Source organism: Clinocottus analis, unplaced genomic scaffold (genome assembly GCF_023055335.1).
Source record: "Clinocottus analis isolate CAN_PGR_092001 unplaced genomic scaffold, fCliAna1.0.p SCAF_9, whole genome shotgun sequence".
NCBI lineage: Eukaryota > Metazoa > Chordata > Actinopteri > Perciformes > Cottidae > Clinocottus > Clinocottus analis.
In genome coordinates, this window is record NW_027176251.1 from 16088155 (window position 1) to 16232333 (window position 144179).

General features: G+C 44.1%; 5 protein-coding genes across 6 annotated transcripts; 2 read left to right on the forward strand and 3 right to left on the reverse strand.

Moving 5' to 3' along the window:
* Nucleotides 1-892: 892 nt before the first annotated feature.
* Nucleotides 893-1373, reverse strand: LOC137780813 (hepcidin-like). Its single transcript, XM_068569098.1, has 3 exons — nt 1287-1373; nt 1122-1199; nt 893-991 (listed from the first exon to the last, which is right to left on the reverse strand). The coding sequence occupies exons 1-3, from the start codon at nt 1371-1373 to the stop codon at nt 893-895; spliced, it is 264 nt and encodes an 87-aa protein (XP_068425199.1).
* Nucleotides 1374-3054: 1681 nt separating this feature from the next.
* Nucleotides 3055-3535, forward strand: LOC137780814 (hepcidin-like). The gene is made up of 3 exons (XM_068569099.1): nt 3055-3141; nt 3229-3306; nt 3437-3535. Exons 1-3 carry the CDS (start codon nt 3055-3057, stop codon nt 3533-3535), a joined length of 264 nt encoding a protein of 87 aa, XP_068425200.1.
* A 10504-nt stretch (nt 3536-14039) lies between these two features.
* On the reverse strand, nt 14040-68684 carry rspo2 (R-spondin 2). Of its 2 annotated transcripts, XM_068570313.1 has the most exons (6): nt 68216-68684; nt 67591-67933; nt 45746-45934; nt 37085-37228; nt 36633-36821; nt 14040-14662 (listed from the first exon to the last, which is right to left on the reverse strand). In XM_068570313.1, exons 2-6 carry the CDS (start codon nt 67838-67840, stop codon nt 14547-14549), a joined length of 888 nt encoding a protein of 295 aa, XP_068426414.1. In that variant the 5' UTR covers nt 67841-67933; nt 68216-68684; the 3' UTR covers nt 14040-14546. The 2 variants fall into 2 exon arrangements, with proteins under 2 accessions (XP_068426414.1, XP_068426415.1); XM_068570314.1 differs by lacking the exon at nt 68216-68684 and having other exon boundaries at nt 67591-68202.
* A 3572-nt stretch (nt 68685-72256) lies between these two features.
* eif3ea (eukaryotic translation initiation factor 3, subunit E, a) lies at nt 72257-97709 on the reverse strand. The gene is made up of 13 exons (XM_068569560.1): nt 97590-97709; nt 95409-95526; nt 95038-95155; nt 93311-93353; nt 92298-92402; nt 87162-87287; nt 86702-86826; nt 83454-83580; nt 82630-82731; nt 79426-79535; nt 74053-74155; nt 73463-73597; nt 72257-72437 (listed from the first exon to the last, which is right to left on the reverse strand). The coding sequence occupies exons 1-13, from the start codon at nt 97677-97679 to the stop codon at nt 72402-72404; spliced, it is 1338 nt and encodes a 445-aa protein (XP_068425661.1). The 5' UTR covers nt 97680-97709; the 3' UTR covers nt 72257-72401.
* Nucleotides 97710-109833: 12124 nt separating this feature from the next.
* Nucleotides 109834-133227, forward strand: emc2 (ER membrane protein complex subunit 2). Its single transcript, XM_068570522.1, has 11 exons — nt 109834-109882; nt 110659-110772; nt 113078-113142; nt 115566-115651; nt 117446-117503; nt 121999-122084; nt 122358-122417; nt 125850-125931; nt 126190-126300; nt 127924-128028; nt 132559-133227. Exons 1-11 carry the CDS (start codon nt 109843-109845, stop codon nt 132643-132645), a joined length of 894 nt encoding a protein of 297 aa, XP_068426623.1. The 5' UTR covers nt 109834-109842; the 3' UTR covers nt 132646-133227.
* The last annotated feature ends 10952 nt before the right edge of the window (nt 133228-144179 follow it).

Consider the following 144179-nt stretch of genomic DNA (forward strand, 5'->3'; position numbering starts at 1 on the left):
CACACACACACACACACACACACACACATCTGTGCCTTTTTTTTAAAATTCTTTTTTATTTTGCCGTGAGATGAAATCAGTAGTTTAGCAGTGGTGTTTATTTGTATCCATTTCATAAAGTCAGTAATTCATGAACATAAATGATGGTCCCAGTGAGAGTAAAATAGACAAAGCAGGGAATGCATTAGGAAGTGTTTTGTCTCACAACTTTAACTCTTTCACGGTGTGTTTTAAGTATATAAAAGTCTATTGTCAATGTTTTGTCATCGTCTACAAATGTTCTTTATAGCTTTCTCTGGTTATGTTTAGTTTCAAAAACCAAGATGGCGACTGAGAAAATGAGGAATTCAAGTCTTCAACATGTCAGTCCACAAACCGATGGGTGACGTCATGGTGACTACGTCACGGACAAACAGAACCGTTAGAACATTCCCGTATTTATTCATCATCAAGCCCATGTTACTGCTGCAAATAAAACACTGTTTTCACTGGAGTGGTTGATGAAGCGCTGCTGAAGAGAAGTCAACGTTTTAGTCTTCACCCAACTGGTCAGCTGGTTTCTGCTTCATTTTACAAAGAATACTACTGAGTGTCTACCGTTCTATGTCATATTTTCTGACACTGTATCTGTTCAAGTGATGCAGAAGAGATGTTGAGAGCTAACTGTGAGTCAAATGAGGAAGTATTAATGGTAAATTGATGTTTTGTGACAATGAAAAGGTATTGCTCATTCACTTTAAAGACATTTTTATTAAGACACAAGGACGACGCCTCACTGATCAAGACTTGTCTCCATCCAGAAACAGCCTGAACTCTTTCACAAAGCATGAATACAAATCAAACATTTACATTTTCTTGAAGACAAAGTGAGTGGATGTTGGAGCAGGAATCCTCAGAATCTTCTGCAGCATGTTCCACAGTGAGAGCCGCAGCCGCAGTCGCAGCAAAATTTGCACTTCAAGCCGCGCTTCTCTCTGTTGTTATACGGCATCTGTGTGAGGGACAGAAGACAAATGAGCGATGTGTTCGTCTCCGGCATCGTCCCTCACTCTGTTTATTCTCCCTCCTTCAGAGAGCGTCATTGTGTTCTTCCACATTCATTCAGGGAACTGATCACGTACCTTCCATGAGTCCAGTGCCGCCTCCTCTTGGTCAGCAACTGGGTTGTCGACGCTCATCGGCTCCTCCAGCTCCTGCACCTGTTGATGAGTCGTGCACATTTTAGGATCCGGACCAAACATTTATAGACGACAAGTCAATCAAACGAGTGCAAGTCAAGTTGTTACCTGAGCCACTGGGACAGCAGAGCTCTGCTGAATACAAATGAAGGTGAGCACGACGGCCACTGCAACAGCAACACAGAACGTCTTCATCTCGGTCGGACTGGTTTCAGTTGTCAGATCAAGTAGATTTCTTCAGCTGGTTTGGTGACTCTTGTCAGCTCCTCTGAGTTCTCCTGTGTGATGCCTGAATGTGTAAAATGTGCTGGTATTTATCCTCACATGGACCACTGTTGCCTCATCACTCACAGCACTTGCCACACTCCCTGTTCCCAGCATCCCTACAGGAGCCTGCACATGGGAAATACCCAAAGACTGGGAAGGGCAATAGGTGCAATTGGAGTAGGCGGGAAATGGCCAGTGGCGAGAGAGAGGTGGACCAGCGCCGGTGAGGGTCCCAAAAATAAAAGTAAGCACCCCAATCACACGTGTACGCTATCATACACACACACACATGCACACACACACACACACACACACACACTCATCTTGCACTGTGATTGGTTGATAGAATAAGAGGGTGCGCTGAAGCCCAGCGAATGACGCTCCCTTCTGCGACATTGACAAGAAGAAAAATGACAAATTCATTTTAGCCGTTTCAACAAAATCAGTCATTCATGAACATAAATGATGGTCCCATTGAATGTAAAATAGACAAAGCAGGGAATGCTTTAGGAAGTGTTTTGTCTCACAACTTTAACCCTTTCACGGTGTGCTTTTAGTTCATGAAAGTGTATCAAGGTTTTGTCATCGTCTACAAATGTTCTTTTCAGCTTTCTCTGGTTATTTTTAGTTGCAAAAACCAAGATGGCGACGAGAAAAATGACAGTCAAAGCTTCAAAACGTCAGTCCACAAACCGATGGGTGACGGCATGGTGACTACGTCACGGACAAACAGAACCCTTACAACCTTTGAACTTTGAGTAACTTCAGTCTTTCCAAAGATATTGCGCAATAACCAAAATCCCTTCTGACCTTAAATGATAAGATCTATGTCAACAAACAGAACCGTGAATGCATCCACATTAAACTGTTTTCTTTTTGGAGAGGATACTTTTATCTTACTGTTGTTACTGTATGAAAGCATTAACATGAGTTATGTTTTGTCTCCTGGTGTCAAAAGTCAGAGAGGACTGTGTGTCGAAAGCATCTAGATGAAGTATTCATGTTCCACATTTTATGGGACCAGAGTACACTGTAAACCTGGCTACAATGATTGTATTATAAAATACATTTCAGTTATTCATACTAGAGAACATGTATTAGTGTTAGGAGATTAAAATTGAAGACAATTGAAGACATTGACTTAACATAAATAAGCTGCAATCTTGACTTGAATTCACCCTGTACTTTCTTCTGCAATGACTCTCTCTCTGACGATTACTTACACCGTCACTACATTAACACACTGACGCTAATAAAACAAATAAATGATGATCCATTTGACGTACTTCCAAGCAAGAAAGACAGAAAGTCCAACAACAAAAAGTAATGGTTGATTTAATGTTGGACAACAACGGTGGCAGACAAACAGAAACAGAGAAAGTCCCAGTCTTTGGGTATTTCCCATGTGCAGGCTCCTGTAGGGATGCTGGGAACAGGGAGTGTGGCAAGTGCTGTGAGTGATGAGGCAACAGTGGTCCATGTGAGGATAAATACCAGCACATTTTACACATCCAGGCATCACACAGGAGAACTCAGAGGAGCTGACAAGAGTCACCAAACCAGCTGAAGAAATCTACTTGATCTGACAACTGAAACCAGTCCGACCGAGATGAAGACGTTCTGTGTTGCTGTTGCAGTGGCCGTCGTGCTCACCTTCATTTGTATTCAGCAGAGCTCTGCTGTCCCAGTGGCTCAGGTAACAACTTGACTTGCACTCGTTTGATTGACTTGTCGTCTATAAATGTTTCGTCCGGATCCTAAAATGTGCACGACTCATCAACAGGTGCAGGAGCTGGAGGAGCCGATGAGCGTCGACAACCCAGTTGCTGACCAAGAGGAGGCGGCACTGGACTCATGGAAGGTACGTGATCAGTTCCCTGAATGAATGTGGAAGAACACAATGATGCTCTCTGAAGGAGGGAGAATAAACAGAGTGAGGGACGATGCCGGAGACGAACACATCGCTCATTTGTCTTCTGTCCCTCACACAGATGCCGTATAACAACAGAGAGAAGCGCGGCTTGAAGTGCAAATTTTGCTGCGACTGCGGCTGCGGCTCTCACTGTGGAACATGCTGCAGAAGATTCTGAGGATTCCTGCTCCAACATCCACTCACTTTGTCTTCAAGAAAATGTAAATGTTTGATTTGTGATCATGCTTTGTGAAAGAGTTCAGGCTGTTTCTGGATGGAGACAAGTCTTGATCAGTGAGGCGTCGTCCTTGTGTCTTAATAAAAATGTTTTTAAAGTGAATGAGCAATACCTTTTCATTGTCACAAAACATGAGATTTTTTGCTTATACTGTATAATAAAACTCTCGATGAAACATCTTAAACAGTACTTTTACAAGTAGCTAAAGGTTAAATGCTCCTCTCCCAAAAGAAAAAGGCTTGTCAGATGTACAGTTCATCCGATGTGGATCCATTCACGGTTCTGTTTGTTGACATGGATGTTATCATTCAAGGTCAGAAGGGATTTGACAGAATGGCAGGAGAGAAGGGATTTTGGTTGTTGCGCAATATTTTTTGGAAAGAATGAAGTTACTCAAGATTTAAAGGGCCCCTGACTGTAATTGCACAATTATTATATTTCTAGGTTTTTTTTTAATTGTCAGAATGTTTCTAATGCAATACATACGACGTTGACCTATGAACAATCAAAGCCAGGTCATCAGGATTACTTTTGCAATAATGCTCAGTAAGGAAAGAAAAGTTTTTACAAAGTCATCGGTTAGTATAAAAGCCACGTTGTTCCTTTTTGGAAGAAGGTTCTTTCATGTCTCTCCAAGGAAAATGTATGCATTTTAAAAATATTTCTCTTACAAATCACACAAGCGCTCACGGCCCATTTTACTCTCACACTGTACATTTCAAAACACGTGCAGCAAGCTCTTCAAGTGGAACTGTGTTCTTCCTGTAGAAAATAATAATGGTTCATGGTTGATTTCCTATTGGAACAGACACTGGGCCCTAACCCAGACTTTATTACTACAACCTGAGAATATTGAAATTTAAACTGGAGAGCATCCCATTCCCATTCCTCTGGAGTTTCCTATAACCATTCCCAGCATAACCCAGGGAGGGATTCAAGGCCAAAGCTGCAGGGAAGTAAGTTTTGCCAGTGGTGAAGCAACAGTGGCTTCCATGAGTTTAAATAGCAGCATGTTTTACACACTCAGCCACTAGACACACCAGAGCTGATAAAAGTCACCAAATGTCTCAACAAATCTCCCGGATTTACCGTTGAAGGAATATAACAACTTCAATCAGTCAACCCTCCTAACATGAAGACATCCAGTGTTGCACTTGCGTTGGCTTTCATTTGCTTGTTATCTATGAGTGAGTCACCAGGATGTGTTCAGCTGAAGGAGGCAATGAGCAATGACAGTCCAGTTGCACAGGAAGAGACATTGGTGGAGAAATGGTTAGCGATTGAGTTAATTAAGTTGTTTAACGTCAGCTAATTCAAATGGAAACAGTCTGCGTTTTTCCTTTAGCCCTCATGCTATCAACGTATTCTGTCACGAGCGGGTGAAGTGGGGCTAAAAACTCAAGCGCAGTGGAACCGATAGGAGTCCAGGTGAGGCAAAAGCAAAGTCCTTTACTCCAGTTATAGTTACAAAACTATACAGGTACCTAGTTTGAAGGCATTGTACACACATGGTGTTACAGAGAAGGCGATTCAACAACTTTCCACAAGGGAAAGACACACTAAATACACAGGTGAAGGCAGGCAATGGGGCACAGGTGGAAACAATAAGGGCGGGGCTTGCAATCATAGGGGAGGAAGGCACAAGCGAAGGGGAGGAGCCTGGAACGAAAACAGGTGATGGGAATAAACAATCAGGAAACACTGGGAAGACACACACATGGAAAACACATGGTGTTACATATTCATAAACAAGGGGCTGCGAGAACAAACTGAACAACCACCATAGCAACTTCATCAAAACATCTTTAGTTATGTGATTAATGCCATCTGGAAGAAGCACATTTATATTATTATCTGAGGGAAGTTACAGTTGAAAGGAAAATGCCCCCCATGCTGGCTCAAACAATGGTGTGTTAAGGAAGTAACGTCCTCCACTGGCCTCTGATGAACAAAACACTTCCAGGCAACTTCACTTTTCCAAGGGTGGTCTGCTGTCCAAGTGCTAACCAGGCCCAGCTCAGCTCAGCTCTGTCTCCTTGTTCCAGAGGGGGGGGGGGGGGGGGGGGTATGGCATCGGGCCACGGTGGTACGCATGCTATTGTGTTACTTTTGGCATGGCTGGATCGCACATCGCAATTATAACGACCACAAAGGTCATATAAACGGCCCCTGTGTTAGCTCAGCGCTCAAACTATTAGGTTGTGAGTTGTGACTTTCGAAGCAACATCCAGACGGGTCAACACATTGCAAGTGACAAGCAGAACAATGGAGAACCTCTGGTTAATAGTTAAACCTATGTGATTACGATTGAATTACCACCCTACACATACACACACACACAGACACACGTAGAAGTGCCCATACACAGACTACCAGTCTGGAGCCTGGCGGACTCCTGCTCTGATCCCACCCTCATGCAGCCTTGCGGGGGACTGAGCGCCGTGCCAGGCCTGCCTCGCGCCCAGACGGATGCCCGCTGCACGCCCCCGTGCCAACAGAGCTGCTGCCAAACCACACAAGGAGATAGTAAACGTTCAGCTTCCTCACACACACTCACACACACACAGACCATGTGGTTTATTTTATCTGACTCATACCCGCATTTACACACACACAAAACACAATGAAGGCAGGCACGCAGCAATTAGGGGCCTGTTCATCGGTGAACTACAGTATACTAGCTCTATAAATCCTCGCGCTAAGGTGCTCTGCTGGTAAGCTAAAGAATTCACAGGATGTTACAATTGTCGAGAGACACAAGTGCAAGTCCAGGCGATTTCACATGCAACGTTTTTGGGTGTAAATGTATGTGTTTGGGGCACGCTGAGTGTTTCTAAGCGGATGGTTTGATATAGTTTTTAAAAGTGGGCTCCATTTACTTCAATTCACTTACTTTGCTGTGATTCGCCGTTCGGCCTTGTGGCTTGTGAGAAAAACAAAGTTTTCTTTTAACAATTTAAGGGAACACACTTCACAAGTTGATGTTCGAAGAACTAAATCAGTATTGGGTTGACGGTAACTTCTGGTCGTCCAGACAGTCCATAGTCTGGAAATGTTACACTTCCTCCTGACGGTAGCGTGAGTGCCTGTACCCAATTTCACATCTAAACATTTCACTCCAAACCACAATGACGATTACACACAGAGGCAAGAGAGGAATAGTTGTGACATCACCAACGTTCCTGGGACACACCACCTGGGAACCATGACTGACTGGACACCCTTTCATGGCAATCAGTTTGTGTTTAAGATATTTGAGTTTGGACCAAAACGGCAGACCGATATTACCGGCTCACACGGCCAAAAACTAATTATGGAATCTTTATTTGCTGCACAAAATGAATCAAATGTACCCTTGCAAAACGTCTTGATTAGCTCCACTCTATGGTTGGCAAAATATGGAACATTTTACAGACTAACTTCTCTTCAGTGAACAGTGCCTTGTGAATACAACTTTGAGCGATAAATATCTTCACTCTGGAATTGCTTTCTATTAATGTCTCTTGATTTGATCCAATCGCCACATCAGTGCCGCCTGAAATATCTCATTTGACTACAATTGTTTCAGGGTCTCAACCAACAGATTAGTCATCACTTGCTACAGTTAATCACTTAAACCAGAGAGAGCGGAGTGCAAACTATAGAGGCTCCACCGCAGGTCACACTCCACAGCAAAGCCTGGGAGCCATACACACACACACACACACACACACACACACACACACACACACACACACACACACACACACACACACGCACACACACACACACACACACACACAATGTCAAGGCATGGAACCACTGACATGAGGTCAAGACCTCCCCTACAGCTAAGTTGATTAAACAGGTTTCTGCAACCCACACACTGCCCAATAAAATGTGTTGTGCTGAGGATGATGACGAGTGCGTTGCACTGGGAGCATCACGGGCTCCAGAGAGACCAGCCCGGCGAGTGAGACCGAGGTGCAACAACACCCTGCTGCAGCAGGCTCCACTTCCACCTACTCGCCATGCCTCGAGGGAGCAATCAACCTTTATGGCGTCTCGCAGGGCGGATAATGCCTGTTTGTACGTGCGTCTATGTATGAATGAATATTTCCTCCGCAGACCCTCCAAGTGGAGGCAAAGGTTGCTTCGGGAACCATGGCGCTGCATAATCCGACCTTGAATGAAGGCAGGGGTGGGGGGGGATAAACATTCCTGAACAATGAGACCCTCCATTACCCCCCGCTGCGCTCATACCCACTTAAAAACCTGCTTACCCACAATGCACCACTTGGCTCAAATGAATAGCCCCCCTGGAACCAGTGCAGTGCCACTGCGGCCCCGCTCCGAGAAGCCACAAGTGTCAGCAGTGGCTCGGATACAACCCTTCTGGGCCCACACTGAGCCATTATATCCAATTCAACTGGTCTTAATATACTTTAATAAGACCTGTTTTCGCTTAATTCTCCCTTGAAACCGGTAGTAACACGGCTACTAGGCACATAAAAAATGGAATGAATGGCGTGACGCTGCCAGAGAGTCAGAAGGGGGAAAATAGGAATCCGTGTGGATTTGTCCTCACCAGCTGGCTCTTGAGCCCAATATAATGCTTGTGCCCATGGCTCCCAGAGCACCGGTAAGAGGAAATATTTGCCCGGTCTGTAATGTGTTTAAGGTGCCCCGTGTGATTCAGTTGGGGTCATAAAGCTCCTGCATGTCACACGCTGAGAGGAAGGACAGCGCCGCTCTGCTCTGCCTACAGGCCCCTTTAGGTGAACGGGCACAACGGGTTTGTGTTGTGTTTGCATCGCAACGTAAAATAAAAAGCCGGGCATTAAAGAGGAACGTGGGGTTAAATAAGTCCCGAGAATACTTACAGCACCCATGGGAGATACCACACCGGGTCGTTATAGTCGTTATATATGTCCATGTAATAGATGGTGATTAAAAACAGCAGGTGCTGTTTGGGGGACACGGGACTTTTGAGGCCGAGCCACAGAAACTCCACCACGGCAAGTGACTCGTAAATATTCGCCAAATCAAGCGCTCCGTGGTGACATGAACGTGCAAGGTGAGCATCAAGAACCTGGAGGTCGTTCACTTCCTGTCCAGCAGGTGAGGCGGACGCAGAGGGGCGAAGCGACCGCGACAGTCATGTCAAATCCCAGCACGGCTCCGGGTTTTTTTAATTTTTTATTCTTTACGGTTTCCCGTTTTTAAACGTCTCTGAAGAAAAAGCAAATAACTGTCACGGACAATTAGCTTTTATTGAAGAGCATATTTATTTTTGGGATTAACTTGTTTCCTAGCAACTTTTAAATGAAGCCAGAATCGGCACTGAGAGTTGACTTTGGATTGCATTTTTGCAATTAGGAGCGAGTTTAGTAATAAAAGTCACCCATTAATGCCACCATTTAGCGGGCTCGTACACACCATGATGGCTTGCATATGGCAGACTCACTCAAACTATTAAGATCTGCGTGTCCTTTGACACCGCTATGTTCCCGCTCGTTGCCGGTTCGGCCGCTGCCAAACACCATGGCTAACCCACATGAAGATTAATGATTCCAGGACTTCCCTTAACTCTAAGGGCAAGCGACGGCTCATTATTTAGTTATTAAAAACTGCAAATTATTACAACGTTTATTATCCCGGGCAATTTCATTCGCCTCACAAATGTCATAACTTCCATTCCTGCCATCTGCGCTGGAACCAATGTGTCACAACCGCACCCCGAGCAGATGTCCCCCGAGAACCTCCCTCCTACTGCGACTGTCTTCTGAGGTACGTGCAGCGTGTACAATAGATGGCATGGACGCGCCATATCAACCTGCTGTAACAGATCTGATAGTGTCGAGCCCACTGGGTCATTTCCTGTCAGTGGTTTCACTTGTTGTGTCTTTGAAGCGGGCTTTAATAATAGGACCCAACAGAACTAATGAAAATGCTCTCTGTCAGATTAAAAGGGAGCTTCAGACTCCGCCACCGAACCACATTCAGTACAAACAGTAAAACGCGCGCGCACGCAGAGGCATACGTGCACGCATGCAGTTTACAGAAGTGGTTTTGCACAGTGGGGATGACTGCTTACCCTCCTAACAACACAGAGTACCATCAGTGTCACGTTTCTCACAGCGGTAGGAAGGAGAAGTAAAACGAGTCTTGATGTCAGAGGGGAAAGGTGAGGGGAAATAAAGACGCTCATTCCTTCAATAAGTGCGATGTGATTCTCTTTGTATCCCTTCTTCTTCTTTTTTCCATTGCAGACGCTGCAATGTGTGCTGTAGTTGGTGGTCTTGTGCTTAATGAATCCACTTCAGTGCAGTTCCTCTCCGTAAGCCTTAAGGTTTAATCCCTCAGTCTGGAGCAGTGATAGTCTGGCCCAGGGGATGACATCTGTGAATCGTTCATTAACTTGTAACCAGCAGCAGATGTCTTCAAAAACAACTCACAACATCCACACCGTATTTCTCTCCCTGCAAATGTCATTTTTGCTTTGCTTCATTCGCCAGTGGCCCTAAGGAGCCTTTTCACCAAATGTTTAAAAAAGAACGTGCAATTTTATGACAATGTCGGGCAATAAAGAGCCCAGAAACTGACTAAATGTGATACAAGTCAAATATATATGTAAGTACAATCCAAAAGTTTTTTACCCCTATGGCACATAAAAAGATATTCATGAAAGTGAGGGCTTGTGTGTGTGTTTGTATTGTATCGTTGGCTCACTGTCATCAATCAGCATTCACACACTGAACATCATATCGCTGTAGGTTGAGTACTTGAATTTACATATTTCGGAAAAAGGACTGCAAATGAACATGAGCAACAAGTCTCATGATGTCCAAACCAACAGAGGAGCCATAAATTATAAATATGCAAGTGCCTCCCTCCATGTGTCACCTCGCAGGAATCAACCAGAAAAGAAACATAAGTAATTTGAAGAGAAATGAGACAAATAAAATGAGTATGAAAGAACACAACATCACCAAAAGGACATGTCAGAACAAATTAAGTTCACAGTGGCTGCAGCCACTCGCACATTACATGCAGCAGAGGATGTTTTTACACAACAAAAAAATCCCAGACATTGTGGATGGTGCACGCCACTGCAGCGTGCAACTTTAAATCAGTCATTTATAAAGATTACATGACAATAGTGCTAATTATATATACATACATACATACAATATGTAATCCTTAATTGGATTTTGTTTGAACCTCGTTGGTCGCAAACATTGCTAACGTTTCACCTCTGGAGCTCCGCCCTCTGGCGGATGCAGACACACCTGCAGCTGGTTCTTCGCTACAGCTGCTGATTTATCTCCACAAACCGGCTCATGGAACATTACGATGAGGTAGTCCAAGCAAGGTGGTACTTTGAAGCAACACAATTCATTAAACTACAGTTAACGCAAACGACGCAGTGTGCAGATCAACAAAGTCAGTGGTGGAAGTTCTGTGTGATGGTGTTGTATGTGAGTGCTGCGGCGGCGTTGAAGCGCCAGAAGGTGATGCAGGATGTCAGCTGTAGGAAAGGGGGAGAGAGGATGAGCACATGGACCATCTTTTATAGCCTGGAAGGCCCAGGTGAGCGTAATCAAGCTGACCACGCCCCCTCGTCAGCCAGCTGCCTTCTGATGTTGGCCAGGACTGCCCCCAAGACAGGGGGAGGGGCTTCACACAATCTATCAGGACTTTTTCCTTTGACTTTTGTACTGTAATGTATGAAACTTGACATTTTGCAAATGATAATACTTGTGATGAATAAAAGTAGAATAACAGAATTTTGAAGTACACTCTTTATTTACTAATACTTCAAAAAGACGTGACCTAGCTAACGTTACTGAGCAGTTCTCAGACACACAGCAGTGGCCTGCTTAGCCCTCTCTGCTGGCCTAAACAGAATCACAAAGTTCTAGCTATTTTATAATTGAAAACATTTTTAAATTAAAATATATATATATAATTTAAAGTTAGAGCTATTTCATAATGTAATTGTTTTTCACAAATTCGCCCACAGCTGTTAAACAGCTGGTTGAGACTCAGACAGCATAGAATGGCAACTTTGAAAGACTTTTTCACATCATTTAAGCATTTGCATGTCATTTTCTAGCGTTTTATTTCCGATTTCTCACACACAATCACAGCCTCAAACACGTGGTTAACATTGTGAGTTCAAACAAAACTACTTGGTTATGTACAAGCAACAACACTACTTTGTTAGGTAATGGAGGACAGAATGGTTTGGAATTAATTAAGGATGTTTGTTTACGTAAATTAACTTTGGTTAATTTAATCGCTCTCTGATCTCCTTGCTGAAAGTTGTGTGAAAAAATTGCGCGGTCAAAGCAAAATGACGTGTTTTTTATAGCCATTTGGTGCGACCGGCTTGTCAGACACCAGGCTTCTATCTTCATGACATCTTCATTGAGTAGCAAAATGGAAGTCTTGTACTTTATTAAGTCGTCCTTGACATTTTGTAGATGTGTGACATTACATTTCTTCTGTCTCTTTAGAACCATAATGCCTTGCTTGCTTAATGATGCTCCAGCAGTATGTGACATGTAGACAAATAGAAAAAAAACATGCACTGACTGGACAACAGCTTTAGCTATGCAGCTTTATTATTCATTACTTACCTTGAACTGCATTTTGTCAGTTTTGGGACTCCACAGGGCAAATGTCTCTCGTTGGAAGTGTTAAGCCGTGAAAATGAATGGCCTCTTGTGTAAAATATGGCGTGTCACTTTGAACACCTGTGAAAGATGGTCGGGCTCTTAAAACTGCTTTGTTATAGACATGGAGCGTAAAGAGTGGGGTATTTCACCACTGACAGCCTCCCTACGGAAAATATCATGTGACTTCAGGGGGGTTAACCCGAGCAGGAAGACTGTGGTCTGTGTCTCCGAGGATGATATATATGTGACACGGCGTGATGATTCATCCGCTACTGTGCATCCATAAGCTGTCCGGCAGATTCAGCTTCTTTTTTCTCTCTCCTTCTTTTGGGACAATGATTATACAGTGTGGATCTCGGGCTAAATTAGCCGTGACTTGCATTAAAACATTTTCTCTTAGCACGTGCGGCAGGCAGATTCAGCCCGGAGAAGACTTTTTTTTTTTTTTTAAATGTGTTTATTTGATGTTTGAGGACCACAAAAGTGAATAAGTATGACACGCATCACTTAAAGAGGTGATCGAATGTGTGTGCGTGATAAAAAGGCAAGTGGCTCAGCCAAATACATGTTGTGAGGGCATTACTGTATGATGTTAGGGATGAATGAGCCGCCGACGACATGCGCTGGTTTTGTACCATTCATGAGGGTACGTCATAGTGAATTACAAACCCTTAACAGTACCGTCATGCTGTTAAGGCCCAATCGACCATATCCAATCCTTTGGCTGGAGGTAGCACTCCACATGATGGATTTCACAAATGTTTTGGAAATCACATAATTGTACGCTGAAGTGAGACAAGGAAACGGCAGCTTCGGAGTTTTGCCTCCTATAATATAGCCGGAGAGAATAATGAAAGGCTTCGTGATACAGTCACATGAAATGTATTTTAATAAAACACAATGTACACATATGCAGTCCTATGACCATACATTTGCTGGATCCTAATCATTAAACCTAGAATATGTCAAAGCATAGTTTTATCTTCTTTTCTTCTTTAAAACATTGAAATCAGTAGATGAGGTCAAATGAATGCAATACAACACTTTGCGTGACGTCAGACAAAAACCTTTTCCACGTGTGAAAGATATGCACTGTTATAAGGAACTCGAAGAATATTTCAGCATATAAGAGTAACAGCATGAGGCAAAAGTTCTCACTGAACAAAAAAAGTACAAAATAGAATTAATAAATAAATCAAATATATACCATATAAATGAAATAGCTATGTGGCGGCTATGTTTATTATTTGTTTTTAATCATTTTAATCTGTAGCTTGGTATTACAACCTTTTTATCTCTAAAACATTTAGAACGGTGAACAAGTCAATACTGAAAATACAGTAATAAGCTTTCATAATTAGATAAACTATGTACACATGATCCTGTTGCCATGCTAGTCGAACAACTAAATTTCTTCTTTTTTTTTATCCACACTATACAGTTAGAGCATAAAGCGGTCTGAACGTAAACAGTAAACAGTGTGCTGAGAATAAAATACTTTGCAACTATGCATGGTAATTTCTTTAATATTACTCTCAAAAATGTACATAACATAAAGGCCACACATGGGAACGCTCCGTCTCCGTTTCGAGGGGAAGGCGAGGGTAGTTTTGACATAAATATATAGGAACAAAAAAACAGTCTCTCAGTTCAAGATGCCATTTTCTTGTCCGTCAGCATCATTTGCTTCAGCCGGATCTTCTTTTGTCTCTTCATCCTCGCTCTTTCTATCTTCATTCCCTGATCCAAACCCCCCCCCCACCCCTACCCCCCCCCCGCCCTTCTGAAAGCTGTGTAGCTTGCTAGCTACCTCCCTACCTCTCCTATCCACCTCCCTCTATCCGGCTCTCTCCCGCCTCCACAGTCTCTGGTTGCCCCTCCGTCTTCCATCACCCTGCACGGTTAATGACATTGTTAATGACAGGAAATGAGTTCGGTTGTGTCAACTGTAAAGGTCCACAAGACAAGGCGAGGGGTGGGGCTGAGAGAACAGAGTCACCTGGCTGGTCACTGCAGCAGGGGGTGAAGCAGCGGGAGGCATGAAGCGTGTGTTTACTGTGTTGATACTAATAGCGTACATCAGACGTGTGTTTTCGTTGCAACGGATTTGTGAGTCATGGTTGTGCCCTGGTGAGCAGGGTGGGTGTTTGGGTGGGTGGAGGTGGAGGAGAGTGTGGGGGCGGGGGGGGGGGGTCGTGATAGTCGTCGGTCAGAATATGGGTGCAGCAGCAGCGGCTAGCAGCTTTGCGTTGCTTCTTTGTTCAATGGGAAGTCCGTGGTTTCAGTCCTCACTGGCTGGAGCGCGCAGAGGCCAAGTGGTCACTGTGCTGGTTCTGGGCCCGAAACCGCAGCCTCTGCTTGTTCTTCTTCTTTGGTTCTTTGGATCGCTGCTTCCCTGAGCCACCTGGGAGTGAAGAGAGAACAAGAGAGGAATGGTTATCCCTTTATAATTAGTACCACCCACACTTTTTTGATTCTCCAAGTCGCGGCCGTCCTGTGTTTCACACAACCTCGTCCGCTCAATGTCACATGATCCGTTTCTTTGGCAAATGTTACATGACGAGTGAGGGTGGAGGGTGGATTACCAGCGGAGAACAGTGACCAGCTGCCCCGGGGCCCCAGACCCTCAGGGGGCCAAAAGGTTGTCTATGTTGCAATTACTTTGTGGTAACTTGATTATTTGTAAATCAGTTTGAAGAACTGCAACGTGAATGCTGCAAGGTGACCATGGTTGAGAGAGTGTGTCAAAATTCTGTTCATAAGTAATATGAATAACCTGTAATATTTTAATTTGGTTGTTTTTTGGTTGTAATTTGTGTTGGATCTAATTATTGCACCAAACCTTTGGCACGGTAACATTCGACAGTAGGACTATTGGTTGGTTTCTGGGCCAAATGGCTCCCTTGGCCCTGAATGTAATCCACCAAGCCTGTAGTCTAATACATTCTCTGTGCTTTTGACACAAAAATGTGGACTACTGTTACCTAAGTCCTTATAGGGAGAACAATGAGAAGCGTTGGGGCCTCCTTTAGGAAAGAAAAAAAAAAGCCAAAATGTCAGCGTTTATCAGGTATTTTGTTTGTGAAAAGAGCCATGCAGTCCCACACAGAGAAGCAGTTCCATCACATAACCTCATTGACCTGGCCTCACTATAAAGAGTGTTGGCAGCTGTGTGCTGCACTAAGCACATTTGCTTTAAGTGCACCAGGAGCAGGGCTGTAGTACTAGCGACGGCACTCACTTTTCAGACTGACTTTTTCAATGTTGAATTTATCAGAATGCGTCTCGCCAAACGGCCACTGCGTTGGATGATGCAACAGATTGAGGGGTGCAAAAGATTGCTTTTCAAGCAAGCAACAGATTAACGACCTGTGAGCTCCACTTCTATTGATTTGACTGTAAAACGGTCAGGAAACAGACTGCTGTGGAATGGATTATGTGAACTCAACCTGCTTATTTTGGGCTGGAGTACTCCGAATTTGGGGCTTGGATTTGATTACAACGTCTGAAAGTTGGAAACATTTGAAAAAAAAAAAAAGGTGATGGAATAGGAAGATAACCACTTAGGGGGAAAAACAGGTTTTGAAGTTGCTTGAAAAACATCTAAGTGTGCTTTGAGGAATGATGTCTCCTAAAGATTCATAAAAAACTTCAACTGCCAATAAAAAGGCTGCATGACAGAAAGAAGTGAACCTTATGAGGGAACATCACATATAAGGTCTTGGTTTGCTCCAACCCTCAGGACTCAACCTCAGTTTTAAACAAATGTCTGTTCAGACCGACACTTTTCCCTGTCGCTGCAATAGAGAGGGGAGATAAGTATGGGAAGTTGCATAACTCGCTTTCCAAGTTGGAAAGGTCCCCCAGCCCAAGGTTAATCCATCCCAGGTTTCACTTGGGCACGCAAGGCATGCTGGGAGCAGACTTCCTGCTCTCATGGAAGCTTGTGTGGTGGAGGCTCGGCACCCACGGCTCTCTGTGACAGAGAAAACTCTGGCTACCGAACCGCAAGGCAACAATCTGGCTGCCAAGGCCACAAATAAGATAACGAGGTGTGTGTGCGAGATGTATGTGTGCGAGGGGGAGTGAGTGTGAGGGAATTTAAGGGAAAAGTAAAACTAATGGGGGGAAAAGTGGAGTAAGGCTTGGATGATGAGACGCTATCTGGATCCTAATCTAGAACACAAAGAAACTAGCCACGCTATGGTTCGCTGAGGGGGGAGAAGCACAGGAAAAGTGCAAAAGAAAAAACAAAGCCCCGTCGTTCGGTTGACCGATCCTGGGTCTTATAGCTGGACTTGATCGAGCCGCTTCTCGCACACAAAAAAATACGTAACGGCGTGTAAAATGCGGCATTATCTGTAATTGCCGTCTCATATGTGCCGGCGTTGCGATGGCCTTTTAAGCACCTCTACAAAAGAGCTATTTCCCCATTCTCAGAGCCACACTGTGAGGTAGATTTAAAAATATTCACTTCAAACCGACACGCACGAGAAAGCAAGATATTGCTCTGCTAATAGGGTCTCCCAATGAATAATACAGATGCATGCAAACATCAAAACCATCTCAGCGCTATTTCCTGCAATTAATCTAATCTTGTTATTTTGAGTCACGTTGCCAATCGGAGCCATAAAGTTTCTCGCACACAGCTCTAAGTTAAAGTCAGCCTTTGAAAACAACCCCTGCTTCAAAATCGTGATGAATGGCCGACAATTGAAAAATATTACCAGAGGACTTTGTACACTTGTTTAGCTGATGCTTCTTTAGATGTTTTTGCAAGATTTACGGTACAATAATGTTTGTTAAAGTAAATCTGGAGCTGAAAGGCCTTTGGCCTATAGGTGTGTTTTCCTAATTGCTCTTTAAAGAGGTAATTTTTTATTGAAAACAGTGTTGCTAGGGACCTGATAAACATGGCTTTCAGTGCAATCAACTCAAGACGAATTACATTTGATGGCAATAAAGTGCTCCCTCAGCAACGGGCCATTTCTTGGACGCAGGGCTGGATTTAAACTAAAAAGGCCTGCATTTACAGCTGCAGCTTGCAACACACACACAAACTGCAGGACAGAAACAAATTCAAAACTTTGTGATCAAAAACGAGCCGAGGAACCAAGAAACAGCTTAAACTAAATTAGATTTTCCCTCCTTACTGAAAATGATGAATAACTATTTTAATGAAATCTTTCTGTTCTACATCACAGAATAAGCCTGTAGCTGAATCGTGTGGCGATTGGCTAGCTAAATGTAACTAGCTTAACGTTAATAGCAGTAGCTGCTACCTTCAACCACATAAACATGTATTCATTAATCTATAACATGTCAATACAAGTGAATGGACCGGAGCTACTTTTAATTTCTCTGAGCTACAGACTCTATATTTGTATTTGTCAGGTATTATTTTGGTTCCGTAGCGATGATCTTTTTGTATATATAATAATTAGCCTAAAAAGATGTTCAATGAAGGCATTACATTATTGTTTTCTGCCTCCGGAGTTACTGCTCTCTTGTCTTGCTTGGGCAGTTGTTTCCAAGCCTTTTGTTTCCTTCCTATGATGTTGTGTTGCAGCACGTTGATAACATCCATTCCTCCTGGAATAAATAACAAGAACAAGTTCTGGAGGTCTTTACAGCAGGAGCCAAATACTTTCAGCTGATGCCTGATGCTTACCAGTCGCTGCTTATAAACCATAGTCTTAAAAATCACCAGATTCTGGATATTGTATGCACATTCTTACTAAATCCAGTGTGCTAATACGATCCACTCCATATTCCTGAATGCTTCCAGGATCGGTACCAGCGTGATCAGTGTCTTTTCAAGCTTCAGCTCCCCAAACTCAATGATGCCACTTCATGAACTCATCTATACAACTATCTCAGATCATATTTCATAACCCAATTTCCATGTTGACAGCTAGAGGGCAACCAATCCCCACATAAGCCCCTTCCCCCAGCATCTGATGCTGGAGAGATGGTTTCTCATATTTACCAAAGAACTCCCATTTAGCCTTTCCTGCGGGCAATACGCACGCTGATCACTGGGCTTTCATCATCTCATATTTACGGTCGATGTAATCACTTAAGCTGATTACCAGGGTTCACAGAGGAAACAGTTTCATTTGCCTGAAAAGAAATGATTAAGTCATCTCAATCGCTTTCAAAACCCAAGAACAAATTCATAAATCTTCGATAATTTTGTCTTGGAAGGCGCAGCAGGTTTCAAATCATTGACTGTCGCTGTGTTGCGCCGTAACTGGCACAGTGAGGCTGAAATCAAAGGAGCACAGCTTTTATCTGGGAATTATAATCCTTCTTTATACTTCTCTCGCTCCGCTCCGGCTGCATTTACTATCGCTACAGCGAGCCACGAGTTCACCAATGTTTAGTTTTCCCCCATTGATACAATCTTCCCCTGCCAACTTGACATTTGTGTTTAAGTTTGAAATGACAATTAAATCAAACAAACAAACTGAAATCTCGAGCGCAAATCAAAATGTTTTGTGTTGCTGAATCAGAAGCAGAGCCTGCGGTGGGAGGGCTGTTTACCGCTGTCAAAAATGACCTTTGTGGAATTCTTTTATGCGTCCGCGCGCGCACGCTCGTGGGTGCGAGCGCGCTCTTGTGAATGACATACGGGCCCTGTACGCCCGTGCGTCACTGATTGCGAGCGTCTATATCACCTACGCTGAGCTTGAGAATCACTTAGCGTCATTTCCAATCTTCCCGGCTGCCAAACCAGCGAGCAGAGCGCTCTCGCACGCACTGTGGCGGACGTTCCTCGCTAACCTCCCAAAGCCGGCCGGGATCCACCGCTTTTACTTTTTCCTCCTCATCATTCTTCTTCTCTCCTTTCCCCTCTCTATGTCCCTGCGATTGCTATTTGAGGCGCCCAGCAATAATCGAGACGACAGCATGGTGAAGGTCCAACTAAGAGTTAAGCGCTATTAGACGTATCATATTATTAGGCTCGCACTCCAGAATAATATCTCCTTGCGGAACGGCAACATGACTACTTGTCCAACTGATGCACTGAAAGATAATCAGTCAAATCCATATCCAGCGGGAATGAAGCCAAAGCCAAAGCTCCCTTCAGCTGTGTCAAAGCTAATATCTTTATTTTGGAAAAGGGGACTAAACTGAGGAATATGTACATGAGGGAAAGTGTGCATCATGCAACTGTGCAGTATTCTCTGAAATAAGGCTGTTAAGGAGGATTTCTCCGCTTAAGCAAAGAGACTTTTTCTCCCCTTGCTGGCCCCGAGGCTTCTGTGTGAGTATCTGTATGTTACCATAATCACAAAGGCAATGCATGACCTGCTGAAAAAGAAAAAGAGCAATGCAGCGACTGTCGGCACAGGCCAAGTGATTTCATCCACTCACGGCCCCGGCGGCAGTGCAGGAATCGAAGGCCTAATCTTATCTCCAACGCTTGCGGTTTGAGAAAAATCAATGGCTGACCTCGAGAAGGCATTAAGACATACGGTAAATGGGATCACACACACTGCTGAAAACTCTCCCCCCGCTCTCCCGTTACCCCATCGCTCCACTCGACGCAGACGGTCAATTGATAACTCTCGTTTCGGACATTGAGGTGGGGGACGGGGGGGATCCAAACATTTCTGAAGAAGATTCGGGTGGACTTGGGGAAGGTAAAGCTGTTTTTTTGACGGCTCGTCTTTTTTCATAAACAGGCCAAATAAGAGGCCATTATTTATTTGTGAGGGAAGGAGAGAACTACTGGCGCCAGGGAGATTTGATTTCAGTGGCAGAAATTGGATTAGCAGCCATTAAGGGCCTCCTCACACATACATTTATAATGCTGTGGAGGGGAAAGGATCTGTGGCAAGCCAGCGCTCTCTTTACTCACACACGCCGACAGCTCCTCATGTCTGGGAAAAGGTTACGGACACCGACATTGCCCTCTGAACTCTAGCGGATTTTATAGGCGGGACACACGACCTCAAGTGACCAATAGTTCATCAAGGCGTAGGCCAGAGGCGCGCCACGAAGCAGTGGATAAATGGTGTTGCAGGAAGCTGCTTTGACATTTGGAACATGAAGAAAACATGATGCAGATGTGTAGAAAGTGTAAAAAAAAAATTTAAAAAAAGAAGAGGAAATGTGTAACAAATACAGACAAAGAGAAAAGAAAAAAATCTGCGATATTTGGGAGGGAAACTACTGGGAAATACTGCGGCAGAGACAGACGTCAGATGTAGGAAAAAAGAAATCAGCCTTTTTGACAGGGAGGACAATCATTTACAATAAGCTCATCTTGCCAACCGGCTGACAGGAGGCTCTCTGCACAGCGTCACTTAGCCCTAACAAGGTTACTTTGGATCACACTCTTTCATTCACTCTTTCGTTCCCTCGCTCCCTTTTCCCCCCACGCTCTGCTTACTATCACCGCGCTGCGAGGCGAGAATGATTTAAAACATACGCATTCCGATTTAAAAAGCTAATGTTGGGATTATGTCGGTCATTATTTTCTCATCTATGGCCCGGCATAGGATCCGCGCGGAGATTAAAAAAAAAAAAGGAGCAGGTTAGCTCACCGCTCGGCTCTTTGATGCTGCGTTTCACTGACAATAAGTTAAAGCGAAAACCCGACTCGGGAGATTAAGGTCTCCGAGCGAAGAAGTCCCAGCAAAACATGCATGACTGACGCGGTGATTAATACGCCTGATGGCCAGTGTGGACAGAGTGTTTCCCCCCCCCCTTCTGGAGAAGGTCGATCACACCAGCAACAAGCTGCCGAGGAGGGACGATGACCCCGCACGCTAACGTTCCTCTCCATCCGTCTCCTCGGGGTTCAGAGTCGTGCTCTGTTGCTTTTCACAACACGGGAACGGTTCCTTTGCGCTGTTGGGGCTACCAGCCCTGGCTCCCGCCTTCAAAAGGTGTAGCTGATCACGTAAAAAAAAAAACCTTCCCTGACGATTGTTCAATTAGGCCAACGTCCCAAAAAAAAAAAAGCTCAAAAAACAAGTAATGGGCTTTCCAGAGCTATTTTCTCTCCCCTACACCTTCACTTAAACACTAGTGCTGTGTTTCAGAAATGTTGGAAAGTTAGGAATTACTTCTTCCTACTGTACTCGGAAAAATTAAACGGTATAATCCCCTTAGGTCAGGATTCCAAGTTGGAAACTTGGAGGCAGGATTTCTCAGGTTTCCGAGGCCCACTTTGATGCTGGCATGTCAACATGGCACTGTAAGCCTTAAATACCGACTCCTTTAGTTGATGCTCAGCGTTGCACTCGAGGAATCTCTTTAAACATCTGTGTGGCAAACAGCGTATTAACAAGTAAATTGAAAAACGTCAATCAATTAGTCGCTAGACGTTGAAACGGCTCTACGTTACTCAGCCCGGCTCTGTCTGTAGTGCTGTTAAACAACTCCAAAGCCTTCGAGACCACGCATCACATCTTCTGAGGTATTTACTGACTATCAAGAGCGAGCTCGGCTCCCGTCCTCTCAGTGAGGCTGTTGGGCTCGCACACCCTCCAACTGTCAACAAAACCAAGGTTAACCCCAATGTGGGCAAGTGCTGCGTTCACACAATTTTGGGCAGAATGCTAATTTGGGAGTGTGCATGCATTATTATAAGGTGGTTAGCCCAACTGCTAACCTAGATAAATAGCCTACATCTTTTGTGTATCTGTAGTCCCTCACCAAGTGAAACCAGACACAGTGTACGGCTTCGACAAAATTAGCTACACAATGTCAATATTGGATTTTTATTTATGTCTGTGAGCAGTGGCACATTTGCAGCCATTCTGCAAACGGTTTTATGGCATATTTTCTGTGTCAGAAATTCACAATATCTCAGACACAGAATTACAAGTCGGAGGCCTAAAGCTTGATTCAGAGGGCGTGTTTTCCCCACCTGGATGTTTGGGACTACGATTATAAGAAGTGTAAAAGCAGCAAAGGCCAATGCTGCCTCAAATAGCTGGACCTACTTATTGCTGTCCATTTACAGTTGAATAATAATTCCTGTTCATTTGGATTTCTTTTTTACCAAGTTGCTGGTGTTTGATTGGATATTTTAAAAAATAACTGACTATAGATTTGAATCTATGTATTTAGTTGTTACATTTTGTTTAATTAGAAAACATATGTTTACATCAAGCCTGATGCTGCCTTGCACATAGGATGATTATCCCAGTCACTTCCTCACAGTAAGATAGCTTATTTAAAAAAAAATAATTAAAAAAAACAGTATCAGATCTGTACCAATACCCAAAGCTCAGGTATCAGTATCAGTACTTAAAAAGTTGGAAGTTACATCTGGCTTTTTAGCTCTAGCTGAAAAATGGGCATCGTTGTTGTAAAGCTTTTGCCGAAAAAAATATATTTTAATAACTTCATATCCAATACACATAAAGTGTTTCATCTAAACTTCACATGAAATTACAAAAAGCCGTCTCTCCTAAACGGCAACAACTGGTCTCAGCAACAAGAGCTAGATTTCCTCATCCCGGCGGTAAAAGCGGTTCAGCCATTATTTCTAAATGTCTGGTGGGGGTACCAGACACAGAAGAAGAAAATAGGTCTAAAGGGTTCAATCGCATGACGTTATATGGTTTCTGGGCTCTGACATATTGCCAACTATTATGGTTCCCCCACTTCCGCTTGAAGCTGCCAAGATGTGACGACTCGTAGTCTAGCTTGAAAGCAGAGATCTGTACGCGCCCTGCCTCCACCCTCCAGCAATGAGAGGTCGTTTCAATGGAGGCCTGCCGTTGCTGTGACTCAGCCGCTGCAAGACTTGGAACGTGCCAGCGAGTGAGGTTTCATACTCTCTTCTCATTATTCAGGCGCATAACTGATCATTATCGACTTTCGTTTCCACTAAATGGAACCTTGTTGTATTGCAGTGGCTTCGCGCAGCCGATGGTGTCATGAGGTTACTGTCAGCAGCCAGGCAGCAGGCATCGCGACCGGCTCGCCGAGTCTGATGCGCCCTTGAAACCGCAGGACTCGGAGAGAAGCGGAGCGGCCTCCTCTGCGGTCCGCTATCACCCCCCCCCACGACTGACTCATCGACACATCTGGGCCTAAGTATATGGGGCTCTCCTGCCCCGCGGGCACTTGGCTAAATGAGGGATAATTAGCTTTAGTTGACTTTAATGAATGGCTTAATGTTTCATTTCGGATGAGAAAAAAAAAAAAAATACAAAGCTCAGCACTTATCAAAGGGAGGCCCCGCGCCGAGGTTGAGGGGCCCCGCTGCTGGTGTGGGTCTGTTTGTTTTTGTATTTGTTGTGTGCACGGGGGCGAGGCGGTCTGAGCTGAAGATAGCTGCAGTGCGCGGGGGAGCGGCTTCCAAATGTGGCCGTGGATCCAGAGATTAGGAGATGCACAGTAGCAAATGTATCATTCTAGCAGGGAAGCTATACCACAGATGTAGACTCTGTCTTTATTAAACGCCATAGGAAAAGGGCCACTTTGATTTCAATGTCCTGTATATCAATATGAGGCCTCTGTGAAGGCTTTGATAATTCCCACATGCGTTGATATAAAGCAGGAAGTGTCTCACAGAGTTATGAGAGGGATTTATCTAAAGTTTCCGTTAAGTGTATTGCGTCGGGCTGATGAAATGAATCATTTTCAACAGACACAAGATCCTGTGTGGAGTTATATTTGCTCTATTCAAGCTTCGATAACGAGCTGCTCCCAAGCAACTCTGATGTAACTGTCATCTGCGTTTCCACGTCTTTACACTGACGCACTATGTTCGCTGCTGCAGCTTAATGTGGTTCATTATCTTTGCAGTGCCATTAAGAAGTAAAAGCTATTAAAAGCTGGACTTGGCAGATCAGTTCAGTGTCCTTTTACACTCTACCTTTTTCCATTTGACTGCAAATCAGGCTTGGCATCCTTTGACTAATAGAATAGAACGCATTCACTCTGGAGGTCCTCAAAAAGTCTTGTCTCGGTGTAAACCAGCACCCCACCACGATTCAACTGTGCACTTTAAAAAGGTGCACTCATACTGACAATGGCTCGGGGCAGGGAAAGCACATCCTGAGAGGCGACAGCTTCGCACTGCGCCATTAAACCAGTGGCGGGCCGTCAGGGCCTGCTGAGCCTTCTCTGGTGGCCTAAACAGAATCATATATTTAGAGCTATTTTAAAATTTAACAAATACACTACATGTATTATGATTATTTTACCCTATTAGCTTATTTTCTCTTTGCACAAGCGACCAGTTGTTCAACTAAACAGCTGCCGTAGGTACCAAATCCATGGCCCGCCACTGCATCAAACTAATATTTGGAACACTGTTTATCTGAGGAGGTGAATCGGCAACTCCAGGGGATCCGTTACGTATAATGTAAGCCTGGGCCTCGGGTGGCAGTGGAGGTGGAGAGGGGGCGGGAGTCAACCCCCAACGAAGGGCCCTTGCTTGGGGATTTACCTGGCTCAGCCCTGTCTCGCGAGCCTCTGGGTCTTCACGAACAAATGCAGAAGGAACAATCATTCTGCATTGCAAGAAGTAGGGGTCTAAGAGCAGGGGGCTTTCTGCGCTCCTACGAGGCTATAAGGTGGGTGAGGGTTTCGACAAACAACTTGTAAACTACTGGCAGGTCGTACACGTCAACAGCAATGGTCCGATTGCAGCTTAGGAACTCAAACCAGGCATGGCAAGCATGTCAACCTTTCTCTGTGTGTGCTCGTAAGAGCATATAAAGAGTTTGGAGAGTGGTGTCTTCTTTTTGGCTCTTCCAAAAACAAGAAAAAAAAAAATGTTAAAAATGGATTACACAGTGTTTGCTTGCTCTAATGTAAGCTGCAACCAATACCATGACCAGCTTACTAGCTTAATACCTCGTAACCGAGCGTTAGGCCAAGGCCGAGACACATATCACCAAACTACATTAGTTTGTGGGGTCCCCGATTACTTAGGGTGGGGGGGAATAAAGCTCCAATCATGACCAGAACATCCACTGTATCATGTGGAGTCCTGGATGCTGTCACAGTTTAGAGTAATGTCAGCAAAACAGTCAATATTAGCTCTTATATTTGTCCTTATTGTCAGTATACATCAGCTAACATTAGCTCAATTAGTCAGTGAAAAGTTATTTTGATGGTAAACTACTGCAAACCGCACATGTGCCCTGTAAAGTGGAGTGATTGCAGCTGTATTGCGACAGACCAAGGTGACAGGTGAGCCAGAGAGTCGCCACCGTGCATGCGTTCAACAACAATGCTTGTTCGTGCAGCGTGCGTTCTCTAATGCCTCCTGGTCTGCATCCTCCTGGTCTCTGTGGGTCTGCGAGGGAACAGGGGAGGATATAGGAGGAAATTGTCCGGCATGATTCCCTCTTTATATCTCATTTCTGCACAAGTCTCTTTATCCGCCCTCCTCTCTGCTGGGAAATCCCAGGAGGAAATCCCTCACATGTTTGGACACGGAGCACAACTGTCCCAAAACAGGACCAGACCCTAACAAGCGGGGAGCCAAGCTAAGTCAGACAGGCTTAGACAGTAAAACAGAGACGGGGGCCATCAGGATCATGCCGCAATCCCCGTGCAATGGCCAGTGATGAGGGAATCAAGTCTGCCCGGCACTTTTTGTTTTCTTTGATTGTTCAACTAACTCTCGAAAGTCGCCCCTTGTTTCTGTCTCCTCTGATGATCCAACAGACTGCACATATTTTTTGATAAAAATAGTTTGCTAGTTCACAGCGGATGAAAAGGGGGTGGGGGTGTGTGTTTGATGTGTTCGCGGAGCTCCTGTTGCATGGGGGATGGGGCCGTGTGAGAGAGAGGTAAAGCCAATTGAGGAAGGGCTTGATCCTCTCTAAGGCCTGTGCTGCATCCAACACTTTGTCAAACACCAGGCCGACGGACAGCTGAGTGGCTCCGACAGATCTGATCACAGACATGGGCAATAAGAGTCAGCGCCACTCAGCTCCTCTGTCCAGGCACCGCTCTCCCACTCTTGTCTTGTAATCCCCCTTCAACGGACTAAAACACAAACAGAGGGCTTTGAGGCATATGGCAGACATTTCCTTGTTGTTTTTCACCGCGTATGATTACAGTGTAATTTCAACGGTCATTTCAGGGTCTCACCTCGACGAGGAGAGGTTCGTGTACTGCAGAAGGCTGCGGCATCTGTCAGAGATGCAGCAGGGGAAAGGAATCAAATCAAAGGGATGCTTAAGCTCCCACTAATCCAAAAGAAATGTCTCAAGGACCGACGGGATCACGGTCCTGAACCCTGCCACCCAGCGGGATGGAGCACTTATGTTTGAAAAGGGATTCGATACGGTACCTGGGAATGGGTTGGGTTTCATGACACAGACCACTCAATCATGTCCTGAGGTTTTTTTTTTTCCTCCAGGAGCCATCATGTTACATTCACTCAAAAGGCTACGTCGCGGGTATTTCCCACAAAGCAGATCACTCAAAGTACAGACATCGGGAAGGTGCTCACCAAACACGAGGAAGGGGTCAGCTAACCCAGAAAATGTTCAGGATTCAGCTGTTATTGTTAACTTTATTATAAATATGTTGGGATATTGTACCCGCCATCTCCATTTCACGGACAGTTCACCCCAAAATCAAAAATGATCATGATAATTTCCTTTCACCTGTTGTAATATTCATCAATCAGATTGTTTTGGGTGCGAGCGTTGGAGAACTCCGACGTGGCAAAATCTGCTTTCTCTCAAATTTTATTGAACTAGACACTGCTTGTGGGGCTCAAAGCGACAAAGAAAAAGATAAGCTTTTTTTTTTTTTTTAAATCAACAGCAACATCTTTCCAAAAATCATGAGCAAAGATCATTTCATTCATTTGAGATGGACTTGGTGTGAGCAGTTTCATGCAGGAACCACGGTTAAAAGAAAAGAGTTGCTGGTCATGATTTCTGGAAAAGAGACTGATTGAGCTCCACTGAGATGATACTGGAGAGAAGGCCGACATGTCTCGGGCCGATGTCTCCAGCACTCACACAAAGCCAGTCTAAATGGATGAATAGCACCACAGGTGGGAGGAGAAACACCACGTAGCTTTAATTTTGGGGTGAGCTGTCCCTTTAAGCTGAAATAGCTAACCTGTGACATCACCCCTAGTGTTTTGCTTTTGTTGTGTCGGTGGGAGTGTGGCGCTACCTTAGTAAGTTGGCCCTGGCCTCTACTTACCACTATAATGGCTCTGCGATTACTAACCCTAACCCCCCCATGTGTTTGTCACTGTTAATTCACACACACACACAAAAAAGGCGTACACACACAGTCAAAGGCCGGCAGGTCTGTACTTGCTGCTTTGCGTTGTGTCTGCGTGCTCCGGGTCCACGCTCGTGGACATGAGCGGGTCAGAAGCCACAGCCTCCCTCTGAATCAGCAGCTGTAATTAAAAGCTGCGATGTCTCTGTGAAGAATCCCGCCAGAGATGGAGAATGAGAGGGAAGGAGGGCGGAGAGGAGCGGCGAGGGGCTTCTGGTGGCTGGGGCCAGTGCAACTGTGCGCCAGATGTTTTTCCGCCGTTGGGCTCCTTCGCCTCGCTTCTCTCCTCCTCCAGCCGGAGAGCCAGACCACTGGAGAGCGACGGGGCTCCAGCGCACGAAGCGCTCGCCGCGGACATCGTGCGCCACGCAAACACGTCCTGCTCCGTTGCGTGCGCGGGGATCCTCAGACGGCCCCGCGCCGCGTTATGCGATACGCGAGCGAGAAGGGTGTCATCGGAGTGCGAGACAGGAAAAGGGGATGGAAAGAGGCACGGGGAAAAGAGTCGATAATGTGGTGACTTGTTCTGCCTGTGAGGTCTGTTTTATTGTTTGGCGGTGTCTATTACGCGTGTCTCACACTCCAAATACATGTGTGTGTGTGTGTGTGTGTGTGTGTGCGTGTGTGTGTGCGCACATCCTCATCGGTCCGGTTGGGTGGAGATGTGGAGATGAAAGTGTTTGCGGCCCACGGGAGAGCTGGCAGCGCCGTCGGACTGGAGGTCTGGCAGACAGGGATGCAGCAGTCGGATCCCACTGTGACCAGCTTGTGTTATCTAAATATGAAGTGAGAAACCTCCACACTGGGGCCCTCTCCAATATCAGGTCAGAATGCTGTGGACACTGGACTGAAGCAGAAAACAGATGATCCTGTGTGCGCGCGTTTGATATCGTTACATTTCTCCATTCCAAACAATTCCAGTGAGGTTCAAAAGTCAGTGTTTTCTCCGAATGTTACGCCTGCAAGAGTGGCGGAGTCTCGACGGCTACGTTTGGATCATCTTAGCGCACTCGGAATCCATACTAATGACATTTTTTAAAAGCAGGGGAGGCAAGGTTTCATTGCAGGTTTTACAGATTGCCACCCCTGGAGCTGCTCTGTAAAATCCTTAAAGACATCACTGCTCAGCCTTCTGATATGAAACGAGGAAATAATCACCGACCGTGCAGGCAAACCTCCGTCATGTCACAAGTGTACGTCTCCGGCTGGTAAGAAACATGAATGTCATAAAAAAGACCAAAAAGGAGGTCCATGTGCGAGTCAACCCGACTTCAAAAGATCTCATCACAAGCTGTTGCCGTCCATCCGTGTAAAGACACAGACCGTGTCTCATCTGCTGTAAAAAAGAAGATAATCACAGGGTGTAACTGTACAAACTGCCCGTCAAGGGAACGCTCACCGAAGGCGCGCTTTACGGCCCCGACCGGGTCACGGGCAACATCGGCTCATATACCTCTCAGCGGGGGGAAATAGCTCCCGTTTGCGAGGCGAGAGAACATGAAAACACTCCACTTCTGTACAGTATCTTCCCCTCCTCCTCTTTCTTCTTCTTCTTCTTCTCCAGCTTGCTGCCACTTTGTTTGCTTGTGTACGTCTGTTTTTGATGGGGCTGTTGATGTCGGAGCCACATGCCTCATTTCCTCTGCCGGAGCAACGGCAGCGGAAGCCTCGCGAGCGTCGCGGCGGTCCTCCTCTTTGACCAAAGTCCCGCTGAACAATGTGTGCGTACCAGGTCTTCCAGCTCAGAAACAACCCATTCAGGATCGCGATTTTGTACAACCGTGCGGCTCACGGTACAGGAGGAGTTTAAAGCACCGACTTCTGGAGATGTTTTGGCCGTCGAGCGGCCGTCTGCTCAACATCAAAGTGTGCTCTGGATACCTCCAGCCGCTGGCCTGGGTTCACTGGAATAGCATGACTACTGATGCACACTTCACAACCGAGCGAGTCCAACGAATAAGAGGACTGCTGCATCTAATGTCTGTACGCGGGTTTACAAAAGAAAGCTCAGCAAAACCACAACTCAACTGGGCCAAAGAGTGTGAAGAAAAAAAAACCCTTCACTCACACCCCTCCTCTTTCTTCCTGCTTGGAAAAGACCAGATGACAATAATGTGGAGTATGGCGCCCCAGCGAGCACCGCTGACCCCTCCTCATCCCCCATCCCCCCCCCCCCCCTGTTCTTTGAAAGGCCTCCACATGTTTATGGCTCATGCCTGTGGTATGACGATGGATTCTCCATATAAAAGCCAGCAGGATCATGGGGTGTTTCAAATATTGCTCTCTGAAGACAGTTGCTGACAAAATGACAGCAGCCATATTTATTTTGGTCAGAGCGCAGGGGCACTTAGTGGGAAGTTAATCAGAGCCCCCCCCCCACTCTTCCTCCCCACACACCTCCCAATAAGGAATGCACCCAGGGGCAGAGAAGTCTCAGACTACTGGTAATGACTTTCTCCTCCGACGGATGATTTAACGCGGCTCAACTGCACGAGAGGCAGAAAAATAAACCCAGAAAGTTTGGTTTGACATAAAGCAACTGTAGATTGCCTGTCCGGACGAGAACAGATCGACATTTTTGTTATCTGTCAAGGAAGAGATATGAAACACAAGCGTAACGGGGTGGGGGGGAATAATCCATGGCAGAGACTCTCCAAGATGTTATAGCCGAAACAGAACTTGTGTTAATTTGTGACTGTGACCGCAGCGGGGACCATAACTGCCATTGGCATTGGGACGCTGGCGACCTGGCCAAGTCAATGACAGGTTGATGTGTCTTTCCTCTTCAGCCCGACGCGGAGCTTCCAAAAGACTGTCATCTCAGCTTTGCGGTGTGCGAGTGTGTGCGTGCACAACGCGAGTAACTCATCGTTGCGTTTCTTCGTCTTGATTTCTGGAGCATTCGATTCAGTGAATGTACGCCGCAAGATGCTAACCCAGGCCCAGTGTCCAGAGGCCGTCCACGCAGTCCCAAAGGATGGCGGGGCACTTCTGCGGGCCTTCTCACCAGCTACTGTGTCGGCCCCTATGGAGCGGCCTTATTAAATGAAGATTAAACTGTGGCTCCCCCAGTCACAACGGGCTGCAGTGCGAGGCACACATAATCACTATGACAGGTCGGCTGCCAATTAGTGCTCTCCTTCTGTCCTGGGAAAACGCTCCTCGCTGCTCTCCCGCTGGCGGGAAGAACTGATCCGGATTGTCTGTGATATTACCCGGGCCAAAGATCGCCGTTAATCACCAGCCGTCATTCCGCTGTGGCAGAAGCGAGAGCAGGACTTGTCATCTGGCCACCAGCTCTCCCTCCCCTTCCAACAGTCCTGACTCCCCTACACAGCACACCCAGGGATCATTAATCGGAATAATGAGATAAGTACATTGGAGGAACAGAAAAGGCAAACCTCTGTTCTCAAGTGCTCTGGATAGACTTCAGAGTGGTGGCTGGAGCAGGCCTCCATCGATGTTTGGCTTGGATAAACAGCATCGTGAGCTCTTCTGCTGGGATGGGAAGAGCACGCTCCATCAATTAGCCTCAAGTTGAAAGCGTGCATCTGTTTCATAAAAAAAAACAAAAAAAAACTGGCCTGATATAAGGCTAACAGGCTGACAAAAACACATCCAGAAATGTGTTTGGTTGTCGGGTTTCCAAGGCTAACACGGGCCAGACTCAGATGTGATCAAACTGGCTGCGTAACTTAAATGCTCAGAAGTGAACGGCATCTTCCGCCAGAGCTGAAATCCCTTGGCACGTAGAGTATAAACACCAAAACTGTGTGTCACACGCTCGTACGCACGCACAGGCGCGCGCTAACCGCCGGCTCGTACGCAAAGTCTGCCAGAAACCGGATTTGTTTGGTGTCTCGGGCGGCGTGCGCAACAGACAAGGCGGTTGAGCTTCCTCCACAGCGGATTTGAGGCAATCACCGTTGCTCCGTGCATCGTTTTACGGGAGCAGAGGCTTTGGAGCAGATGGTTCGCAGACGGTGAGGACCAGGAGGTCCACAGCACTGCGGAGTCACCGCAGAACCACACTGGCTTCAGACAGAACCTGGCGTAAATCCCACCAGTCAACCAAATCCTCCTGGGGTCTGTTCGATGCCGGGGCGGATCTGGGTTCACTTTGGTCGCTCCGTTCCAAACTGTAGGTGCTTGTGGTGTAAAATAAACAACTGGCCGCCTTTATGTCATGTCCAAGGCCTTAAATACTGACAAAGACCCCGCCGGGCCTTCAGATGTCACACTGCGGAGGAGGGATGAGGCAGTAAACTGAGTGCAGGCGGGTTTATCTTCCTCTACACCCCCCCCATCCCGCTGAACGTGTGAGAATACTTGTTTATCCAGGGGTTTGGAATCGATGGCGGAGGGAATCGACTGGGCATCCCGGCTACACAAGAGGCAGTTATCACAGTTACAGTGCAAACAAACTGCACACAGAAGTTATGACAGACCTTATTAGTGGTGGCTGGATCCGAGCACGCGGATGACTGATGGGATGAAGGACTTGGCCTCGATTGAGCCCTACAGCAGCAATGGTTTCTCTGGTTACACACACGGGAGATCAATACTCCCACGAAGGTCGCTAGCTCTCCAAGTACAGGTACCTGATCCAGTGGCCAAAGATAATTATATGCTCCTACTTTCTTATTCTTCCTCTCTCTGCTCTCCTCTTCTGCACACTGCACTGCATTGTTCTGGGAAGCCGAGGTCTTAAATAGGTTTCTGTTGCCAGCTCTAACATTCGCTTCGCTATAAATGTTTACTGTTCCATAACTTCATATTGTAAAACTCCTGTCCTTGTTTCGGGTTGACTTTGGACTTGGCCGCCTCCTGCGCCGCGACCGCCCTCTCAAATGGATCTACTTGCGCCTACAAATCAAGCAAGCGGCGCGGCACACACGTTGCTCCGGCCTGCAAACACCGAGGCGTTTTTGCGCCGTCTGAGAATTTGAAAGCCGATTTGTAAAAAAAACGGTGGGAAATTAGCTCGGGTTGCCGTGGTGCGTTTGTGTTGGACTTTAGTCCCTCTTAAATCACAAATCAGGGATTACGTTAAGAGTGGGAGTTTGGAGGGATTTTGCATTTTAAAGTTGTTTACACAAGATCTAATGTCACTGACATGGCAGAAGCAGCTGTTGTGCATAGATTATGGTGGGATGGGTGGGCAGGAGATCGGGAAAGGAAAATAACCCGATGGATCGATTGGTGACGCGGGCCGCAGAGAAAGAGCAACCAAACTCGTCACGCCCACACACACGACCAGTGAATCTCGGGACAGGGGCTGCTGGGAAATCTCTGCACGGAGCGACTGAATGGCATCAATGTGGAACAGCCGAGCGCTGCTGCGTTATCGCTCTCCTCACCTTTCCTCTCCCATCAGCTCACAAGACGGAGGAGGGGTGCAGTCTGTCAATGGTGATAGTGCCGGAGCAGCTATTAATAAAGTCTCTTTATAGTTTATAGGCTGTTCACAGCACCACTCCGGGGATCCGGAGGATGGGAGAGTGTTTTACCGCCTCAAGAGTACAACGCTCACGCCAGCTATGCAGCCACGAGACGAGACCTCCTTACCCCTCTGGAGATTGTCTCGCGCATCTTCCATTGAAGTATTGTGTGCAAACCAAAATTAAACTGCTGGCCGAGTTTGACAAAGATTTTCCATCAACACTGCGCCGGCATTTTTCATAATCACTTGACGTTTTAAATGGGTTTAACAGCCAAGGGACCACCTTCTTTTCTTTATCCAAATAAATAATGCTGCAGTTATGTATTCTCACTGCCAAAAACAACAAACAAGCAAGTCAAAGGAACCACAGATTGTGAACAGTGATGGCGTACACATACAAGTGAGCACGCGCAGTTTGGCTATGGAAGTGCGGCATTGCGCAATAGCTTGTCAAGCTAGGGAAGGGCTTTATCCACCAAAGATCGCAAAATTCCACCGAAATAAATGAACTTTCCAGATCTGTGTGCCGTTAGTGAGCGGGTAGAATACATGAGCAAGTGGACCAGTATTCTGTGGCTGGATAAATGCATGTGTTTGGTGCATTAACCTAGCGTGTAACGTTACCCCAGCGAGACATTACGAGCTTAAGAGTCACTCGGTGCTTTCAGCCACGTCATCCGTGGTCACGTACAGAAAGGTTTAATACCATGACCAAGAGTTTTGAGTTCATTGAGTTTTAAAATGGGTGTAACAAACATGTTTGATCAGTCCAGTTAGGCAACAGTTTGAATTAAGGGCTTGCAGTCATCGACACCATTGCAGTTTGACAAATGGCCTCGTTAGCTGGTGACTCCGTGGTCGTGCTGACGGCAGCTGTTGAAAACAAACAGAACATGGAGGTGTCCGCTCTGCCGAACCCGAGTCCGCTAATGGAATATTGATTCGGACAACTCAACATGCGACAACCAGACATGTTGATGCTGTGAACAGTTTCTACTTGTCTGGACGGCTGGGGCGAAACGCCATGTCCGTATGAACATGTGTGACGACGTCAGCTGTGAAAAGGCTTGCACGGCTTCACATGCAGGTCCGTGCACAGTGCAGCTGCTGGAAACGTACCAAATTCCCATTCTGTATTTGACAAACTTCTAAAGTTTGCACAAAAATCAGCTCGACGGCTGCGATGGAAATGGCGCTCGGGATTCTGCAGCGTAGTGTCTGTCAGTGTGCTCCACGCGGTCGCTCCCCACTGTTTTGGGGACAGAATGTGTCATCAGGACAGTGGTGTTCTGCCAAATGTCGAACGAGAACAGAAAATGAATCCCAGCAGTGCGAATGATATACGGTGTTTACACTGATCAGCAACTTAGCGAATCAGACACGGTTTACACAACTCGCCATGTTTGCTGCGAATGCCTCACCTCGTGACATTATCTGGGCTTTATTTTCTCTGCTTGTGTGTGCCTTACATGTAGGGATTAGGTCTCTGCCGACACAGAGGGAAAAGAAGAAGATCATTCGCCTGTTTTCCTAAGCTGGGAGACAGGGATCTGTCATTGACGTCCTGTGGAGTTTAAATACGTAGCCATGTAGAAATGCAAGCCCGGGTGATCAGATAATCATTGCCATAAATAGTGTATACCTACATGCTGCGTCCTCTTATTTCCTGTCTCCACTTAATCCCCAGCATCTTTACGGTATGCAGTTATATAATCCCATGCTTATCCTAAACATTGGTGTCTGGTGTCCGGTGAGAAGAGCTGATCAAAATGTTCTTAAGTTCCGAGTGATAAGAAGTCAGAAGAAGTGCCCATTTCGTATTAATGCATATATATATTTCCTGGGTATAAAAATCCATACAATGTGGTTACAGTTTTTTTTAAATTCTATTTAAAGACTCAATTTACCACACTGCAGTGCAAATCCTGTTATATCAAGAAGTGCTAGAGATCTATCATTCATTTCAAAAGGTCACATAACAAGGTACTTCATGATGACCTCAGCCATATTGCAGCCCTTTCTTGAACCTCCACATCCTGATCACCTGCATTTCAGAGGGCGGCCTCTCCTCCCACAGGACCATTCTTTATTATCACAAACGGGAAGTGATTATTTTACAATGTCAGTCGGTCGAGCTCCCATAAGACGGCACTGAATCTCTCCTGTTGGACTTCAGCAGCTTGCTTCTTTTTTTTTTTTAACATTGTATTTATTTGAACTGAAGAGTGTTGCATTTCACTGGCTTTTGCCAAGTGGGGATTTTTCACTGGCGGTCGAGCAGTGGGGAATTAACAACATATGCCCCAGCCTGAAATTTACCTTTATTAAACGGGCCACCGCGGCACTTCACGAGCACGTGGAGTCCTAAGACGCACACACTGCGACACGTTTACGCGTGGCTTTTCACCACACCGCCAAGGCCGCTGATCTTCCACAGGGAGGCAAGTCAGTCACTGAATAAGGAACGGCACCGAATGGACTGGTTTGCCATGAACAGTAGCTTTAAGTAAGATGGACAAGGGCAGTCGGTTTATAAAGGACTGAAGGAGAATGGTTCTGCGATGCACTTTACACCTCACAACAACTTGCCATCAGTGACTTCTTGAGATAATTACCGGCAGTAACCATGTGCAACAATGCCACATTTTAATTAAATAAGGTCATAAAGTTTCTTGGAAAAGGTCAAGCAGGCCCGGGAAAGTCGTGAAGCGGTGATCGGGGGTTGGGGGGGGATTTTCCCCTGACAAATGGGACGGGGCTTTAGGAACTAACTGCACCATGGAATCACAGTTTCCAACCCAGAGAGCGACGACTGCCGTGGAAGTGTTGTAATACGAGAAAACATCAGGGTTTGTCTCAAGTTTATTTACACTTTCACCACTTCACTTCATGATCCTCCCATCCAACACTCCAGGCCAAAAATGGAGAAAAATCCTCGAGGTTAGAATATTTTCCTCTCTGTTAAACAATGTTTTTCTTTTTTTGAAAGCCTGAATGATATCTGCCACTGTAATTGCTTCCTTATTTGGTGAATTAAATATTTACGCTGGGCCTTTCCTAATCCAAAGTTTACGAGAGAACGAAAAGTGCATTAAGGAGAAATATATTTATTTTAAAAGCACTGCTAACTGAGGCCAACCCCCCAGCCCCAAATGGTGTGTTTGGACCGGCTAAAAGAAATGGTTTACTTTTTGAAAAAAAAAATATTTCCCTTTGCTGTATTCACACCGAGAGAAATTCCAGAATTGACTTCTCATTTAATGGCCTGACATACATGCTGTGTGCACCGCAAATATCTGACGGGAGGAAACAGAGACGGCCATTGAGGAAACCTGCAGTTCGTACTTTGAAGAATTCCACCGGGGAGGGGACGGGAGATGGGGGGAAAAATAGACCTCAGAGAAGGAGCTGGCTCGGACAAGGACGCCATGGAAAAATACTGATATTCACACGCGGAAACACTACCGTGCACCTCAAAAAAAAAAAACACACACACACACAGACGGTGAAAAAACAAAGCTGAGTGGAAGGTACAAGGGTTACATGAAACAGGTGGAACTCTGGGAGGGGAAAGAGCTCTCCTGTGGGATACGGGGGCTGTTTTCTTTAATATCCACCAGAGTAGTGTTAACTCTGAATTGGACGGTATCTCACACATACACACAGACATATGGCTGTATAACATCCTTACTTCTCCTGCAGTGCCTCATGGACATTTTGCACATCCTGGACTCGGCGATGGTGGGACAGGGTATTGTGTCCTTGGGCGGTTTCTTTACAATGTGCCGCGTCCGGGTCTCCAGACCCCACTTGTAGCCACAGGTTTTGTTTCTCCTGGTGCAGGCTCCCCATTCGCTCCACTGGCCCACCTCGCAGCCCTCTGCAGGGACAAACAGACACAGTGAAACCACAGCGGAGAGCAATGCGGAGGAGACTCAAAGGTCCCCGGGTCGCGCTTTAATACGGAGGCGACGGAGCTTCACTGGGATGCTCGAACCTCCGTGTGTGGGGTCCCAGTTCAACTGCTTTTTTTTTTGTTGGGGCAACATAAGCAGGACAAACTGGGAAGTTATAGAATACAGTTTACAGGTAAAGTAAGGTGTAAAAGTTTTTTTTGTGTGGACATATTTGTGTTTCACGTACCTCCACACTCCATGGTGTCCTCCAGCGGGGCAAAGCCCTCGGGGCACTTCTCAAAGCAGCGCCCTTTGTGGAGGTAAAAGCCCGACTTGCACTTGGTGCAGAAGTCTTTGCTGAAGCAGGACTCGCAGTTCTCTATCCTGCACCCTGGAGAAAGGAGGAGAGACAGAGAGGAGAGTCATCAGGGTCTGAGCAACCTTCTCATCTGGAGTTGATCGAAAGCTGAGGGGTTTGGGGAACGAGGTTCTTGAAAGGATTATGTTGTCTCTCCCAGAAAAAAAAGAAGCTGTCTGTGCCCTCGCTATCATTTCTCTCTGGGTTTCAATGTGCGTTTCAGAGAACACGTTTCGCCTGACAGATTTTTTTTTTTCTCATCTTCTTGTTTTTGTTGTTCAGCAAATCGACCGTGTGAAACGCAGCAACAACAGAGAGACACAGAGGAATCGTGTCACGCTGACCTCTTTCAACAAAATTGTCGCAACATCCTACAGTTTCACTGGTTTCAACTAATGGCCGTGCTGCGACAAGAAGAATACATCCTGTTGAATAGTGTCCTAAATATGCTACACTATCACTCCACATTGCTCCAATATGTGTGTCTGTGTGCATAACTGAGGATTACTGGGGAGTCCTGTTTTCATTAGAGGGTGAATGATGGCTCATGATCACAATGCCGGCCAGCTGTGCGGAGGTTCTGGCCACAATATGAAAAGGGGGAAGGTGGGGTGGGGCGAGGGAGGGCGAGGAGGGGGGGACAGCAAAACGTCGACGCGGCCTCGCCAAACAAATGCTAATGCTTTTAGTCAGCGAACACAACGGCGCACTTATCCTCCCACGCCCTGCTGCCGCACATGGCCCACAGCGTCGCGCGATTCGCAAAAGGAAACGGCACGACAATGTGTCACGGCGCTCTGACTCTGCAAATAGCACGTCAGGAGGGGCAAATTACAACAACCACACCAGCAGGGCGACGCACAGGCCCACATGATTAGAAGGAGCCTCCCATAGCATGGCTAATTTATGGCGTCCCTCAGAGGCCCATTGCCCAATGGGCTTCCAATGTCGGGGAGCCGCGCTCTATGACCTGCCGCCGTCGTCAGCCACCGCTTGCAAGGTTGCTCCACAGGTAGGGTGTAATCCGCCCCAAAGATCACGTCTCACACGAGGGGTGGGGGTTTCGGGTGGGGGGGGTGAGACATGCATTAGCGCGTATGTGATTTTCCCCACATGTGAGCGTGACGGAGGCTGAGGGCTGCTCTTTTATCTGTGACCCTTGCAGGGCCCGGGGAAGGGAAGGTTCTCACAATCACACCCCTTAATTACACCATCTCCAGCTAACCATCGGCCTCCTCCTCGACATTCCTCCAAAACGAGGGGGTCCCTCCCCGCTTTACTTTGAACCCTAAAGTATGGCCTCTGCCCACTCACTCTGGTCTCACGCTTTACCGACCAGTCTAAACAAACCATGGACACACACACACACACACACATATATAAGCACAAACACACACATACCAATCAGATATGGCTTGAGATACAGACCCACTCGGGCCCTGAAGCTGTACTCCACATTCTGAAAGAAAACTTAGATAAACTGTATATAAATCACTGATCTCGTTGGTAACTTCCTGCGTTCTCACATCATGCTGTTATTAATTCAATCATCTGATATTAATTATCTCGGTATTTCTTTTGCTGCATTTTATCTCTGGACAATATGTATTGGATATCTGGAGTTACGCATAGCTGTGGAGATTTTGGTGAGGAATGTGTGAGTCTAAGAGGCATAAATGCATTTTGGCTGTCTTTTTCTTCTCTGCCTCTCATCCATTTCGTTCTGGGTGAAACCCAATCGTTCAGGCTCGGGTTTGATACAAACTAAACCCAATATGAGGAGCAGGCTAATAAATCACCAGGCTAATTGGAGAACATAAATCTGTGTTCTACCCGTCACACTTCCCAGGCCTGACTTTTAGCTGCTCAACAAAACAGAAATATAAAAGACAAAGAGAGGAAACAAGAAACATCTGGCAGTACTTTCAAGCACCAGAGTTGTTGTGCAATGCTCAGTTATTGACAGTAAATAGGAGCAACACAGCTGTGTGAAATACTGTAATCTTGCTGCAGCAGGAGCACTTGACAATGTTTTCTGATTAAAACCGGACTGTTCGGTTTCAGAAATGGCGCAAACGCCCCGGAGACATTGTTTTCCAAATAGAAGATAAGTAACAATGTCACTCTGCGAGATGGATGACATATCAATGCGGCTCCACGGGAGCGAGAATGCAGGGAGGCAAAGCCGGAGGGTCAGAGGTCATCAGGGAGCGAGGTGGGTAGGAAGGGATCACTGTGACAGACATTCATCCCTCTGTCGGGTTTATCTGGCAAAAGGCTATCTGGGGCAGCGTGAGCTATCTGTGACACTGGAGAAGCTCCCACACGGACCAGCGGGCCAAGTGAGGCGGCTCGACCGGCAGCTCCACAAACCGATACAGGGGAGCGGGTTCGTTCTTCCAGCAGGATTAACCTCTGGACCACCTTTAAAATCTCCGTCTAGGTGCCTCGGGGAGACTAATGAGAAATAATGAGGTCATCAGATCCCATTGAAGGCCCGGTGTTCCTGGGACTTAAACGCATTATCATCATTATCTCCCGGCCTGGTTCTGGCCTCCGAGTTACATCATGAACGCAGGAGGAAAAGCCTTGTGTTCCAGCTCTGAGGGAAATTTCATACAAAAAAAAAAAAGCTGTGGGTAAAGTGGCACTGGCCGCGCGATTTATAGAGATGTCATCAGCGCTGCGGCAGTTCCACCATTACCCATATCGCTGTCACGACTTTGATTTTTATTTTTTGGTTGTTAGTTTGACTTTACACTTGAATTTTATGTGGTTTGCATGTCAAGTGCATTTGAAGTTGCGAGATGAGTCACAGAGCGTCACTTGCGCTCTAATGGTGCATGCTTGGCAAACGATGTCCCTTAGCTGTGGTCTGGATAGGGAACCCACCGATTTTATCACGGACACGCAAAGCCTCAAGTCAGCTTCAGTCAACTTCTGTTCCTCCGCAGCCCGACAGCACCATGTGAAATCACTCACTTTACATGGAGATTCGCCGTGTAAAGAAGAGACGCTCAAAAAAAAAAAAAAGAAAAGAAAGAAAAGGATGAATCTCTCGTGTGGGGTTTTGTCGCGTCATCTGATCCGGAGGGCGGGTTGCGAGACCGCTCATCAGCTCGTCGAGAGAGTTAACCAGAACCAATGTTGCACAGCAGGAGTGTCCATGTTGTAAAAGGCCTGGCAATGCGAGGGGGAAAACAAGCCCCATTTTTCCATCCCTCGCCTCCAAGCTCAGTCGAAAAAGCTCTGACCTACTCTCTAGGCCCCGGGTTTGGCTGACATGGAGGCTTTGGCTTGCTCGCTGCCACCCAGCCATGTCGTGTGGAGCTGCGGATGGCAGGAGTTCATGGCAAAGGCCAGACCTGCCATGTTCTTCCCAACTCCCTCCGTGCTGGGTTTTCTTTTCCACCTGGGTGCTCCTCGGCGCGCCAGCGGAGCGAGCCAGGTGAAGCGGTGGTGGTGTTCCTGTCAATCGGCATCCCCCCGCCCCAGAGGAAGAACGGCGATGACAGATGTGTCAGTGGTCCTCCAAGCTTCTTCCCTCCAAAAAAACACAGTGTGATATGCCCCGACCTGCCCCTGTATCTGCTCGTCCAGCTCCAGTGTACACACACAGACGGCTCAAGCTTTTCAGACAGCGGTCAAGCGCAGACAGTCAGTCCGTCCACTCACACTTTACACCGTTTGCTATGAAATGCGGGGTTGTGAAAAATAACCCGATTCAACTCAGGTTTCGGGCTCGGTTTGGTGGGTACATTGTGTTGTCTGGCAAATCTGAAAGTTAGTGAAGCTGTGATGATTGACCGTCTCTTGGTGAGGCACATAGGCCAAAAGCAACTGGTCTTTTTGTTGGGTAGTCTGTGCAACGGAAACACCCAGAAGCTCAGAACTAAAGCAAGAAAGGGAGAAGTTAAGCGAGAGACATGGAGGGGCTGCCAGCTAAAGGTTGCAAAACCCAATTTAGGTCCTTTTTAGAGCCTTGGTACCAATTTGGCCGGGACCCGTGGTGCACGGCTCTCATCCACCTCCAACCCAATCAATTCCCAGGATGTACTTGAAAACTGAAACGATCTTGGAGAAATCACCTTCCACCTCCAGCCCCAAATTGATGTGACAAAGCGGAAAGACATAAAACAATTGGATTTGGTAACAGCTTTCTCTGCAGCATGAGAACTGCAGTAAAAAAAAAAAAAATTACCTTTGACAGAAGAGTCTCCAGTGGCACATTAGACTGGCACTGACGGAGCTGCGATATTTAAACCACGCTTCCAGGATACTGGCCATCCGTCTGTGTGTGTCTGTGTCAGTGGGGGGTCCATAATACACCCCGAGGGAGGAAAGTTTGAATGCGGCCTTGCTCCCATCCTGACCCTCTCAACGCATTCTCTCTTCTCAAAGACAGCTCTGATAGTCACTTTTCAGCCCATTATTCTTCCAGCAAGAGAGCCCGCCTGTGATACAAAACGACCGAATATGCTTTGGCTTGGGAACGTATGGTAAAACCGAGGTATTACGAAACGTGACTGAGGCGAGAGCATGACTGCGCCGCATTCACGCGGATTTGGCTGTACATAAAGCGTCACACTGTGTGACCGTCGCTACAAATCTTCGACGCAGAGCGGCGGGTTGACACCCGCAGACACTGGTGCGGGGCCTCTTCTGGGCAGCTGATAAGAACCCCTGTGGATAACACTGGAGTTACTGCATAAGGTTTATGGCTCATATCAGCCCGTTCATTTGCGGTTGAAAGGAGTTCTTGCAAGGAGAGACCCAATGTAACATCATAATATACCGAAAAGGCACCGCGAACGAAGCGGCCACATCTGAGTTCATATTGTGGCTCCCATGTATCGGACCTCTTTGGAGGCCAGCTGAAGTGTGGCTGTGAATGGGCTTTCAGTTATATTTTGTGAAAAGTAGAGTTCCCGCTGTTCTTGGCTCCAAAAGATATTTTCAATGTTGGGAAGAGACCCCAGAACAGGCTTTAATTTAAAACTAATTAAGTGAGGCAGTGTGTGTTATGATAAGGGCAATAAATTACTTCTTTAACACTAAACTTGAGGAATTTGCATTTGTGAAAACAGCAAGAATTGCTGATTACTTTGCAGATTGTATTAATATAAAAAAATACATTTACTTGTGGAAATCTTTATAAAGTACACTATGTTGTACTGTTCTGTGATTACATGGAGACTAGAGTTTACCTTGTTTTATACTATCTGCCATTTGACTCATGTGAATATTGAAACCTATTAGGAAATATTGAGAGACAGTAAGTGTGCATGTTCTGAATGTTGAATGTTGTCGCCCATAGTCCAAAGTCATCCAAGTGAAGTAGAAAGTCTTCAGTCAATTGTTTCTATTTTAGACTGTGATAACTATACCTGTGTCCCAATTCAGACCAGAAGGAACAAAAAAAAAAACACACAGCTAAGCCTGCTCCTCCCCCCAAAGAAGATGGTCTACCCTCACAAATACCAAACCTGGTGCGTTCAGATAATCCTCAACTCAGTCATAAATGTACGGCCAGGAGGTTGACTTATGAAGCGCCAGCGTAAAGTTCAGACAGGAAGACAACCCCCTCACGCGAGGCTCGTAGACCTCTCACTCATACTGCTCCCTCGCCAGCAGCCCACATTCTACACCGCAGGTCACCATCAGAAGAGTCATGGACCCTATCAGCTGTTCAGCAGCTGGGTCTTACAATACATCACACAGCTGATGACGTTTTAGCCAAACATAGCGTCCATTCTGTTAGCTGTTGGTGATACACGCGACCGGTCCTGGCGGAGATACTAATTTGCGGTAATGCGCTGACCTGTTATCGGTCAAATGAGTCATATTGCCAGCTCACAGAGTAAGAAGTGTATTTATCCCTTCTCTCCAACCATGTCTCTGTCGGTCACATGCCTCGGGAGGCCTTTCAGGAAAAAACGGAAAGTGAGGTTTAAGCAAGTGGCTGAGGGTACAAGCCACTTGCTTGTCTTGCTCTTGTTTTCCTGTACCCAGGCAGTCCACCCAAAATTCTTGAATGAGATAAGATCGCACAGACAAACGCTGGTGTAATAATAAGCAGCTGCTCCCTAAGTGATTTCAGAGCCTGTGTTTAGAAAGATCATGATAACAGAGACACGTAATGTCACGTTCCAGGGCCCTCTTTTGGAAACCAGGAGCGCACGGCAGCTCCGACCGCGTCGGCGGAGAACCCCTCACCATCATTTGTCCACTTTGAGCCCTCGTGTCAACTCACAAATAATATTTACTGACCCAACAATTAGCTTCCAACCCCGTGAAATATCCGCTCACGTGCACGGTTTAGTGAAAATGACATGCGGCGCGCAGCTGAGGATGAGGGTCAAACAGGGAACTGGATTAGAGAGCCATGACTGAGGCAGCGATCACTTCAAAGTAGGTCTCGCTCTGAGATCTGATGCTACGTGACAATACAAGATGTTGCTCTCTGAGCAGTTGGTACGGGGAGGGATTCAGATTAACTTGCCGCACACATCAAAATCAGTTAAGTTTAAAATCCACATGCATGGAGATACTGTGGTTGGGTGAGCTGGGTTTACTTTTTTTTTTTTAAATGAAGAAAATAAAAAAAAAGACTCTTTACCAGAGAACAAGATGGTTTTCTCTTCCAATTCTCTGAGTCATGAAAGCTGGGTGATACGACTGGTACTGATTATAAGAGCAACTAAGAAAGGATCCCTGTCCCGAATTTGCAAGAGATTTGTGGAGGGCAACATAATATTTGTATAACATTTTTTCTTCACGATTTGTTTTCCTTATCGAGGGTAGACCAGGACAGTGGATGTTGTATGCTTTACCGATTTTAAAGCCCTCAGGAGGCAAATGTGTGTTTTTTTCATATTGGCCAATTAGTTACATTTACTTGACCAACACACAGCGTGTAAATAAGACAACATTAGAGTTAGCGGGAGGCTCATTGCTTGGTAACCCCAACTGAACACACAAAAGATATAAACCCTTGTTAGATACATCTTCTCGTGCTACCTGTACAACTAAATGTGAACACGCTCTGATGTCAATCCACAAACTCCCAACATGCATCTTGTGCTTTTCATAATCAAATGGAGCCAGCGGACGTACTTGCATCTTGGTCGACAGCGATTGGGTGAGCAGAATGAACCAGGGGTTGTTTTTTTTCCTTCCTGTGGTTGCTACATGCTCGCATTATTGGGCCTAAAGGTCCAGACACTTTCCTCTGGGGCTTGCGTCTGTCAGGAGTTTGGCTCGGGGAAGCAAATGAGTTCAAGTTTCTCTCTGTTTTTTCATATGAAACACTCAGCCAACACCTCGGGCTCCGTGTAAAGCTACAAAGGCTCCCCCCCCTTTCTCTCCGAGCATATTCCATGTTAAAATAAGGTTATGAGAACGGGGGCTACATGAGGAGGAGAGGGAGACATTTCACTAATTGAATTTTTTTTACTCTTTCACGAGAATCATGAGAGCATGTTAACGTTTCGCCGTTATTGTTTGGAGTTTTATTTTAAAACAGTAAAACATCCTTCAGAGCGTGTGAGACCGAAGGTGTGGTCCATCTGAAGTTATAAAACCCAAACAGTATTTTAACCAAAAAACGTATGGTGAAAAATAACATTTACTTCTTTTCCTGTGAGCCGCGAGAGTAACACGCGTAACAATGAGACTATTGTAAGACTATTAGCTAAATATCTAACACTGTTTTTATAGCTGAAACCATAATTAAAAGCAAGCCAAGTTTGGAATTAGATCATGTTTGCCTTCCTCGCGGATACACTACTAATCCTCAGAATTAATGCTTTGTCGCTTTTTATGCTTTGTTTTTTTTTCTTATCAAACTTCAATGAACGCAGCACAGTTCTCGGTGAATTATCCGGACTCTTCAATTGGGACTGGCTTTCTGTTCAAAGTCAAAAAAGCTACTCTGGCTGCCAAGAAATCACACTGTCTGGTGAAAGTCTCAATCCACAAGCCAAAAGAAGTTAGTTTCATGCCCAAATGCAAATATATAATCATCTTTGTAGTTCAGATGATATTAAATGACATGGCCAAAAGGGCCAGTTTTTATATGTTGCTTTCAATGTGGCGATACAAGTCTCTGGAGTAAGTTTGGCCCACTCTGCGGCGCTCCCTAACCTTGCATTTGCATCTGGATTTCTAGCCTTCAAACATCCTTGTGACTGTGTAGGATGTTCGGTATTGTAGCTGTAAAAAGGATTGTTAAAGAGACATGAGAACATCCTCGCTGAAGTTTGCGGTTCAATCCCGAGGGAGACGCTGCTAAGACAACGCTCCATTGCTCCCATCCACCTGTGTGAACAGATGAGCCGTCCAAATTTTGAAGTATGTGTGTCTCCGCTGGATAATTGACAATATATCATGTGTTGTGGGGAAAAAGAGGGAGGTTGAGTGGGTGTGTGTGTGTGTGTGTTGCGTGTCTGGGAATGATGGGGCTCTGGGAGAAGGAGCGGGGGAAGTCAGCGGTGTGGGAGATAAAGGCGCGTGGGGGAGGCAGGGTGGGTTATAGTTGAGGGTACTTACTGGAGCACATGTTGAGGTCGGGGCTGCGCATGCCGTAGTATCCGGCCGGGCAGTCGTGAAGACACTCCCCGTACTGCCTCATCCTCTCCCTCCGCAAAAACAGGAAGAGCTTCGGCTGGCAGTTTACACAGCCGTTGTCCCTGGAGCACACCGAGCAGCCTTTACAGATGGGGTACGCTCCATAGCTAGCTGCAGGACAAACACAGGGGGGTAAGCAGGGAAAGGGGATTAACGAGACAGAAGTAAACATATGAAAGGTGTCGGCATGCTTTAATATAAGAGCGTGTGGAAGAGTCAAGCAGTAGTCGAAACCCCCAACTCCACACACACACACACACACTTTGTACGCAGCTTTCTGAAATGGCAATTTACTCAGGTTCGCCGTCTTTGTGCGGCATTAGCCGAGTATACTGACGGGAGAAAGCGGGTTCCTCTTTTTTTTATTCATGGCTCTTTTTTTCCACTTTTCTCACGACTATTTAATTTGGATTGTTCAAACTGAATGCACTTATCTGACTTTGAATTACCATCATCATCCCCCGTGTGGTTGTTTTAGACACACACTTGTTCAGTGGAAGCACTTGTTCAGCCTTTGGCCTGAGCATTACCGCCTCTGAACAGCCTCACAGGTTGATGGTCATGTATCGGGTCATGCGTCTACCAATGAGAAGGATAACGGCGTGATTTGTCCCGCCTTAACAGGTGCAACTGAGCTAGCAGGAGACTCAGGAAGCTGTCGCTCAATTAGTCCTGAGAAGAGGTCTGATCAGCCACATTACCTGAAAACACCTGTGTGGGTGTTCAGAGGCTACACTACTAAGCAACCCAATTGACAATGACCAAAACAATGACCGTACTTGTCCTTTATCTTGAGCTTTCAAGGAGCAACCAGTGAGATGGCCGTCGTCCGTGATCGCCAAAAAGAAGAACGACAATGTTAAAACCGGAATACGTAATTCACAAACAAGCTTTGCTCGGCTCATGTGTTTTTTTTCCACATTCTCCGACAGTTTCCAGCTGGTGCCGTGATGGTGCCGTGAACCCGGTTACAGTTAAGAGTTAGGGGCCGACGAGGATGTAGCGATGTTTAAATATTGTGTCAGCGCCATGGTTAGTTTGTTCTACAGCCGCATTGGAACGATGATAACATGGTGGTTGAGCAGGCCGTTTATTCTGCACGAGAACAGAAAAGCGGAATTCTTTCAGACCGGCGTATCATCCCTCATGTGTGGATGACCCCGACTTCACCCGATGACAAGGACGGGGGTGAACTGGAGGCAACAGACTCCACTGTGGGAGGGCTGACCAGCAGAAGACAAGCCGAGTACAAGGCTAAAACCAAAACGACCATAATAGATATATCAGCAGTGTATTCTCTAATTCATAGTAAAAAAAGTCCAATTCAACAATTTGTCATTCATGCAAACTCTGGCTCCCCTCTCGACGTTCGACTGCTGATTGGTTATGAATGTGAATATTGCATTAATTCTGGTCAGGGCTGGCCTCCTGAACGATTGTGTTGAGACAGCCGATGAAAGCCCCGAAAACCGCAGTGGCTCTGGCCTCAGCTCGAGTTGCCTGCGGAAGACAAAGGAGCCAGTAACAAGACAGTCCATTCCACAATAAGTGACTCTCAGTGTAGACTCCTTAGTGTCCCATTTGCAGGAAAATGTCCTTGGGCGAAACCAATTTCTCCAAACGAGAGACACTTCACTTGATCTAAGCCGAGTCTTGAATATCACAAGCAGGGACCGGGTAGCGGCGGCGCTCATTCCGAGCGACCTACCACAATGCTTAATAAAACACTGTGCCGCAAACTGGACCAACCCTGCGAGACGGAGCGGAGCATGCCGGCGTTACTGTGGATGCGCATATTAGATTCTCCCCCGCTCCTCCCCCACCCAGACAAATGGGAATGCTAAGCGGGCCCAGTGCACGCATCAGTTTGTAATCATGGGGAAAAAACAACTGTCAGACTTTTCATTTCTTTTGTAGGTGTGCTGGGAGACGCTGACTGTGCCAAACTGCACTCTTCTCCTTAGATTAAGTGCTAATCAGGATGTGTCTTAGGGATGAGGTTCACAGCGACACCCCATCGATCACAGAGCCTGGGCATCGCACAGACTGGGGATTGTTCATCTCCAGTCGGATGACACATGAAGGAGAAACCCCGGAATTGGCTGCTTTAAATCTCAGATGGAAAATATTGTGTCTTATGTTCAACTGTCAATCCCGTGTTTTAAATGTGGTTTCTAATTTCAGTTGCACCGATGCAGGTTGTTTCTCAGTGCGGGCTCTCCTTGGTGGACAACTGGCTAATGTGCAGCTGCTTTATTTCAATTTCTTTACTTTCTGATATAGTTTTGAAATCAAATGCCTTGCAGGAATTGATTAAATAATGTGCAAGCAATTATAATTTTATATGCATTCATGTAGGTTTTCACACATGAATTAAAATATATTAAAACACGCTCAATGTCACTTTTGATTAAAAGAAGAAATACAAGCTGTTGCAGCTGTGTTATAAGTGTTTCCCTCGACACCACCAACAGAATTTATCAAATATATCGAGTATTTTTTTGCCAATTCTTCCATTCAGTAAAAGCAGACTGCAACATTGGACCAAACCTCATACTTAACCATGTATTTCTCTAGGATATACAGTCTGGATGTGTTTACAGGAAACTGACATACACATTAACTTGGTCACATTTACTCCCTCGGCCCTCGCCAAACTCGAACACAACACTGACAGGAAGGGAAAGCCAACTTGGCAAAAGCAAAGAAGTGTGAAGCTGGAAACCTTACTTCTCCCGCTAGTTGTGAGCAGGCTCGACTCTTCAACTATTGACAGAGCGCTAACAATACAATCCTTGCAATAATAAAAACGTTAAATCAAAGCATGTGGTCATCTTAGATCACAGGCCCGTCCGTCAGCAGATAAGTTACAGTCGTTGAAAAGGTTCCTCATGACACGGCTAAAAAATCTTGCGCACTCTTTGTTGTCAAACATTTGTTTTGCTGGTTGCTAATCTTGCAGCGCACGCTGATTGAGGACAACATGAGCACACAGCGTTTGAATGCAGCAGATCCCACATCCTGGAATATTAGCGTACGATTTTTTTTTGGTGGGGGCGGGAGAGGGGCTGTATACGGTGCAGAGAAACTCTTTTGGTCCTGATCTGAGGAGATTAGCTTCAGTGTGTGTGTGTGTGTGTGTGTGTGTGTGTGTGTGTGTGTGTGTGTGTGTGTCTGTGTCTATGGAAAGGTTTGGAGGTTCAGGCCACAGGTATGTCAGGAAGGAGGCCACAATTCACAGTGTCTGGAGCAGCGCCGTCCAACTCTTGTCCTACACTACCGGCATAATGTCTAGTGCACTTTACATCAATCTGTCGACTGCCACAGGTTTCATCCATTCTTAAAGAAAACACTCATTCATATTAATCAGATTTTTTGAGACGGGAAGTAATACGAGAGTGGCTCCTTCTCCTGCAGAATTATTGAGAAAAAAAAAAAGTAAAGCGTTGTGGGTAAAAAAATCTTTTATCCCAGGGTATTTTATTGGCATGAAAACTGAAAAGTGTTCGCCGTGTTTTTAAGTGGCACTAAAAGAAGAGAAAATCAAAGGGAAATGGGTTTTGTGTTAGTTCTGAAGTCTTGATAGATCATTACAACTTAACCTAATTTGGCACTGGTAATGTTGCGTGTGCTGGGGGATGTGTTCTGAGTTATGGATGTGGTTTTTGTGTCTTTCTCCTGCTTTCAAAGAGTAGACGCATTCAAACCCGGTCCATCTGATCGGCTTTGACACATGCTCGACTGCCTCCCATGGCTTCTTGTTTCCCGGCAAATAATATGATGCCTTGACTCGTCTCGCGTTTCTTCTTTCAATCACGACCCAGCCGCACCAAAAATGATCATTGTGAAATTATGAATACCATACACATTGTCTTTTTTAAAACAGGAGAGGAGCGTACACGCCATTGTGCCACTCCCTGTGCACAACAAACCCAATACCGTTTACGGTTTCAACCACACAATACATATTACGTGTAGCAAAACAAATCCGCAGTTCCCACTTCTAACATCTAACTTAAGATCACTCTCAGCCTCAATTATTGTATTTACAAAAGCCAGGGTCCAAATGAACAGTACTGAAGAAGTCCTTGCACGAATTGTATAAGACAAACCCTTGTCTACAAAGCCGAAAGATGCTACAAAGCTGAACCACATGAACAATATATATCCATCAACAATCGGCTATATTGTGGCATTTAGACGAAGGATGATTTCGTGTGACACAATTATCTTGCGTTGAACTAATCTGTATGTTTTCAAAAGGCAATTTCGACATTTTAAACAATTCATTGTGCCCTATTGACTTTATATCAACTTAAGATGCCTGTCATGTTCCTCTGCTAGAAGGGGCATCCCGACATACTGGGATGCTGTGTGACAGGTTAGAAAACCCACAACTAAGTGATGCATCAGCAAGAACAATGGGAAAGCTGTTGCATCCTGACACTCAGTTATAACGTTATGTGCGGTAAGCATTTGAACCAAATGTCTGTTTTAGGCTAACAAATGTTCTACTAGTAAAACTAAAACATTTTGACAGTACACAACTAGTGTTATTGGTGAAATGTGGATAAATCAGAGAGCTATGTGTTATGTTTCCAAATGCCTTAGCTAACTCAGACGCTTGCTAACACATATCTAACATTAGCTTGCTAACTTTTGCCATCATCCTTTTAGCAGCCTGTTAGCAAGCATCCTTATCGTTGTACAAAAAGTTGTTGTTTTTACATGAGACAAAAGATATAAAATATATTATTGAGCTAGATTTAAATATGCTAGGCAGATGTTTCCTTAAACAGAACCAAGCTAGCTCTTTTCCCCCATTTCTAGTATTTATGATAAGCTAAGATAACCGGATGCAAGTTTCCATCAAACTCTTGGCAAAGAAGCAAAAGTGTGCTCCCAATCTTTTAGTCAACATCAAATTTGAAACTTAAAAATCTAACTTTTAAAATATAAAACAACTCAAATGCCTATTGAGAACACCAATCAACATTGCAGTGCAGTTCATTGATAAGCATCTACCATATTCAGGTGAAGCTTTGGTCCTTCATTGACGCAAAACAGTCAGGCTCTCGACATAAAGAATGACGCCATGTTTGGGGCGTAGCACTTTCATTCTTCTGCTGTAGGCTTGCTGGGAGGTTTGCTCTCAAACAGCTCAAGAGCAATTAGGGCCGCAGTGAGATCCAGCAGAAACCCCAACTCAGTCTCAGGTACGTTTTTATGAGTCCAAAGCAAGCGTGACAGACTGCGCTCCAGGCTGCCAAAAACCTCCACATATACAGGGGGTTCCGCCCACGGCCGGCTCACTTCCTGCCTTCCACTCACCTACCGTTACCCATGAAATCATTCACTTTGACCCATTCCAACTTTCTGCAACCCGAGACCCTAACAAGGAAAATTGCACATAATTTTTCTTTTAGAGCCTTGAACTTAACATTTAGAACAAGAAGACATTTTTACGTAGGGCTTCAATAACGTGGGCCTTTATGAACTGTCTTTGGTAAAAACAAAAATGTAAAAAAATAAAATAAAATTGAGCTGGCACTGCAAACATCTTCAACTCTTTGTGTTTGACATTTGTGTTATTGTTTTTTAAATGATACCGTGAAGAAAATGCATCATGGTGTGAGGAATATATTAAAATATAAACATACCTTATGGAGCCATTGTGTCAGAGGTGGACAATACAAACTGTGCCGCTTCTGTATTTCTTGAATACAAATTTAGTCTTATGTCCTTATGCATGTTTTGTAAACAAAATGGATTAAATGGTGTGAAAAGATCTTGCTATCAGAAGTAGGATTTTTTTTTGTGGTCTCTCAGATCATATTTTTTAGAATCTTTTAAGAAGTGCCTAACATGCCGCTTTCTTACCTCTTCGCTGATCACTTCAATCCCCAGTCTGGTCGACTGAACAGCTCCAGCGAGCATAGCGGATATCTCTTTAACCTGCCACCTCTACTTTCAGAAGGATTATTGATTTCTTTCCACTGTAAAAACCCAAAGAGAGTGCACTTAGTCACCTACAGTATTTTTTAGTAGTTGATGATATTGGGCACTATATGGACAACGTTTCATACAAACTGGATAGAACAAGTCTGTCTTGAAGTTGATCTGGAAATGCAGCAGACTTGAGGCAATATCATAACACAGCAATGAATTCCAAGCAAAGGAGGGGGCAAGAGTTTATATTAAAACACAACTGTTTCTATTCTCACAGTTCTCCTCCATTTCTCCAAGGGCCTCTGGTATGTAAATCTAATAATACAGACCCTGAATGCAACTAACCAGCAGCCACACTGGCCATTGTTTTGGAAAAGGCACTTACAGTACAGTCTATATGAGAAAGTTCGTCAAGTAACATGACAAAATGTTTATCCAATACATCTATGCTAACTATAAATGTCATATGGTGGTGAGGCAGCGATTGCAAACCTCAAGTTTTGGAGTCGTATAGCAGCAACAGGTCAAGAAGATTTGTGCTCTCATGTGGAAAGCATCACATCCACCAACAGAATTATACGCTTTCCTCGTGGCACAGAGACAATTATTGTTTATTGTCCACCTCCCTTGTTCCCTCCTAAATGATGGTATAAGCTTACTGCTGCTCCACTTTAGAGGCAAAAAAAGAGAGAACTTGGGAGAGAGAAAGAGCAGATACGGGACAGAGCGGCACTGCAGCCACCGGCCGAAGGGCGGCGGATGGAAACCGTGAGAGGCAACAGGCGCTTTCTAGATCTCTGTTCCAAGCAACTAACCATATAGGCTCACGCTGTGGAGCAGTAAAAGGACGGAGAGCCAACGGTGTCAACCCCTGGCACTCAAGAGTTCACCAGGCGTTTTTAACGTCTCAACATTGTTCAAGCTCGTTAAAAGCTGGTACATGGAAGAATGACATCAAACCGCCCGCTTTTCAGGCCCGTGACTTTATTTGTCATGGAACTGGAAGTTGCACTTAGCTCAAAAATTGTGGAGAAAAAACAGAAGGGGTAAGAGGGGGTACATTGAGCCCGCGCTCCGAAGGCACATTTCTGTTCCAATTTAGCAGAAAATATGTTGGACTTGCCTCCGACTCCTTTCCAGCTGGAAATAGTCAGGTTTTAGGATCCACGTTTTTCCCCCCGGTTTACTTTAACAGATCGTACTGTAAGCACATGTTTATAATTTAGGACAGTCCTGCTGCTCATAATGATTTTGCAGCATGAGATTGAGCAAGCACATTTGCTGTCAGACATATTAGCTCGGCCAAAGTGTTCCTGTGACACAGATCCACCGGGCGAGACGGGCAGCACAGAGATTTGAACCCTCACTTGAAAGGGTGGCGGTTTATATGAATGGGTAAAACAGGCAGCTGCGGTTCAAACAGGCAACTGGAAAATGGGGGCTAATTTAAAAGCAGCACTTTTTACTGCACAATAAAACAGAAGCTCAAGGTAATTTACTTTGGTGTGATTCAACAGGTTGAGACACATGCAGGTGAGAAAACTACATTTGACTCAGCGGATGACCACATCGCCGCCGTACAAAGCGACTGTTATTACTTTGACATTTTGGTAAATACGCAAATTTTCTTTCATGCTCAGTTGGAATTCAATGGAGAAGATCGAGACCATTTTCGGGAGCCGCAACTTCCTGGAGCTGTCGTTTTTGAATGTACTTTTTTTTGTATGCTAGCTGTATCCCGTTTCCTAGTAATTATGCTAAGTTAAGCTAACGCTACATATTTTCTATACAGATGTGAGAGTGGTATCAATCTTTTTTTTATCTAACTCCCAGCAAGAAATTGAATAAGTATATCTCTAAAAAGGTCAAACTATCTTTGAAATGTGAGTGTTGAACAGCTGCCACTGCAACTAAATCGTACACTACTGTTTGGCACTTGTAAGTACTGCCGTCGCTTGCTGAAATACAACACTATTAGAACGGTATTTCTTCTCTCATCGTCTTGCTTTAAGAGGATGATTTTGTTGGTTCGCTGGTCAAAGTTGCCCCCAATCCTGTCTTAGTTTAGCTCACACTAAATCAATTTCTCTGCCATCGTATTAGAACAAGTGGATGAATCTACATCAGCGATCCAGACAATGTGTGCATTGATACTCTCTGCATCTTCTGAACCTGCAGCCAGTCCGACAGCATTTCTGAGTCAATCCGGAAACGCTCTGTGCACCTTTTGCCCATCTGTCCAGCTGAACTCATCGTGGCTCTCACCCCTGCACTCGCTCCAACTCTTTATGAAGAGTTCACTTCCTTATTAACATCTTTATGATGGATTATGACTTAAATCCCATGTCCTGGGTCAAACCCCACATCTGGATCGACTGATGTGGGAGAGACCTCATAATTCTTGTTTAAGGAAAATTATAAATAAAAGGTGACCTCGCTGACCTAATCGCACGGTATGCGCTGCAGCCTTTCTGCACACTTGAGACTTGCGCCCTTGACCATGGCAGACATGTGATGGCCACGGAAAGCTCCACGGTCACACGGGGAGGGAAAAACATGAGAGAAGGACCTTGATGTGGTGGTCAAGTAACAGCATCGCCTCTTCACTGTGAGTCGCGGTCCAATAAAATGGTTTTACGGTTCAGTCGGGCCTTGAAAACAACGGAATATCGGTTCAGAGTTGATGTCCCCATCGCCTAAACAATGCGCTGTAACAATGCAAACCTCCAGTCAGCTTAAATGTGTCTTCCAGTGAAGGAAAAATCCATTGTAAAAGACACTTTTAACACTTTTAAAAATAACCACTGGTGATGCTGCATTTATAGGTCCGCTTTATTTTTGTTGGTGGATTTGATATATTAATAGGACAGCTATGAAGTGGTTACACCCTTACACAAAACAAATCATAGTATAATGCATGGAACATCACACATGGCGTGGGATCCTCTCTGAACCTCCACCGCGTGCTGAGTGACACAGTTCATCACTCGCCGTCTGCCTTCGATTCTCTTGACGGTGATGCTCGCTTCATACGCCGCGGTTGGTCAGCGCAGGTGCAAAAGGACTTTACGACACTCGGGATCGGAGGCGCTGTGGGAGTTCATCGATGACTCACGAGGATGAACTTTATCTCTCTCTCTCTCTCTCCCTCTCTCTCTGGGCAGGCACTGGAAGACGAGCATGTGGTTTACGTTTCTTGCCAGCTCTTCCTCTCTCACCGCCGTCTTTATTCATTCTTTCAAAGAAAAAGGAATGATGTTCTCGTGAAAGTAATTTTTCACTTCATCTCCACCGTTTCTCAGCAACTTACACCATGCCTAAGTGTTGTTCCATGAATGCAACATGATCTGAGATCTGTATTTTAGCATTTAAATACAGCTGCAAATGGAAATTGGTGGGTTCCAAGCACCATAGCAACTATGGATAAACTAAGCACTTAGACTTTGAAGATTTTGTCAACTTGAAACTTAAAAGTTACGTCTAAAGAAGTAACATGATGAAATGATGACAAGATTGGACCTGATATATCATGGCCTCTTTGTCAATTTATTTTGTCAAAAACCCATTGGCCTTCAGCTGCAAAAGGAGTATCACAAATACGTATGTTTAGTCGTGAGAGTCCAGGGATGATGCATGCCACATTTGGAAAAGATTATCTCAACTGTCTGAGAAGTAGTTTGCGAAATACAGTAGGCTTTATCACTACAATCAATATTATGGCAGGACAGCATATACATTATTAAAAGTTTGATTTACAATCAAAGTATGGAGGCAGTGCAAATGATGGTCTAGGGAATTTAGTTGAAACATATGGAATAACTGAATATTTATAAGTCTTTCGACCCAAGACGTCCTTAAAGGGTGTAGCTGAAGTGTGCCTCCCTTGAGAGGAGGCACACGAGATAACGCAGATGGATGTAAAGAATGTGATTAGTCTTTGTTATATCTCTTATAAATCTTCTCCGTTCCAAGAAACTGCCCACTTTTCCCTTCAAGTTTTTGACAGACACCAATAAAATTCAAAGTAAGTACAAGCAAAGTACAAAATGAGCCCGAAAAGAAAGAGAACATTTTGGACCTTTTGGAGTATTTCAATATTTTCACTCACTCAAATCCACTCAAGCTGTGGGAGAAATGTGTTTTTCCCCCAACAGTGAGAAGAAAAGGGAAAAGAGAAAGAGGTGGGTGGAGGAAAAAGGTGGAGTGGCTCCGATTAGCCCACATGTTGGTAATTTATCACACATAAACCTCACACCTAATTTTCACACCTGTAGCTCAACATGCTAGAAGTCTAGTAATTCACTCGCTCACTCACACACACACACACACACACACACAGACAACCCCCCCACACACACACACACGCACATACACACACACGCACGCTGTTGGGACCCGAGCGTGGGCTTCTCGTCGGTGCGGGAGGAGAAGGAGGATCAGTGGAAGTTGGCGGGCATGCCTGGCATATTTGCACCCCATGTAGCATCGCTCTGTCTCTCCCACCCAAACCCCAGCTCCCTCCCGCTTCCCCATTTGTCATCACCTTGACTAAACTCATCCCGACTTCCAGCTCACACATCTGAGAAACAGAAGAGTTGGATGTGGACTGTTCGTACTTGCCAGAAGGCACCACATACTGTAGCTTCAAAGCCAGATGGGAGATAGATAGACATGTTTTGTTGAAGTGTCAGATTGAAAACAGATCGTGTACAAAAAAAACTGTCAAATATTGATGTATAAAAATAAAATAAAATAGCGTTTTATTATTTCCCATCACTGATCGTCACTAAATCTTAATTTCAGGGAAATTAGGAAAAGGCTGCATGGGTTCATTAAAAGGTACTGATGGTGCGGAGTGGGATCATAAAGACCAGCAGGAGGTGACTTCCTGTTTGCACAAGCAGCTGTAGGATTGTACAGCTGTTCACCTTGTGCTCCGGGATGCTAACGTGGGCTATGAGGCTACATCCACACCAAGTCTGTTTACTCTGTTCTCGAAAATAATCTCAGTCCACACGTCAACCTTTAAAAAACGCAGGTCACGTGACCGATCAATCACGCGCACTGGGCATTCGCCTGGTGGTGTAGACAGGAAGCAGAATTTCTACACACTGCGGTTGGTTTAGTTGCGGAATAAATTGCGGAAGAAGAACGGCAATGGATAAAAAAGACAGACTTGCGAACGCGGGCGTCCAGGTCATCGTTTCTGAACTTCTCCGTTTACGAGCGTTAACACCAATGCATGGATGCATGTTGTGGAAGCCCACATGCGTTGAGAAAAAGGCAGTCACGTCTCGGTTTACAACATCATCGGGAGGCGCTCGTTGAATTCCATCCAGCTGTATTCACTGTATCTTTCAAGCCGCCCGTCGGCTGGTGTACTGCTATGGGACGAGCTTAAAGTAACCCGATTTTGCTGTGGGCTGTTGATCTGGGCCTCTCAAGCGCTCTCTCCTTGCGCTCTGGCCCGTGGAGCCTCCTCGGATCCTCATCCTCGTGATGGATTCGAGTTCGCTCCGGTAGCTGTCGATCGTACTAAAATAAAAAAACAAAATTTTCCCCCAAATCCCAAAAGACTAGCTGCCTCCCTTCATACCGAGTTCAAGCGGGACGTCTGCTGCAAAGTTCTACCTCGTTAACCCTTTAACAAGACACAACCTCACACCCCCTCCGCGCCCGCCGAGCACAAAAGGGAGATGTGAGGTGAGCGCCAGGGTCAAAAGTGGAGTGCACCACAGGGGACAGACATGGTCTCACTTTCACACATGGTGCCTGCCACAAGAAAACAACAAAACCCTAAACATCAAAGCATTATTTTTCTGCCCCCAACCCTCCCGCTCCCTACGAACACCAAGAATGGGCTGGATCCAATATCTACTTCAGGTCTCTCGCAGAAGAAGAAGACAACGTTGCTTGTTTTCTCGCCTAACTGAAGCCGGTTTCATACCAAAGCAAAGGCCACACTTTTACTTGATCCAAGTGGCGGTTCGAGGGTTAATGCTGATACGCAAGCTGCCGCCAGCCAATATGTTGTTCCAGTTGTCTTTAAATGGGACCATGTCAAGAACAACAGCGAAGTACAGGCACGCAAAGACGTTAGAGAGAAGTTCATCTGAGGTGTTTCACATGCCTGCGATGTAGAGTTTGTTGTATCCAGACGAGAGCCGACACCTTCTGCTCCAGCAGGTGTCTGGATCACATCTGGCCTCATGTTCTCACACCACCACAAAACTGCACCCGAAGAGGGCTGGCACAGCCTGGCATTCTTAACAGAAACCGGCTTGTGTTGGCTCTGAAAGGCCACACTCAGCCCTCAGGAGCCCACATTTCTTTTCTACGGTGCCCTTTGAGGGAGACTTGGAATAAATGCTTTCATAAAGTATGAGTGGCCTCCACGGGCCAAAATGGAGCACATAAAGCGAAATGAAAACGACGACTGTGGTGCAAAGATAATTTCCTCTCAGTAAAAGTACAGCGTGTGCTGCTGGGTGTGGAAATGTCATCTGTTGCCACAAACAAAACAAAAAAAAAGAAGGAAAGAAATATGTGAGCTTTGGTATTCAGGTGAGCTGGAATTTAACGGAGGTGTTAGATGTTGCGATAAAGGGATTTTGTATTTTTTTTGGATGAAGAAACAGACCTGCATTCAAAATCTCTGGGTGGCATGAGGTCGCTCAGTGTACCATTACATGCGAGCAACGGATGGGGGAGCTGTATATGTCTTGTGCCTACACGCCACAGTGTTTACCTAAAAAAAAAAAAGAGCAGCCGATCTGGTTGGCATGTATTGCCGGTTGTTACAATAATGTGCCGGATGCGACCGAGATCCATCTGCAATAACTCAACCACAGGAGTTGTCGCCTCTTCTCTAAGAAAATCTTAGCTGCGATCTCTCTTATTCTGTAAAAAATAACCATCCAACATTTAAAGTTATGTAAACTCATTTTAAGAATACACTGCTCATGTGCACTGTTGATGATAACCAGCCCCACATTGTCCATTACACTTCACGGCTGCCCATTACTGCACCAAGGCAGTACCATCTCTGAAGCCATTAGCTGGTAAACATGTAAACTACATGTGACCCCTGTCTACAGATACCTATTAGTTATGACTCCTGCCGGTGACAGCTGTTTACACAGCTAAGGCCGCTGCTCCTGAGACCTGGCCCCAGTCCAAATAAAATAATACCCAGTTAAGGAGAAGTCAGCCAAGATGTAATACAAGTGCATAACTAGAAGGGGGGAGTGAAGGAATCTGGGAAATGTTAATGGACTTCTTATTCTCTCAAAGCTGTATACATTTTGTTCTAGCATTCGTCTCTACCGCAGCCTTGTTTCATTGTCTGGACCCTAAAACAAGATTAGTGAGAAACCCTGGTGGAGAAAGAAAAGTCCAAAGCAGCACACCACAATTGATGTCCTTTTTGACAGAGTGCAACATAAAAATGTGCCCCGCGTCAAAGTCATAACAAATAGACTGCCGCCCTCTCGTCTTACACTGTGTGCGTGGCATGCGGCCGGAGCCGAGCACAAACACATACATGGGCTTAAGTCAACACAGGCAACAACACGACAAACAACGACCACAACCACACGACAACTGGCTCAGATATGCGCCGCCTTACAGCGGACGGGACCGGGGGCCATTCTGGTGGGTGTGAGGGCCCAGTGGTGGAGAATCAACTCGGTTTCTGGGAGCAGGTTACAACCCGAAAAACATTCATTGTCATGGAGTCGTCCTTGTCCGTCGGACCCGTCACCCTGAGTGGAAGCATCAGCATTTATCCAATCTTCACCCATTTCATTTAGATATGTTTTCATTTTTGTTTGTCACAAAGCTGTATTTCACTCATGCAACTCAACTGCAACAACCACGGAAGCAAACTTGCAAGTTGTAAATGGACAAGATGGTGGATCCACCCACTAAAAGGCTGATTGCCAACAAGGTCGCCGTTCAGTCTGGCTGGACTGTAATAATCCAACGTCCTCTCATATCTTATTATCCTTAAATTAAGGATGATCTAATAAATATTTTGAGATGAACAATGGATCCAATGACTATGTGTAATATGCTACTTTAGTGCGCTTGTTAGCATTTTTTAGCTCATTGTTTTGGTTTTACGAACAGAATATGTACTGTTTTAGTTCTCAGTCTTAACAGCTTAACATGCCACATATTTCCTTCAAGAGTTTGTGGAGACCAGACCACAGCTATTATATCAAATATTGGACTTACATTTGCCTCTCGGCCAGAAACACAACTCCACACTAGCGTTGCTCTGTGTCTGCTGAAATTGAAAACAAAAAGGAAGCTGCCATATCAACTTCATGAGATTATAATATGTCAATGTTGTGTTTCGCTTGTTTCCGCCACCCCCGAGTGCCCAAGTAATCTGTTGCGGGTTTAACCGTCTGCTGTATAACATAAAGCACCGCTACCTGGGGCTTGACATCTAAGATGTTCGCGTAGTGAGCTAGAAGTTGTGTGAAGTTGGACAGGGGCGCTCAGTTATCAAAGACGCAGCTCATCAAGACGAGCGGCGGTTATTGTGGTGTGAGCTTCGACAACTCCGGCGGAACAAGTGATGCACTCTGCTAGCCTGAGGCAAAATATGACCCATTGTAGCTTCAATTATGTGATTGATAACAATCTGATAACAGATATGTTTATGTCAAAACTCTGCTCTGTGCATCCTCTCTTTCCATCACTTCGCTCATTCTATCCCGACCACATAAATCTTGAGGGGGCGACCCTTTAAGACCTCCCTCCCCCCTTCACTCTCAGCCTTCCTCTCTCTCCACAGAGGGAGTCAGAGAGACAATGAGCTCAATGGCGAGGCCCAGTAATGACTCCCAGCCTCGTTCCTGATTAAAAACACGCCGGGTGCTTCTGCACTCCGCAGGCAGCCATGACGCCTTCCCTTTCCTCACACCACAGGGCCCGAGAGCTGGAAGATAGAGGAGTAAGCCACCCAAACACAGCTCCACGCCCAAGACAACAAAACAAAAAAGGAAGAAGAAAAAAATCAAATCCAGTGTAAGCTTTACTCAATGTAGCAGTCAACGCTCTTGTCCCAACTAGTTCAAGTCTAATTCCATGGGCAAGTCTTCATTTAGTCGAAGGGGTGCTCGATTACCATCATTAACCCCACACTCAGCCAAAATCAACACAAAACCCAAACATAACCTGGCTCGGAGACATCAGGGGCGGGGCTAAACCATCCTGTCACATATTTGCACGGACTTTTAAAGCGTGTTGGGTTCATCTTTCACATGACCTCATCATCATCCCATTAGCGGAAAATTGTAAGAAAAGCTAGGTTGCTTATGTTATCAAGGTTCAAGTACTGAAGCGTATCAATTTGTGACTCTACAGATGGAAACGTCGGAAAGTCAGTGCGCAACTGTGGGGGCGGCTGCACCTTTACCTTTGCCTCTCCACGTCCATACTTGGGCCGCCAAATTACAGGCGAGCTGCGCAGAGCGACTGTTTATTGCATCTGACCAGCCCACTTCCTCTTCATACCAAAGGCATTGCATGCTGAGCTTTATTTTGATGTGGCGTGTAAGCATAATTAGAGGTCCCATAAAAGCAGGGGGAGGAGGGGGGAGAGAAAGAAAAAAAGTTGTGTCCATCTGTCGAGTGTTAAGGGGTGGGCGCAGGGGGTAGCGATCGGAGCCCCTCGCCTCGCCGTTGTGAGAGCGAGCGCCGGCCATTGGAACAGGCATTGATACTAACAGCCCTTATTGCCAAGCTGGAGTCGGTGTGTGTGTGTGTGTTTTGTTTCTGTACACGTCGAGGTATTTTCTCAAGGGGCCTCCTGGAGTTTCAGATTTCCAGGCCTTGCAGATCGATACAAAATAGGTAACTAGTCGGCACGCACACACACTGACATGGCAAACAGGAGCATAGCGTGGCCTTTTCAAGAAACGTTAGACATTCAGCAGACCCACAACGGCTCGTGGACCCCGATATGACCAGCTCTTCTACATAATTCAGGGCAGGTGGGAAATTAAATGTATGGCTAAGTTATCAAGTTGCATGTCAAGAGTTAAATGAGAAGATCAACACTTGTCTCGCGTCTGTGCGGTAAATAAAAAGCTACCATTAGCAGCCGGCTAGCCTAGTGAAGCATAAAGACTGCAAACAGGGGAAACAGCTAGCTTCATGCTACCAACACCTCTATTGACACGTTAGCGTAATCCGTACAAAAACTATTTTTACGTAGTTTTACGTGGTCTTGTGTGCTGGACTATTTCTTGGCGGGTATTAGAAACTTCTTGGAAGTTCCCTGGCAATTGCTCCAACCCAATAAATGGACTAGTAAAACAACAAATTGACATAATATTTTGTGTGTGTGTTAAGCTAACAGGATATAACAATTAATCTGTGAGCTTCACAGGTACAAGCAGATTGATTTCCTTTACTCTGGACAGCGCCATGCTAACTGATCCCCCCCCCCCCTCCGACACCGTCTTTCGGTCTTTATGCTAATCTAAAAATAAAAGTCCAAAGCTAAGGTGAAGTTTGATTGAGCTGCTTCCTTTTGGTCAATTTGATCAATTCCCGTGTTTAAGTTCATTGGGGAGAAAACACAATGGATGCCTATTGTGCCCCCGTCATTACCTCGTAACAGCTCTTCATCCAATTCTTTCAGAGGTGTGTATTAGTAATGTGAGAGCGAAGTAGTCTGGAAGCGCATTCGAGTGTAAGCCTGAGGGGCTCCGTCTCCGGCTCTGGGCAGCTCTCCTACCTGTGAAGCCCATGCATGAGTCATTTTCAAGCCCAAAAAATGCTCCTTTTGTGTTGTTGTTTTATGTGTGGCACTTAGAAATGATTCCCACATTAGATTTTTTTTTTCTTTTTTTTTTTACGGCCCAATAAACTTGAGAGAATCGGACCAAATTGGCTGGTCATATTTAGTAGCTTTATAAGGAAACGTTTTAAGGTGTAATTGCTTCGGGGGAATAAGCGGTTGAGGCAATGCGGGCATAGGTGAGGGCCGCAAAATCACCATTGCTCTCCAAGGGACACTGATGGTTTTTTGTCTGCCGCTCGGCAGTTTCCGATCGCCGTCGAGCGTATTATACAATTTTATTTAATAAGTTCCTTTTATTTCACATTTCCGGAAAAAAAAAAGAAGAAAAAAAAACAGAAAGGTTTTACAGCGTGGTTAAAATGTAGCCTCAAATAAGCCCATCTGTTTGGCATTTAGCTTTGCCAGCGTACGGGATGCTCTAACGACAACGATTGAGCAAAGAAGAAGACAAGATGCTCTCGTGTCGATTAATCGGAAAGAAAAGAAGGAATCGAATCTGCTCACGATGAAAGTGGATCCATTGCGACGAAATCGATTTGCAAAAGTGATTCAGAACAAGCCTCCTCGTCCACGTGACACACTGAAACAAGCAGCAAATTCACAAACCCGCTAACGCTAAAACATGAGATGAAAGACCTTTTCGACGGCTTGATTCATGAGAATCCAGTCTTTTTGTCTGGAGGGGAAAACAAAGACAAAGGAAACTGATCATCCTCTGCTTTGCCCGAAATAATCTCTCTCTCTCTCCAGTAGAAAGTTCATGCCACTGCATGTTGTTTTTTTTCCCCACTCTGCTGCTTTTTTCTTTTTCCCGGCAGTGTAGCATGGCATGAGGCGCACTGAGGAGCCTTTCACCGGCTTCATCTGATACCGCTGCGACTCGGAGCGGGAGCCGCACTACGGGCCAGGATCGACATGCATGGGTTAGTAGGTCAAACAAGGAGCTAGTCTTTCGACAGAGTTCGGAGGCCGGGTCAGACTAATGTGATTTATCAATACGGCGCATAAGTGAATCATTGTCCTTAATGGCCGTGATAATCCCAGAGACAGAGCGTGGACGCGATTGGTCGAGGGGGTTTGAGGCGGCGCACAGGTTGCTCTGGACTTGATGTCTTGATTGGAGCATCGGGGACATGCACCTGCGGGGGAGTCTGTGTATCTCCCCCTGCTCTTTTTCCTCACACACTCTCTCTCACACACAAACATAGACACACACACACACACACACACAGATTTACACTCACGGAGGCTTGGCTGATGGGGCCTGGGAGAGCAAAGACAGAGCTCTGTTCCTTGACGCCGGAGCTCAGGCTCAGGTCAAGACTCGGCTCGCCGTAATCCCTCTCAGGTGATGCTGTTCACATTCAGCCGTTTCCAGCTGATCTGCTTAAATATGCCTTCCTCATCCCCCAAAAAGCCCCCCCCCCCCCCCTCCTCCTCCTCCCACTCTTCCACCCCCCAAACCTCTCTTCTCAACCAGCGCCACCTCCTCCTGTTGTCTGTTGTCTCAGATCAGTGTCTCCAGGAGAAATAAACCAACCGCCTTCTGTTTCAGTGGAACGAGCTCCTATCACCTGGATTGAGAGTGCATCACGTGAGCAAGCCTTGACGGACGTGTCATCCGCGTGACTTTTTCCGAAGGCAAGGCTGGTTTAGAAAGGCCTCCTCCTCCTCCTCGTCCTCCTCCTCCTCCTCCTCAGACACTTAATCAGCGCATTACATTGCGCCGAAGTCGCCCGTTCCAACATTAACACTTACACCACAAACCTGGGACTTTGTGCGAGAGCGTTCAGAACACTGAGGCCGGATTTCCAGGGCTTCAGAAAAGAGAGGCCACTGTGTTCGGAGGACTTATCTCCATCCAACGACGCTCTCATTTTTTCTTCTTCTCGAATTCACAAAGCCCAAAAAACGAGGCATTCGACATAAGAATTTCCAAATCATCCGATCCTTTCGCTGTAATATCAACAAACCACAAAGCCTATCAGGTTTCCACACTCTTTTATATACTTAAAACAAGCTCTTTTTTTATGGGATTCTTTGTTGAAAGACGGATATATTCAGCATCAAATCCCAACAGTTTTCTGTGTGTTTTGGTGTCCCGTCTCTCTCTGACCTCACTCCCTCCACCTCGGCCCGGCTGCGTCAGTTTCGTCTCACCACGTCTGTCCTTCAGAAACATCTGGGAACGCTGTTAAAGTGACAGATTACACAGTTGAATATGACCTGGAACCCGCTGGGAATTCAAACGTGGGACTTTCGGGGAGGATGCGGGAGGGTTAACGGTATCGCATGGCAGCTTTTCACCACTCTCCACCGCCGTTACCTATTCATTACCTGTTTAAACGGCTCAGGGCCCCACTGTGCGCGCCTCTGTTCCTCCAAGCAGCCTTGGTATAGTCGAGCCTGATTTTATGTAGTCAGCAGGTGGCATCATTAGCCAGAGAATAAAAATGAAAAGTAATACCCTTGTGTCTAGCTATGATATCATAGAAGGGCTCATTGGCACCATTTCCGCTGCTTCTAGTGGGCCCCACGGATGAGAGGGGGAGGGTGGGGGGGTAAGGAGGTGTAAATTTAATATGTTTTGTCATCTGTTGTACATGGTGGAAGTAAAAAAATAAATAGAAAGTGTGTATGCACAGCAACCGCAACTAAATGGGAGGTCATGCCATGCAGGGAGTGAGCGAAGACAAGATCGGCCCAGAAACCACACGGTGATCCCAATCTTGCCTCCGCTCGCACAATTCATGCGCAATGACTGTTTTTCTCCTCGACGTCCCACCAAATTATAACGCCATCTCCGTCCCATGTACCTCACTAGCCCCACGCGGCTGCGGCTCAGTACATCCACAGCAAAACGATTTTTTTCATGATAATGAGAATTCAGACGTTTGTTAAATTATGCGGGATGTGTTTTGTCCCCCGTGAAAGAAATTGAGATACATCGAAGAGAATTGGGTTTGTGGCCAAATTGACTTTGTCTTTTTTGGGGTTGTTTTTTGTCTAAACGGTTTGGGATAGCTCCCCGTGCATGCCAGACGGGGGTCTGTGTATAAAGCTGTCACAGGAACCTCGGGGGCTAGAAAAATATTCGAGCATTGCTGGGCCTATATTGGACAATGATCTCTTACACATGCTCCTTTCAATATAACCGTGATAAATAAAGGAAGGAAGCAAATACCAAAAACTTGGACGACTGCCACGGCTTCCTCGAATGGCACTTTTGCTCCCCCGCCCCACCCCCCACCTCCTCCTCTCACACACACACACACACACACACACACACACACACACACACACACATATCCAACATCACTGTAAGGGCAAAACCTGTACATATTTGCATGGGATTAGTTTGACAAGTGTAACATCCGCTCTGAGAGCCGGGGGATAACAACGTGTAGCTTATAGTGCTCAGCCTAAAGCGGTTCTTGAGGTCAAATGTGTAAGTTAACCTCTTGATCTCACCCCCATTGGTTAGCCCACTCCCTTTCTCTCTCTCTCTTACCTCCTCTCTTTCTCACACAAACACACCACAGAATAAAGAGGAAAGGCACAGTAAGACAAATGTTGCTGCTTGACCATCCAAAACACCCTCCAGATTTAGGCAGACCACACCTCCATCCCCCCCCCCAAAAGAAAGATTGATCCTACTTCGGAAAATTCCTTTCCATCTGTACATGTACTATCTCAGATCACACAGATCCTCCTGAGAGAAACACACGGAGGGGCTGAAAAACGTGTGTGTGCCAGTACCCCGCAGTGATTGCCTGATTATTTGCAGATGGGCAGTGGAGGACTTGCAGAGTGTGGAGGTTCCCCCTGGCACGCAGCGCATATGATTAAAACTGTGATTGCCTCACAATTTACGAGACCCGTGCTCTTCTCCAGTGATTTGAAATGTTTCTACTGTACTGTCCCCACAAATACATACAAATGAAAACAAAAGGTACGCGACGTGGTCCCGCATGTGCGCTATTCTGACCCCTCTCACGGTCACCCCTGCGGTTCGTGGCCGTGTGTTATGTCACCGGTGTGTGTGTGTGCATGTGTGTGTATGGCTCGGCGGGGGCCACTTTGCTAATCCCACTGTCTCCCCATTCATTGGGGAGCATGGAGTAGTATTTGCAAAGGGGCTGATCCCCGCCTCATCTCCCGCGCCTCCGCTGAGCGATTGTTCTGCGGGGTTCCTACCAACTGTTCAAAGTGGTTATGAGATCAATTAAAAGCAGCTTAGGGGATGTGTGCAATTCATAAGTCAGCGGAAAGGGATTCCGTATCTATTCACTACATAACTCCCAACAATACGACCCCCTCCACGTCCCACAGCCCTCTTCCCTCCCGTAAGCCGCCCGCTCTCTATAGAGCGATCCGCACCAGCAGCTTTTTTAGCACTTTCACATGTAAATAATATAGGGAGCTCTTTGTTGGGGGCCACAACTTCGGGAAGTAACGTTAACAGCACGTCTGGCAACGTGGTTTCAAGTACAATTAGCCGATCCAATGACGCAACGCGTGTTTTCGTAACTCACTTTTGGAGAGCCACACGCGTGGCCAATTTTGCGCACATTTTACGCATTAGCTACCGGCCCTGAAATCGTCACACAAATGTGGAAAATTGTATCTTTAGGAGGTTAATAAATCACGTCAGATTCTGCGAGACAAAATTGTGGCATACAGTATCATAAATCATATATGTGTAATATAATAAATCATATATGTGTAAATGTCTGCCTGTGTCGGTTCGGCCGCTCTCACCTGTGAGGTTTTTCTGTGTTGTTTTCATGAAATCAAACTGAGATGGGCATCATTATTTGATGTCTTTTTCTTTTGGTTTTACTTTCCGCCCACTCTGGTCGCTCTGTGCGCACGCGGGCGCGTGAGCAGCGTTGTTTAGGACCGTTGCGGCTGCCTCCCGTGACACACACAAACTCTGTGAAAGCCACCTGGATGGATGCTGCTCTCGGACCTGCGGGCGACAACCCCGTCTTACCTCTTTTGTTCCTCCTCCAGCGGTGCGACGGCGCCTGACAGTTGCTGTACTCCATACAGTTCAATACGATCAGGGCAAATGAGAAGAGTCGAAACTGCATCTGGACGGCGATCTGTTTGTTCGGACTCCAGTTAAAAAAAAAAAAAAAAAGAAGAAGAAAAAAGGGTGCCGGCGCGGCTCGCGGTGGATTCTCTGACTTTCTAGTGTCCTCCTCCAGTTTCTCGAGTCGATCCGCGAATGTGTCAAACATCAGACGGGATGCGACATGTTATCTGGCCGCCGATCGGGATCATTTTATGAAGCGCGCCGATCCTCAGTCAATAAAAGTGTCCGCTTTGGTGCGCTGCGGGGAGAATGACAAAGGAGGTTACTGTGATAACAGTGTAATGAAATCAACACCTTTCTAAACAGTGATGTGTGAGCCGATAAGTAAGGGGGGGATGTAAAAAAAAAGGAGACAAAAAGAAAAGATCTTCTGTGTGTTAATGTGTTGGAACAATCACAGATTGCAAAGGCAAAGCGCGCTGCTCAAACGCCCCTTTCCTCCCCTAAAAACGAAAGAAAGAAGCGCAGCCGTGCGTAATAGTCGCCAGGACGCTCCGTGGAATAGCGTGTCGGTGTGTACCTTGCATCAGATGAAGTGTACAATCCGCTCCGGTGCACTTTTAGGTCCCCTCTGAGTGCAAGTGCGGCTCGGCAACGCGCAGCATCCCTCTTTTGTGCGAGAAACTTGGTGTCTCCAGAAGAGAACAGAGGTCCGAGGAGGAGGCAAAAAAAAGGTGGTAGCGGTGAAAGGAGGGGTGTGTGTGTGCGGGGTGTGTGGGGGGTGTCCGTTCCTCCTCTCTGTGAAAAAAAAAGCTTAGATTCCGTTTTACCTGCGTTTCCTCACTCGAACTCAGTCCGTGTCCCGTACATACGGCGCGGCGGAAAAACAAACTCACACGTGTCGCGTGCTTTTCTTCTTCTTCTTCTTCTTCTTTCTCCTCTTCTACTTCTTCTTCAGAGCGCAGAGCGCGAGCCGGTGTGAGTCCGCTGAGGCTGAGCGGTGACTTGACTCCCGACTGGTCCTGATGCTTGCTGCCTTTTCTCCTCACCGCGCGTCACGTGTGGAGACCTCTAGTTTGGAGACTGTCTTCGTATTTAAGATGTTCAGGATGACATTTAATGTAGCCCCCCCCCCCCCCCCCCCTCTCCCCGCATCTCCCCCCTCCTCCGCGCACACACACCACCAACCTCAACCCCCCCCCCTCCCCTCCTCCGCGCGCACTGACCGGTGCAAGGTCGCCTCTGGGTCCTAGTGTGCGTAAAAAGCTGGAAACATCCAACAAGTGAGGGGGAAGCGAGCAGGGGAGGGGGGGGGGGGGGTTAAAATGTATTTTTAGGAGATATGGCATTGCAGCTTTTCGTGACTTGATTCTCCTCTTTAACATTCAGAATAGTCCTTTAACTTTTCAAAGGGACATGCTAGTTCAGAAAACGCAAACGTTGTGTTTCTCTACGGGTGGCTAATATACTGTACATTTCTAATAAAAGTGCTGAATATCATCCCAATTGTAGATTTAAAAAGTACAATCTAATAAATAAAAAAATACACATTTAAGTAATTTATTGAGACAGTCAACATAACTAATTTAACGAGCTGGTTCAGCTTTATACTGCTGATTATAGACGGATTGAATAACTAGTCTCAAAAAAAAAAGACAATTATCTCCGCAATGATGCGTAATGATGTGGCCCGCCAGTCAACCATCACGTCACGCCTCTTTTATCACGCACCCCGGACTTCTCCTCCTCCTCCTCCTCCTCCTCCTCCTCCTCCTCCTCCTCCTCTTCCTGATGAATGATACCCGTAATTGCTGGGACGTGAAAAACAAGTGAGCGGGTCTCTCACACCGACTGACCAAGGAGACTGTCAATGGAGGGAGATGCCGTCCTTCAGCCCAAACCAACTCACCTCCATCACCCCCTCCCATCCATCACCTCCACTCCACTTAGTGACATTCAAGCGCCGGCTGCTCGTCGAGATGAGCTGCGACAGTGGTTTTATGGGAGTAGCTCAAACAGCAGTAGTGTGTGTAAATGCTAGAAACTTAAAAAAATAATAATAACAAAACAAGTAAAAAAGGCATTTCTGGTAATATTCATCAGCAACCGTCCCCATCATTGTTAGTAATAAAAGTTATGAATGCTCTACCCACTTCCGCCACTAGGTGTGGCACTTAATCTTTTATTTATTTCAGGAAATGATATGCACATATGTTGTATTGTCCATGTCAGTTATTCCTCAGCAAACGATAGTGCGAAGTAAATAAAAGTCAATTACAGGAGAGAGGATGACGATGATAACAATATTATTATTATTATTATTATTAATAATAATAATAATAATAATAATAAGTGTAAACCGTGTTTAAACCTGAAGTCTGGTGGCACCTCCAGAGATTCTCACCTCCACCTTTAAGATGACAAGACGTCATTTTACGCGCTGCTTTCAAACTTGGAACACCAGACAAACCAGTGGAACGATGTCTCCTCTCAGGCAGTAAAACATACGATCACTCAAACACACAAGTTCAAGTTTCCATTTCGTCACTGGAACCGATTGAAAAAAAAAATATGCGCGTATGCGCATGGGGGGGCTCCAACGGTATGTAAAGCAAAGAGGAAGGCTCGAGGTCGTTCCCCTGCCAAAACCTACAGTGACCTTTGTCCTGACTTTGTTTATTCTTCATCCAGCGCAGTGACAGACATCGCGGTCGGCAGGGCTGTTAGCCGCAGGCGGTTCCGTTGGTTTGGACTCGTCTCTGAAACAACACCGGGGAGTGCACGGTTAAGGTGAACGTGATAATTTAGGCCTCCGGCACTTTTATTTTCATGATGTGTCATGGAGAAGGGGGCCGGTAAACCAATCACTTTATTCTCTCTCTCTTTCTCTCTCTCTCTCTCTCCATCCCTCGTCTCCTCTCCTCCCCTTCCACTCGTTGCAGTTGGACATAAGTGGGGGTGACGTCAGCATTTGGATGGTCTGGCTCGGAGCCCTCGGTGCCATAACGGCAATGAGGGAGAGCTGCTCTGCTCCCCTGTCCCGTCAGGGATCCGGATGCTCTTCAGCGTGGGTTTCCTGTCACAGCTGACAAGGTTAAAAAAAAAAATTTAAAAAAAAAAGTTCCAGGCCACAGTGGTCGTCTTGAATCTCGAAAATGTCGAGGGGAGGAAGAGTGTGGCAAACTGGGGAAAGTTCAAGTTATACTTAGCAGCGTTCCACGTTTGCGGCTCCAAAATGGAAAGACACACACACACAAAACAAAAATCAATGTCCTGAAATACTTTTACATGACATCCACAAACAAAGCTGCTCACACGTGAACACACACTTTTATTGTCTCCAGGATCTGCTTGCGTCTCGCACTAAAAAGGTCAGTTTGGTCACAAAAACGTGGAAATTCAAACTCCTACCATTTAAAAACCTCCAGAGTGAAGGTCCATCTGTTGAAGAAGATCATGTGATATGGTCAGAAAGATCCATAATCTATTTTATATTAAATAAACCTCCAGCTGAGATGGTTTTGTCAATCGCTGCATGAGATCTAGAATGATCTATGGACCCCTAAATCATATATCTAATAATTAATAACACATCCAAAAGCCATCTTTTGAGGAAGCAGGGGGTAGAACCGTCACTGATTGGTCAACCAATCACAGCGCACCAAACACTCAACAGATGACTTCCTGTAGAAAACGACTCTTGGTTTCACAATAAATTTCCTTGTGATGTCTGTGAGACAGAACGAGTTTCGTGTTCGTCCAATAATAACTCTTCCCCAATTATTAATTTAAACATTGCACTGCCAACTTGGAGTAATACTTTCCTATAGACATGAGTAATGTTAAGATATCTCTTTTTCTTAATTAAAAAGTGTTTTATTCCATAAACTGACACAGTTTTCGTACTTTTCCTTTTGGTCATGAGTAATGATGTACCTTGCAGCCTGCCGGATCGTGGGACCTCTAGAGTATGAAGCACAAACGCATCACAGTCCTCCGGTTGCCCCGTTTCCTCCTCAGTGGACAACAGTGTGTCATATTTGAGTTGAAGAGTCAGGTCGCGCTCCGATTCGGCGCTTAATTTAGTGATAAGACACAGACCTTGGAATTCGACCAATAAAACAGGTGCATTTCTACATAAAACCCTGAAATGATACATCAGAAGAAAGACATTAATGGAAAGTGGAGGAATGAAAGCCTGTTTGTGAGCAATTGTGACAAAGAGGGAGGCACAGAGAAGCAGAGGGCCGAGTTAAAAAGACTGTCCGTCTGGCTAATGGTCCTTCACGGCTCTCGCTCATGTCCTCCAATGGGTCAGGATGACTGGCAGAGAGTGACCGCCGGTTTCTGCGCATCACCTCCTTTTGCCCCCCCCCTCCCGCAGCTGACTGCCTGTCATGGTGAAGCAAACCACTAAAACTACTATAAAACACAACAGACTAAACAGCCATTCGTCATCTCCATGCACCAGCACACACACACACACACACACACGCGCCGCATTACAGCGTCGGCCGGCCTGCTCGGTGACTCAACGCGCCCGTTAAAACTTTGAGAAGTACCGATGCAGGAAAGTCGGGCCGCTCGAGCCTCGGCCGTCCAGAAATAAGGCAATGAAAAATGGTTTCGGTGGACACTTTTATTGAACTGGTGATGACAAAGTGCAAAAATGGCACTTTGTTTCTTTTGAGATACAATTGTGGAGAGACTAAAAAAAAAGGAAGCTGTAACTTGATGACTGGGATGAATCCGTCTTCGTTGTGTGGCTAAAATCCAGTCTCCTGGCCGGCCCAGTTCGGTGTCTGCAAAGGAAAAAAGTGTGAAGAAAAGAAATGCAAAATTAGACTCTTCGTAGCTCACTGAGGCCGATCAAAACTACAGCACGCTGTGGGAAAAAGTAACGTACACATGCAAGCAGTTAAGAGCTGACGTTTTTGCTGTGAGGGTTGACAGGGACCGCCGCCCCAGATGGTAGGCAGTAAATGTTCACTATATGTAAGTGATTTGTTGCCTTGAGGACAGCAGGATGTAATGGCGCTCCGAGAGCTGTTTGCAGCCTCTTTTGTCTAATTACAAAATCTCCTTAATGAGGGGGGCCTTTACTCTTTTTTGTTTTGTTTAAACAGGACAGGGTTATTGGCTGCACTCCTGCCGCAGATTTGCAAACAATACGGTTAGGGGGAAGCAGGGTAATTGAGCACATGAAAAGATGGCCACTTGAGAGCTGCACAGTAAAAAAAAAAAAAAAAAAGGGGTAAGATTCAACATGTCTGTTGCAACTCCGTGGCCTTGGTGCTGTCCGGCCCATCAATCTGATTTGATGGAGGCACGCAGGACTTTAAAAGGTGGGGGGGCGGGGGGGGGAAAAAACACACACGGTCAACATCAAAAACACACTTAAATGGGATGACGGACCCCGAGCCAGACATCTGCAGCAGGTCCTAAGTGCAGGGAACTCACAGGGAAGGGATGTTCACCGAAAGCTAGTGTGAGGGTCCACCTTATTTACATTGCTGGGCTGAGTCACAGAGCTCAGGCATCATTTTATGGTTGTTTGGAATCTACCTTGTCATTAGGCCTTTGAAGGGCAATGGAGGGATGAAAGCGTTGGCTCTGTTAAACTTGCTCTTACTGGCTTATTTCGTGTAAAGAGAGCTTTTTGTTGATGGTTGTTCATCAACATTCCTGAGCCTTGTTCTTTTGAGCTGAACTTTTGAGACACATTGAACCGCCCCGGGTCTCATGTTTGACCTTCAAGCGGTCTGATTGGCTGAGGGGACGGGCGGTTTGTGTGCATTTCGGGTGGTGCAACATGCGCTTTACTCACCTCGTTCTTCGTGCTCTGGGCCTGCTTTTTCTCTATGTTCATGGCCAACATTTGGCTGCGGAACGAGAGGCTCTTGGTCTTCTCGATCACCTGCTGGTAAGGTGATATGGCGTTGTTTCCCATCACCACATGGCCCTAGAAAGAGGGACAAAAACAACAGAGTCAACAACCAATCGCATTCGCCCTCGCAGACACACCATCCTACAAACGCCAACCAGAGGCTGCTTCGGTCCCATTCACATCTACTGTCGGGCACATCGAGGTAATTCTATGTCATTCTGGAGGACTGGGCTGTGATTTGCTGATTACAGAGAACTGTTGTGATGTCTATGCCAAAACATGCAGGTTCAACAGGGAGCCTCACAAAGGGGACCCAACAAGGGTGAGATATGATGGTTACAAAGTCTTTACGGGGCACCTCTCAATGACAAAATCAGGAAATAAATAATGTCTCCACATCCCTCTGAACAAAAAGGTCTACCACCAATAAACCCTTCGCCACCCCCATTTGCAAAGGGCTGCTTAAAAAGCTTTGATTAATTAGTTAAGTGCCGAGGCGACTGATTGAAGAAGAAGATGGAAGGCCTCACCAGTTTGGAGTCTATCTTTGCGTCCAGCCTGGCGTTGCGGATAAGATTGACGATCCATCTCTCGGCATCCTCAGGCGTCATGTTCAGTTTGTCTGCCAGCATGCTGTTGAGGAAAGAGAGAGACATTAAGCTCTAACCTGGGCATGAGGCAACAGAAAGGGTAGGGAGGACAGTACTCAGGGAAAACTGGCCGGGAGAAGGAAGAGAACACCCAAGGATGTGGGGCCTGACTGAGTCGATGCTGGCATGGGACTACTGGTACCACCTGAGGACGTCATACAACGAATGAATCATCCCCCGACATCTCTTTTGAAGGATTACAAAATTCAGCACCATCACTGCTGCTTCAGATTTGTGATGCACCAATTCAGCAAATCAAAAACCTAAAGTTTGCACTGACCCTGCCTTAAAACCTTCTTCTACAGATTCCACTAAATTGTCTCATGACCATGCTCGCAGCACAGCTCTACGGACGGCCATGTTGGCACGTTGAGCTTCCTCAACTTTTCCTCTGGAGCCATTATCAGTTTTAATACAGCAGTTAGTATTACACTTTGGTTTATGACCAAATACTTGAGGAACTACTCAGCCTCAGCTGTACTTTGTGTTCAGTGGTAATTAGCCAATGTTAGCATGCTAACACGCCAAACGAAGACATAAGCATTCTATCATGCTGATAAGCATTCAGCTCAAAGCTCTGACCGAGCCGCAAGCAATTCTTGTTTAGACAAGTGAAAAAAAAACATTTTAAAAGCAATTTCATAATAAAAATAAACTAACCTAAAATGTTGATGCATATAGGAAATATGTCATAGCACTAAATAACTCCCAAGCGCTCCACTGCATCATGATGGATGTGGCACATTATGTGCAAAGTTACTTGACATTATTTTTTTATCTGACAAGGCTAATAAATGACCTACATATTATGATCAGGCAAAAGAATAAAGAAAAAAGGTGTACAACAAGAAACCCACCCTGAAAACACTTCTAATGGTCCTCTACTAATGGAAGCTTGATTTATAGACATGGAAGAACAACTCAATTAGAAGTGCTGGGACTACCCCGTGTTGTGAGCCACTGCGGCTACTTATCCATTGGTTTTTGTTTTTGGTACCTCAGTGCGGGACACAGACTCTCTCCACCTGGCTGGCGACACTCGTCATGACACACCATGACATGTCCCTTTAAAATGAGCGGCAGGTTGGAGAGCGGCCCGCTCTTTGATACAGCAATGTGTCACGGTGGAGAGAGGGGAGGAGGAGGTACGAGGGTGGCTGGCATTCTTTGATCCAAAGCTTTCCCCAGTGCAGCTGGCTTTCCTTGTGGCTTTCAAAATAACTAGACCCCCGCTCAATAACCCCATCTAGACCCCCTCCCTCCCTACCCGCCCCACGTTTCCTGCCCCCTTCCTCTTGTCTGACCCCCACCACGCCTACCACATTTCATATAAGGCCCCAATAAATACTACTCCAACCCTCTGTGCACTGCCCACAATTACTCCAGCAACCATACGTCTCATCTCAAAAGAAAGAGACCCCTCCCGGTGCTGAAAAAAAACCAAACCCCATTACACACATATACTTAATGAAATGGTGTAGGTACCAAATATGTCATCGTGAATAGGAGTTATATGGCCTTTAATAAAACAGTTTACTTTACTATCACATCCTGGTCCATTCATCTCATTTTGCGAGACCCCTTCGGTGAGAGAGCAAGAATCTGTCCGGACCATGCCACTTCTCACGCCATGGCCCCGCAGATCCCACCACCAGCAATACTGGTTTTAACTGTCGCTCTCAGAGTCAGACTTATTTCAGACATTCTTCTGGTGGGAAGTAATCTTCGGGATTTGTGATAATGTCTCTCTTACCTCAAGGGCTCACAAAGGCTACCACTTTCTAACCCACGAATGTTGGTGAAATGGTGGCAAAGCCGCACACAGAAGGGAAATGAAATGACGTCAGTGTCTGGATGAGGCATTAAAAGCATAAACAACAAATAAAAGCATTCCCTCAGCATAATGAGCCAAGCAGGAGTTGGTCTCCAAAGTGACAGCGCATTTCTCTCAACACTTTCACCACAACTAAGTGATGGAGGAGGTAGATGACGGAGACAGAAAAGCTCCAGTTATGAGTTGATTCATGTGCGTCCCAGCAACCCGAGGGAGGGAAAACGGATACAGAGAGACTGATCAACCTGTCACTCACATCGACAAACTCCTAACACAGCGCCGCTGGACAACTGATTACACGTCGGGTCATCAGAACCTGGGGAAAATGATGCTTGACAATGAAATTGCTCCACTGGATCATTACAGGGAGCCTAAGAAGTTTGGAAAAGTGTGAGCTGTCTGATGACGCAGGTTTAGGTTGTGATGGATAACACATGCCCGGGATCACAGAAGACACACCATTAAGACCGATTTTAGACTGCAGGTCTAAATGCTGCTAATAGAGAGTAAACGGCAGATCTACCAATGGTTACAGCTCCAATCTATAAAAGATAATGTAATGCAACCCGATGCAATCAAAAATCACTATTCACATATAAGCTCTTGTTACCATTATTTCCAAACCTGTATCTTGCTCTTCAATGGTGTAAACACGACGAAAACAATCTTCACTCACTGACATAATACCCATCACTTATTTACCCAACAATCAATCCCGAGCCAAATTTGAATGAAATTTGTTATTGGTTCCCATTTTACCCGTGTGATTAAGTGACTGCTGTGCCGGGGTATTGGGTGTTTTGTTTGGCAATTCAGTAAAGTGGGGGCGCATGTCAGTCAAGTCCAGGTCAGATATGATGATCAAAACAAACACGATCTGGTTTCCTCGGCAGGGGCGCGTGGGGGGCTAACCCCCAACCCCTCTAAACGTGATCCAGCATAACAGTCATGCAGCATAACACAGGATCACAGAGTGCCCCCAAATGGCCCAGGGCCTCGGCCCGTACCAGCCAAAGCCCACTAATTTAATTTATCAAGGAAAGTCTGGCAATGTTTTCCGCCCAGGAAGGACATTCGTATATCAGAGGAGGGGGTCACTTTATCTCATTGTCTCTCTGAGAAGTGTACGCCAGCGACCCCTACTTAAACCTCAGGGTGAAGGGGAGAGAAGAAAGAGAGAGGAGGGAGCCGTGAGAGGGAGCAGGGACTGGGGTCAGACTTATGAAACCCACAATATTGACATCCTTTGGCCCTTAAGCCAAGCAGACAGCCTCCACGACTGGTTTTATTTTACACAACCCTGATCCAGTTCCTCGGGGGAGCGGGGATCACTTTCATTTCGACCCCTCACTCAGTCAGGCTCCTGAGCTTTCGACTTTAGGCTATGGGACTCCTTTGGGTCTCAACCTCACACTTGGAAGAGAGAGAGGTTCAGGAGTTTGGGCTTTGTTACAGGAGGATCCTCAAAAGAAGCCACCTTCCTAACAGGGCTGGTCTAAAATGAATGCGTTGTTAAACGCTAACATATGAGGGTGTTTGTTCGGGAGACTTCGAGCCATTTGGAGAAACCCTTGCCTTCGTCTTGGGGTTTAAATGGATTTTTCGGGGAAACCAAACTAATCATGTGGTCTTCTTAAATAACTCAATTGTGAGGTGGAAAGATCCTCAGTGTTGCATTCAAATACACAAGACACTGCTTCCAACTGCTAGTGAGCACTTGTGTACAAATACAATCTGGTGATGGTGGTGGGGCGGGGGGAACGAAAGGAACTGCCCAAGTGATCATGCGTCTAAAGCGTTTACTCAAATGTCAAAGGACAAGTGTGTATTTAAGGTCAAAGTAGGGTCTCGCCTCTGAAATCCTCATGGAATTAAACCCTGTAAATCAAACAAGGACAACAAAGCTAAATTGGAAACACACACTCGGGACACTGAAAAGTCTAGACAAAAGGATGTGTGTGTGCATGCAATTACGAGTGCATGCGGAATCACAGATCTACTGCCTACAGTACATTCTACATACGCCTTTATTGCATAAAATAACTCAATTACGCCAACTTCTACTCTACTTTTGTGTCCCAAGCCGTGGGCAAAAGGCGAGCTAAATATCTGTGAAACCATCATGGCCAACGGCTATAAAAATGTCCTCATTAAAAACAGCCATCAAATTCAGTTGAGTCCACGCTCGGGGCGCAGAGGGCTTCTGGGTAGAGGACTAATGACTTGTAATTTGGGTACCTTTCAAAAATAGACAACGCTCTGTCCATTGTCATAACGCCACCGAAAATAGAAACGGAAGTCCCTGAAACTGCCCCTAAATGTCCTGCTTCAGAAACCTCAACAAACAAGCAAAAAAAGGTGAAAAATCACCATTCGACTTCCTCTTTCAGCGTTACCACAAACCTTTGTGGTCTTTAACAAGTAAATGGATCCAATTGCAGTAAGTCTGCCAAAAAGAACCCGGACTCCTAATCAATTCCAGACAATCTGCAACTGGAGATTTCGACAGGGCCTGATCATGTTCCACGGTTCAACCTTGACTCCAGACCTCCACGGCTCTATGTAACAGTCAATGCCATCATTTTCGTGTCAACAATAGTAATTGATTCCCTCTTCTCCAAGGAACATTGTGCATTTGTGGGCCTTATTTTGAAACGCAGAACTTCCTTCAAATCTTTCATGTTCGCCGTCAATATGGCCTTCGAGAGCAGTGTTACCTATTACCTATTATGTACAAATCCACCTTTACACAGATGGCGATTAATGGCAGAGATCTTTGTCACTCTCTAAAACTCCTATGAGCTCACTTAATTGCAAATAATTATAATTTTTCTTCTTCACTCTCACTATGACGAGCATTGACTACATTTCTTGGTTTTAGGAAAGCATCCAAGGTGAATTTTATTTTAATGCAACTAAACTAGGAGTCAATAGAAACGTGCCAAACCCACTGACACCCCCCTGCCATTTACCTATATAAAAGCAGCTGAAGGATTCCTGCCTGTCGCAGCAGCTGGAAACGTCTAAAAGCCACCTAAACCCTGACCTCTTCCTGGGAGAAAGCGGTCCATGAATTGGCCTCGGACAGGTGGCCCTAAAAGTTGAGGGCGCAGAGCAACCTGTAGAGACCTGGAAGCAGTTAAACCTCCCAAAAGCTTAATCCTCAAGATGTGTGGGGTCAGCATTGGCTGTGTGAAGAAGGGGGCAATAAACACTTATCACAAAGCTCATGTTCTTACTTCCTGTTTACAGAGTGCTTACGACGTCTAGTGATAGCACATAAGACTTCCTGTTCGTCTTGAGGGATGCAAGTCTGAATCTTGCGCTGCAACATGGTTTGGGGGGGCAAACGGAAAGCGTAGTGTTCACTAGAACCACAACTTAACTTCACTTTAATCGCATTGCCCGGCGAAACTAACCCGATGCTGATGCACTGGTGAATTCGGCAGAAGGTCTCAAAGATGAAGAGGCGGGCATTCTCGATGAAGTCCTCCAGGCAAGCAACCAGGAAGAAGTCGTTCACGAGAACCTAGAAGACAGAGAACATGTTACATAAGAGCAGAGTGAATTCTACACAGAGTTATTTCGGCCCGTTTATGGGTCTGACTCAAAGTCCGTCTTACAGCAGTTTAAGGTTCGAGTGAGGCCACAGTCAAATAAGTCAGAGCTTTTCTTAGACTCATTCGGACAATCAAGCTGGACCCTGCACATCAAACGGCAACTGAGAGTCACGAGTGTGGCATTACAAGTTTGTCTCTAGGCAGTCATGTCTTATTCAATTAAAGGGGGGCAAAAATCTATTAACCAAAACCAAATCCAAGACATTTTTGATAAAAACCTTGGAGTAAACATTAACAGTGAAGGGAGGACCATACTGGCTACATTTTGCCTTATTAAAAAGGTTTTATTGAGTTCTCTGTGCAATGGCAGTAATCCCGGGCCCGGCAGGGTGCTTCAAATCAAAAACAAACTTTCAAAATCATGAGACGATGCAGGAAGAACAGAGCCTACTACAGAGAAGACCACATTGTCTGTGACTTATCACCAGTCATCTGGTCTGGTGGTAGTGTCAACTCTGCCAGTTCTTCACCTAGAGGCGTCCAACAACCGTAGCGCCACTAGTCCAAATAAACTGAGATGAGACCCAGTCTTTTCAGCTGTACACTGCATCACCTGTGGCTTGTTACAGTGAGAAATACTGCCGTGCCAGGACACTTTGACACTGCCGCATATGGCCGATTCATCTACTGTAACCGCTCGTGACCCGGCTATGGCCCCCCCGAGGTACGGCTGTGTGAAATGCTCCCATTTCTCACTGCATTCCAACTCTCCATTGAACGCCATTTCACATCGGAGACCTCCATCTTCAAAAGTCCTCCTAAGATTAACCCATGCTTTGTTTTCTGATGCTCAGAAAGCTGCTTTCTGGCCCAAGTTCTGCTTGAATAGACCCCAACTACATGGCACTATCGGGCGATGCGCATTTCAGCTACGACAACGCTTATCTAAGGCTGATAAACTTTGAACACTTAAGTGCCCTAATTGCTGTCATCTGGGATTCAAACCACAGAGCTTAAACAAATTCTGAGAAGGGGCTTGCAGAGCCCTTTTATGCCCAATCTGAGGGCCTGACTATAGGTAGACCTATACTTTTCATTCCTTGACATGCAACCATCTAACATCTGACAGTGATTCCAGATTCGGGTGGAGTGGGAAAGAAACAAAATTGAAAAAAAAAAACCTGTGGAGTCCAAACAGGACAATTTAAACCCAGCTAAACCCATTTTGAGTGCCCTTGGCTCAAACCATTACACAGGGTACGCTGAACCAAAGACGACAGAGCTGAAAACAATACCCAAATCTTGTTATTACAGCAATCAGTTAATAGATGGTTGCCACTCTTCTCAAAGACTTGATTGATGCATTACAAATGCTCATCAAAGACGGGAGCCCATCCCAACGGGGTATCTATTTACCTCAATCACTCCACAGTATGTGAAACCTCCCTTTGACTCTGAAATAATGCACTTTTTTCCTTCTTATTTTTAAAAGGGGCATGCGTGTAAATTTCGGCACAAAAAAAGAAAGAAAAAGGGAACTGCATTACGTGCTTCAAACAAGACCATTGTTGTTGTTTTTTTGAGGCGGGAGGGGGCATTAAAGGGTGCCGTTTAACTTTTTGGAACCACCCACCTCGCTAGGCTTGCCTGTGAACGGAAGGAGGTCAATAGAGGGCTTTTGTGCGTACTGGACATGCTCTGATAAGACTGACGTGTTAACAGGCACCTGGAATAACGCGGGCTCAGACCTGAGAGCTAGTTTGGTTTTGAGCAACTGTTTAAACCACAGTAGAGTCTCTGTAAACAGAACCCAATGAGGCAAGGTCAGGACCAACCCAGAGAGTTCCTAACAGGTGTTTAACAACATCAGCGATTGAGGGCGCGTGCCATGTCTGAGCTGAAATTGGGTACAACTCCAAATATTGTTGATAATACAGGTCGTTGTTTGGTGATGGCTTTTGCACAGGAAAAGTCTTACTTTTTTCTTAGAACATGCTTTACATTTCTTCTGACCATGAAAACACATTTCTTGATGTAATGTTTGATTATGACGTCCTCATTTGTTAAATAGAGATTTAGGAAGTTAAATTAGGTTGAAGATTTAAAGAAATAAGTTCAAATGAAACAGAACAGCAGGTGAACCGCCGACATGATATATATAGCCAAATAAGCCAGAGTTTTGTCTTTCCATTCCCCTGCAGGTCAAAATGATCAAGTCCATTGGGGAACCCAAATTACAGCATGTACACAGAGAATGAACTAAGTGATCAAGTCACAAAAATGTGAATCTGACCAGCCCTTCATAGGAGGGTCTGCTGGACGATTGCCATCAATGCAACACATCATTCATTCTTATGTTGCACATGCACTAGGCTTCCGCAAAGACGTTACTTAATGTCACTTTTATATAGTATAGTGATTTGTTGCTATATTAACGCTCTTAATGCAGCACTCTAAACACAGCGCCTTTAAATTAACTTACACATTTACTTCCTTATTTGAGGTTACAGTAACATATCAAATCACATTGGTCAACAAATGTTCAGCTTAATTGTAAAACATACAAAAGAGGACAGTTTACGTATTCTATTCCACATCAATACCGACTAGTTATATCCAGCCATTACAAACCAAAATTGAAATAAATGCTCTAAATAGAAGGGCTATGACAGATCTCACTCTTAAAACGAGTGTCTGCACGCCTCCGCAGAGACCTCTGCTTATAAAGCTTTTACTGTTAACTACTAGGCTGATGGGTCAATTACAGGCCATAGTAAAAATCTGACTGCAGCCTGAGTCATGCAGTGTCAAAGAAGACCTCTATGTCTGATACAAGGGACAGACTTTCACCGTTCTGGCTGAATTGGACCCACGCAGACGTCCAGTAGATAGAAACATTGAGTGATTGGGGAGAAGGTCAGACGGAGATCACATGATTACTAACAATGTTTACTACCACACTGTGCGAAAGTTCAGGAGTCTGACTGGAAAAAAACGTAGGTCCTCAGAAGACCTCAGTTAGGGAACAAAAGCTCAAAATGTATTTTTCCGGTGGTTACTCACCGACTCGCACTCCCTGAGTTTCTTCTGAGCACTGTCAAAGTCAAAGTTCACGTAGAGGCACTCCACAAACTCTGTGATTGGGTCTTTGTAGGTGTACGATTCCTGAAAAAAAAGAAATAAGAATATAATCAAATCAATCAGCATGCCAAAACATCAATATGATTATGAATCACATGACGCTTTAGCGTTTTAAAAATAATAATAAAGTCAACGTTTCCCTTATATTACGATAAATAGAATAAAGCAGACATAAACATCATAAAATGTACATATTTTGCTATCAAGCAAAATAACATGAGCAAACCAGGGAGAAAAAAAATAATCAGAAATCCTAGGTTGTTTTAAGATAGTGATAATAAAGATTTTGTAGTCAAAATAACAACCTACAGGGCATGATAGTTAAATAAACATAACACTTTACAAGGGCTTGAGTGAAAGCACATTCTGAACTCTGAGCCGCTCCGAGACGAAGACCCAACCTGACCTAGAGGCCAACGAGCAGAGAGCACTGGGCACATGTTTTAGTGATTACTACCAACAACCCACCGAGACAGTGCTTAGGTCTCTGAAGTAGCTACTGTCAGTTGGTGGAGAAGAAGCCAGAGTACACATTCACCAGAAGTAATGAGTTCAAGGCTTTCCCAGCTTGGACCTAAACCCATACACACTCCCTGAGCTTAAAAGGAAGTGTTAGCAAAGATATCGGGTTACATGGTCAGTTACTCATCCTCCAAAGCCTGTGTGGCCTTTAAGCATTGACCTGATAACTGTGTGTACCAAGGGATTGAATCCAAAAAGAAAAGAAAAGAAAAAAAGTGCAGTACCTGCTGAATGACCTTCACCAAATCCTTCAGGACCTGCCGACGCTTGCGGACATCCTTGTTTGTAATGATCGCTGTGGTTAGGTAACGCAAGATGTGTGGGCACATCGTCTGAATGGCATTGAGGTATCTGGAACAAGGAAGGATAAAGATGATCATTTATCGCATTGATGTAAGCAAAGACTTGATCTTTACAAGGACACACAATATAACATTTCGGCTGCCCATCGTCAACTGGCATTTAGAACAGAGGCAAAGCCTTTGCCGCTAAAACAGAGACATGTCCTAACAGGACCCTCACTCCTGGACATGGGTCCCAGCATTAAGCCATCTCTTTCATGAGTGTCCTATGAGATCGAGGTGGAAAAGGAAACCTTGGCAAGAAGATATAGATCAGTGAGCAGGGACCTGCCCAGTAGCTGAAACCCAATCCATCAGGGACTGATGTTTCAACCACAGGTCAACTGGCTAAGGGCTGAACACAAGAGACAGGGCGCTGTTGCAGGCTAATCCCAAACCAACTGTGGAGACAGAGTTCTGTAAAAACAACGCACAAGGTCTGCTCGCACAAAAACACACACACACACACAGACACACAATCAACAAACTGTATAGCCAACACTCCTTATTGGTTTCTAAATGTATATCTCTGAACTTCACCTCCACTCAAGCCCAAATTGACCAAAATTCTATCTGAAAACAGGGAGTGGGGTGGGCCCCTTTGGGTCTGCAAAAGCTGAAGCCAGAGGAACACAATGCCGACAACAGTTTAATTAGCTGGACCAATTAAAAGAGACAGGGGACCTGTGGCAGTAGTGATGTTGAGTCTAAAAACAGCAGCGGGCTGCTTGGCAAAGCCATCGCCATTCTAGTTTTAGGAGGGCTGCCCCCACCCTTTGTAGTTGCTTGACTCCCGTGGAAGACCGCAACTCTCCGCACTGTGTTCCTGATTAACTTACACCTACTCACTCTCCAGAGGGGGCTCCAATAGCAAGCAATCTTGCATGAGTCACCGTACCATATCTGAGAGGGGGCGGGGGCATTCACCCCACTCCACTTGGGAGACTTTATCTTTTTCTTTTTTTAGTTTGGAGGCAACAAGCACCGCTGCTCTGGTTTACTGAGGATGCTACTGAGGCATGCAGCCAAGAAATCAAGTACGAGTTCAAATTTCCTCTGTTCAAGGGGGACTGTGGGAGAACACAGATGAGGGACGCGCTAATGGGGTCACATTTCACGGCTCGTCTGAATAAGAAAATCGTGTGGAACAATTGAACGGGTGATATAGACAATCAAGTGACCTGTGATATATTACTGCGGTAGCATTTGCCAAGTGTGCACCTGTGTTTTACGTGGTTACCGAGCACTGTTTCCCCCTGAAGCCAGTGCGGTCTGTCAATAGTACACAAACACAGCTTTGGACCAACATCTGCTGACTGCAGGGGTAAGGGAGGTCAAATGTAAGGCTGAAGGCCAGCCACTGGTCACTGACTTCCACCAAAGGAAGTACTGACCGTCAAAGGATGGAAACAAGAGCCAAGCCTCAGTGGGAAAAACATGAGGTTTCCCGACTATGAAACTGCAAAGCACACAAAACTACCTCAGTTTGTCCACACAGATGGCTGGGTGAGCTTTTCAGGAGTAATTATTGGGCAGGCCTCCTTAATCATCCACAATAAAATTAAAAACTAAGTAAAATCTAGGGAACCAGACATGTCAGTGTGCTGTGTTGTGGTTGCCTGTCATACTGTCTGTGGAGGCCAATCATCTGGACAATTATGTAAGCCTTCAATCAGAAGGGGGGGGAGCAACGACATCAAAATAGGCGGTGTGCAAACTTTAATGCAGCGTATGAAGTTTCCGATCTGCGATACACATGGCCTCGTTCTCAACTTGGAGAGTCAACAGACCACACGAAAACACACACTTCTGAAACCACTTTAAAAATACCAGCAGGATTCACGAAGAAGCCCACCACCCAAAAATGTGTTAATGATTTTCTCCAAATCAAGTTAATGTTACACAATCACCTTTTCTCCAAATCTTCTGTTCCGGATAAACCTTTAAAGCTACAATACCACTTTCCATAGAATATACTTAAATATGGACCCACGGAATAAAACTAAACTTTGAAATATCAAAACCGCTCACATCCTGGACAATATCTTAAAACATGCATACATGGTCACAATATAACAACTAAACCGACTATTATCAAAACACACAAAGCCTCAAAGTTGCTATAGCCGACTAAAATATAATGTGGAAGGTTTTGGTTGACTTTGCCAAAATATTAACTCTATGCTCATTTCCAGGCCTGCAAACTCCCGTGGAGCTGTTCAAACTTTGCGACGCACTGCTTTCAGCTTCAAAAGCGAAACAAGTTGAAAAAGGAAGTGAACACAAGAAAATTCCACACAACGCAAATAGATTCTTGCTTATTAAAGAAGTTGATTTTTTAACTCAAGTCATGGTCTGTAAAATAACAGATTTTTCAGAGCTAGGATTTTAATGCTTGATTCAACCAAAATTTCTGCATCCTCCCTTACCTTGACACAAGAAGACATCGAGGTCTGTTATGTACGTTGGTGCCTACTCACAACTCTCAAAGCTGGAGCAGCAGTTGCCGTTCCAAGTATAAAAAAAAACACGCCTGGCTAAAGGTTGACCCTGGTTGCACATCTCACACACACACACTGCTTGCTGAACGGCAGTTTGAGTTTTTTTCGATAGCAAGTATGTTTCTCGATTACGATTCCCACTAGCGCTCTTCAACGTAGGCTGGATTGTTAGCTCATTGTCATAGCGATAGCATCGTGATAGTGTTTCTCACGCTGAAACATTTCATCGGCACCAAAACAGAGGAATAAAATATATAAATATATAAAATATATCACTGGTTTTGCGGGCCACCAATTAAAATAAATAATCTGGGTTGCCTGAATTTACTAAGTTGAGGTTGTTATTGATGATAGCTTGGCTACTTAAAATGGCCATTACAAGTGACTCTTCTGCATATGTTTTAGTTAAAACTGGTTTGCAGTTATGCCTTTCATTGTACCTTAACGGGTCAACAGACACAACGTTTAACTAAAGTACAGAACTTTGGCCTTCCTGTTGCCCTTGTCTTGTGGAGATGGATCTTATCTTTACGACTTCTTCCAGGTATTCTTGTCAATGTTTCGCAACTTCCTGGACGTAAAAGCAGGGGTTAAAGCAAGAAACTAAATAATACTATGAAGGTTACTTACTGTGGCTGGTACAGAAAGAGCTCAATGATATTGTCTCTGCCCTTGGGGTGATTGAAGAAGACAAAGAGGGACCAGTGAATGAGCCATGTCCTCTGCTGGAGAGACTGGAGAGGGGAGGTGACCGACTGGAACAAGACCGAAATACAGGTGGGAGACAAGAAAGGGAGGGAGGTGGAAAGAGAGATTGGGTAAGGCAAAGGAAAGAAAATTCAAGTTCTGTGGCTTAAATGGACAATAATCATCAAACATTCAACCACTTCATACTCGAAATCCAAGTTCTTCAGTAGACAAACAAGAGAGAGTGTGTGTGTGTGTGTGTGTGTGTGTGTGTGTGTGTGTGTGTGTGTGTGTGTGCACTAAGATGCCATGCCGGTGCTCTACTGAAAGCGAAATGTCAATATGAGAGTCCATGTAAGGGAATCTAGATGTGGTATCAAATTTAGACAAGTGTGGCATTTACGTTGTTATCAATAGTCTCTCTCAGGCGGGTGAGGTCCTCCATGGCAGCCTCCCAGTTCTGCATCAGGATCTCGGAGGCTAGCTTGCCCCACAGAGAGTTCAGGGCATTCCTGTCTGTAGCCGGGACCTGGGGAACAGACATGGTGACCTGTTAAAACCTGGCGCACACAACACTACAACAAGCAAAACAACAGTTTTTCCACGTTTCTTCCTTACACAGGTTGGCAGACATACACAGTGACTGTGGGCCATTACTTGCTTGGCTTTAGTGGCCTCTTGTCTTACTTGTTCTGGCTAAATTAAATAAATGATGTCGTCCGCAGTGAATAGAACTTGACAGAAAAAGAGACTTGGATCATGAAGGACCGTTTAGCTCCAAATAAAACCAAATTTGCTGCACTTTTAGATAGTACAACCACTGCATTGCAGTTGACCATAGAGTTTGATCGCTAGATTACAACAATAAGTAAAGGCATATTGGGAGCATGTGTGTCTTTATGCGGTCTGAATAGCTTGCTCGAACTACGTCGGTTGGCGTGAAGTTCACTTGATCATAGGTTATGAGATGGCCATAAAGTTGGGGGGCACACAAGAGACAAAAAAAAGAAACTGAACCAGATCACCTGGCTTTTAGTCAATATACCATGAAACAGCAATGTAGTGTTTAAAAAACTCGACTGTTTATGTCACAACTAAAATGATACAACAAATAGATGGATCACCCACGTTCCCCACTTGATCAATCCAAAATTGTGCAAATAACTTCAATTAAATGAAAAATGAGCAACCACCAACCTGAAAGAACAACAACCAATTTGAAGGGTGGGGCAGACACACCTAGCATCTCACACAGAGGTGGCAGGAAACTCCCCACCAGACCCAAAACACATTCCTCATGATAATGTTTTAGTTACTACACAATGCTGGCTGGAGAGACAATAATATAGGCTGTTCAAGCAAAGATTCAAATAAAACTACATCATCCCAGCCAAAGGGCACGTTCTGCTGCTTTAGAGTCGACACCACACCATCGGTCGCTCTACGAGGACACAATCATGGAGGGCAGACTCCTCAGAAAAACCTGAAGAAACCACATTGAGATCTAGTACGTTGTTATGGATTTTGGTCAAGTTTTATTTTGTTTGTCTCATGAAAGATACAAATATTTAATAAATGAATTTAAGAGTAATTATACTAACTTTGGCTTCAGTGGCGAGGCTGAAAACCCAAGAAATAAGAATCTCCAAAAAATATCCCAGGCTGGTCGTAAGGCACTTAAACATGATATACATACATTTAACATGATATTTTCTTTGCTAACTTTATTTTCCGTTTTAACTCCACTTCAGTCTTGAGAATGATAATTGCAATAATCCCCACCCATCTCCCTCAGTAACCCTGGACAACTCTGCCGTTATCACAAGGTAATTAGGCTGAAATATGAACTGACGCTAACAAGACACATCTTTGTAAGGATAATCACTCACAAAAATGTCGCAGGCTACTGTTTCTGATTTCAAGAACCGACTAAAAACAAACAAAAAAGAAAAGAAAAAAGAATCAGGTAATGAAGCACCGGTTGAGAATGCCTCTGAACCTCAGCAAGGCAATCACTCTGGACTAGGACACTGGACTACACCCCGGGGCTCATGGGAAACTCTGCGCCACAGTAGTTCACGATAACACCAAACACCAGACGCAGTGACATGAGTCAAGCAGGAAGTCAGGGTGGGTGTCAGCGGAGCAGCCAGAGAAACCTAGATCCTAACCACACACCCCCGTCTGCCGTCAGACAGCCGCTGAAGTGGACTGTGAGACACGACAGACGTAGGTAAGTAGAGGAAACACAAAAACGCAGGTTTCCGCAGGAACCCCACAAATTGGGGACGATTATTCGGATATAGAGTTGTTTTTTTTAACTTGGCAAATGCCAGTTAATCTCTGATAACATGTCAACGAGCTGCTGTAATGAGACGGTGGCAGGTCAGGGGAAAACATTTTGAAAAGCTCCTGCTGTATTCCCCTGAAAGGAGAACACAGTGAAGGTGCTGTGTCCATCTATCTAGTACAGCAGCAGAGTTACTTTGATCACAGACCACAACAAGAGTCCATTATGAATGAGTTTTGGGTTTTTTTTGCGTAGAAGTCCCAAGAAAGATCAGCATTGTAGCAGCGAGAGGGAAAAAATTGCTCCACTGCCAGTATAAAAGGTCAGAGTTTCATCTGTTGTGTTTGTTATTTTTTTTTCTTCCCCCGTCTCTTGGAAGTCCCTGCCTGCTACGTTTGGCTGACCTTCAGGTCAAAATGGCAACTTTCCACACACACACACACACACGCACACACACACACAGTTTCAGTACCTGGGTTTTTCCAACTGTTACCTTAAGTTTCCAATGGTTTGGGAAATGGGCACATTTTCGCTGACTGACCAGCAACAATAAATGGACTGTGCTGGGGATCCGTCGGGATACTTAATCTTTATTCTTAACATCCAATCCCTGCATTAAGTGATGATATGAATAAGTTGCTCTTTTCGGGCTATGCCACACTGTAATTAGACCTGAGGCATGGATTTTGCAAGGCTGGGTTCCTTCGTTTAATTGACTGGGTTTCCCACGTTAACTGACTTTATGGAGCCTCACCTCTCCCTCACGGGGGAGGGAGGGACAGACAAGGGGTCTGTGAGGATGGGAGGTCCACAAAACACAGAAAGGCAGGGTGGGGGAGAGCGGTACACAGACTCCCACTAATGAAATACATTTCTACCTTTTCCGGATCTAAAAAGCCTCACACATTGTCAAGAATAGGCAACCGATATCCAGTTACAGAGCTTGATCTGCCTGGAACTCAAAATGAAGGGTGTAACAATTTTAGGGGTAAAAAGAAAAAGTAAACGAAAAATCAGTGCTGGACTTCGAACAACATACCTCAATTAGAGCAATTTTGGTTTATTTAGACTGAGTTGCAAAGCCCTAAACAACTGTTGTTGGAACAGTGGGACATATCCGTTCGCAAGCTTTTGAAGACTTCTCTTAATGCTTTCTATTCGTTGGGGAGTGGAAGTGGAAAGCTTAGTCGAATTACCCGTCATCTTGTCTCGGATGTTACTCTTCCTTCTGCGGATTTGAGCAGATCAGTGAAAGAACCCATCAAATGAAGTGCCCAACTGCTTTGGGTTAAGAGGGTTGTTTGTAGGGAAAGCGGGTTCATCATCACTCAGAGGCCAATGCCAAGTCTTCCCAGCACAGTGAACGTGCATGACTAGCCAGAGCCACTGACATCCGAAAGACAGGAGGCGACGCAGTGCAGTATCAAATGCCAATTAGAATGGGAACAAAAGATGGTCTTAATGTCTTTCACTGTAATGAATAGACAAAATGTTGATCTTATTCTTGCCCATTCTTTCAGGGCTGGTTTTGGCACGAGTCTCTGTTTTACCGCAAAGCTGAATGCCGAACCAAAGACAAACAAAAGCAGGACGACAAGTGAGTGACACTTGGAAACCCACCGACTACGTAGGCTGGTTCCGCTGTTCATTATGGGACGTTCAGTTCGGTTGAACTTACTAACACTTGATACATGATAACGCCGGAGGAGTCAAAAGAGAGTAGAATATCTACTGGAAATGTGGTGTTATTACAACTGGAACAATAATCTAAGTCAACAGTGGGGCGGGTGGGGGATGTCCTACATGTGACCTTCAAGGCAGCCTCAGTGTAGGCAACGACTGACGCCAGGCAGGCGCTGCTGCTTGCATAGTTAATTATGTAATCAGCTTGGATACAGACCTCATAGTTGCTGTCTAAGTTCACACACCCTAGTGGGTTCACAGTATAGGCCTTACGGTTGCGACATGTGTGAAAGGTCCAGGTGTTTGATTTCTTGACTTCGATCTTTGGTTCCAATGGTCAGGACAAAATGTTTTACACTCATTTTTTTAATAATAAAATTTTTATTATGACCACTTGGTTTCTTTTTCTTTAACTCTGGACAATCAGAGTTAAATATGGGATGCAAAAATCCACCGCTACGAAACACAAACCACCAAGACTCTTGCTGTTACTTGAATTTGGAATCCATCAAATTTCAGCATTTCTAACCGACATGTCCGTAACTCCTTTCCACCTCACTGAGAATACTGATTACTGCAAGGATGCAGCTACCAGCATACCTCTTCATTTGTAATGAAAGAAAAGTCTGGTGCAGAAGATAAAGCTTCACGGTTAAATGTTCATTCACATTTATCAATTTTAAATAGAGAGTCCTAAAAAGATTAGGCGGCAACTTTCAAACAATCTAGCGTGTCAACTGATCTGTTGATCTTTTCCTCATTTATGAGGGCAAATGGAGAGAAGCCACAAAAGGCGAGAACCAAGGCAACAAGTCTCTAAACTTAGAAGAATACTGCCAGTACTCTCTGTGAACTATACTGATCATTTTTTGCATAACATACATTTGGATTATTTGGTGTTTTAAAAACATGCATCTACCTTCGGATTGGGTAACATTGTTAATTCAGGGAAGAAATCTCAGCCTAATGAGAAGACATCGCGTTGTGCACTGTCTACCTGAAACAGCTTGCAAAAATGTGTGCAACTCTCTCGATGCTAACTAAGAGAGGCCTTGCATAACTTAAGCACACCATAAGCTCAGAAGTCGTGACTAGGGACTCTCTGGCCACAGCACTCAAATCAATAAGCTGTCTACTGAAGCCCGCCCTGTGAGCAGACTACAGACAGATTATGCAGTCCGGTCCACCACTGATCACTTGGCCCAGTAAAAGATCCTACTCAAGTCTTAGAGCAGCATCCCCTGCCGCCCCCTAATACAAAAGACGTGCAGGGAATTGAACAGGCACTGACGTAAGCTTTTCATATTCAATTACTTCTAAGTGTTCTTTTCCTCTCCTGTGCAACATTGGCCTTATGAGGAATTAAATCAATTGGGCAAACATAATGTGATGTTCAGTTTGAATATGTCAGAGAGATGCCTTAAGCCAGTATATAAATGGGGACAGTAAAATAGTATAGACACACTGTTAAGTGAAGTAAGGCATGCAGTTATCAGCAAACATCACCATTAAAGGTTAACTGGTGTTGGACGTAGATGGCGCTGCAAAAAAAAAAAAAAAACTTACCAAGACGCGGAAGAAGTAAAGGTATTCTGCAGCTCCAGAGTAGTTTCCGCACTCATACTGGAACTTGGCATATCTGTACAGCGTGTCCAAGTACTCCTGACGGAACTTAAAAAAAAAAAAGGAATACGGGAGTATCAATATCACAAACAGAGAAAATGTGAATCGCTGTCGGGCCGAGTCAAAACAATACATATTTTGGAATCAAACATTGTGCTTGCTCTGTAATTTCATTCAGCTGTGGCGCCTAAGGAAATCCCCGTATTGTGTCATATAAATTGTTTTTTTCAGGGCCGGGTTGAGTCATCATATGGTACTTCTCAACCATCGGGTCTGCATCGAATATATTGTACGTCATATCGTAACTAAATTGCACAGTTAATTATAATTTTTTCATATTTATTTGTAGCGGTAACATAATTCTCCCCACCCCCGCCACGGTGTAAGAGTAAACATCGTTAAAACATATTGGTGGCATATTTCCACAACCGCAAGATAATATTTCACATTTTGTGACAAAGCTGACAAGAAGTTGTCACGTCAACTAAATCAGACAATCCTTCCCATGTATAACCGGCCTTCCTGCTGTGGGGGCTCCAGGCAGAGTGGGTGCTCTGGGCCAACGCAAGCCTGTCCCACAGCACGCTGAGGGGCCCCGCGCCTGGACTGCGTGGAGGTACACTGAGGACAGCGAGGCAGGTCAGCGGGATACCGGAGTGGGAGGGGACCGACGGAGGGGAGGATGAGGAGCCAAACATCACGGTAAATATAGAACCCCCGGCATTCTTGCGGCTCCATCCACGAGTCCCGAGCGTTTATTCTTACCAAGCCACCACAGAATGTAAATGTCCGTGGAATTTGTGCAAGCCATACAAACCCTGAAAATGAGTTAAGGGTTTTGGGAAGTAACTCTGCGTAGCCCCTCCCACATCCCCCCGAAAACAACCATGAGTTCACACAAGAGCCATGGGAAATGCAGCGAAGTAGTGAGATGTCAGCAAATCAGGCCAACTTACGTTGTGCTTCTCCGCCAACCAGTCAAAGAGCATTCGTCCATCTCTGTAAAAGGAAAAAAAAAACAGACAGTTTGCTGTAGTTAGAGGCCATTTAACTTGAGTCGCCGTTTGGCTGAGATCGTGGGGCACGAGTCCAAATTCAGGTATATTTTTCCATTTCTGGTCTAAGTCAACAGCTGTACATGAATGAAGACCACTTTTAAAACTGTGTGATTGGCCGTTTAATACATTTGATTTGACTACTACAAATCTATCCAAGCCATGTCGAACAAATTATGTCTGGAGAGAAAAGTGAAGACACATTTCTCAACAAAGCTTTTTAGTCTCTATGGCTTTGTCAACATGAAGGTATGCATTGGCTCTTCTAAACTTTAGTATCGCCTGCAACCCAAAATATTGCCATTTACGGGGACAGCACACCTTTGTGTGTTGCCGGAGTGGGAATGAGCATTTGCTGCCAGGTCTGATACGCGCTGCGTGAATCTCATTTAGGCCAACGCATGAGGTTTTCACGGCTTCAGCAGAGGCCGTGTTGAAAACATCTTGTATTTTAGCTTTGCACTCGTTATGAGATTTAGATGAGAGTCAGCTGCTGAGCTGTCCGACAAGTGGCAACTGTTCATGGAAAAGCCTGCACAGCATTACCGCCACCTTCTGCACCGGAAAAAAAGGCAAGGGGACGTCAACAGCATGTTGACTCAGAAAACCCCAAAAAGTGTTTTTCATTGCTTTAACAAGTCCAAACAAATGAGGACATGCATCGTAGCTCACTCCAATGGTGATCATAATCCACAGAGTGTGTCTTATAATGACAGACTGCTCATAGACATGGTACCAACATGATTTATTATAATAGCTGGGCGTGGTTTCGGGCTTCAGCAGTTGTCCAAATAAAGCCTGGTAAGTCGTCCAGGCCTATTAGCTAACTCTTCAATAAAAGTACTTAGACCATTAGGTTCTATTACCCAGTAAAATGTTTTGTGGATCTGCGCATATAAATAATGTTAAAAACAAGCAACTGCATTGAGAAGAATTTAGGTCATAATGAAACTTTTGCGTGTCCGTTGGCTTGAGTGACAAGTCTTCATTGACCCCAGATGAGTTTCCAATTGTTTTACAAATTCAATGGTTTGAAGAAGAAAAAAAGATGCACAACTTGAGACAGACATACAAGCCCTCATGATTTCCTCTGTATGTCAATCTAAAAGCAACCCCAACAATGGCACAGACATGTGCTGAAGTCAACTACAAAGCTGTGTCCTAAATAAACAGATGTCTTCAGCCCAACTAAAATATTACAGGTCAAAGTGAGGAGGGATGAAAGTGGAAAATGCTTTTGAGTAACTGCACACACTCTCGCCATGAACAAAAAAGGAGAGGATGAAGACCAAAAGTGACCAAACTATTTTATTCACTGCGCATCACAACACAGCCTTAATAAAAGTTAACACAACATCTCGTGTCACTGACTTACCTCGCAAAAACCCAGAAAAGGCTTAATATGTTTTTCATTCAAAATGCATTTCCATGGACTCCACAGAATCTTTCTTCGACGATGCGGTGCCGTCTACCGTTTCAAATAACAGGTTTTACTAATCCCAGACCAGAAATACATTTCACAACCTCACTGGGGCTAATCGGGCCGCTAATAAAACTCTAATTTAGGATAATAATTAAATTGAGAGAATTTGTACTACTTTATATTTAGCAAAAGAAACTGGCTTTACCTGGTGGACTGCATTTGCCTTGTAGTCTCTGGGTCCTCAAACATTTTCACAATGGGCTCAGTCTCAGACTGCAGCTGCTTCAGCTGGGCCACGACCTCGGTCCTCTTCTCTCTGAGAGCTGACACAAGGAGGAATAAAGAAAGTCATTACCTACAGCAACACTATAAACCAACGTGTACAGCTATCCCAAGTACCGAAAACACTATGAAAGTTAACTGCTAAATCAATGTGGAATGGAGTAAGTAGTGTAGTGCAGAGCCCCTTTACGATTTCCATCAAGAAACATTAATATATTCCTTGGTTTTATATGGTGGTTATTTCTAGAAAAAGGGGGATGAGAGAGTGTGTATCCACCAGGCGTCAGCACTTACTATGGGGAATGTCCTTATCGGAGTAAAGGCTTCTGTACACGTCCATGGCGAAGTCCACCATGTTTGTGTCACTGAGGAGGTCCAGTTTTCCATGAAGCAGCTCCTTCTCATTGTAGATCTAAGATACAGGGAGAATGACAGAAAACAGAGGTGAGCGTGGTGTTGTTGTATAATATTATTATCTAACACACAGGAGGAAGTTACATAGTCAGACAAACTGGGGTGTAGAATAGCGAGGGCGAGGCAAATGCCCAATTGTATGTATTAAATAATGTGCCTTTCATTGGGATTATATTGTGATGAAATCATATGAATGAATGATACACAATCACATTTATAGTGAAAATATGCATGAATCAACTCAAAATTCTCATAAAATGTTATTGTTTTACACCAAAATTCTGAATTGAATGATAAAATAGTTGCTTTTCATTATACAAGAGGCACTATAACAGTTTGTATTCACATTCACCAAATGGTCCATGTGTTACTTTTTCAATTTACGTTTTTTCAATTCTGCGGCTACAACTCAAATCCAGTGACTGCACAGGCTACCACTGGTGGCCATGTTGGATTGTTCCTGAGATATTAACAGAATCTTCTCATTTTGGTGGATTGTTGAGACAGAATAACTACATCTAAAGCAGGCGGCCATGTTGTTTCCCTTTGGAAAGAGCGTGCAGAGAACCAGCAAACAATCCGGTGCATTCCACAGTCGTCAAAGTCACCAGTGGGACACTTTTTCCATCATCCACTTTAATTTGCATGAAATTAATATGAACATCTTTGGCCTGTACACAATAAACAATATTAAAACATGAATTGACTTGTGAATATATTGGGCCCGTACAAACTAAACATTATAAAAACATAAATTGACTTGTGAATATCTTGGCTGGTACACACTACACAATATTAAAACATAAATGGACTCGTAAATATATTTAGCCTAAACACACCAAACAACATTAAAACATAAATTGACTGATGAATATCTTTGGCCTGTATACAACAAACATTAAAACATGAGGTTACTTGTGCTTTGAGCAATTTAAGGCCCAAAAAAAGTACTTTAGCAATTTGGATAGGAGTTATTGTACTTTAGTTACTTAAATAAAGAGTTTCGGTAACGTTACCCACCACCGCGGACAGGCCAAGACAGAATAGCATATTATTAGTATTACGTTATAGGGTAACTTGTACATAAAACAATATTCCACTTTACGTGTGTTAAAACACAGGCACAGGTAGGCACTGGTAACCAACAAACGTTGAAGGCCCAATAGCTAGTCAAATGAAAATGTAGCTAACGTGGTTATTAGCTTAGCAATATAAAGATACGTTAGCAGTTAGCTCGGCACCCATACATTAGTGAACATTACAGCTGTCTGCTGGCCCAAATAGTAGTTAACATCGTTGAGAACGTTACATATATTCCAACTACTAAGCCTTAGGTCACGAAAGTAAACTAAAAACGCGTCCTGTTACGTTATTTTATTATTGCAAAGGACCCATGTTTTTCAGCTTCCATGGGCTAACATAGCCCGTGATAGCATGTATGACCGTTTAATTTCCTAATATAGAAGCTACAAGACGATAACTTGGACGGGTTGCAAAATGCGAACACCTCTGAGAGCACCAGCGAACTGTGGTTGTAACATTAGAACCATAGAAAGGTTTAACCCAGCTAGTGCTACGAGTTTAGCTGAGGCGAACAATCATCAGAATCTGAACCAGCGCGTGGCTGAACTACTGTGAAGTTGGCCAAAGTTAAAGCCTGACTTCCGGTACTAGATTTTCAATGTAAAAGTCAAGTGAAGACTCAAAAATAATAATATAACATGATAGTAACATGAATCGTCGTGTTTATTTCGGAATATACTCCTGTGTTTTCACTGAATGCACTGACTTAATTGCTTACACGTTGTTTGGTATTTGCTTTTGTTCTGTTCTCTTTAACAGTTTTCGTTCATTTGGTCAAAAGTAACATGCTTTTATTTTGAAGGCAGAGAGCTACATATCCGTCAGTTCCGGTTGAATACGTAAACTTTACACAGCTACAGAAAAATGTGACCAACTCCTCAACGCACACAGCTTTTAAAACTGTTCGAAAGCCGTTTATAGTTCGGCTAAACAACGAAAAAATTTAACGAAATGTTTACATGTTCATATATTTCATACCTCTTTGACAGACAGGAACTCCAGCAGAGGAAAAACGAGATGACGGTCTAAAAAGTGAGCAATTTTGGTGGTGAGGTCGTATTCCGCCATCTTTGCTCAGGAGAAAGGGAACCGGAAGTGTGTTGCAGCGGAGTCAAGAAGAACTGACCAATCACCGACATGCTCAACATCCTCTTGAGATACGTAGCTAGATGGATGGAGATTTGTTTTCGCGACTCCAATGCTGCCTTCCCAGCAGACTGCGGAGAAGTTCAGTGCACTGGCCACAACAGACTATATAACAACTAACACTTTGTGTGTTTTATTCAGTCGACCATTACAATACAATAACAAATACAATTTTGTATAATTTGATATGAAGAAGAAAAACATATATATAAAAAATAAAAATAATAATAATACATAATGTTTATTATATATATATATATATATATATATATATATATATATATATATATATATATATATACATATACACACACACACACACACACACACACACACACACACACACACACACACACACACACACACACACACACACACACACACACCTCCACGCAATAAGATAATACGAAGTATAAGATAATGTAATATAGTCTGTTATTAGTCCCTCGGTGGGGAAATTACGGGATTACAGCAGCCCTTATTCAGAGTAAGGAGAGAAAAAGATCAAGCAATATAAATAAATAGTAGAACAGTAATAAAAAGACAATTTTAAAATCAAACAGTGAGAAAAAAAAAAATTAAAAATACAGATGGAATAAAAATAAAATAGTAAAAATGTGAATAAAAGTGTAAAAGTAAGTGAGCAAAAAATGATATACAAGGCCTTAGAAATGAGTGCATCTCTGCATGTATACAGTATTGCTATTGACTTGGACATTTTACCATTTATATATTCAATATGTTATCTCCATTTACATTTTTTCATTATTCAATACCCAAATCTAATTATATTGTATTTCCATAAAACATGAATTTTGTTGTTTATTTTATATTAAGAGATAGTGTATTAACGTCGAACCAAGAGTGTATAATTTCTAGTTCCTTTTCATTAACAAAGAAAAGGTCCTTCAATCATTTTCCTGAGCAAAATCAGTTTGTATTGTCAACAAAAATGACACAATTTAAGAATTCAGAAACATTACAAATATCGTTAATATGAAGTATAAAAAGTATTGGACCAATCACTGATCCCTGTGGTACTCCAGACAACCTTCCAAAATCCTGACACTATGTCATTAACTTGCACACATTGTTGTCTATTTTCAAAGCTTTTCAACCAAAAGTAAGAGATCCCTCTTATCCTGTACTTCTCAAATTTCCTCAATAATTTACTGTTATATATATATATATATATATATATATATATATATATATATATATATATATATATATATATATATATATATATATATATATATATATATATATAGTATCAAAAGCCTTCTGGCGGTCAACGTAAATACAAATAGAATACTCATAAATTTCAACTGCTTTGTTATAACTTCCACCACCTCCATTACTGCATAGGTAGTAGTTATATTTTCCATAAATCCATACTGATGTTAACTCAATAATTTATTTTGACTTACAAACAAATCCAATTTTTGCAAAAATCATTTCTCTAATAGTTTTGGAAAATTAATGTAGAAGGGATACTTGTCTGTAATTTTCAATGTAATGCTTATCTCCATTTGTAAATATTGGTGTTACCTTTGCAGTTTTCATTTTATTAAGAAAAATCCCTTTTTGAAAAGACTGATTACATATCAGAGGTCCTACAATACAATCAATGACTTCTTTAATAATTATCATATCAATAGAATATATATCAGAAGAGCTTTTGTTTTTGAATTTTTTTATAATTTCATTTATATCAATTGCATTTACTGCATAAAGGAACGTGGAATTTAAATTATCCTTAATAATGTTATCAAACTAATCTATTTTGTTATCAGGCACAACTATTGTTTTGGAGTAGTTCAACACCCACAAAATAATCATTGAAGTCATCAACAATACTTTTTAAATCGTTTTAAATCACAGTGGTATCCGAACTGTTTTGTAGCCTTTATTTCGGATAATCTGATTGATTACTTTCCAAGTCTTTTGAATATTGTTTTTACTATCCTCTAGTATTTTATTATAGTATTCTTTCTTCTGTGATATCATAATGGAAGTCAGTTTATTCTTATAAAACTTTTATTTTCTTTCACTTTTCATTGGTTCTCAGTTGTAAATATTTCTCGTAAAGTAAATTTTTCTTTTTGCATGCTCTTTTCAGACATCCATGGCTTTCCTATATATTTAATAGGACAATACGTATTGTATAACTCCGAAAATGTGAATAAATGCATCATAGGCTTGATTAGGATCAAACCACTTGTTACTTGGTCATGAACATGTGTATAAATGTTATCAATAAGTGTGACACTTATCCTACTAAGTTTATCAATAAGAGGCCAGAGACCAAAGCTAAACATTGCATTACAAAAAGCTGTTCATTTGTGTTCATTCCATTTTATGTTTAAGTCACCACAAACAAAAAGGAATTTATTATTAGAAACTTTACCAAAAATATCAACTAAGGTTTTTATAAATTTGACAATGCATGAACCAGGCGTATTATAAATGCAACTCAAAAATATTCTCTTAAATTTAGTAGAGTAAATTTCAATCGTCAAACTCTCTATAATATCATCAACAACTGTTGATGATGTCCACATGTCTACTTGTGTTATTCTAATGTCTACTCGTGATGTTTCTATGGTTGTTTTAAATGTTTCTCTTTGCCACGGGAGCTGCTAAAACTGTTTTTCATTGTCTTTTTTTGACAATGACAATAAAGTATTCAAATGAAATTTCAAATCTCAATAACTGTTCTATCAATTACCTTACATTGAAAGTCTTTCTGTACATAAAACGCCACACCACCACCCCTCTTATTGATCCGGTTTCCTCTGAACATATCGTGCCCTTGTAGAACAAAGTCACGCTTTTCATTTGTTGACCAAGTCTCACTTTAAGCAATAACTTGAAATGTATGTTTTAATGATTTTAGATTTGAATAGGGACTAAAATGCTTCTACTATTAAAATGTATAATAGAAAAACCATCCACATATAGATTATTAAACTGATGCTCAGTATTCAGAATTTTATTTATAATCATATTACAAATTTGCCTCAGGATTAATGTTACTTTCAAAACTAAATGATCTATTTTCAGTTGAATTTAGAAAACTTAGATTCAACTCTTTGTTTTTCACAGCTATTAGGGGATTTTCATTTTCAAGATCTTTACACTCAGTTTCTACTGATAAATAGTTTTCATTTATCATTGTATGAAAAACAAGAATTGATTTGAAAACCAGTTTGGCAGAAAATCTTCACTTCTAGCTTCTGGGCGTGCTCCTCAACATGACATGACCAAAATAAAAAACAACTTTAAGGATGTTGTAAATTCTTACACTGGTTGCTGTAATTTCCAATCAATTAACTTTTCCACAGGTTATTAAGTCTTCACTGTGAATGTGAACCGTCCTCTTTTCTCCTCCTCCACTCAGCAGCTGCCACATAGAGGTGCCCATGTGTCGACCATATACCCGGCTGACAAGCTCTAATATTAGCTACTAAATGGCCCATTTCTAATAGCTTTCATTACCATGTTTTCTTGACAACCACCCGGTACTGTCTTATATCCTCACACAATCCTCCCCTTGTTACCACTGGACTCTCTCTCTCTCCTCCACTCCCCCTTCTCCCATGCCGCCTGATGGCAGGTAGAAATGAGTCATAAACAGACACCACTCAGCATGGCCCGTTGCTGTTTTACTGGGTGCTTCTGACACAGGCAGTTGTGGTTCAGTGGCAGCTCGCTTTAATTGAGAAAAAAAAGAGTCAAAACCCAGCATTTACTCTGTTGAAGCCTCCTGTGTGTCGTCTGCTTCCTTTCAGGAAAGGTTTATCAAAAAAAAGCAACTCATCCATGCAATCATTTGCTCAGTTTGCCAAGTATCATTGGGAATTTGTCTCGATTCGAGCATTCATATCTCATTCTCATAATTAAAAGCTTAGTCAATTTGGCTCCTGTTAATTTGGCTTTATGGTCAATATGTTCCCTGTTAAGCTTCACTACAACTTCACTAGATATATTATATATGTGTGTGTGTGTGTGTGTGTGTGTGTGTGTGTGTGTGTGTGTGTGTGTGTGTGTGTGTGTGTGTGTGTGTGTGTGTAGTTCTTGATGGTGATGTCTTCTTGTTGTGTGTCTTATATTATTTTTTTAACTTGTGCATTCCCACTCAGACTTATACAATAGCAACAATTTGTTTCAATTTCACTTTTGTGTGTAATTGTGATATTAGATCTTCCTATTTTCCACAAGGAATCACACTTACAGTCCATATATACTTTTCTTGACAATATTTTATGATTAGGGTCTGAGAGGGTTCCCAAAAAATTGGGAGGTTTTGTATTTATTTATTTTTTCATCTGAAGGCCTGAGGGCAGGGGAAGGTCCTTCCCAGCTGTGACAGCGTGTGGCTGCTTTTGTTTTACGCCTTGTGAGTCTGCATGTGTGTGTCATCATGGCAAAATGTTGTCCCGGAGACACCGAGTGTAGCGGGAAATACCACAGACGCAGGTCTGAGTGCTTTGCCAGATGATTGCATTTCTGTCTGTGCACAGATTTTGTCCATGCGAGAGCGTCAGCACCGTGTTTGATGCACTCGCGGAACTTCACAAGTGTGTCGTTGAGATCACAGTGAAGGTTGAGTTTGAACATGGGTGTGGTCAGAGACTTAAATGGGTAGGAAGTGGGGAAGGGGCCATTGGTCCATCTACTTTACACCGCTGGCTGCTTCAGCATCGCGCCCGGTGGTGTTTCAAGATTATCTGTCGTTTATTTTATTATATAAATCTAAATAGTATTTCAGCCTTACTTTGCAACATAGTTAAGAGTTAGATACATGAATAAATATAAACATAAAAATATAATTCTGGCATTTTATCAGAAGTCAGAGGGTTCAAAGAAAACATCAATAGTCTTGGGGACGACTGTGTCTTTTACAATGACTCAACCCCATCATGCTCTAATAACATGTGTATGGTCCATGTCTATTACCAAGCAGGAAAACCTCTATGTGTCATTCCAACTTAGCGTAAAATGATCATAACCCACTAATTGCTCCTCTGTGTAACAAAACTCATGCACAAGATCGTCAATTTTCAGAGTAATTTGAGTCAGATTTTATATGCAGGCATTAATACTTGTTATTTCACTATATTGAATTAGGAAGCAGCGGGAGGAATCTTCACAGGTCCAAGCAAAGCCAATAAGCATTTTCAGACACACGCTAAACCCAAAAGAGAAAAGACTGTGTGTTTTAAACAAATTGCTTTGGTTCCTCTTGTTCCAACCAGACAAACTTGATATTATAACAAATAGTGGTTTAGCATATTGAAAAAAAACAATTGTCTTTCATTTCTTCAAATTCTTCAGTTTCTTTCCTGACACACCACGAATGTAACTCTGCTGATAACACGCGGAACTTGTAAAAACACGGTAAATCATGTGCAGTCATCTTTCCGTTCAAGGTTGACCTCTAAAAGACGTCTCAGATCTGCAGGAGTCTGTGAGGAGTGCTTATTGAAATTTGCAAACCCCAACAATCCTAGCCACTAAGCACCACAAAGGCCTGAACTATGTGCAACCCGTGTTTTTTAAACGCTCCAGTGCCAGGTTGCTCATCCATCCCCTGAGAGAAAAGCGAAGCAAAACCAATGAATTACAGAGAGTGGGGAAAATGGGCAAGGGGTGATTGAAACAAACAATGAAGCAGTTCAGGGGGGTGGATCGAGGCAATTTCCTGCTGGACACTCAGTAATATCTTGGGTATCCGGGACATTAATCATATGATGCTTTCAGACATTGTCTGACGCTGGCCAAACAAATATAAGCTCCTCTTCTTCAACTTCATTAAATAGCTGTGGCCACCACACAGCAGCAGGATCAATATGCACATGCATGTCTGAGAGAGTGGCCGTGTGCAATCGACTCACGTGGCCCAGCAGTGGCAACTTCTAATTCTTCTAACGCAGCATCATAAGCTACATGCCAAGTTTCTGCAGTGAAATCACTGCAAACAGGACTTCAGCATCATCAAAGCAGTCGGTATATTTTTATTCTCCGAGAAAGTCTATTGTTTTCTTTGGACAATCACAATACTTTTTTCTTTTCTTCTGGTGTGTTAAGGGAATTATCAGAAGGAGTTTTCAGTTTTGCTCATTAAATATAATAATGTTTGCTTTGGCATTACTGCAAGCATAGACCTCCTCTAACCACTTCAGAAAAATACAAAATAATGCTAGTTTGTATGCCTAATCATGACAACTAAAGTTATTGTGCTTAGCTTATGAATTATACTTCAGTTGTCTCAATGCAAAGATGCCTGTTCCTAAGCTGGGACAGGGAATTCAGTGTTTTGTAAACCATAACTTAAATGCAAAAAAAACAACAACAACTAGTCTGCAGTATTCACTTTAGACCTATGGTGTTGTATTATGCTCTTTTGGGACATCACAGTGCTTCACAGAGGTAAACTTATTGCCCTCCAATTCTTTTAAAGGGTGGCTTCAGCCAAATGAACAATTAACAAGCACACATTTGCACAAACTCCCAGGTAGAGCACATTTTAAATAGTGGCCAAACCATGGAAAAACAACTGTAAGCCATCACATTAATCAGGGGGAATGTGGAAGATCGATGGAAGATTCAGGTAGTTTTATACAATGTTCCACTGACCAACTTTCATTGGGATGAGCAGATCCTCATAGATAGGTATCTGTATACATCCTGGTCCACAGTTTTTATTTCATGACAGTTCACTAATATTTTTGATTGCCTAAAAAGGTTTTGTACATTATTCGGTTGTACTGAACTCTAGACTCTTTCGTGACACTTCTGGTTCCTGAAAGCCAAGATGGTGACGGCTGAAAACCGAGATGTCAAACAAAATGTCAAAACAGCACGCCACAAACTAATGGCTGACGTCACTGTGACGATGTCACACGCTTCTTATATAAAGTCTATGGCCCTGTTCCAATGCCCCCCAGGCCTCAAACCGTGAACCCTCAGGGACGTACTGATGTCACCTGCTGGTTGAATGTGAGAGACTGTGGGTTGAAGGTTTGAAATGGTGTAAATATGAATGGAACAGTACTTTTTCTGCAACATATCACGTTAACATGACAACATAAAACAAAAAAAAAGAAGATGTACAATTGTGGGTATGTATTTTATGCTTTTTACTCAATGATTTGAACGTCTTACAGGCTCTCATGAGAAGTTATTTCAAATAATCTGTGAACTTGATTTTGTAAAATCAGCTTCAGTGACAAAATTAATTGTTTGAGGAATAAATCTGTGGAATATAATCTCTGCTTGCATTCCTCAGATTTCATGTGTTTTTTATGTTCCATCTTAATCCTTAACACAACTTGTTGTTGTGTAAATGTAATTTGCCAGGTTGAACACCCACGTGCCGTCCTTTTTGTGTACCTTTTTATGTCTCCACGCTTCCACTGGTAACAGCATGTTTAACGTGACATTGCTATTAACTGTGGTCAATTCCCTTCGACAAAGTCTGCGTCCAATGCTGACTGACGAAAAGGGTTCATAAAGGTCTTACAATGTCTGCCAGAGAGCCCTCAAACACTCGACGATTTGACCTTGGCCTCCATGCCAAATTCAACCTCTTGGCGGTGGATGGGGACATTTTTGTGGACCCACCAACCAACAGAGAGACTGGTCCCAGCAAATGAGAAGGAAGATGTGCAATATATGTCTCTCTGTAATCCAACCTATTACAATGGAGGTAAATCTAATTTAATTTGTGGTATACCATTTAATACAAAATACATAAATGTATAACAACATCTGTTTTTAGACAAAGAGCCATTCCTACTCTGGAATGACTAACAACCAACCAAACAAATCCCAATGCAACTGCTGCCAACACAATTTTTTTTCAGGTGCTGGGATATGGATTTTGTTCCCTTCAGACAGAGCCAGGCTAGCGGGTTTCCCCTTGTCGTCAGTCTTCAAGCTAAGCTAAACCGCTGCTTGCTGTTGCTAGCGCTCAAGCTTTCGGCAAGAAAGCAAATATGCGTTCTTCCCAAAACGCCTTGCCATTAATGCCAGTATGCAATTGTGCACAGTGACTGCAAACTGATTGTTGTTTGTCAGATCCAACCTCTATGTGGATACGGTTCATGGTGGTCTGCACTCTAACATAACAATGACTTGGCCATGTTTTTTGCAACTTGGTAATCTCCTCCTGCCAAGGCACTTCTCAGTAAGCCCAACCAACAGGGTGAGTATAACTAAGGATTTGTTCCGAGCAACTCCCACAGCACACAGCCAGGCTATTGAATGAAAAGCTTTGGGCTAAACTTGAACTAAAACTTTAAACACAAAGTCTCTAAAAGCGGAGGAAATCCGAACAGTCATCCGCCATTTCTGTCTCTGTAAATCAAAACATGTGTTTTTGAAGGTGGAACGGTTGAAGCTAGTGATGTCTTTGACCAGGCATGATGATGGGGATGCGAGAAGCTCTGACAGTTATCCATCATTCTACGTGTTTGTCTTGCAGTAGAGATGCGATAAATATAAAGGGTGCTGGAGTGATGGGCCAGACATTCCATGAGAAACCTCAACTCTTCAGTTCCCTGAAAGCTTTCTTAGTCAACAAATGGATCTAAGAGAGGGATCGGAGATGACACTGCCAAAGACACCCACCGCTGGCCTTCTCTAATATCTGTCAAAATGCAAATCAATGACTCCTGAAGACAAATGACTTGCCGCTGGATGTTGCATGGCCAACCGAATTCCAGCATCTCATATGAATTTCAATGATTCTTTTGTAAACTTTTTAGCTATGCATCACCTCACTCCGGATGCGTGTCAGGTTATAAATCAGGGGCCCACACTCTTGCTTCGGAGCCCAGTGCTGACTTCAGAACTGCAACACTCGGCGGCAGCGGAATGAAGGGTATCGACCAGGCTTACGCGGGCCAGAAATCAATGCAAACTTCCACCGAGCACCCGATGGCACCAAACATCTGCGCAACACATGTCCGCTGCACAGACAAAGGGGGACTTGCGCTCACACACATCAGTGACGTGCATCACAGTCGATCAATATTTGACCCCTCTAATCCTTCCTCAACAAGCTCCGCTCCCAGGCTCTGCTCCTCTTGTTATGCATAACTTCACTTTTCCTCTGCAATTTTCTTTAAACGCACGACATCGCGCAGAACACGGCGCTATCTCCAAATTGCAGCCATGGACTTTCTTACCAGGAAAAGAAAAAGTGAAATATGATAACTCCAGATTATGCTGTTTAGTTACAGGCTTCTAATGCACAGGGGGATGGGATTTGAATATTCCGCTTCCTGCGTATTTTAAATGTCTGCAATAACTGCTATTGTGTGTATTTATGTAGCTAAGTGGAGACCTCTGAATGAAAACCGCTCTTGAAATAATGGAAAGAAAGTTAGATCAATGAACAATAACTATGACCCGAATGACTGTGAATGTCAAACCTCAACTCAGACCCTTCGAGAGGTTGTCGAGGTTGGAACCGTATGAAAAACACGGCTGGAATGAATGAACTTCACCAGCCGCCGCAATTTAGGATGGAGATGATGTGACTCTTGAATACAAGAGAGGGGGGAAATTCAATACTTGGCTTGGAGGTGTCAAAATTGTCACATTGCTGCCAAATACACTCTTAGAGATCAAATTTTCTCTTTAATAAGACTGCATGACGGTTATGTAAGATTCAACTCAACTATTAAATTATTTTCTTTTTTACTGTACTAAATTCCAGGATGAGGACAGGAATGTGTTCAAGGGGAAATGGACTCTTGTATGGATGAGTTTTTCTAAATTACCATCGCTTCTGATGAATGTCGCCATCACCTGCAGCGTGTGCTAAAGTCTTTCGGAGCTAAGCTCACTCATGGGGATGTTGAAACCCAGTTTGAATTTAATAAGAAAGGACGATTGGCTATTAAAACCAATCGAGCAACACATAATATACATGTGGTAATACTCCGATCCACAACAAGGGATCGCGCTACTACGCGGGGGCTGTCAGGGGAGCAATACATCCGAAGCCTCATACTGTGTGAGTTACGTCAATTACCAGCGTGGTGCTGCTCTGACATGGGGCTGAATATTGTTCTTGGCACTGAAGTCGAGAGAGAGAAGAGCAGGAGAGTGAGGAAGCCTAATTGTGATGTGCCATAATTTCCCGCTCAGGGCCTCTCACTCAGGATATGGGTGAGGTCAAAGGTGCAATAGAGGGAGTCCATCAGAGGCAAAGCGTGCTGAAGTCATCTGTACAGAGTTATTCGCGGTGAGGTGAAAGCAACTTGCTCAGACAGGGGACCTAATCAGATTTCAAAGTAAACACGGTGCCGCCGGCTCCAGAAGGCTAAGTCCAAACATTGTTGCTAATTGCATCTGTCTTCATTTTCCGCAACTCACTGTACAACACCAACGAAAAACAAAACTAGATGGAACAAGAACTATTTCAAAACCACAGAGAGCACCTCAAACTTACCTCAATTTCTAGTCCATAGCTGTACATTTTAGAGATTGCCAACTCTGATTGCTTCTGTCAGAAATCAAAATATAATGCCTGTGAAGTGTTTCTTCTGGAATATTTCTCTTTTTTTTATACATGAAGGCTGAAAAGGAAAATATATATATATACTTGTCCCGTGTGCCATATGTGGGGGCTTCGGGAGCATGGAAACCAACATAAGCGCCAGTGAAGTAGTACAATTTGGGTTTTCAGATGGTTGGAATTGATCGCCTGTATTGTGACATTTCTGCACAAGACGACTGCTCCAAGTTACACAGGCGCCTTATGTCAAGAGGATTTTTTTTTCACCACCACCACCACATGTCCAGCTGCATCCCAAAGTTATGGACAGCTTGTTCACAGATTGTTTTCACATGTCGTGTCCTGAAATCCAGAGTCGCACCCGTTCGCTGCATGATGTTCATTGCAGGTCACTGCAAGGGCCCTGGCCTTCAATGGCACCTTGGCAGACAGGGGAAAGCCCTCTACCCTGAAGGACAGTGCATGATTGTTTTAATGTGGTTTCCTTGGTATTTTGTGTTCCAGCAAAAATCCAACCACATATCAACTGACTGCCATGTGCGGACTTGGAAATTACAAGTACACAGATTGCCAAAGCTGAGCGTAACCTAAACTGTACACAGTGTTGGTATTTGCATCTCTGACAGAGATGATGACATTTCATCATTCCCTTATGCACTTGCCCATTTATTTTATTTTTTTTACAATATCAGTGTCCTTGAGACACAGAAGAAAAATAAAAAAATCTCCTCCTTGCCCTTTCACAACGGAACATCGACTAAGTATGCAACAGGAGGCTATGTGTGCAGTGAGCAGCACTGGATATGACATCAGATCTCTAAAATGTCCCTGGAAGCAGGTTTGCATCAACAAGTGTGTAATGTGAAAAGATAGAAGTGTGTAAGCATGCAAATTCAGCAAGGGGACGAGATCCACGGAGGCTCCTGAGGGAAATTAGGAGAAAATGTGAAATGTGCTGGGAAGCACATTTCACATTTTCAGATGAAACCGATAGATTCTCGACTCAGCCGACTGCCCTATCCAATACTTAGTTAGTGTAATTATTATAAAAATGGAAACGGAGCATGAGAACGGCATTGTCTAGATTTTGAAGGTCTGCTCTCACTTGTTAAACATCCCGCTGCATGTTGCTGACTGCTGAACAGTGGGATATTCAAACAAAGGTTTACGGTATACTGTACTCAAATCACATTTTACCTGTGCCTATAAGCCAGAGCATGTGCAATTTATTTCACCGGAATGGACAAAACATGAAGTGATTCTGTTAATGTCAATATATAAACTTTTTTAAATAATCACATATCTCATTATATTGAAAAACAAGACACTATGTCCATCAAATCATTACTATTAATTATTATGATAAGTATGACTACGTTATTGTAACATTATAATAATTACTACGGTATTATTATTATCATTATTAACAATATTAATATTGTAAAATATGTGTATTTTATTCAATTTCTTTATTATATTTTCAACGTCAGGCACGCCCACAGCTGGCGAGCCCATGACGTATGTGCAGCGTTTGCTGTCAAAAAAAAAAAGATGGCGTCGATATCAGAAATGTACGATGTGGGTTGGGAAGGTAAGACAAAAGATAATTTAGATTCTCCTCAAGTGACAATGAGGCTTGTATATATGTTTTTAAAGGCATTGCGCGTGTTATGGGTTTTATTTTATTCATATGTTTACTGTGCAAGAGCACGAGGGAGAGTTCTAACAAGTCGGCGTGTGCAAAAGTAAGCTATCGCTAGTTAGCATAGCTAGCTGATGTACTGTATTTATCCACACAGTAGACCCGTAGTCAGCACATCCTTGCCAAGTTTAGTTTTCGGCAGTGTTAAAGGTGCGTTCAAAGTAAAGCTGTGTCGTCGAGCGGTGTCTGGTCTGCGTTCATATAACCACTTAACGTCAGTAGCGTGCTTGCCACAGTCACGGCATCAGCTAACGTCAGCTAACGGCGTAGCTGGAAGTTGAGTCACAATGAATGTCTGATTCCTGCAAAACACAGCTGTAATGTCAGTGCCATCCTGTCTGTGTACGAGCGCACCGGTAGCACAGACAGGAGTAAAAGTTGCAATTGCTTCTCGGATAATCCTATAATATGCACTAACGTGCATTTGTGGTTGTCTGATAAGCCCTATTAACGTCACCGCGATCACCTCCATCGGCTCAGTTGATGGAGAAGCGATATTGCACGTGACAGTGAAGCTTCAGATATGTCTTGCTCGAACTCCTATCCCAAATTGTGTATTGCTCATGTAATAACCGGAAATAATCACGAAGTTAAATGATACGTATTTCTTTTTTTTGTCTAACCGTTGTTGATGGAGATCACAATTGCCAATATGGTTTCCACAGAGATGAGAGACAAGCTGCGTAAATGGAGAGAAGATAACTGCAGGAACAGTGAGCAAATTGTGGACGTTGGCGAAGAGTTGATTAGTGAACATTCATCTAAACTGGGGGATGATGGTAAGTGTGTCCGGACAACATAAATCAGTGCACAATTCTAACATATTGAAAAATAATTCTTCAGCGAGCAGTCACACTGAGCTTTTGGCCAACCCATATGATGAGGCTCATTGTTGAGATGGAACATTAGAAATTAGATTAGGCAACAAATTGCACGACTTCAGTTGTTTCGCAACATTAAACATGGGACTGTTAACAAACTGAAGTAGAGGAAATAGTAGCCTTTATCCCAAACCCACAACAGTAGGGTGTCCAGGGAGACACCCTACTGTTTTGGTAATAACACAACAGACAGCTTGTTGTCATTTCCTTGTGACCTGCTCTAGGCATATAATAGAAGTAAGCAATGAGTACAATCTGCCGGTCTGTTCAAAGTTTCAAAACATTTTTCCCAGAGTGAGCTTCCGAAAACCATTCGCTGCCTCTGTAGAAAACAGCCTAGCTAATGTTATTGACTGTGGGCTCATCTGGACAACTTTGTGAGATATGATTGCTCCAAGTGTGCAATATTCTGCTCGCTCGATTTGGTTCTCTCCTCTTTTTGTGGTATGCATTTTTCTTTTGGAAATTTCATTAACAGGATTTTAGGTTTTATGTGATGATGAAAACACAGCTATAGCTGAAAAGCCAAGTACAGCAATACAAGATCTACTTCCATTAAACAGATATTTAGGAGATTTCTCACAGAGAAAGGGAAGATATTTAACTTGGAAAAGCATTACAGTTTTCTTAAACTTGCTTTGGTGTATTAGATGAGTAGGCAACTTCATAAAGTACATTATCAGTAAAAGCAGAGAATATTTCAGACTTACTGTAATCATGGATACAAGACTGTAATGGTGTGAAAGGTACAATAGTATGCATAGTCTGTTGCCTCGTAATGCACTGGGTAGAGTTTCTTGAGATTTTATTTCTGAAGCAGGGGTAAATTGTACTTACCATAAACGTATTAAAGGTCATGATCTCCCTTACAGTACTGTCCTTCCTATTCTCCTTTTTTCCCCATAGTCATTATGATTCATACAGTCCTCAAAAGAGGTGGATAAACACTTAACATGCCATGGATTTATTGAAACCAGCTCTTAAATTGGCTGTGAAATGAGTTGGCAATTATCAAAACAAGAGTTGGAATCATTAAAGTCAAGAAAAACTCGAGGCATTTGTTTGTTTTGGCATAACCTGCCACATTTGGGCGGAGTTGGATTTTATTATTCTTTATACAGTTTGCTTGTCAGCTGTCCGTCTAACATGTTGTATTAATTCCATTAATTGGCTTCCGCACCCAGGCTATTAGTCACTATGTTATAATAGTCCAGTTGACTGAATGGATAAACATTTTAATATATTTTTTATAGCTAACCACCAAGTGAAACATGTTTAAGGAATGGTTTTGACCGGTTAATGATGGCGCTCCACATGCCATGTTCCACAAGTACAATAAATATATTTGTGAGGAAATGTTTAACCTTGTTTGAGATGACTCGAGAAACATGTATTTGACAATATTCAACCATGAAATCTCTTCCCAAAAACAATCTTAATAACTGTCACAGAGCAGAAAATAGTCAAAGCAGACATCGCTAATTGGAACAATTCATGTGAACCACTCGACAGCATAATGTTTAAATCAGTGTCACAATGTTACGTCAAAGTGTAATGTTAATGTGAACCACAGTAACTGTTACCACAGTCACACTATCCAGAGGGAGGGATGAGAAACAACATGTCACATTTACAGAATTCAATCAGCTACTTTGGTTTCACAAAGCATCAACATTGTTTTTTTTAACTACAAAGTAGCTTTCATCTGATTTAACTTGGGACTATATCCTTTTTTTTGGAAAAAGTAAATCACTTTTATGACTATCATAGTAGTATAAGTAGTTCGTTTTGACTTTAGTCTGAAAGTAAGATGGGATCAATTGGAAATCACTTGGTGTTTACTGTAATGGTCCTGCATTCATGATTATTATTGTAGTTCTGTCCAAGCTTTACTTTTTTGTAAGGTTTTTTTTTTAATATTGTCCTTAATGTGTTTCATACATAGAAAATGGTAAATGGAGCATTAAGATCAATGTATTATTATGTAATATGAAATTGGGCAAGTTCTTTTGAATTGACTTTCAAGCTGAGTCACAGCATAGAAGTTTGTTTGTGTGAGTAGAAAACACAACGTGCAGCTGTTAGGGGACGGTCTATTAAGTTGCGACGTCAAGTGCGAGATTCAATATATAATTTGCCGTGTTACAGCAGACAGTGGAATGGAAAGGGCGTTAACACTGTCCTCTTTGTCTCTTCTGCCCAGTATGGATTATTTATGAGCAGGTGATGATTGCAGCGCTGGACTGCAGTCGAGATGACTTGGCGCTGGTAAGTTGTTTTTTTTTAAATTTTATTTTTGTACCGCTCTTCCTTACACCCTACAGCTTCAAAAGCCATCGTTCACTTCCTCACAGGCATTCCTACTTTGCAGCAGCCACCTCTGCCAAATGCCAAATGTGAAAATCTGATTTTATTTTATTTTTTAATTTGGCCAAATGGTATTACTTCATCTGTACTTTGGAAAAAAATGAAACCTGAACTTGGCCATCGTTTTATGGAGTTCAACTAATTTTTTCCCTCAGGATTTACTTGCCATCCAAAAGCTTAATGTGATGCTTCTGTGTTTACATTTTGAAGTATTCACAGCTCTGAAAATGTTAAAATCTCCCTGGGGTTTAAAAAATATATAAAAAGACAACAGATCATTGGTATTGAAAGGATTAATCTCCGATCAGTATGGATGTGACAACTCCCTCGGGCAAATAATGACTCAACGAGTACAGAACAGACAGGACTCGGTCATTGAAATGAGTTGCCTGTTGGCGATCTTTTTAATCCCAGCTGCCAGCAAGTAAAAGCAAAAGGACCAGCCTTCATCTGATGCAGATACTGCAGATAATTTTTCATCTCATTCAGGATAATGCTGAATGTGAGTAACAATTCCTCTACTCTTATCAAGCAAATACAAGCTTTGTGCTAAGGCATCCTCAATCACCCCCACCCCTTTTTTTTTGATAGTAAACGTGGTTGCTTAACAATTAACGGACACGGTAGGAATGGCAGATTATCACATCAAAGACTGAAATTGGCCTTTTGACAATGTTTTTAAGTAGGGATAGTAGGGATAATAGCGATTCCCCCCCCCCCCCCCCTCCTAATATTGCAATTGCTATTAAATATATGTTTTTTTATTTTTTATTTTATCCTCTCTTTTTCTCAACAAAACAAACTGAATGATTTTAATAATTGTATATATTTAACTTCCTAATTACTAATTAACACATCGCTCTCTCTCTATTTTGTGCCCTAAGGCACACGTGTAAAGTGATATTATGGCCCTAAAGCTGAAAAATACATATACTATTTTGAAACTTATTCATATCTCTTGTGAAAACATACCTTTACTCATGCGGTCGAACTGTTTCGGTGCTAGAAATTGTTTTACCAAAAGGTCTTAGGTTCACAAAAGTAGTGGAATATGTGAATAAAATGGTAGACACATGTAAATAAATGTCTGAAACCAAATTTATTATTATATGTTGGGGATGATGAGCCGTGGCTGGCTTAGTGGCCTGCGTGTGGCCTGGTGATCTGCAGAGACGGACTGGAGCCTGCTGCAAATGTTGTATGTTGTCCTCTGGACCCAAGCAGCTGTGAATCCTCTCTGTAAAATACATCACTAATAGTTGATATAAGTTCACTGAAAGATAGTAACAATTACACACCGTCACGTAACGAATGCTACGTGCTAACGTTGCTAAGCTAACAGAGAGCCATCTATGGTCAGGGCACAAGCTAAAAATGCTTCTGCTAGCTCCGGTTAGCAGAAGCTAAGATAACAGTAGTTACATTCTTACAAACCCATAACAGAGATTTAACACTACTAGACATACTAAGTTCACTTCAAGAAAGTTAACGGGGATAGTGACAATATTTTATTATGCACTGTTCAGGCTCATAGACACCCTGAAGCTATCTACGTCCTGTTAGCTTGCTATCACTAGCTCCGTGTTAGCAGCAGCTCTAGCTAGCTTACAGTTCCCGTTACTACGTAAATATGCTATTGCAAATTTCAGTAAATACACTTACCCATTTTCCAATGGATCCCTTTTATTGGCGTTGTCCTCTTTATTGCTGGTATCGTATCCTTTAGGCTGTGAAGCTGCGCTATGCTCTCCAGTCTAGCTTCGGCTCAGGCTAAACTGCCTGCTTCTCTCTCTTTCACACACAGTGAAGCTGTGTGTGTATAATATTACACAGCGGTGTGGAGAATGCTCATATCTCGCTGAGTGAATCACCTACTTTGATGCAAAAATAGGATAAGGAAGTAGAACGTCTACTGATTCCGACAGATTTGAAACCATATCTCTGAATTATCACGAAGATAGTAATTTATTGAAAATGTAAACATTTTTTCACTTGAGACAGTTCAAGGCAGTTAAAGGGCCGCATAAAAAGTTGATGCAGCCTCGTTCTCTACTTTTTCGCTCGCGTCACGTGATGACGTTGTAATTGCGTTGTAGTTGCGCTTAGAAAATCTTGTTTTATCATATCGCAATATTATTGCAAATGCAATTAATCGTTCAGCCCTATTTTTTAGTCATTGAGTTTGTATTTAACGGGTAAAATCTGACATTTTCAAGGCAAGCGTGCAGGTGTGTGTGTGCGCATGTGCATGCTAGAAAGTAACATAAACTTTAGTTGCAGCCAACTATAATTGGTCTCTCTCTCCTCTGCCCACATGTTTGCAGACCTGTCTACAGGAACTAAGGAAGCAGTTTCCAGATAGCCACAGAGTGAAGCGATTATCGGGCATGAGGCTGGAAGCTTTGGAAAGGTAAGCATCAGGTACCAAAAGCTGCAGAAGTGGCAAAAAAGATTTGCTCAGCTCCTGTTATATTTGGTTCTTAAGGAGGTTTGGGGGGCAAGAAACTGTTCGCAGATCTTAACCGGTACAATGTTCTGGGTGTGTGTGTGTGTGTGTGTGTGTAGCTTGTGTTTTGGTTGTGTTTATGTTGGATCACCCTGCATTCCTTTGGAGAAGAACGGAGAGAGGAAAGGTTCAGCAAAGGGTAGTCCTGTGGCCTTTAAGCCTGAGTTAGGGATTTTCGGGAAGGAAGTGGTCGGATCCCACTGTTATTCTGGGGGTCCCTCAATCTTCTCAGGTTTCTGTTTCTCCAATGTTTCCTTATTTCGTTACACCTCATCCCTTTCGTTGCCCCTCCTTCTTTTCATGCACTCTTTTCCTGTTGTGTTTTGATTTCAGCCCCGCAAGTATGTCGGCACCATAAACAGTGGCATGTTGCCACAATCTCAAGTTCCCCCCCTCCCCCTTTTTTTTAATATATGATGCGTTTTATTTGTGAATCTGCAGATTAGGAAAAAGTAAGCATAATGGAGCACATGAGCAGGAAATACGAACGGGTGGTATTTTAGTCAGTTCTGAGCCCAAGTAATGCTACTCCAATCTGTTTACTACCTCGCTCACATTCCCCACCCGGATCACCATTGCTGGTTTATCGGTTATTTCAGAGTTTATGTGATAATTGAGAGTGATTGCTTCAGCGCTGTCAGATTAAATAAACTGCACACTGGGATCTAATTGGCAGCAGACATAGCTACACTTAAATGACATGGCTTCAAACAACAAGGCCCTTCCCCTCCACCCATGTGCGCGCGCACACACACACACACACACACACACACACACACACACACACAGTTCCTAAATAAATAAAGCAAATCAAAGTGGCTCATGAGTGGTCGCCTGGTGCCATCTGAAATCTCCCAAAGTGTGGCTGAGTAATAAAGTGAATGTGAGGGAAGCAGCAGCGCTGGAAGTGGGGCGTCTCAGTGCTAATGGGAACCAGAGTTGCTTCTGTCTGTTGCAGGCGGTGGGCGGGAAAGTTTCTGATCACTGAACTCTGCCTTTGGCTGGTAAAACGTCAGCGTTGCAGATTGCCCCTAATAGGGGAAAAAAGAGAAAAAGAAGTTATAAAATCATCCTTCAGTGCCTGATTTGACATGACAAGTGAAGTGCACATACCTCCTATTCCCAGATTTCTTTACCGTATGATTTGATATTTACAGCTCATAAATTTCCATTTTAAACATAATCATGTGGGCTCAGTCCAACAGTTTGAGGCGCTCTGTGTTGGATATGGTTGCTTATCCGGTTCGTGTGTGTGTGTGTGTTGTGGTATCTTGCATGGGCCAAGAGACGGATAACTGAACCAACAGCTTAGCTGCGGATCTGGACATATGTAAAAGCAGCAACATTTTGTTTAAAGGTGAATCCAACTGGATACAATCAAATCAAAATGCAATCTCCAAAAAGGCGCTTTGTTTGTATTGATTTCATGAGTCATTGTGAAGCGATATAAACCCCTAGCAATGTCGGCCGTGTGACCAGCAACCTAAACTTAAATGAGTGTTTATTTCTTCCCTTTAGATCACCACTGATTTCTGCACAGCCTCACTGTAATCATAGGAACCTGCCATGCTGTATACAGAAACTTGATTACCTTGAACTGTGTTTGATTTTCCCACCGCCTAATTTTTCCCGACTGGCGACTGGAATCGGTTAAAAAACTAATGTGTATTCTTTTCTCTCCCTCTCTCTTCTCTGAAGATACGACGAAGCCAACAAGCACTATGAAGCCATTCTCCAAGACGACCCCACCAATACGGTAAGACTGAGAAGGAGGTCAAGAAAGGGAGAAATCCTTCAGCTTTGTGGTCTCCGCTTTTTTTTTTGGGAATGGCTTTAAATCTGCCGAGGCACTTTGGTGTTAGCAGTGTGAGTTTGCTAAGTTAAACTCCCCTTGGCCTCTCTGACCTCAACCACAGTGCTCCTCAGCCTTTCACCCACACAACTGCAAAGTGTTTAAGGGAAGGGGCTAGGTGGGTGGGGGGGTGATTCATGCTCTTAGTCAGTGGCAGACATGTTTGGTGGAAGTAAACCGTAAATAAAGGTCTGGTCTTTTGAAGATGGTGATTTACTGGGCCTTTCAGACCCCCGCCCTGGGTGAACGTGGCCGAGCTCCGATCCCACCTTCTCCACTGCCGTCTACCGGCTTCAGGTGCAAAGTCTGCTGTGTCCTACGCTGTTGAAACAGACGAGCCCTCAATAACTCTTTATTCAACTTCTCTGAAGCCCTCTGCTCGCTATCTTCTCGACTTACCATTCACCTCTGTTACATGACTTTCAGAAGCATGTTTAGCCAGTGTTCTGCCAATCCCAAACCGCCGACCCAAAACATCATGTACCTGCTGTTAATTGTTTCCATAAGGACATGTGGCCATGCGAGAAAATAAATCTTTTAAAGGGGTTTTCAAAAGAAACCATGACCTTGTTTATTTTGGCTATACCGCTCGCCCCAAAGATGTTCGACAAGTTTCCTGTGCCATGCTGACATGTGGATCACTTTAGATGTTTTAAACATTTTCTCTCAGCTGGCAGAGTGCTGCAGAAACAGCATAGGCGTTGTGCTTTGGATGCCATGCGAAGATTCTGCACATCATTCGTTGTCTTCTTTAAACAAATGAAAGACTCATTGGAAAGTCTTTAAAATTGCTACGTCACTCCGATGCGCCCCCACCTCGCCTGCTCTCACTGTGGCAAAACAACAAAAAGGAATAGCCTCCTCATCTTTATCAAGCCACAGCTGCTCCCATCGTGTTGCTCTTACAGCCTTACTTTATTAAGAACATGTCTGCTTACAACAAAGGACAGGACTGTTTTCACGCTTATCTCAGTTACACTGAATCTTCAGGAGCGGTCTAGTCAACGAATCCTATTATTTTTAATGCAAAATCTGTGCTCAAAATGCATCTTGTCCGAGAAGTACAATTACAAGTTCTTTTCATACGATTTCAAAGCGTCCAATAAGTATCGATTCTGTCAAAAAAATGGCGATGCTGCCAAACACTAATGCCACAGAACTTCTCATTGGCATAAATAACAAGCAAAAACACTTGTACGCTCGTCTACTTCCTCAATTTATGCTCAAGTCTTGATATCTGCCATGCGTGAGATGAAAATACCACTGTTTCATGTTTGCAGAGAATACTTGTATATATACTTATATCCCAGTCATGCAACAAGGGATTGAAGAAAAAGCCACAAATCTACGTTATTTTCTTGAAACGCATTGAACCACTTTTTAGACAATGGGAGTTGTAATTTCAGTGAATCCCAGGGCACCTCCCTGACATGGCTCAGGTCTTCTGGGGATTCCAGTGACATCCTCGGAAAGGGACTGGTCGGTTTCCTGGTCTCTGCATGCTGGATACAGCCACCCTAGCGAGCGGAGCCTGTCAGTCAAACCCAGGGCCAGAAATGGAACAAAACAGACAAATTGGTTTTCTGTCTCTGCGATGTTAACCTTTAAACCTTTTTTTCCCCACAATCCTCGCACCACATGTGCGTAGTGGTGGCGGGTGGAGGGCTGGTATGATGGCGTTGTTTAGGGTCACCTGTCTTGTGAGCGAGGGCTACCTCCTCCCTACATGTCCTCCAACATGCGCCAAGGGATCGGACAGGGGGTGGGCCTGAGAAATGGCGGAAAATTGGCGACCACAAGGAAGACTTGCAAGGCATCCCAGCATGCGAAGCAGAGATTGAAAACTGAGCTGTTGTAATTACAGGCTGTGGAATAGATGTGGTACCCATTAACCAAAATTGTTGAATCAACAAAAATTGCTCAAGGTTTTTTTGCCATGGCGGCGTCCAAAAAATGTTTCAAACTCTTAGCCCTTCCATTTCTTGTTACGTTCCAATACCTACAGCAATGATCTGGCAAAATTATTGTCTGCGTGCGTAAATGCATTTTTTTTTCACCTTTTTCAAATTGTTATTATTTCGTTGTGTGAGCATTTTAAATTGTGCATTACCTGGAACATTTACATTTGAGGATGCACCAATTTCTTATATATGTATATTTTTTTTAATCATTTAGTTGGCTCTGTGATTGCAACAATACTGAATTCCAACGTCTCATTTCACTCTAATTGTTCAATATATAAAGCTAGTATTTCTTAAATAAGCCACTGAGGCCACGTAGGCAACTCCTGAGGTTGACCTACATCATAAGCAATTACAGATTCATAAGTAGGACAAGATGATATTGTTTGGATCAAGTCGTCTGATATTCAAAGCCCCAATTCAGAATTGTTTGACCACATGAATGTGAAGTAAATTCAAAGAAATGATGGAGTTTGATGTATGTGACAACTTAGTTTTTGTTGTTGTATTTTTGTAACTGATCGCCACGCCCTTCCCCTATTACTGCTATGCACATGTGCAAACAAATCTTTAATGGCGCCATGAGACATTAATACTTGTATGGATCCGTCTTTTGCACACTCACTTTCCCCTTTTTCTTCCATCCAGTTCCAAGTACGTACAGTACTAGATGTGCCACCCTTGCCGTGATGGTTTTTATTATAAAGGGAGGTTGCGGTAGGTCATAGCAAAGAGCCAGGGGTGATGTAAATAATCCACAACTCACTCCTAAGGCCTCCTCAGAGCGCTAATTAAAAAAGAATCACGACAACAGAGGGATCAGACCCACTGCCAGGTTTTTCTGGATCATTAGTTAGAGAAAGGAGGAGAGAGAGAGGAGTGGTTTGGAATTGCTCTCATTTAATAAAGTGCTGTGTGACTCTCTGGGCTACCAACTTCCATATGTTCTTTTGAGCCCCAAGTGGTTCTTTATCTGGGGAAAAAAAAAAAAATCTGGAAGAGAGGTGGGTGTGGTGATGGCCAGAGTGCACAAGTGCAAAAATCCCCATTCAACCTCAATGTAGTGTTTTTTTGTAAAAAAAAATAAATCTGCTTCCCTTTTTTGGTATTGTAAGAGGAAAGATCCCAGATGCTTGTAATTTAGTCTGAAGTGAGTATACATTCCTGAATCTCGCAGAGCATCAAGTTCGGATGAAACGCACTGCATGTGAAATGGTGTGATCTTTGTTTTCATCGTCGGCGGACATAAAAGAATAAAGAATGGGGGTTGACCGTTCACTGTTTCATTGTTACGCGATAACTTCATAACACATTTCAATGATTTACTTTCAATTTGCCATTAGACCACACTGATAATACATACACTTCTATAGATGTGAACAGTGTGTTTGTAAAGTAAGATATAGGAATATGTAGAAGTAATTTATTGTAACACTGTTAGTATCCATGGTTTTATCAAGATAGGTTGTTGTTGTGTGTGTCTTTTTTGGGGTAAGGGGTTTCCCCTCTTGAACCTAAAATATTGCTTGAGGCTGCAGTCTCTCCGCAGGACGCTGTCCCAGCTATATGGATAAGTGGATTTCTTGTGATGGCAGTGTCAGACAAGGCCCAAATTTACAGCCCCCTAGACATGACTCACACACAGCCTTCAATGGCTTTGGTTAGGAGTGCAGGAGAGGAAGACCTACTCAATCAAGTGCCAGTCCATAAATAAAATGGGCTGTGGCAGGGCAGTGTGCTTCTAATGGAGCGGCAGCCTCCTGTTAAGGTTTTCACTTACTACCAAAAGGAGAGGGTATGGGGGGAGTAAAACATTTGGAAAAGTCGCAGCAGCAGGAGTAATACTTTCTAATACAGATTGATGAGAATCTAATCCATCTTAAGGTCATTCCAACATCAAAACGAAGCGGAAAGCAATTTTCAGCTGATGTCAGTCGGACTGGTGGAGCGCTAGATGCGGGCCGTGCCGGCAGGAAGACGGGTGTTGGGGTTTGAGGGAGTGTGCCATTTTCCCCACTTGGTTAGGTGATGACTCACCACTTTATCTCAGCCACTGAGTTTATTCCAACTCCCAAACACGGACTCATGTGTGTCCATCTCCCGTTGGATGTCGCTACTAACTATTTCCAATCATGTCTTGTTAGGCTTATGTTCAGTTGAGTTCCCCAGCAATAAAAACAAATTGACTTGCCAAACGTAGCGTTCGTGTCAAATGTGTCAGCACCCTTTGTCCTTTTTAAAAATATATATTTTCATGCTGATTCATCATACAGAAGTGATTCATTCTCGCAGCGAAGCTTGGAACAGGATTGTGGTGCGCTGAAAAGAAGCTAATGTACACACTTAAACTCACAACTCTTACACTCACTCATACCCCCCTCTTTCAGACAAACACTCAAGAGCTGAGCTCCTAATCCTGTTTACTCTCTGCTCCACAGGCAGCAAGGAAGCGCAAGATCTCCATACTGAAGGCCCAGGGGAAGAACGTTGAAGCCATCCGGGAGCTCAATGAGTATTTGGAGCAGTGAGTGTTTGTAAGAGAGGGGGAGCGGGTCAGGCACCCCCTCCTGCCCTGGCTTTTATTTTAATTAAAAACCAAGTTTGCTTTCAGTTGAGCTGGCACGACTTGTGCATGAAATACCAGCAGACTGTTTCTCCTACCTTGACGGTTGGATGACTGTCGTTATAATATATTGTATTGCATCTTTACATCACTCTCACAACTGCATTCCTTGTTTTACAATTCATGTACAGTACTGTGTAGGAGGAGGAGTTACTGTTTTTTTTTTGTTAACAGGTTTGTTGGAGATCAAGAAGCGTGGCATGAGTTGTCAGAGCTCTACATCAACGAACACGAGTAAATACTTTCTTTTTTTTAATGCACATTATTTTCAAATCTGTTAGGCTGAAGGCGATTTACTTTGCACTTCCGAATGGCATGGAACACAATTGTGAAATTTTAAACGACTGTCGACAAGTGCATTCAAATGTTTTTTTATCAAGCTTTAAATCGTGCATCCATTCAGGAGTAGACCATTAATAAATGTGACAGAAGGGGAACTTTTCGGCCTGCACATTCAATATCCAGCTTTGAAACAAAAGCCCACATTATTTGTCGTTATGTTGTAACTGACCTTTGCCATTATAACCAATTTGAACTGAAAGACAATTTAAACAGGACCTCTTAATTTACAGTTTTAGGATAAAAACACCTTTTGGTGATACAAGGGTTAGCTAAGTATTCTGCATTATTGATTCCTTAACAAATTTAAGAAACAACCAAGACATAGAAAAATAGTAGAATATAGTTTAGTAGAAAGGGTAAATATCTCAATGGAGTAAAAGCATACAAAGTGGAGAAAAACAGGAAATAAGCGCTGTATTCACCCTGTTGTGTGCCCATTGTCTGTTTAAACACACTCGCTTGACCTAAGAAACGGTTGAACCAACAAAGAAACGTCATTGCTTTTCCTAGTATCAGTCAAAATATGTTTGCATGGGGTCATCATGTTCAACTTCACCAAAATAACTAATTTGAATGTGAATTGGCAAAACAGTAAATGAACATCCTGCCTGTCGAAAGAGAGATCGAGAGAGATATTGAATTTTAAGGTGTATCTGCTGCATGTGAAGTTGTTCCTTTTTTCTTTCTTTTTTTTGAGGTGTGCGTGAACTCCTAAAATGACAGATGTTGTGTTTTGGAAGTGCCTTGAAAACCAGTAATCTTTCTCCAGTAAGGCAGCCATATGTTGGAGATGTATCTGCCAGTTTAACAGGGCTTCACATCAAACTGATGGCTTGATCTCCAAAGGGCCGTTACATGGCCACAATGGAAGGCGGTGAGATGCCTAACTCAGCCAGGGGTCTGAATGGAGCCCTGTCCATGTTTGTCACATAAGAGTAGTTTAATAGGATTTCAGTCTTAAGCCCCCCTCTCCTACATATGAGAGCAGAAAAGCCTCCATAGCCTCCCGCTGATATCTCAGTTGCCAAGGAGAATGGCCAGACAGACAAGGGCATCGTCGGGGGGTGGGGGTGGGGGGGGGATAATTTTGTTTGTGTCACCTTTTATCCCCCCCTTAATTGTCTGGGGCTCAGACGTAAGTGAAGCAGTGTCTGTAGAACTATGGGTTGTGTGTGTGTGTGCGCGTGTGTGCGTGTGCGCGCACGCACGCTGGCTGCTTGGTTGCTCCGGTACGAGGGCAGTGGCAGTAGGAATGTGTAGCGCGGTGAGAAGGCTACTTATTGGATATTTTCATGCTTTTGTCCCGGAGGCTTTATTGCTGTAGTAGCCAGAGGAAATCCAGGGGTGAGCGGATTATCTCCCAGCTTATCCCAACACTTCTAATATCACACCATTCACTCCCACAGCCCCTTATCTACAGGCGTGTCAATTTCTTTTCTTTGTTTTCTTTATTTTGGATTACAAACTCCCTGTTTCCCCTCCTCCTCCTCCTCCTTCCGGATAGCCAGGCATTATCGCCGCTCTTTTCCAGAGGGATGGAGCAGGGGCCAGAGAGAGAGAGCACTTGCTGTGAGATTCCCAGGAGAAGGTGGTGGCACTTTTCTACCCCCCCCCCCCCCTCCAATCCAGAGAAAACGAAGGGTGGTGGAGAAGCGGGGAAGAGAAAATAAACTCTCCTCCCCTCACTGCACGACACCCTAGAAGCTAAAAATATACAAAGCAGTGTGTCTCTCCACTACCATTGTTGGGGGTTACAGCAGGCATCAGTGTTAACGCATTAAAAACGTAATTAATAGCCCCCTAGTTGACACTGTTAAAACAATCCTCATGCCAGCGGTGTTTAGACAGGGGATTATTTTGTCTGTTATGCACGGAGCGACTGTCGGAATCTGCTGCTGGTTCTCAGTCTGACCCTGCCTACGCGACTGACAGAATTGGACAAGTCATCCAGACTACAGGATAAATGGTTTAATTTTTTTTTAAACTTACTTTGGCGCAGTCGGAGTCCATTTTTGGCTCTAAACGCAGTCAGAATGTGGTATTGAAATGGGAGGGGGACCCAATGCTGATGGTTTTTACGAACCTCCAAACAAAAACAAATAGGATTCTCGCAGTCTCTTGATGGAGGCTCCAACGTTACTCGAGCACCGTGGTACAGAGGGAGTTCGGGAGCTGCCATAGAGAGCGGCGTGTTGACGGTAGAGTAAGATGGCTTTGTGGAAGAGTAAAAGAGGTGAGGCTCTGGCACAAGACTCTGGTCGAGGGCTGATGGAGCGCAATCTGTTGCAGGCCACGGCCACTGCATGAACATCTGAAAGTCTTTATGGAGAGGAAGTGGTAATTGTAAGCAGCCCTCAACCTTCAAGCTCTCTGATCTACCCCCCATCCACTAAACCCCTTCCCCCCCTGTTTATTTCTTTCTTTCTCTGTCCCCCACCTTCCTCTCTTTTACGCTGTTAATCTTTCAGCTAGTTACCATGGCTCTCTTAAAATAGACTGGCGGGCAACATTTTGAACCATTTGGTTTTTGCAAAAACTCATCTCAGCATTTCCCTCCACAATAGGTCTGTTGCTGCAAGCAGTCGTCCATCGGTGTTACTTTCAATCGATAAGGGCTGTTCAAAAACACGTAAAATCTCACAAAGGAAAAAAAAGACATTGGTTTAGAAGTGAAAGCTTGGTATTAATGAACTGTTGGGATATGCTGATGGGCTGCCAGCCCCATTGTCTGTTGGTAGCTCTGCCTGTGCACATCGGCTTCTGTTTTGTTCGGCATACAGACGTTTTATGGCTTTGTGTTCAATGATATACTGTATCTCAGCTGGCCTGGGCCTGCAAAGGGGAAACTGTGTCTGAGAAGCGGAGGAGCAGGCAGATTAGTGTGAGGTCAACAGCTCAGCAGTCTGCTGCTGAGAAGTGATCTCATCTGAGTATAGGCACAGTGTGCCAGCTCTTACTGTAGTGCTGACCTCAGGAAGGTAGTTAACTACACATTAAAGGCTGAATAAAAAAAATGGACTGACAGGATTGATCCTCAGAGGAGTGCAGATTATCTCTACACTAGTTAGGCGTTGAGTTTGGTTTGCTGTGTGGACTTGGTAACCTTTACTATAACCTTGTAAATAACTGTTATGTCATGTTGTGGATCTTTACAGATTTCCAGGCTTAAAGTCCATTGCATGTCAATTGAACCGCACACCAATCCAGATTTATACCTGCAAGTTTATTGGGCGTAGATGTTGCGCTTCACAGTTGAGCTAGCTGAAGGATGACACATGCACAGCTGTATCAATCGGCTCCCTGTTTTCCTTGTCATTTCCGCAGCTATGGAAAAGCTGCGTTTTGTCTGGAGGAGCTGATGATGACCAACCCTCACAATCACTTGTACTGTGAGCAGTACGCTGAGGTAGGTGCCCGTCCTGGATGTCCGTCATCGAGAATGGGGGCAAACTGTGGAATAAATGTTCACCCTCCGTGAATGGCGCCTCTCTGTAAAACGGAGAGACACCGACACATACTTACCGTCACTGGGAATACAGGCCTATGAAAGGAGATGTGTTTACACTGGATTGTCATGTGTTGCTTATTCAGATGTCATGCCCTCATTGCTTGCGCTGCCCTTAAGCACAGCTTATTGTCCGTGTTTAATGCCTCCTCCATACAGGTGAAGTACACTCAGGGGGGACTGGAAAACCTGGAGCTGTCCAGGAAGTATTTTGCGCAGGCGCTGAGGCTGAACAACCGAAACATGAGGGCATTGTTTGGTCTGTACATGGTGAGTACTGCTTTGCATGAAGAGAAAGAAAAAACAAAAACAGACTAGCGGCTCTCAGACGGGTCATCTCACTGCTGACTCAGATGGTGAACTCCAACATTGGAAAAGTCTGCCCCTCTGGAGCTCTTTATTTTAGTAATAACACCCCTTTGGTTTGACTTTTTATGTTTATGACTTAAATAAATAAAGTAGTCGCAGAGTAAAAAGAAAAGCGCAGTACAGGGAGGAAGCGAGAGCTGTACGACTGCTGCAAGCATTTTTGTCACTGGCAAATTATCCAACCAGGTGCCAGTTTGATTGTAGTCTTGGCCCAACGGCCCTTTAATCTACATATTTGTTTAAACAGGATGTTGTCTGCTGGTGCCAATGCATCATATGTAAGTGAGACTCGACATAAAAACACAAACGAAGCGGAGCAGGGGGAATGAAAGGTGGAGAGGGGGAAGCCGGTTCAACACAGAGGGGCCTAGTGTTTTCCCTCTGTGCAGCGCTGGGATTCTTCAGGTAGTCCAAACACCTCACAGCAGCTCATTGCCTCTGAAAGCACTCAGGAGGTGTAGGCGGAGTACAGGAGGCGCAGGGCGAGGGTCGAAACCAAGACCTTCGCTTCTGTTAACGCTCACCTTCGGCTTGAGACAGAGCAGACCCTGTACCGTTTCCTGACAAGTCATCCGCCAACACCCGGGGGTATTTCAGGCGGGAGTTTATTCTTTATCGGTCGCAGGTCTGTCTTGAGGGTGTGTTTTGCAGATTGTCAGCAAGTCTCGGTGGTCCAGGTCTTGACAGGTGCAAGAAGTTCAGTGAAAGGACAGGATACTTTCACCACCACCTCGCACCATCTAAGTCAGTTGGACAGAAGACCCGGTAGCACCAACCACAGCCGGGTTGTGGGTTAGTTATTCACAACACTTGCATGGGGATCCCCCCCCTAAAACAGTGCACACAGTTATTCGGGGATAGCCTGTCTGGGTTAACAAAATCTAAATTAAGGTTGCTCTTGAGTCAAGAATATAGAAAATGCTAACAAAAAAAAATCGAGGGGCCAAACCATTTGATAGAAAAAAAGGTTGATTGGTGTGTAGTTAAGGTTTCAGCACGCTGGTTGGGAGGGCTTTGAAGTGCATGCAGGATAAGCCCTCTGGGGTTTGCTGTGTGGAGATGATGGCAGGAACATGGGAAAGACATGGGATTTGTGGTTCGTAGGGCAGCTGTCGGGGCAAGCAGAGACCATGATTCACACAGCGCCCCTCTCACTGTGCTGCTTTGAAAAAAGTAAAGTAAAAAATATTATAAAGACACACAAGGTCTTTTTATCGCCGTTAATCGATGGTGTTGGAGGAAATTAGGCCCCGTTAAGTGACAATTTACGCATGAAGCATTAAAACACTCACTTTTTCCTCCCCGTGAATGATTTCTCCTGTGTCATCAGGCCAAGGTCTGTTTTTTCTCTCCATTCTGCCACAATGACTAGTGGAGTGGTAGATGGTAAGAGCGGTTGCACATTCATCTCAATTACGCTTTTTTTTATTGCTGTTTCAACAAGTTTTGATAGAAGAACACTCCTTCCCCTGTTCTCTCCTTTACTACTTCTTCCCGTTTTCTTGTTTGCTTTTTCCTCTCTAGTCTGCAAGCCACATCGCTGCCAGTCCAAAAGTTAGTGCCAAGGTGAAGAAGGACAATATGAAGTACGGTTCCTGGGCTGCCACGCAAATAAATAGAGCCTATAAGGTGAGTCGTGTAACAATTGTCGTGAGGCGCGATCTCCGTCTTCTTGGTATATGTGGTTCTCATCCTCGTGTCTCGTCTCGTCTGTCTCTTCTACTAAAAAACATCTAAGTTTTCCTCACATGCCCCTTCTTTCCGCCAGACACAACCACTTATCATATTTCTCTTCTGTTGTGTTTTCTTCTTTTTTTTTTTGGTTGGCTTATTTGCACACAACATCCAGACATCCAAAAATCCAGAAATCCCCTCATTTGCATAGAATGTGAAAATAATTTGCAACCACCAAAAGACCCCAGAATGCGGAGTGATCCTGAAGGATGGCTTTCGACTCGCAGTGTTGTAATAACAGCCCCCGAGTGTCTTTTCAGTGTGTCTGGGTACATTTACTGTTAATGTGTTGATTTAAGGCCACAACGTCTGCAAAGACTTTATTCCACACCCCGGCCTCGCAGATGAGCTTCTCGCCGAGCCACAGGCTGCTCCTCCGAGGACCACAATCGCACTAAACTGTAGCAGAGAGCCGTCCAGATAACTGGTTCTCAACGTGAGGTTCAGTGACCCTGAAGTGCCTTTGACCTGAACCTCGGTGGACCCCTGCATATTCAAAAGCCTGATTGATACAATTCAATGTTGTTTCTTAACTAAGCATACATTTAATATGAAATCACCATGGACATTTTGATTGGAGTCTCTCCGAAATTACATCTGATCTCCTCACATGGTTTCACTAAAATAGTTTCTGCTTTGTCATAGCAACACAAGTAGAAAACCATATCAAATATAAATCTCACTTGGCATGTGTGTTGCTTATTTGGGCAACGGCGGTTAAACGTGTAATAAGTGGTTCCTTGCTCAGCATGTGTGGGTATCTGTTGAGCGGCTCCCCGCCGAGCCTCTAAAGGCCTCGTTTTACCGCACGCCGCCATCCTGCCTTTCAGACGCACCTCGTGCTTTGAGTACTTGGACAAGTTTGACGGCTCTATTGAGGGGAGAAAATATTGTGTGCTTGTGAGTAACATGGCTGTTGCAGAGGTGTCATGGAAGAAGCTCTAACTTGTTCCCTCAGGTTTGATTTAAAGTGGAATGTCATGGTGGAGGAGGTGCAGCTTGTTTTGTTTAGGTTCACACTTCATATGTTTGCAGATACAGATCTCCTTGATTAATGGCAAAATGTAGGTGGCGGTTTGGTCAACAAGATTCGTCAAGTCCCCGATTTATGTCCAGTCCACACTGCGCCATCGGCTTTGATCGTTGTGCTCAGCTCGCTGTCTTAGGAAGTCTTTGATCACAGCAGGAGACATGATGAACACCTCAAACTGCTAACTTTATTTTTTATCATAAATCAGAGGGACAGAGTGTGAAAAAGGAAAATCATATTTGGAGAGAAGTCGGCAGCATCCAGTGTAACATAAGAAGGGTTGAAGGCATCGGGCTTTGACAGGGCAGCCAGAAATCCTGAAACCGTCTGTAAATCAACCTTCTTTTCTCTCGACATATGACACCAATTACACAACGTTTCATATTTATCATTCAAACTGCGTTTTGAATCCTTTCTTGGTAGTTTCTGTATACGAGTACATTCAATAAGTATGGAATTGGGAATATTATAATATAACTTTGTATATAACTATATATATATATATATATATATATATTACTTCAAACCTGAAGGAAAAAGTCAAAGCTCTTCCATAACACTTATTGTGTGTGTGTGTGATTCTTTGTACCAATAGCTTAATGGGCATAGATTGTAGTTGGAAATGAACATCTGCAATGATTTTATAGAAACAATGGAAACATATTTATCCTTCAAACTTGTAAATAATTTACCGAGACCGAAGTGGCTCCCAATCTCTGATCTTGCACCTTTTTTAAATCAGGAAGCTGATGCGAGCATCACTTTTACACACTGCTGTAGTGGCCGAGAGGAAAGTGGTTTCAGTTTTAACAATGAACTGAAATCCTTCAGCTCCACATAAGAGGCCAGTGGACAAGTGGCTCAAGTGTTAAAATATTTTGACTGTGTGCAGTGTTCAACCCCCTGCTGAGCATAATGAGATGCCCTGCCCTCATCTACAACCTCCTGTATTTATTTTGGTTGCCTGGTGATGGTAAGGTTACACTGGGATTTCAACTCGTCGGTGAGTGTGTACAGCATGTGTACACAAACCTGGCATTGTGCATTTGCTTTTTTTTTGGGAGCGGGGGGGGGGCTATGTAAGATGAGTGAAATGACGAGGTGTGAGGTTGCCTCCCCACCTCCACTTAAATTACTTCTGAGATCTTTTTAAAAGGGAGCAGCAGTGTGGGCCTCCGCCAGACAGCTGCAGGCTAGCTTGTGCTTGCTGATTGATGAGCCCCCACTTTTCTTTAAGCGCCGCTCGTGTCAGTCGTCCACTTTTATTAGGCCTCAGTACCTGGTGATTGTCATACCTCAGCGTGAGAAAAAGGTGGGCAGGTGAGTGCAAGTGGGAGCAGACGTCAGCGAGAGGTCACAAGTCACTGGGAGCCCCATTTAAAACGAAATGTAATGACCTCTGCGGGGTCGGTCAACATGTAAAAGACCTGGAGATGTGTGGGTTATTGATGCGGTGGGGGGGGGGCTTCAAAGCAGCGCTACATGGCCGGCCCTCCTGCCCAGAATCTCCTCTCAGATTCTCTGATTAGCTCCTCTGTCACGGACCACAGGCTCTCACTGCGTCACGACTCTATTATGGGATGTTCTAAATAGACGTGGGGCTGTCTGGTCTGCTCCTACTGCTGTAGAGCAGGGCAGGAGTTAATGTGGTGGTCTCACCTCAGGCTCGGGAGATAATTGACTACCGGGCCCGGGGTAATGGCGCATTAGGCAGCGAGGCAATGAAATGCACTGATCATTATAGCTACCCCACCACACACACACCCTAAATGTAGAAGAATGAGTCACACTTGGAAATTGCGCAGCCAATTGCACACCTTGGCCAACTGCTAAGTCTGACTGAGATGGAGTTTGGCAAAGGAGGAAGCGGGGGAAAAAACAACAACCGTTAGCCATGGAAATGCAGTACCGGCATTAGGTTTCGGCTGCAGTTTGTTCCTATTTGTTTGCAGAGGCCCGAGCGTGGCCGAAGGTTGAATTGATAAATGCCTCCTGGCGTTGCTTTACGTTGAACGTAAGGAGCTCATCTCTCACTTTGGAGGACGTGCAGGGATGCGCTCGCTTGCCCAGAGGCAGCACTGACACCGTATCCCCTGCTTGCCTTTGGCTGGTAATAGTGTTTTCATAATGGTTTAATTGAAAGGACACTTGCAATGCTGCACCCCCTCCCCACCCTCCCCCCTTTGCTTGTCCTTTGCTGTCTTTAGATGTGTTGTAGTTGCTGACACATCTGTGACGCATTGTAATGACTTTGATGATCCTCTGACTTTTCATCTGGCGCCATCATCAGGATAACCGTTTTTTTGGTTTCTGATCAAATATCTGCAAAACTAATGGCCTTCCCCTCAAGCCCATTAGTTATGATTGGCAAAATGTTAAGGTGACCACGGTAAACATTGCACTTGCTGAACATTAGCTTGTTGGCACGCTGATGTTGGCATTTAGCTCTAAGAAATGTCTGTAGAATACTAGAGTCGTACTTTTGCAATAAATAATACTGTAGCTAGTTTAAAGTGTGTTTTAACATTATAGTAACTACAATGAAAGGTAAGGGAAAAGCCAAACTGTGAAAACCTGCATCTGACTCAAATGCAAACCACATTTCATTGTATTTTTTTATTTTTAAAACAGGCATTATTTTGATACATTTACTGTAAAATATATTTTGACAGTAAATGGTATAATAATAATAATAATAATAATAATAATAATAATAATAATAATAATAGTATAAAGATTTATGTAAAATCTTGAAATGTGGGTGAAGTAAGGACAAACCCATTATTATAACCCTCGTCGCCTCCCTTACGGTTAAGGAAGTTGTCCCTCTCTTTGGTATTCTTTCTGAGGGGACGCATCGCCTGTCGCATAGTTTAATTGGGAGGAAGTGTGTGCCTGTATGTGCGCGCATGAGTAGTCCTGGACGTGCTTGTGGATTATCATTTGCGGCACTTCCTGCGAAACCCCATGGACATAGTTCATAAATTAGAGTGCTACGTACTCCCGTACTAGAGGCCATGGAAGTGAACTAATCATGTGGGCATCCTGTTTCGGGGCACTCACACCCACGATCTAAAATGGCACTTATACAACAGTTGGGAAAAAAAAACAGACGATTAGTGGCATTATATGACTTTGCGCAGCCTGTTTACCAATGACATCTAAAAACCGCTGTCTCCTCTCTGAGCATTTTTCTTTTCTTTTTTTCTGGCTTTGCGAACTCCTTGTAAGGTGGATGAGGTTATCACGGCCTCTCAGATGCTGTGTTTAAGTGTGTTTGGCAGCGAGACCTAATGAGCGGATGTTCTCTTCTCTCCCCTCCTCCCTCTTTCTCTCTCTCTCTTTCTCTCTCTGTGTGTCTGTCCCGCTTGCCTTCCACCTTCTCTGTCGTGCAGCTGGCCGGTCGTGGGACCAAGGAGAGCAAATGCTCCATGAAGGCGGTAGAGGAGATGCTGGAGTCCATGCAGATCACCATGTCCTAGATGTGCTCGTCTATTGCCGCCCCCACCCTCCTGCTAACACACAGCCACCCAGAGAGACATGGCAGCTCAAATAAGCCTTGCAATGTGACCAGAACCGGATCTCTTCACAGATTTTTTTTCCCCCTTTTGTTTTTCCTTTCAAGTTTGTAATTGATTGATGACACGGACAATGGAAGATTTATTTTACTCAAGTGCAAAGCTTTCCCTACCCATCTGGAACCCACAACAACAAATTCCAAGTACTATTTTAGTTTTTCTTAGTGTTAACCCAGCTGTGATTTTTTTTTTTTTTTTTTCCGCATGGAACTGGATTATTGTGTCCATCCCATGCTGTCTTTTAAGGATCATCTCTAACCCACGTCACTAATTAGCACATCCACATCGAGGCAATATCTGTGTGCCCAGGAAAGATAAGCTGTACAGTAAGAGCTATTTATAACGACAATGTGGAGACTCCACCTGTCTGCACTGAGGTCCTTTACTGTTTCTGTGCTATCTGTAAATGAAACATCTTGATCTAATATTTTTGTTTTGTTTAATCTATCAAAATGTCTTAATAAAAGTAGAACTGATTACCAATAACATTTTCCTCCATGGGTGTTTGTAGCAGTAGAGTTAGTCGTCTTTTTTTGTTTGTTTTTTCAGGTCATGTTGCACCCAGCAGTGACACTTATTGTCCCATCTGAAGCTGCTATAATTATCCTGGAGAAGGATGAGAGACATTTGTCGTTGTGAAGGCAGATGTGTTAACGACAGGGGCATCTCTCCCAGTGATTCCAGCTGCAAAATCCTGCCTTTCAATTACCTTGGACAGCAGCTGAAGCAGCTTCAGTGCGCTGAAGAACACCTCTGTCATTTCAGTTTACGGAGCCTCCGAGAACCCTGCCAGTAATTTACGCGCCACAAGTCGGAAAGGCAAAAAAAAAACATTGCATTCGTGAATCTGAACTCTCATGCCCGGAAAGGCGTTTTAGCGCTGTGAGACGGCTGGGTCGCTTTCCTGTGGTTCACTCAATTTGCTCGGCGCAAGTATTGAGTCTGAATCAATTCGAGGGATCGCCCAAAGTCGTCGGTTCCATCCATTTCTTTTGTTTATTAAGTCGTGGCAATTGTCTCTTGATTTCACACTCTGGCTGATGGAAAACTTAAGTGTTGAGTTTTTCCTCTCTTTTATTCTTATTTTAAGACGGCGTTTCAATTAAGAGAGGTCAGCAGCTCAAAGTGCGGAAAGCTCCAGTTTTTATTTCTCTCTGGCCTCGGTCAGTGGACGAGTGCGTCTGCGTTTGATTTGCCTCACCATTCTGGCGGAACCAATGAAGGCCGGGAGACGTTTGAGCATAAACTGATTTGAGTTATTTTTACAGGGGAAAAGGGCTGAGGCTAACCGGAGCTTTGAAGAGTTACAGGGTGAAAGCTGTTTTGATTTGAAGCATTTTTTTTTTTTTGTGTGCAAATCATTCTGTGTAGGTCATTTATGAACTTATAGTTGGTGGATGGGGGATGACGGTTCTCAATCAGTTTGACAGGGCGTCATGAGACGTTGGTATGCAGTGCCAACCATACTGAGGCAATAGTGCCATCTGTAGCCCGGATGAAGAACTCAGAAAAAAGAAAACTGATTGACGGTGCACACCTGAAAGTAGACAACCGCCGTTAAACGTCAGGCCATTATTTCTCGCCTGTCTGCAACTCTGATTTGCTGAGAAAGAAAAGAAAAAAAGTGTGTTGCGCTTCATTTATCAGTCATGAATTCTGATAAATCTTTTCCTCGCGCCCAGATGTGCGATCCAAAACATACCCTTCTAGAGTCGAGGAGAACGGCCTCGTGGTCTCTTCGGCCCTCTCCAGCCCCAGTACCAAAGATCTCACGGACATCTCGTCGGGGCACATACCTGGACAGCCCAGCCAGGACCGAAATACTGAGGAGAGGCGATGAGAGAACCCTCTAACCCTGCTGAGCTGCCAGGCTCTGATTAGTGTGTGTAGGGGGATTCTCCGTTAGTGCTGCCCATAATCCTGGATTCCCTCCGAGATTAGCCCCCAGAGAGCTTGTCCTCGGCGACCAGGTTAACTGAGCAGGATGAGCTCCGGGATGATGGGCTTACGCCGGGGATAGGGCAGAACCTGATCGGCCTGTTCATCAAAAGCAGCGCAGTACTGTGGCAGTAGCATGGCGGTGGTGTTATTTAAAGCAGAGGACGGTCTTTTTGGCGATCCAAGTGGAGATGGAAGAGGAGAGGGTTGGGGGCGTGACGGGTAAACTGCGAAGGAACAAGACATTTGAGGGCTGCAGGACGGAGGGAGGGGGCAGAACTGCTCCATGACGCGCAGGACCCGAGCAAGGGGAAAGTTTCCCAAGGTGAGGGAGTGGAAAGGGAGAGCAGGGCTCCAGCGAGAGCTCATCCGTCTCTGTCTGTTTTAGGGGGAGCGGCTGGGCGTGCTCGAGATGGATGAGGCTCGCAGCGCTAAATCCTGCCTTGTCTGGGGCCTGGTGATGAAATAGTGTTTTGGCTACGAGCAGGGGCGGACCGACCCACACTCCCTCTCTTTTTTCTTTTTTTTCTCCCCCTTTTTCTTTCTGGGAATGGAGATGCAGGGTTGGCCCAGCGAGGACGGATCAGTCAAATGACACCTGACGTTAGTAGAGGAGATAACTACCGCAGTGGCCGCGCAATTTAGCCACTTGACACATTTGCAATAGTCGGCAAGTCTTGACGTGCTTCCCAGCGTTTGATCTGTTCCCATTAGCTTTGAGTATTAACTCACATACTTCTTAATGTTTGCACATTTAGTCATTCTGGTGTATTTGCATAGATTTGCTTGGTTTATGACGTCAAATTAACTCTGTTTGATGAATGCGTTCTTGTCCAAATCATTATTCTACAAAATATATTTCTTCATGCAAATTATTTTTTAGTGGGGGGGGTTCTTGGGCAAAATGCTGAGTGTTGATCAAGAGAGCATTTCAACTGCTTCAATGCATATTGATCAGGAGGTGGGATGTTTGTGTGTGGGAAGGGGAGACTCCTATTTCTTAATGCAATCATTGCATATGAAGCAGTAAGGTCATCTGGCAGAAGGTTGTTCTTTTGTGTAGTCATTGCACAATATCTCCTTGTGGATTCTGTATTATTTTTTTCCCCAACACAATCGCACCAGCAATGCAAACTTAATTTTTTTTTCTTTTCGCCAAGGGTATCGACGCTGGGAAAATGATTTCCTCTCAAGGCAAGATTGTGTGTGTATGTGTGTTTGAGGGAGAGTGTGGTTACGAAAGTGTGATTATGAATGTGCAGACAATGTGCAGGCATGCTTCTGTGTCAGCTTGAGTTTGTGCGTGCATGTGGGTGAGACTGTGTGGTAATTTCAACAGTATGAAGAGCTTTTGCCCGTGGAATTAAAACTATTGGCTGCAGGCGATGCTTGTACTCCCAAACCTCTTGACCGGGAGGCTCCAGACTGCTGCGATCTTCTTCCAGAGTATATTCTGTGGCCTCCACGGGCCGTTCTGGTTGATGCGTCGGCTTCTCCGCTTCGGGCTCTCTGGCAGCGGCCTCGGCCGTGCGCGTCGAGGCTGCATCCTGTCTGCAGACTCTGTCACAACGTAAGGGCATGTGTCAAATCAGAGAGAGGGCAAGTTGCTGGCTCAAATGGACGGTTGTTCTTTCCAGCCCAGGCTTCCCAAACCGCAAACCCCCCCCCCCCCCCCCCCCCCTCTCGGGGCGTCTTCTCAGCCAGAATGCACCGGCCTACCCCACACAAGACCTGGGGCTTAATTACAAAAAGGAGGGAAAACCAGAATTGGCTACTGATTGAGCTTCCTGGGTGAATGTTAATGGAAACCGCAGAGGGGTATTTTATACCCTGTGAGGGATGCAAAGGAGCCTGGGAGTATGTCAAGGCAGACAAAGCTTTACATGGGTTGATGAATGCATACAAGCTGTAACATGTTCTTTTTATTCCATAGGCATTGTGAGACATCTCATCTGTATACACTGACATGATACCATCCAGGAATGGTAAACACTGTTTTTGCATCGGAGTCAAAAGAAGTTCCTGTGCACGGGGCCAGACCTCATTCTAACGGGGAACAATGGGACACGTATTCCCCTACGATGTAGCTTTGATGCCGTTTGAACACTTCCTCCTCTTGATTTAAATGACACACATACCTGGCGTCTGTCAGTGGGAGAACATAACTCGGTACATTCACTCGAGGATGCTGCTGCACAATTTTCATTTCATGCTTATGCATTTGTCTGCTTCACTATTTCTGAAGCTTACTTTTTTTACCACACTAGCAGCTAGTAGCCTAGCTTGTGACTTTTAAGAGTTAGCTTAATGGCATTAAGGCTGGGAATGAGAACACACAGCGAGACTGGTTCTGTCCAGTAACACTGCAACTACACTTTGGTTTTTGTGCAGACTTGACACACAATATGTATCATGTTAATTTGTGTATTCAGGCAGCGAGGCTAACCCGCTGCTAGCAACTGTTCCCTAGTTAGCTTACGATTTAGTGGCATCAATCTTCTCAGCTAACCAGTAAGAAAGCAAATAAGTATATGTCCTTAAATGTTGAAAGTATTTATATTTTCAATGTGTTAGACTTCTCATTTATGTATCTAAATACTTCTTCCACCTCTGCATGCTGTTAATTCTGCATTGCGATACCTGTTACAGTGTGAGAAGCTAGAGGCCAAAGCATTGTGCTCTTAACTTCAACAGCACATTTTCCATTTTTTTTTTCTTTTAATCTCTGGCAATATTTTTATTAATTACATCCATATGTGCTCATAAGAGCTGCGGTCGTGTTGGCCGGTTCCTGTATTCTCATGATAGCCGTTTGGTCACTGTTAATTTCCCCAACTATGATAACTGGCAAACATGATGGGGTTAAAAAAAAAAAAAAAAGGAAACACACAGAGATCCTAGCGTTGTTTGATATGTGTAAATTATGGCAACGGTGAACAGTTTTAAGCGCACATCTGCAGGACATACTGCATTCAATGTGGTCTGCTGACTCGCTTTAACTGTATTTGTTTCCCCACTCTTCACTCGCCGTCTCATTTCGCAGCGTGGCAGGCTTACCGTATTACATCCTTTCTCACATACATCCAGTCAAAAATCATCACTCCCTTCCCCTGTGACGGGATCTCTCGGCTAATGGACACAAAAACGTACAGTATACATCCTCTCGTCGGAGATGAGTAAAGGGGGGGGCGGGAGTTTCAAGTAGCCTTTCGCCATAGATTGCGAAGAACTCTCCCGTGTTATTGCCACGTACGATTTTGTGTGTGGTCACGTACACACGCATACACCATTGGATACTCGTGTCACACACACACACTCAGTGTAAACTTGGCAAGCTGGCGATGCTACCATCTGCTTGTGGGGAGAGGAATATGGCAGGCTGACGACCACAAACAGCCAAGGTAATAGTGATGGTTCCACTCAGTCTCTATCTCCCAGACAGCGTAGACTCCTCATTCCACAGCGCTTGGACCTCGTACAGCATGGGCCCGCGGCACAGCGACAAAGTGCTTCTCCAGTTTGCTGGCAGCAGCCGTAACATTTCTCAGACATCTACGTAGTTTTGTGTAAACCAAACAGAATTTCTTATTCATACAGTTCCTACCCATGTAAATCTCTGAGCCAGTTTCCGCCACCACTTCCAGGTAGGGATTTATTAATAAATGCTAATTGGGAGCGGGTGGGGGGGGAGTAAGGAAAAGAAACACGCAAAGAGAGAGAGCTTAAAATGGTAAAGTATAGCCAAAAAGATTGATAGAAAAACAGAAAAATAAAATAAGTTTATGAGTTTGGTCCTCAACAAATGAATTGTAGAATCAATGCCAGAGTATAAAAAGCAGAAGGCCTACACATACACCAATGTGGCATCATTTTAATGGACATTCTGTTCATCTGGACGGTGAACAGCCAAAGCTCTCGATTATGTATTTCTCTATTTCGGGGAACACTGAAACGTCCATGGGTCCACTAATGATATATGTTGAAACACGGTTTTGAGTGATCACATTAAAGTCCGTGGCGTCGGTCCAACATCACGTTTCTTCAATCTACCAGTAGGTTCAGATTCTCACACATTAGTCGTAATACAAATACATTTCCTATGTTGAATGACGCAGTTAATCATCTACAATTGTGGTTGGCCCCTGTGACCTCCCCCGCCCCATTATTAGTGTTGGCTGAAGTTTCCGGGTTTTTCGTCGTTCGCCCAGAGAGCCAAACCATTGAATCTAATTTCACCACATACTCCTCTTGGGTCAAAGTGGGAATCTTTCACACGAAAACACATTATGTTGAAGCGTCGCATGGAGGATCCCCACAGTCAGTCTTGTTGCAGCTATTCGTAAACACGTTCGACATCGCAGATTGAGTTGCAAAAAAGCATTACGCATTACAATCAATAACATGGCAGTGATCCGCTTTGTCCATTCTTAATTATTCATCAGAAGCAGCACAGAGGGGGAATAATTGTGGAGGCAGACAACAAACACACTTTACATGGTGGCTCACGGTGGAAGATGCTGACACAGGTCACTTGGCCATTTAAAAGACTTTAATCAATATCGTACAGGTAACAATGTGTCAAATAACCAGGTGAAAACGATGTGACCACCTGTGTCGGACACGTTCCTCTGCTTTAAGGAGTATATGTTGTGAGTTTCAGCTCATTGTTTAGCTGTCAAGCCTGCAACCTTCTGGTTATGGCTCACTCTCACTGCTCTCATAACCCAAGGCAGCGGTTTCCTCTGAAATAAATTCTATTAATAAAGAAAAAGAGAAGTTGAGAGAAGAGTTCAAACCACCTGTTCTCACCTGATGGACCGCTGCTTGAAGCAGGTGCGGGTATCAGACTGTCAGTTTTGGAAAGTGAAAGAATTTGCCGGCTACAGTCCTACATTTTGAGAACTTTTTTGCTGATAATATGTTGTACTTCTATTTGATTTTGAACGCAGGACTTTGACTTGTAATGGAATATTTGTACATAATTGTATTAGTACTTCTTTTGAAGTAATGTATCAGAGTACTTCTTCCACTACTGAGCGAAAGTAAACAGATTTCATGCAGTCTTTTCAAGTAATATAATCACCCAGGCTTTTGGTAGAATTACTTAAATGACACCCATCTGGATATTGCAGCAGTGTATCAGCACATCCAAAGGAGCACAAGCCGCGAACATAAAGAGGAGATCAGGTTCTCTTTTAAGCTATCAAATTCTGCAAGTCCAATAAAGTTTACCTTCTCATTGGCGACCGAGACACTTAAGTCCAGTTCAATATTCTCAATTGCCACTGCCTGCTCACATTAAGGCCGCTGTATCGCACAGCAACGCAACACTTGTAAAGATCTGTACAAGTAATGGATATCACATGCTGAACGAAGCATACTCGTCAGAAGGGTATACGTTACCTTCGCGGTGACTGTTCGTCAATAATTGCGCTGTTTATACCTCTGGAAAGTTTCTGCAAGATTTTTCTCCCCCTTTGGAAAATAATCACTGATGCAAATTTGTTTTGTTGTGGAGGCTGTGATTCAGTCCAAGATCGAGACTGGTCCGGTTTCCTCGCAGCCCAAATTGGGCTATTTTTCCTCCTAGAGGTCTCAGCGATGGGATTAAAAAACCAAAACTATTAAGTTCCTCGACTGAAAGCATTTCTGTTTTGCTCTTGTGCGTCAACACTCTTATGGTTCTTATTTTCTTCTGATACATTGTTGGAGCGTTATCAAGCCCCTTGAAGGAGTAGTCTGCGAGTCCACCTGAATGCTTGAACCAGAAAAAAAAAAAGTTTTTTTTCCCCTCTCTGAATTATAATCAGTACAGATGGTAGCATCGGCTTGGCTTGTGGTTTATGTTCATTTGAAAAGCTGAGTTTGACATGTTGCCAGAGCTTTTTGTAAGAGGGAATCAGTTGAGCTTCATTGGTGCAGGGGGAAAGAGTGAGAGCAGAGTTGATTTAAGCTTTCTTAACTGTATATTCAAAGGGGGGTTTTATTCTGCAGGTCTAGTCCCTGAAGATTAATGAGACACAGACCATCATTATTCAAACTGACAGATCAAGGGATGACTCTTTAGATACATTTCATCTGAATAAATAACTCTCCTTGGTGATGCACAGCATCTCATTACTTATCCCCACTGCTTCTGCTGATGTCATAGCCAACCCCCACGCCCCCCGCAGTCCAATTCAGAGCTATGAGGGGTTAAATATTACCACGTCCTTCCTCTGGGGTTGAATCGGCCGTTTCTTGTCTGTTAACAGGAAAAATAAAGAAAGCAAATGGTCCATCATTAAGAGGTAGAGAAGTAGTGATTTGTTCGTGGCCGCCCAGGCCAGCCTGCACCAAATCATCCAGAACACATGCCCTGATCCAGCTCGCTGGCATCTCAGCCCGGCCTCCTGTCTACTTGCTGGACGTCTCTGGATTCTGGGAATCAGGGATGCTGTCACTCGTCATCAGCCAGTCAAGTGGTAAGCCAGAGCTTTATATGGATGCCGAAGTGGAGGGGGCAAGAACGACAACAAGCCAAGCTGCTGGTAGTGTTATTTTTAGGGCAAGCCAAAATGTGCAGGGTTGTGGTTGCAGTGTTGAGTAATGGTACATACCACCACTGACAATAATGATCTTCTTGTCATTATTGTATTGTTATTTGCATTTTTCTCGGCCATTTCTTGTAAATTGGAATGCTTTGCCAAACCCTACACGTACCTGCAAGTTCTTCAGATGAATCCGTACTGCATTCCTTTGGATGGTGAAGTATTACACGTAAAAGTAGCGATCGCGGTTAAACATCTTCATATTCGACAGTTCTGCTGAGAAGCTCATGTCCTGGGTAACATCATGAATAAAGTCTGTAGGAAACGGAGCCAGTGGGCTGGAAGTGACGCATTTCACACCATATTTGGATTTTCACACATTGGAATAAAGCATAAGCCCGGCAGTGTTGCTTGCTGGGACATTTCCAAAGTTCTGCAGTGGGTGATTCAAAGAGAAAGCACATTTCCTCACAAACGACTCCTTCATTCTGGGCAATCTTGGCCCACTTCTGACAGACATGATGCAGACATGTGTGATGTAAACTTTGTTTATTAGCTTAATAAATAACACTACAATGGATGGTTTTGAAGTTTTCAAATTAACTGCGAGAAGACATTTTCATGTATTTATTTCCCACTGAACATAGCATCACAGGTCAGGTCAGGTTAGGTTATACAATCAGGACCTATGCTTTTTGAACGTTAACTATTTCATTTGAATGTTTTTGCATATTAAACAATGGCCTGTGGAGGGTTAATGGATGTGCAAATACCAAACAAACGAGAAGATCAAGTCTTGATTTTGCAGCGAAAGAGCACACGATAATGTTTTGTTAAGCAATCCACCTCTCAACGCTACATTGGTGAATGCCAATCCAATTTTTTTTCCTGACCTTTGAATATGAATGTATGTAAACTCAAACAGACAATGTGCTGAAAGTAGCTCAGACCCATCCTTTGATCTCTGCCTTAGTTCATCCAAATGTGTGGGTATTTTATTCGACCTCACTCAACAAGGGTTGGAATAATAAAATATGTATTTACTGTTTGCAAAGATGATATATTATCGGGGATTTATGTTTTCTGGAACCATGTGTATGTTTGAAACCATTCTGCATGTTTGGGCTGCATGAGAACGTCAGAGATTCACTTCCTGACCACACGGAGGAATCAATTCAACGGCTTCGATAAATCTCATGGCTTAATACAGGAAGTGTCGAAGTGCTGTCTGAGGCTCCGACGTGATTTTACTGCTGCTCTGTTGACATGCTCGCCACTAACACCTTGAGTCAGCACCAGTGCAACCTGGAGAATATTATATTCGTAGGTTCTCAGAAAAACATTTGATATTTCTGAGACTCAACGCATGGAGTAATGATATTTGACCATATAAGCTCGGTGTTCCGTCTGTATTTTTATTACTTTTCAATGCATGACCCAGCTCAATTAACCTCATAAGCACCCATGGATACACACACTTTCTTTCAATGTTCCTTTTCTTCTTTTTTTATTTTTTAACAAAGGCTTGGCAGTCATGTCACTCTTGCACAGAACACAGAGTGATCACGGTGGTCCTACAGACAGACTGTCCTCTCACTACTAACCGTAAAAACATACATGCTGCATTGGCGGGCTGTGCATTTCCTACCTCGGCCTGCTTTCTGATATCGTATACATAAATATGTGCATAATGGGATGCTGTTCGGCGCTATTCACTTCATCTCAAAGTTTCAAGTCTTCCATTTGAGTCATTTGTGGCCCTGCTACCCAGTCTCTCCAAAATAGCATAACAATCCATCCCGTTGCTGAGATATTGCAATCGGGACCAAAGTGGTGGACCAAGTGACAGGCCGACCGTGCCATCCTTACAACATGACCACAAATAGAAACTTTTACCAAGTGTTACCCACTGTTTTTTCTCCACTTTTTGCTGAAAGCTAATAGGGCACATTGTCTTGTGTATTGTACTGGTCCCCCGAGAGTTCCCTAGAAATAAGGACCACACTTTTTTAAGGGCTCCCCTACAAACTGAAAGCCCTCTATAACAATTAGTTAGCTGGTGAAGAAATAGACTATAGAGGAGAGATATGCGAGAACAGTTTGACCTGTTCCACTAGAATCAGTGGAAAGGTGTTTTGCGTCTTCGTGTCAAGCTTGACTCCTGGAGAGTGCTCGGCTCAACTGCGAAAGACTCCAAGTTACCCAACAGAGCCACTAGTGTTGGGTAGACGAGTCTGGCCTCGCCGAGCGGCAGGGGTCCTGTGGTAGGAAGCCGTGGTCTGTAGAAGGCAGGCTAGAGTCTTGGGAAGTGTGAAGTCCAATACACATGGTCTGCCGGCTGGCCCGCAGTACGAAAGAGATGCCTGGGAAAATGTGGATATATTGGATTTATCACATTCAGAGACCACATAAGACACTGAATCTCACTGTCCAACTTCCTCCAACTGTCTCCTGAGACAACCAGGAAATCACTTTTGTATCGTGTGCAAAACTCCTTTATGCCTTCTCTCTGACTGTTTTCCACGGAGGAGAGAAATGGGAATTGAGAATTTACACCGACGGCGTCGTATGTGTGATATCTCATCCAGCAGGATATGTGAGCATGAGTGTGTCATTCATTGAACAGGCATGAACCGTTGGAACCACGTACAGTCATGGCACAGCGCAGATGAATGCTGTTGATTTGAACGCAAGATCCCACTGTAGCTAATACTGAAAATGACTTGGCTGCTATTGAATATCAGGGAAAGAAATGTGTTTCATCATTGTTTGCAGTCTTGAATTTTGAGAACTTATGACCATTGACATTGGCTGAACATTGGGGAAAAAGAGGCAAACATGTGGGATCCAAGCTATTTCCAGTTGTAAATGCCAGTGGATTTTTTTTTCTGATCTTGAATGAATTAATGAGGTGAAAAAGAAAACATACGGAAGAGAACAGCCAAAGGCTTGGCATTATGAAACTAAAAG

What these genes read in the sequence shown, in the direction of transcription:
- LOC137780813 (XM_068569098.1), bottom strand. Translation starts at nt 1,373, where the DNA reads ATGAAGACGTTCTGTGTTGCTGTTGCAGTGGCCGTCGTGCTCACCTTC. An exon ending in CTGCTGTCCCAGTGGCTCAG is followed by an intron (nt 1,200 to 1,286) that starts GTAACAACTTGA and finishes ACTCATCAACAG; the next exon opens with GTGCAGGAGCTGGAGGAGCC. An exon ending in CGGCACTGGACTCATGGAAG is followed by an intron (nt 992 to 1,121) that starts GTACGTGATCAG and finishes TCCCTCACACAG; the next exon opens with ATGCCGTATAACAACAGAGA.
- LOC137780814 (XM_068569099.1), top strand. Translation starts at nt 3,055, where the DNA reads ATGAAGACGTTCTGTGTTGCTGTTGCAGTGGCCGTCGTGCTCACCTTC. An exon ending in CTGCTGTCCCAGTGGCTCAG is followed by an intron (nt 3,142 to 3,228) that starts GTAACAACTTGA and finishes ACTCATCAACAG; the next exon opens with GTGCAGGAGCTGGAGGAGCC. An exon ending in CGGCACTGGACTCATGGAAG is followed by an intron (nt 3,307 to 3,436) that starts GTACGTGATCAG and finishes TCCCTCACACAG; the next exon opens with ATGCCGTATAACAACAGAGA.
- rspo2 (XM_068570313.1), bottom strand. Translation starts at nt 67,840, where the DNA reads ATGTTTGACACATTCGCGGATCGACTCGAGAAACTGGAGGAGGACACT. An exon ending in CTGGAGGAGGAACAAAAGAG is followed by an intron (nt 45,935 to 67,590) that starts GTAAGACGGGGT and finishes TTTGTCCTGCAG; the next exon opens with CTAGCTATGGAGCGTACCCC. An exon ending in CATGAGGCACTGCAGGAGAA is followed by an intron (nt 14,663 to 36,632) that starts GTAAGGATGTTA and finishes CTTCACTCCCAG; the next exon opens with GTGGCTCAGGGAAGCAGCGA.
- eif3ea (XM_068569560.1), bottom strand. Translation starts at nt 97,679, where the DNA reads ATGGCGGAATACGACCTCACCACCAAAATTGCTCACTTTTTAGACCGT. An exon ending in AGGCAAATGCAGTCCACCAG is followed by an intron (nt 93,354 to 95,037) that starts GTAAAGCCAGTT and finishes TTCCTTTTACAG; the next exon opens with AGATGGACGAATGCTCTTTG. An exon ending in GAGAGACTATTGATAACAAC is followed by an intron (nt 86,827 to 87,161) that starts GTAAATGCCACA and finishes GTCTTGTTCCAG; the next exon opens with TCGGTCACCTCCCCTCTCCA.
- emc2 (XM_068570522.1), top strand. Translation starts at nt 109,843, where the DNA reads ATGGCGTCGATATCAGAAATGTACGATGTGGGTTGGGAAG. An exon ending in GTCGAGATGACTTGGCGCTG is followed by an intron (nt 113,143 to 115,565) that starts GTAAGTTGTTTT and finishes ACATGTTTGCAG; the next exon opens with ACCTGTCTACAGGAACTAAG. An exon ending in CTCTACATCAACGAACACGA is followed by an intron (nt 122,418 to 125,849) that starts GTAAATACTTTC and finishes TCATTTCCGCAG; the next exon opens with CTATGGAAAAGCTGCGTTTT.